This window comes from Symphalangus syndactylus, chromosome 3 (genome assembly GCF_028878055.3).
Source record: "Symphalangus syndactylus isolate Jambi chromosome 3, NHGRI_mSymSyn1-v2.1_pri, whole genome shotgun sequence".
Lineage (NCBI taxonomy): Eukaryota > Metazoa > Chordata > Mammalia > Primates > Hylobatidae > Symphalangus > Symphalangus syndactylus.
Window position 1 is genome coordinate 72,841,657 of NC_072425.2, and position 144,179 is coordinate 72,985,835.

Consider the following 144,179-nt stretch of genomic DNA (forward strand, 5'->3'; position numbering starts at 1 on the left):
GCTGCAATTGACCTTCCTGTTCAGTATGTTTTTTTAAATTAATAAGCTTAATTTTTTTAGGGTAGTTTTAAGTTCACAGCAAAATTGAGCAGAAGTACAGTGTTCCCATATACCTCCTGTCACAACATGTGCGCAGTCTCTTCTGCTATCAACATCCAGAGCAGAGTGGGGGATTTGTTACAGTCCATGAATTAGCACTGGTGTATCATTATAACCCAAAGTCCATAGTTTACATTAAGATTCACTCTTGGTGTAGAGTGCAGTGGCATGGTCATAGCTCACTGCAACCTTGACCTCCTGGACTTAAGCAATCCTCTCGCCTCACCTTTCTGAGTAGCTGGGACTACAGGCTTGCACCACCACGAACAGCTAATTAAAAAGAAAAATTGTAGAGATGAGGCCTTGCTATGTTGCCCATGCTGGAACATTTTTTGGGTTTTAACAAATGTATAGCAACATATATCCACCATTGTAGTATATAGAAGTTTTACTACCCTAAAATTCCTCTGTGCTCTACCTATTCATCCCTCCATCCCCTCAACCCTTAGCAACCATTGATCTTTTTATTGTCTCCATAGTTTTTCTTTTTCTGAGATGTCACATAGTTATATACAGTTTATAGACTTTTCAGGTTGGCTTAGTTCACTTAGTGGTATGCATTTAAGTTTCCTCCATGTCTTTCATTGCTTGATAGCTCATTTTTCTTTAGCATTGAATAATATTCAATTTTCTGAATGTACTATATTTAGCCGTTCACCTACTGAAAGACATCTTTGTTGCTTCCAAGTTTTGGCAATTATAAATAAAGCTGCCATAAACATCCATGTACAGGTTTTTGTGTGGACATAAGTTTTCAATTCATTTGGGTAAATACTGAGGAGTATGATTTCAAAATCACTTGGTAAGACTATGTTTGGTTTTGTGAGAAACTGCCAAACTGTCTTCCAAAGTACCATTTTGCATTCCCACCAGGAATGAATGAGAGTTCCTGTTGCTGCACATCCTCAGCAGCTTTGGCGTTGTCAATGTTCTAAATTTTGGTCATTTTAATAGTGTATAGTGGTATCTCACTATTGTTTGAGCTTGCAATTGCCTAATGATATATGATGAATATCATAATGAACATCATATGCTTACTTGTCATCTGTATATCTTGTTTGGTGAGGTGTCTAGTCAGATCTTTTGCTCACTTTTTAAATTGGATTGTTCATTTCCTTATTGTTGAGTCACAGGAATTCTTTGTATATTTTGGATAACAGTCCTTTATCAAATGTATCTTTTGCAATTTTTTTTCCCTACTTGTGATTTGTCTTCTAATGTTCTTGACATTGTTATTCAATGAGAAGAAGCTTTTAGCTTGTCAATTATTTCTTTCATGGGTTGTGCCTTTCTTTGGTGTTGTATCTAAAAAGTTATGGCCATATCCAAGGACCCTAGATTTTCTTCAATATCATTTTTTTAAAGTTTTATATGTTTTACTCTATGATCCATTTTGAGTTAAATCTTGTGAAGAATGTAAGGTCTGATGTTCAAAAGGATGTCCAGTTGTTCAGCACCATTTGTTGCTCCATTGTATTGCTTTTTCTCCTTTGTCAAAGATCAACTGACTATATACGGATATGGGTCTATTTCTGAGCTCTCTGTTGGGTTCTTTTCATCTAGTCTTTTGCCAGTATCACACTGTCTTGATAACTGTAGCTTTATAGTAGGTCCAGAAGTTAGGTAGTGTCAGTAATCTGGTTGACATTCATTCATTATTGAGTTGGCTATTGTGAGTCTTTTGCCTCTCGTATAAACTTTAGAATCAGTTTGTCAATATCTACAAAAGAACTTGCTGGGATTTTGATTTGGATTGATGTAAATCTATAGATCAAGTTGGGAAGAACTGACTTCTTGACAATATTGAGTCTTTCCATCCATGAACATGAAATAGCTCTTCTTTATTTAGTTCTACTTTGATTTCTTTCATCGGACTTCTAGTTTTCCTCATATATATTTTACACATAGTTTGTTAGATTTACACTTAAGTATTCATTTTTGTGAGTGCTACTGTAAGTGATAACGTGTTAATTTTAAATTCCACTTGTTAATTGCTGGTATATAGAAAAGCAGCAATTAACATATTAATCTTGTATCCTGCAACCTTGCTATAATTTCTTACTAGTTCTAGAAATTTTTTTGTAGATTCTTTTAGATTTTCTACATAGATGATCGTATCTTCTGTAAACATAAGTAGTTTTATTCCTTCTTTTCTCATCAATACAGCTTTTATTTCCTTTTCTTATCTTATTGCATTAGCTAGGGCTTCCAGTGAATGTTGAAAAGGAATGGTGAGAAAGGACATCCTTGTCTTGTTCTGATTTTAGCAGGAAAGCTAACTTTAGCATAATGTTAGCTGTTGGATTTTTGCAGATGTTCTTCATCAAGTTGAAGTTTCCCTCTATTCCTAGTTTGCTGAGAGTTTTTATCATGAATGGTGTTTGATATTGTCAAATGTTTTTTCTGCACATTTGTATGGTCATGTAATTTTTCTTCTTTAGGCCTTATGACTTTGACATTTAATTAGGGTATATAGTCCATTTATACTTAATATAATTACTGATATATTTTGGTTTAAGTCTACAGTCTTATTAGCTTTTTATTTGTTCCACCATTTCACTCTCCTTTCTTGCATTCTCTTTGGTTAATTAAATATTTCTTTTCTTTTTTTTGAGACAGGGTCTCACTCTGTTACTCAGACTGGAGTGCAGTGGCCCAATTATTGCTCAAACCTCAACCTTCTGAGCTCAAGCAATCCTCCCACCTCAGTCTTTCAAGTAGCTGGGACTACAGGAACGTGTCACCATACTCAGCTAATTTTTTGTTTTGGAGAGACAGGGTCTCATTATGTTGCCCAGTCTCGTCTTGAACTTCTGGGCTCAAATTATCCTCCTGCCTCCATCTCCCAAAGTGCTGGGATTACAGGTGTGAGCCACCACACCCAGCCAATTAAATATTTAATATTATTCCATTTTCCTTCTATTTACTCCTTAGTCATACATATCTCTACTTTTTCTTTTAATAGTTACTTAGAAATGACAATATATATTATTATTTATTAGAGCCTAACATAAACTATTATTTTAAATATATCCAGGATAATGCAACAAACTTAGAAGAGCTTCTGTCTCTTTAGCTCCACCCAGTAGTGTGCTAATGGCTTATACCAATTCCTAAAGATTGACTGACAAATATTTGGTAGTTTTGCAAGCCAGTTGTTAGAACACTGGTAGTTTGACATTGGCCATAGTGTGAGTATTTATACCACAGAAACATAAACTAATCAAATATAATGTTTTTGAAAACATGTTTTTAAACATTAACACATTATTGCCTCATCTAAATTTATGTTACTGTTTCCATGCATTTTAATGTTATATATATTTTAGACCCCACAAGACATTATTAACATTATTTTGTGTAGTTGGTATTTATATATGAATGAAATGAATGGAATTGAATCATAGATACCTGACAACTTTCTGTTTTTTCAAATTTGAATGTTTTCCATAACACAAAAGATTGAAATACAAATGAATAATTGTCTAACCAATGGAATTGACATGAGTTATGGGCACAGGCTTTGCCTGATTTTGATTTCTTTTATGTCTGCAACTTGAGTAATAATTTGATGAGTGTCAGCTATTTTCTTAGGCATTCCAGTCCAGTGTTTGTTGAATGAAAGACAAAATTAATAAACATATGGTGCTTACCTTATTAATGTTATTTTTGATACTATTACTTTTAGTATTAATACAATAAAACTAAAAAGGGAATTTCTTTTACTATATATCTGAAACATAGTGTAAATTGAATGAATATTTATGGAATTGGTGAATGAATAATAATAAGCCACAACTAAACACCTACTCTCACCAGCATAATCTTCTTTAAAACTGGGAACATTCCTAACATTCCTCTTTTTTATCTTGAAAAGTCTATTTATTGTTCTGACTTCAGCCTCCTCCAGAAACCTTTATTTTTATTTATTTTTATTTATTTTTATTTTTTTTGAGACAGAGCCTCACTTTGTCACCCAGTCTGGAATGCAGTGGTGCAGTCTCGGCTCACTGCAACCTCTACCTCCTGGGTTCAAACGATTCTCCTGCCTCAGCCTCCTGAGTAGCTGGGATTATAGGCGCCCACCACCTTGCTCAGCTAGTTTTTGTATTTTTAGTAGAGACGGGGTTTCACTATGTTAGCCAGGCTGGTGTTGAACTCCTGATCTTCAGTGATCTGCCCACCTCAGCCTCCCACAGTGCTGGGATTGCAGGTGTGAGCCACTGTGCCTGGCCAGAAAGCTTTACCTGAGTTTTCAAGTTCATCTGAGGTGCCCACTTGTGCTCTCACACCATCCTGGGCTTCCTCTAACACACCACATATAAGATGCATTGTAATTGCTTGTTTAATTATTGATCATGTTCACCATTTTGTGTGCTCCGTTAAGGCAGGGATTATGCCTATGTTGTCATATAGTAGGTACAAAATGCATTTAACTCAAATATGTGAACTATAGATTCCCATAGGCAGGTGCTAAATCTCATCTGCCTGTTTTATTTTGCAATATGGACATAGTACTACATTGTTACACAGTTTTCAATTAATATTTATTATTTTTCTCTTTTTGTGAAACAGAGTCTTACTCTGTTGACCAGGCTGGAGTGTAATGGCACGATCTTGGCTCACTGCAACCTTTGCCTCCCGGTTTCAAGTGATTCTCATGCCTCAGCCTCCCGAGTAGTGGGGATTATAGGTATGTGCCACTATGTGCCTGGCTAATTTTTGTATTTTTGGTACAGACAGGGTTTCACCATGATGGCCAAGCTGGTCTCAAACTCCTAGACTCAAGCAATCTGCCTGCCTCAGCCTCCTAAAGTGCTGGGATTACAGATGTGAGTTACCATGCCTGACAATACTTCTTATTTGAAATTACCACTGTCTGTTAGACCATGTGATCAGAAAAAAGAAACTGCTTTTAATATTGGACAAAAGAGGAGACTAAGCCTGGCTTAAGCAGTCACACAATGATATTTGAAGTATTTTCCATTGTAGCTTTTCAACTTTTGGTCCTCTCTAATAACATAGGTGACTAATCCCTTTTTGAATTTCCAAAAAGGGAAAATAGAATCACAGAGCACCTTAATTGGAGGATTTCCAAACAATTAAAATGGTATTGGATGGTAATGTCTAAAAAAACTGAAGAGTGTGTCAAATACATCATATATGTCAAATTAAAGTCAGGAGTCTTGACTCCAAGTCTCATGGTTGGATAACTTTGTTCCATTAGCTTAGCAGGCAGATGTCTTGGAGGCCGCTGTACCCACTATGGTACCATGGTCTGTGTCATATCCAAGAAGTCGGAATCTAAGGTTTTCAACCTAAGATTTTCTTCCACAAGTTTTGGGCTCCATTGAGCAATTGCTTTAACCGGAATAACAATTTTCACTTTGTTTTGCCACTTTCTCAAAGCATATTGTGAAAGTTTAGAGACCAGAATTATATACTTGGCACGGCACAAAGTTTACGGAACTCCCTGGACATGGCCTTCGGCTCAGAACCAACTGGCAACTCCAATTGGTTAGAAGAATCAATTACATTTGTAAAGGTTTTCGTTCTTAGAAAAGCATACTCGAGGAACAATGAGGAAAACAATCTCTTTGACTTGGCTTAGATGAGGCTAGAAATATCATCTGTCCTAAATTTAAATTTGTTGGGGCTGAAGACAACATAAGCTCTATTTTTGATGATTACAGGTCATGATTTCCACAGCCTGACTGTTTTTGGCAACATATTATTGTGTTAAATGGCACATAAGCAGTTTTCAAATTCAAACCATGAGATTTTCATCCTTTTTTTCTCCCCTATTTGCTAATCATAGCCTGCTTTTTCTAGATCTTCTCTTTGGCTGTGCTATTAGAGAACCCTAATCAAAATTTCCTTAGGGAAGATTCTTCTTTGAGTTGATCACCGAATACATTTTTTTTTTCTACTCATCAGACCACTCGTTGTGAGCAATTGAAACCTATAGATGGTCTATTGTCTAGTTTAGAGAACTGAGTCAATTTCTCTTGGCAAAAAGTGGCTAGGGCATTGAATTGAGATGGAGCATCTGTCTACTATAGGGGAGAAAAGTTTGCTGCCAGATCAAGTTGGAAGATCATCTCCTCTAAGTCATATGCCACATTATTCATCTAGCTCTACTTTTCTCATTTCTACTGGGCAAGCGCTATTTACCCCCATTCTTACATACAAAATTGTGTGTGTTCATTTTTGCCCTTATGGTATGTTGGATACAATGGAGGCCATCTGTCCTTTTTATTTTCCAACGGTATGTTCACTTCTTATGTGATGCCTATTAAGAATTGTTAAAGTGAATTAAGTATGGCCTGACAAGGACTCTGTACTTCTATATTTGACTCTTTGTGGACTAGCTGTAACTTAATAGGTAGACAAGATTGAAAACCTAATTTAGGAGTATGTGCCGGTAACAATAGCTGAGGCTTGGCCAATCCCAGCAGCCATACTTCAACCACTCACACTGCTGAGTGTTCAAACTGTGTTCAAATAAGGCAAACCCCAATCTGTAACCAATCCAGCTGTTTCTGTACCTCACTTCCAATTTCTGTACATCGCTTCGCTTTGTTTGTCTATAAATTTGTTCTGACCCTGAGGCATCCATAGAGTCTCTCTGAATCTGCTGTGACTCTGGGGGCTGCCTGATTCATGAATTGTTCATTGCTCAATTAAACTTTAATTCGGCTGAAGTTTTTCTTTTAAAAGTACAGAGGAAAACATTGCAGCAATTCAGTGTTTCTTGAAGGAAGCAGAGAAAAATCCTTCTGTCTTCTGCATTCTCTTCAAACTATCTGCCAGGGTGGGCTCTCACCTCCTCCTCTCTGAGGCATCAGCCCAAAAGAGGAGGCCTGGGAATCTGTGTCCTCTACCTTGTTACCTTATTCTTTCTTTAACCATTATTCTGGAAGGAGCAGCCTCAGGCGGCTTCCTACTATTGGAAGCAGTGTCCATTCTACATTCTGTCAGAGCCTCCCTAAGGTCATTCAACATGGATCTTGATGCTGAAGATATAGGATGACTTGGAACTACGGATTATTGAGAATGAAAAGATATCAGTTTAACTCATCCTTCTCCAAAATAAAACCCTATTATTATTATTATTATTATTATTATTATTATTATTAAGATGGAGTTTTGCTTGTCGCCCAGGCTGGAGTGCAGTGACATGATCTCAGCTCACTGCAACCTCCGCCTCCCGGGTTCAAGTGATTCTCCTGCCTCAGCCTCCTGAGTAGCTGGGATTACAGGCACCCACCACCACATCCAGCTAATTTTTGTATTTTTAGTAGAGACGGGGTTTCAGCATGTTGGCCAAGCTGGTCTTGAACTCCTGGCCTCAGGTGATCCACCCACCTCGGCCTCCCAAAGTGCTGGGATTACAGGCATCAGCCACTGCGTCTGGCCCCTATTTTATTACATTACAAAAATGGGGCCGTAGTAGTCCTATTTTTGTAACCTACTTAAAAATATCATGGACAGCTTTCTATGTCTTCAAGTATAGGCCTGCATTGTTATTTTCATTAACTCCATGCTATTAACACCATAGTTTACCTGACCTTTATTTGCTAACTTAAAAAATGAAGGATTTCATTAATAGAGCTCTTTTGTAGTAATTGCTATGATTTCTTTCAGGCCAGAAAGTTGCTACTTCTGTACTTTGGCTTGTTTTTCTCTAGCTGTTAGAAACTATTCAAGTCCTTTAAGGCTTTTAGAACACCCTAAACTTGATGCTCATATCAGCTATTAACAGTCAAACAATTGCCGGTGAGATTATAAAGTCCCATAGAGAAGATTAGAATGAATTTCAGAAAAATTCTCTAACTTTCAGAATCCATTGATTAACAGAATTTAGATACCTATGTCTAGCTGAAGCTGGGCCTAGGTTCTCTGGACATATGTTATGTGGCACCATCATTATTCATGTGATGTCAGAAATAACCCACCTCAAAATGATTTGTCAATATTTGAATACCCTGAAATCTCACCTACAATAACTTCATTATTTTACCTTGCATTTTTGGTTCCATGGCTATGAAATGCTGTTGCTGTTGGCATCATTTATGCTAGGATATAAATGAGCTTCAGAAGCTGTGTGTGTGTGTGTGTGTGTGTGTGTGTATGTGTGTTTTTTCACATCCCTTCTTGAAAAACTGTTGTGAGAAGAAAAGCGGATAATCATATTGAATATCTAATGCAGGAAGGTGGCCTGACGGGTGTAGCGGGGTGGAGGTGAGGCAAGGGTGAAGGTTACATGAACTTGATGCCTGGAATCACTACAGGGTCATTTGCCTAGTCATAGTTTTTCCCAGCATAGTTTCTGATGGGAGCATAGATGACAAAGAAAATTTCAAGCCTTATGAGGGGGTGAAGGGAAAATTCTCATGCCCCATGGACAGATCTGATAAGGAGCTTCAACAAAAAAGACTTGTTTTACAAACTTGAAATGAGGAGAGATTTTCTTTATCATTCAACAGATGGTAAAGGAACCACAGAGAAGAGAGCCTGAAGATGCTTTGCAGGTCTAATTTACTGTCAGTTGAGCGCCCCCTGGGGGATAGCCAGTGGAGAAGATGGTCCAGGTCCCTGAATATTGCCTATTTTCCTCTTTTGAACAGTCTGTGGGGCAGTGCCTGATTTGACTTGGGAATTAAAAGAGGCTTGAGGCTCATAATCATTTATAAGGGATCAATAATAATTCCAGCCCTGTTTATGTTCAGTAGTTGTAAGATTAAGGTAAGTGGCATACTTTGCAATCCACAGGTTGCCACAGGGATATTAGCAATCGTTACTGCAATGACCACTCACTCCCTATAAGGCTGCCTGAGATCTCATTTGGAAGAGAATATAATTTTATTCTCATAAAAACCCTAAAAAGAAGGGAAGGAAACTACTTTGATTTTCCAAAGTGAAGCCAGCTTTATTTTGTCTGATAGTAGAATACATAAAATATTATAGAGTATGTTTATATAGAATATTTTAGAAATATATTAAAATGTGTAGAATATTCAAACACTAACATAACAAAGAAAAGAGACTACATCTTTTAAACTTTGGAATGTATCACTAAATAACCCTCCAAAGAGACTAGATCAATAAATATACTTACCAGAAGTGTGTGAGAGCAGCCTATTGCTTGCACACTTGCAAATCCTGGGCTTTGTCCATCTTTTTAATCATAACCAATCTGTTGGTTTTTTTTTTGCATTTCTTTGATTACTAGTGAGGCTGAACATCTGTTCATATATTTACTAGCCCTATTTCTTTTTAAATTGTTTATTCATTTTTTTACCCTTTTTTCCTTCTCTTTTGTGCTGATTTATAAGAACTTGAGGCACTGTGGATATTTACCCTTTTCCTGGCACATATGTTGCAAATCTTTTTCTCCAGGTGTTATCTTTTATCCTTGATTGCAATGTGTTTGTTATTTAAAAACTTTGTTTTATGCAGTTAAATACAATAATATTTTCATTTATGGCTTCTGGCTTTAGCACCATTGCATGGAAAAACTTTCCTTATTTAAAGATGTAAAATTATTCACCCCTAGTTTCTTTGAAAATAGCATTTATTGAATGTCTACACATGCCAGGAGCTATGTTTGGCTTATTACATGTGTAAGTTTATTAAATTTTCACCACAGTCTTATGAGGCAGGTATTACCATCATCTCCATTTTGCAAATTAAAAATTGCAGGTTGGAAAACTGATTTACTCATGATCACCAGGCCGAGAAGTGGTAGGCCCATGCTTAGAGGTCAGACCTCCGACTTCATGGAATATAAACTTTTCAAGTATTTAATATCCAGAGATGATCCTGCCTACAGATATTAAATTTGAATAAATTCATAAATTAGAATCTATTACAAATACTTTCCCTGGAATAAAATGCCCAGTCTTGAAAAAACTACTTTAATAGCTTCATGTGTGCTAGATAATAAAAAAAAAAGTAGTGAATATGGCTGAGAATGCCAAGAACCAGTTTATAGAGCAAAATATATTAATTTCCATAATGTAGATTAATAGACTATTTGGGTTTTTGCAGTAAAGAAAGATTTTAATTGACGTGAGGCCAGCCACCCCATGTGGGAGCAGAACGGAGTTATTACTCAAATCAATCACATTGAAGGCTCGTAGGTTAGGTTTTTTTTTCAAAGGCAGTTTGGGGGAAGTGATGGGGTGGCTAGGCCTTACTGCTGATTTGTTGGGTCCAAGATGAAACCATAGGATTGTTGAAGCTGTCCTCTAGAACTGAGGTGCTTCTGGGCGGGGCATGGAAGTGTGGAATCATCAGTCAGTGAGTCCAGGTGGAGCCGTGGGTGTCACACATATATAAAACCTGAAAAGATAGTTCAAAAGGTCAATCTACAACAGTAAATTTGCATATCTTGTGACCAGTCTACACCTTAGCAGAATTCAGTTTCCTCTCCTCCCTCTAGCATGAGGGCCTTTTGTTATCTTTACAAAGGTGGTTGAGTTTTTGTGAAAGGCCTATTATCATTTGAACTGTAAATTAAATGTCTACCAAAGTTAGCTTAGCCTAAGCCTAGGAATTCTTAAGGGAAAGGCAAGATGGGGATGGCAATGGGTTAGATCAGATCTCTTTTACTACCATCATTTTCTGTTGTAATGTATGCAAAGGCAGTTTCAATGTCACACATTTCTGAATCACTTCTAGCAACATCAAACTAGTAAACTACAAAATGTTCCATAAACAAGCTAGCCAGGCTCTTGCTAAGATGAGAACTGTTTGGTAAATTTTAAAAAACATGAATTATAATGAAGATACTGCTATTGATATGGATTTTTCCTCATGATACTTTGAGTTTTGGCTATTTTCAGAGACTTGTGGAGGAGATTAGATGTCTTAAAATTATATGGAAAATAAGTTATTAACATTGACTTGAAAAATTCTTATTACAGAGGAAACAGTGCTTTTTCTTGATCAGTCGTTCAGTAGTTGAAAATAACTCCCAATATTTTAAAGCCAAGGGAAAAAAAATACATAGCATGAAAAGACAATGGGCTGTGTTTTTAACCAGTGCAATAATGAAAAGCTTTGCAGAAATAATTTTATTTTAATTTGCTTAAGAAATGTAGTATATGTAACAAATAATATCCAAAGAGGGCTGTGTTGTGGGGTTTTTTTTGGATGAGATTGCGGTTAAAAAAGAGAAAATTTTGTAAACTTGGGTTAATCTTCTAAAAGAGACAATTTCTTTTTTTTAAATTATACTTTTAAGTTCTAGGGTACATGTGCACAACGTGCAGGTTTGTTACATATGTATACACGTGCCATGTTGGTGTGCTGCAGCCATTAACTCGTCATTTACATTACGTATATTTTCTAATGCTATCCCTCCCTCCTTCGCACACCCCACGACAGGCCCCAGTGTGTGATGTTCCCCACCCTGTGTCCAAGTGTTCTCATTGTTCAATTCTCACCTATGAGTGAGAACATGCGGTGTTTGGTTTTCTGTCCTTGTGATAGTTTGGTCAGAATGATGGTTTCCAGCTTCATCCATGTTCCTACAAAGGACATGAACTCATCCTTTTTTATGGCTGCATAGTATTCCATGGTGTATATGTGCTACATTTTCTTAATCCAGTCTATCATTGATGGACATTTGGGTTGGTTCCAAGTCTTTGCTATTGTGAATAGTGCCGCAATAAACATACGTGTGCATGTGTCTTTATAGCAGCATGATTTATAATCCTTTGGGTATATACCCAGTAATGGGATGGCTGGGTCAAATGGTATTTCTAGTTCTAGATCCCCGAGGAATTGCCACACTGTCTTCCACAATGGTTGAACTAGTTTACAGTCCCACCAACAGTGTAAAAGTGTTCCTATTTCTTCACATCCTCTCCAGCACCTGTTGTTTCCTGACTTGTTAATGATCACCATTCTAACTGGTGTGAGATGGTGTCTCATTGTGGTTTTGATTTGCATTTCTCTGATGGCCAGTGATGCTGAGCATTTTTTCATGTGTCTGTTGGCTGCATAAATGTCTTCTTTTGAGAAGTGTCTGTTCATATCCTTCACCCACTTTTTGATGGGGTTGTTTGATTTTTTTCTTGTAAATGTGTTTAAGTTCTTTGTAGATTCTAGATATTAGCCCTTTGTCAGATGGGTAGATTGTGAACATTTTTTCCCATTCTGTAGGTTTTCTCTTCACTCTGATGGTAGTTTCTTTTGCTGTGCAGAAGCTCTTTAGTTTAATTAGATCCCATTTGTCAGTTTTGGCTTTGTTGCCATTGCTTTTGGTGTTTTAGTCATAAAGTCCTTGCCCATGCCTATGTCCTGAATGGTATTCCCTAGGTTTTCTTCTAGGGTTTTTATGGTTTTAGGTCTAATATTTAAGTCTTTAATCCATCTTGAATTAATTTTTGTATAAGGTGTAAGGAAGGGATCCAGTTTCAGCTTTCTACATATGGCTAGCCAGTTTTCCCAGCACCATTTATTAAATAGGGCATCTTTTCCCCCCATATCTTGTTTTTGTCAGGTTTGTCAAAGATCAGATGGTTGTAGATGTGTGGTATTATTTCTGAGGGCTCTGTTCTGTTCCATTGGTCTATATCTCCATTTTGGTACCAGTACCATGCTGTTTTGATTACTGTAGCCTTGTAGTATAATTTGAAGTCAGGTGGCGTGATGCCTCCAGCTTTGTTCTTTTTGCTTAAGATTGTCTTGGCAATGCAGGCTCTTTTTTGGTTCCATATGAACTTTAAAGTAGTTTTTTCCAGTTCTGTGAAGAAAGTCATTGGTAGCTTGATGGGGATGGCATTGAATCTATAAATTATCTTGGGCAGTATGGCCATTTTCATGATATTGATTCTTCCTATCCATGAGCATGGAATGTTCTTCCAGTTGTTTGTGTCCTCTTTTATTTCATTGAGCAGTGGTTTGTAGTTCTCCTTGAAGAGGTCCTTCACATCCCTTGTAAGTTGGATTCCTAGGTATTTTATTCTCTTTGAAGCAATTGTGAATGGGAGTTCACTCATGATTTGGCTCTCTGTTTGTCTGTTATTGGTGTATAGGAATGCTTGTGATTTTTGCACATTGATTTTGTATCCTGAGACTTTGCTGAAGTTGCTTATCAGCTTAAGGAGATTTTGGGCTGAGACGATGGGGTTTTCTAAATATACAATCATGTCATCTGCAAACAGGGACAATTTGACTTCCTCTTTTCCTAATTGAATACCCTTTATTTCTTTCTCCTGCCTGATTGCCCTGGCCAGAACTTCCAACACTATGTTGAATAGGAGTAGTGAGAGAGGGCATCCCTGTCTTGTGCCAGTTTTCAAAGGGAATGCTTCCAGTTTTTGCCCATTCAGTATGATACTGGCTGTGGGTTTGTCATAAATAGCTCTTATTATTTTGAGATACGTTCCATCAATACCTAGTTTATTGAGAGTTTTTAGCATGAAGGGTTGTTGAATTTTGTCAAAGGCCTTTTCTGCATCTATTGAGATAATCATGTGGTTTTTGTATTTGGTTCTGTTTATATGATGGATTACGTTTATCGATTTGCATATGTTGAACCTGCCTTGCATCTAAGGGATGAAGCCAACTTGATCATGGTGGACAAGCTTTTTGATATGCTGCTGGATTCGTTTTGCCAGTATTTTATTGAGGATTTCTGCATCGATGTTCATCAGGGATATTGGTCAAAAATTCTTTTTTTTTGTTGTGTCTCTGCCAGGCTTTGGTATCAGGATGATACTGGCCTCATAAAATGAGTTAGGGAGGATTCCCTCTTTTTCTGTTGATTGGAATAGTTTCAGAAGGAATGGTACCAGCTCCTCTTTGTACCTGTGGTAGAATTTGGCTGTGAATCCATCTGGTCCTGGACTTTTTTTGATTGGTAGGTTATTAATTATTGCCTCAATTTCAAAGCCTGTTATTGGTCTATTCAGGGATTCAACTTCTTCCTGGTTTAGTCTTTGGAGGGTGTATGTGTCCAGGAATTTATCCATTTCTTTTAGATTTTCGAGTTTATTTGCATAGAGGTGTTTATAGTATTCTCTGATGGTGGTTTGTATTTCTGTGGGATCAGTGGTGATATCCCCTTTATCATTTTTTTATTGCACCTATTTGATTCTTCCCTCTTTTCTTCTTTATTAGTCTTGCTAGTGGTCTATCAATTTTGTTGATGTTTTCAAAAAACCAGCTCCTGGATTCATTGATTTTTTGAAGGGTTTTTTGTGTCTCCATCTCTTTCAGTTCTGCTCTGATCTTAGTTATTTCTTGCCTTCTGCTAGCTTTTGAATGTGTTTGCTCTTGCTTCTCTAGTTCTTTTAATTGTGATGTTAGGATGTCAATTTTAGATCTTTCCTGCTTTCTCTTGTGGGCATTTAGTGCTATAACTTTCCCTCTACACACTGCTTTAAACGTGTCCCAGAGATGCTGGTATGTTGTATCTTTGTTCTCACTGGTTTCAAAGAAAATCTTTATTTCTGCCTTCATTTCATTATGTACCCAGTAGTCATTCAGGAGCAGGTTGTTGAGTTTCCATGTAGTTGAGCGGTTTTGAGTGAGTTTCTTAATCCTAAGTTCTAATTTGATTGCACTGTGGTCTGAGAGACAGTTTGTTATAATTTCTGTTCTTTTACATTTGCTGAGGAGTGCTTTACTTCCAAGTATGTGGTCAATTTTGGAAGAAATGCGATGTAGTGCTGAAAAGAATGTATATTCTGTTGATTTGGGGTGGAGAGTTCTGTAGATGTCTATTAGGTCCACTTGGTGCAGAGCTGAGTTCAATTCCTGGATATCCTTGTTAACTTTCTGTCTCGTTGATCTGTCTAATGTTGACAGTGGTTTGTTAAAGTCTCCCAGTATTATTGTGTGGGAGTCTAAGTCTCTTTATAGGTCTCTAAGGACTTGCTTTATGAATCTGGGTGCTCCTGTATTGGCTGCATATATATTTAGGATAGTTAGTTCTTCTTGTTGAATCGATCCCTTTACCATTATGTAATGGCCTTCTTTGTCTCTTTTGATCTTTGTTGGTTTAAAGTCTGTTTTATCAGAGACTAGGATTGCAACCCCTGCTTTTTTTTTGTTTTCCATTTGCTTGGTAGATCTTCTTCCATCCTTTTATTTTGAGCCTATGTATGTCTGCACATGAGATGGGTCTCCTGAATACAGCACACTGATGGGTCTTGACTCTTTATCCAATTTGCCAGTCTGTGTCTTTTAATTGGAGCATTTAGCCCATTTACATTTAAGGTTTATATTGTTATGTGTGAATTTGATCCTGTCATGATGATGTAAGCTGGTTATTTTGCTTGTTAGTTGATTCAGTTTCTTCCTATCCTTGGTGGCCTTTACAATTTGGCATGTTTTTGCAGTGGCTGGTACCAGTTATTCCTTTCCATGTTTAGTGCTTCCTTCAGGAGCTCTTGTAGGACAGGCCTGGTGGTCACAAAATCTCTCAGCATTTGCTTGTCTGTAAAGGATTTTATTTCTCCTTCACTTATGAAGCTTAGTTTGACTGGATATGAAATTCTGGGTTGAAAATTCTTTTCTTTAAGAATGTTGAATATTGGCCCCCACTCTCTTCTGGTCTGTAGAGTTTCTGCTGAGAGAGCTACTGTTAGTCTGATGGGCTTCCCTTTGTGGGTAACCCAACCTTTCTCTCTGGCTGCCCTTAACATTTTTTCCTTCATTTCAGCTTTGGTGAATCTGACAATTATGTGTCTTGGAGTTGCTCTTCTTGAGGAGTATCTTTGTGGTGTTCTCTGTATTTCCTGAATTTGAATGTTGGCCTGCCTTGCTAGGTTGGGGAATTTCTCCTGGATAATATCCTGCAGAGTGTTTTCCAACTTGGTTCCATTCTCCGCATCACTTTCAGGTACACCAATCAGACATAGATTTGGTCTTTTCATATAGTAAAGTATTTCTTCGAGGCTTTGTTGGCTTCCTTTTTTTTTTTTTTTTTTTTTTGAGATGGAGTCTTGCTCTGTCACCCAGGCTGGAGTGCAGTGGCATGATCTCGGCTCACTGCAAATTCCACCTCCCGGGTTCACGCCATTCTCCTGCATCAGCCTCCACAGTAGCTGGGACTACAGGTGCCTGCCACCACACCTGGCTAATTTTTTGCATTTTTAGTAGACACGGGGTTTCACCATTGTCTCGATCTCCTGACCTCATGATCCACCTCCCTTGGCCTCCCAAAGTGCTGGGATTACAGGCTTGAGCCACTGCGCCCGGCCTGTTCGTTTCTTTTTACTCTTTTTTCTCTAAACTTCTCTTCTCACTTCATTTCATTAATTTGATCTTCAATCATTGATACCCTTTCTTCCACTTGATCAAATTGGCTACTGAAGTTTGTGCATGCATCACGTAGTTCTCGTGCCATGGTTTTCAGCTCCATCAGGTCATATAAGATCTTCTTTGGGCTGTTTATTCTAGTTAGCCATTCATCTAATCTTTTTTCAAGGGTTTTAGCTTCTTTGCCCTAGGTTCGAACATCCTCCTTTAGCTTGGAGAAGTTTGTTATTACCAATTGTCTGAAGCCTACTTCTGTCAACTTGTCAAAGTCATTCTCTGTCCAGCTTTGTTCCATTGCTGGTGAGGAGTTGCAACCCTTTGGAGGAGAAGAGGCGCTCTGATTTTTAGAATTTTCAGCTTTTCTTCTCTGGTTTCTCCCCATCTTTGTGGTTTTTATCTACCTTTGGTCTTTGATGATAGTGATGTACACATGGGGTTTTGGTGTGGATGTGCTTTCTGTTTGTTAATTTTCCTTCTAACAGTCAGGACCCTCAGTTGCAGGTTGTTTGGAGTTTGCTGGAGGTCCACTCCAGATGCTGTTTGCCTGAGTATCACCAATGGAGGCTGCAGAACAGCAAATATTGCACAATGGCAAATGTTGTTGTCTGATGCCTCCTCTGGAAGCTTCGTCTCAGAGGGGCACCCGGCTGTATGAGGTGTCAGTCGGCCCCTACAGGGAGGTGTCTCCCAGTTAGGCTACTCGGGGGTCAGAGACCCACTTAGGGAGGCAGTCTGTCTGTTCTCAGATCTCAAATTCCATGCTGGGAGAACCACTACTCTCTTCAAAGCTGTCAGACAGGGACGTTTAATTCTGCAGAAGTTTCTGCTGCCTTTTGTTCAGCTATGCCCTGCCCCCAGAGGTGGAGTCTACAGAGGCAGGCAGGCCTTCTTGAGCTGAGGTGGGCTCCACCCAGTTCGAGCTTCCTGGCTTCTTTGTTTACCTACTCAGCAATGGTAGATGCCCCTTCCCCAGCCTCACTGCTGCCTTGCAGTTTGATCTCAGACTGCTGTGCTAGCAGTGAGCGAGTTTCCATGGGCGTGGGACCCTTCAAGTCAGGAGTGGGATATAATCTCCTGGTGTGCTGTTTGCTAAGTCCATTGGAAAAGTGCAGTATTAGGGTGGGAGGGTCCCGATTTTCCAGGTACCGTCTGTCACAGCTTCCCTTGGCTGGGAAAGGGAATTCCTGGACCCCTTGCGCTTTCCGGGTGAGGTGATGCCCTGCCTTGCTTCGGCTCACACTCCATGGGCTGCACCCACTGTCCAACAAGCCCCAGTGAGATGAACCAGGTACCTTAGTTGAAAATGCAGAAATCACCTGCCTTGTGCGTCGCTCACGCTGGGAGCTGTAGACTGGAGTTTTTCCTATTTGGCCATCTTGGAACCGCCCTTACTATTTTCTAAAAGAGATAATTTCTAAGGTATAAAAAAGAAAGTTTGCAGGCTAATTATCCATCAAGTAAGGGAATACAGTGAGGTAATATGTAAGAAACAAGTCCACCTTTTGTTGTCTTCCAGGAATGTTTCTTAGATACCAAGAGGCTAGATAAATTCCTTTGAAGAAGACAGTTTTTTTCCTCCTGCATTTCTTTAGAAATGAGAGAGTGAGAGAGAAGGAGGGTGCAGAGAGAAAGAGAGAGAGAAAGAAAGACTCTGGCTACTGGGTAATAAACCAGTTCTTTTTGGAGCGGTCTGCACTTAGCAGAGAGTTATGTGGAGCTGGATGAATATTATGATATGGATAACTGCATGAATAATGGTTCCATTTACTAAGATGAGAATTAGAAATGTTGATGGAAATAGTGGAACTCTATAAAATATTTTAAGATATTTATTCTGAACCAAATATGAGTGACCAGTGGCCTGTAACACAGCCTTAGAAGATCCTGAGAACATGTGCTCAAGTGGTCGGACTACAGCTTGGTTTTATACATTTTAGGGAGACAAAAGATATCAATCAATACATGTAAGATGTATTTTGGTTCAGTTTGGAAAGGCAAAACAACTGAGGGGGAGGGCTTCCATGTCACAGGCAGATTCAAAGATTTTCTGATTGGCAATTGGTTAAAAGAGTTACTATCTAAAGACCTGGAATCAATAGAATGGAATGTCTGGGTTAAGATAAGGGGTGGTGGAGACCAAGGTTTCATCATGCAGATGAAACCCCCAATTAGCAGGCTTCAGAGCTCTTATCAGACCTAAAAAGTTGCCACACTCTTGGTTAATTCTCTCACGGATTTGAGGAAAGACCTGGAAAGGAAAGGGGATTCTCTACAGAATCAAGATTATCCCCATAAGAGGCAGCTTTATAGCGCCATTTTAAAGTATATCAAAGAAATATATTTTGAGGTAAAATACTTCAATTTCTTTCTTCCAGGGCCTGCTATTTGTCGTTTGATGCTATAATACAGCTGGAATTTGGTGTCTTATTGCTACAAAAAGTCTGTTTTGTCACTTCTAAGATCTTTGTTTTAATGTTAATGCTGGTCAGTCATGCCTACGTTCCCAAGAGGAGAGGGTAGAATCATGAGGCATGTCTGACCCCACCTTCCTATCATGACCTGAACTAGATTTTCAGGTTTATTTTGGAATGCCCTTGGCTGAGACAGGGGGTCTATCAGTCAATTAGGGGGCTTAGAATTTTATTTTTGGTTTACAGAAAGAAAGCATGGGAGAAGTGGAAATATACACATCTGAAGTTTGTGACAAGGGGCTGAGCTGGAGAAACAGATTCAAGAGTAGGAATTTATGTTTGTATGTATGTATTTACTCAACAAATGCCTATGGAGTTCTTTCTATGTGCTCGGCACATTTTAGGGGAGCAGCATTTTCCTTTCACTGCAGCTTTAGCCCATAGATAATTGGACTTATTGGGGGAGTGCTAGGGAGGGTGCTTTTTCTCTTCTCACCCACCCCTCATTCACTCATTACTAAAAGAGAAAAGGTTAATCAATAACTCTAAACTGGAAATTAAAGGGCAGCATTTTACTGTGGGTAGGGCCACTGTATTAATGGCATGCCCTCTTCTTCCTCCCACTTTCTGGACCTATGCTGCTGGCAGGTTAGTGTCAATGAATCTCCCCCATGGAAAGGGTGGTCCTTCCCTTTCTCTGCTCTGTCTTCCCCCATCGATCAGATTGGCTGGGCCAGCTGTAAACTGCAAAGCAAGATCAGCTCAGATCAAAGCTTTGGAGGGAAGCACGTTCTTTCTGGGGTGGTCTCTCCGTTCCTGTGTCTGGGCTGGCAAGGCAGACCTCTGATTCTCATCCACATGGGTAGTGGTGTAAGTGGACCCAGGGTTGCCATGCAGTGCTGGCCTTGGTTGCTCAAATACTCCAGGCCTAGCTGAGTCTCAGGGCTGACAAGCAGGAGGTGTCACCGTGATCCTGAGCCTAAGCTGTTTTTTTTAAATCCAGGTTCTACCAAGCTCTGCTTTGTTAATGCCATTAATAAACACTGTGTTTTATTTGGCTAATGATCCTTGTAGGCATACTCCATTGGCCATGGCCTTGAAGTTGGAGAGGGGAGAGTGGCAGTTCAAGCCTCTACTGCCACTAAAATAACACATAGGTTACCTAAAGCCTTGGAAGTCAATATGATATCCCAGGGAGAGTATGGAAAATGAGAAAAGATGAAGAAAAGATGACAGAATCCTCAGAAAAAACCCACATTCAAGGAGCAGGCATTGGATCATAGGACTCTGCTGTGAAAGAAGAGTTAGGCTAGAAAGTCTGATGGAAACCTGCTCATAGTGACTGTGGACATGGATAACATGGGAGATTTATTACTCCTCCTGTTTTCACCTTTTGTACTTAAAAAAATCATTTTAACAAGGAGCAATAGTACTTTTATAATAATAAAAAGGGACTTAGGAAAAAGTCAAATGCAGAAAGAGCTTAGCAGCATGAATCAGGCAGAGAAAAAACCCTTTGGAATAATTGTTTAAGATGTTAGGTGATCCTAAAATATTACTGTCTCCCTATGACCTCAAGGAAAGATAAATCCTCCGTCCATCCCAGGTTGTGATGAATAAACCCAATCCTCAATTGCATGTACATTAATTGCACTTCTTTGACAATCAACACATGTATGAAGCAAATACGAATTTTGAAAAAAATTCACGAAATGAGGAACTACAGATCAACCTGTCGATCCATGTGAGAAGCCATCTGGCGGAAAGTAAAGTCTGAGGTCAGGAAGCACACCTCAAGGCCAAGGAGGCAGGGGCAAAGGGGAGAAGAAACCTGGAGGGACTAAAAGCAGAAGAAATGTATTTGTTCATTCAGCAAATACTCAGTAAGTGCCTGTTATATGTCAGATTCTGAGTAAGGTATTGGGAATGCAATGGTCAACAATATTAATATGGTTTCTGTCCTCAACCTTCTGTATTAGGGAGGATACAGGCAAGTGAGAAAAGAGTCACAACAGAATGATAAATGCTCTGATGGATCATTGCCATGGGAGCACTTAAAACCCCCAAGGTTAAAACCCATTTGTTCCTAGTGTTCCATTATTGGAACACTAAGTATGTGGGATTTTTTTTTTTTTTTTTTTTTTTTTGAGGTGGAGTCTCTCTCTATTGCCCAGGCTGGAGTGCAATGGCATGATCTCAGCTCACTGCAACCTCCCTCTGTTTCCCGGGTTCCAGCAATTCTCCTGCCTCAGCCTCCTGAGTAGCTGGGATTACAGGTGTGCACCACCACACCTGGCTAATTTTTGTATTTTTAATAGAGATGGGGTTTTACTACGTTGGCCAGGCTGGTCTCCAACTCCTGACCTCATGATCCACCCACCCTGACCTCCCATATGTGGGAGTTATTTATATCCTACTGCTCAAGATCATCGCCAAGGTCTGATTGCAAAAATTCAAAAAAGTGCAACCTCAGGCATAAATGGGTTAAAGGGTCTCAGACAGGCCGGGTGCGGTGGCTCACTCCTGTAATCCCAGCACTTTGGGAGGCAGAGACAGGTGGATCTCTCGAGACCAGTAGTTCAAGACCAGCCTGGACAACATAGCAAAACCCCATTTATACAAAAAGAAATATGAAAAGTAGCCAGGTGTGGTGGTGCATGCCTGTAGTCCCAGCTACTGGGAGGCTGAGGTGGTGGGAGGATCACTTGAGCTGGGGAGGCGAAGGTTGCAGTGAGTCAAGATTGCACCACTGCACTCCAGCCTGGGTGACAGAGTGAGACCCTGTCTCGGAAAAAAGAAAAAAAAAAGGGCCTGAGACAGACCTGGGTGAGAGATGAAGGAGGAGGTGGTGGTGTTGATGGTGGTGGTGGAGGTGTGCATATAACTGCCGCTGACCCTACCTTTCCCTAGCTATATGCGTGGAGAGTCTTCTTAGGACAAAAAGGTAACATTTTCCCCCGATAGCTGTGCTTATAAAATTATGGTGCTTCAGCATAGATACATTGATGTTTCTGTGACTGAATAAATAAATTACTGTTATATTAATTAACAAAATAGCTAAATATTATGAATCCTCACCCAGCATCTGAATATGCCATTGAGTTGTGTTGGAGAAGCCTCCTTCACTTTAGAAGCTGTGTGGTTCCCATACGTAAACTGGCTGAGAAGCTACGTTATGGACAGAGGCTGGTGGATGCCAAGACAGACAGGCCATTGCATGGCAGCTGTAGCTGATTATAGCCTGTTAAATTTATAAAGACACGTGTCATTGTGCCACTCTGCTTCAGCAAAGCCATACATTCTATTCCTGAATGTTTGGGGCCTGAGTTCCCCCAAGGTTTCAGCTCTGAGGTGGCACATCTCATTGTTGTGTAGGGAGCCAGGGACATTGGGTCATACCTCTTGTCATCATGTGTCTCCAGCACTTAACACAGTGCCAGGCTTGAAATACAACTTCTGTAAATAATTTTTCCATAAGAAAGAACGCATGAACATATCAAAGATATTGATTAATACTGAAGAACCTCAAGTGAGACTGTCTGGATGTGTCTGATGAGGTGTTGGGGCCTTGCCCTCATCAGGCATCTCTTTGTGACTTGGAGAAAGGAGGTGCGGCAGGCAGAATTCTAAGATGACCCCAGTGACCCTTGTGCTTGTATAATCTCCTCTCTTTGTGAGTAGGTGAATATGATGAGATATCATTCCATGACAAGGTTATGTTGTATGGCACAGTTGACTTCACGAAATGGAAATGTATTCTAGGTGGATATGACCTATTCAGATGAGTCCTTAAAAGGGACTGGGCTCTGGCCATGTGCGGTGACTCACACCTGTAATCCTAGCACTTTGGGAGGCCGAGGAGGGTGGATCACTTGAGGTCAGGCGTTCCAGACCAGCCTGGCCAACATGGTGGAACCCCGTCTCTACTAAAAATACAAAAATTAGCCGGGCGTGGCGGCAGGCACCTGTAGTCCCAGCTACTCGGGCGGCTGAGGCAGGAGAATTGCTTGAACCTGGGAGGCAGAGGTTGCAGTTAGAGAAGATTTTAGGTGTTCTCAGAGCGTGCACACACACACACACACCCCTACTCACAAAGAAAAAGAAAATAAAAAGATAACTCTGTGAGGAGATGGATACAAATTAGCTTGACTGTAGTAATCATTCCACTATGTATATGTATATCAAAACATGTTGTATACCTTAAATACTTAGAACACAATAAAAATAAATAATTTCTCAAAAGCCCAGAACAGTTATTGTCAAAATATTGCTCCCTTCTACTTGCCAGCATGAACACAGCATCTGGACTGGGGCCGGGCATGAGTGGACGGAGAGCAGGACCACCGGTCATTTACACAGCTTGTCCATTGGCAAGCGCTGCTGGGCCCAGGCAAATTATCCATGGATTGAGGGTGAGTAATGAAAATTAGCCTACCTAAGGTTAAGGAAGAAGCCTGCAGTACAAGGGAGAGGCAAGTATATCTGGCAGACTCAGAGGAAAAGCAGAACTTTGAAAAATAATCGACGGTACCATCCAGAGAAAAAATGTTATCATTCTCAAAGGATTGCATGAAGAAAAAATATATTTCAAAAGGACCAGACCTCATAGTGTCTGTCCCTACTTAGTTATACTTGAAGAAAGAGAAAATGCAGATGGCCTTGGCTCCATTCTGTCCACTTGAGTGCCGTTTACCTCCATTTTAGTGTCACTGCTGGGGGGCAAGTTGAGGTGTTTGGTTCTAGCTTCTTGGCCTCCAAGATTTTCTCTGTGTCTAGATATCAATATGATTTCTAATCTCTTTTATTAATTATAATGATAAAGCAAAAATAGTCCAGGCATGGCAGTGTGTTATATCTGCCTTAAATTTTGGAAATGGGGTATGTTTTTATCTTTTCCGGTTACAATGATATTTTGTTGAAAAACTTGGAGGGTCCACACTGGGGCTGCCATTCCAAACTGAAGGTCTCATCTTAAGTTCTTTTTAATAATAGTTAATAATAGTAAAAAATTTTGTTTATTTAAAAATTGCTAAAGGCATTTAAGATATTTAAAAACAAATTAGTTGTTTTTATAAGCAAGAAGTTAACATTACTGGATATGATCTCCTATTTAAGAATTTTATTTAGCCTGGCACAGTGGCTCATGCCTGTAATCCCAGCACTTTGGGAGGCTGAGGTGGGTGGATCACGAGATAAGGAGTTCGAGACCAGCCTGGCCATTATGGTGAAACTCCCATCTCTAGTAAAAATACAAAAATTAGCTGGGTGTGGTGGTGTGTGCCTGTAGTCCCAGCTACTTGGGAGGCTGAGGCAGAAGAATGGCTTGACCTTGGGAGCGGAAGTTGCAGTGAGCCGAGATCGTGCCACCGCACTCCAGCCTGGGTGACAGAGTGAGAATACGTCTCAAAAAAAAAAAAAAAAAAAAGAATTTTGTTTAAAAATAGTTAAAACTGATAAATAAAATGAAAATGTGAATAAGGAGGGGCAAACCTCTCACATATCTGTGGACCACACAACTCCAGGGAATGAATGATGCCCTTGGAGTTAAGTCAGCACCTCTGATCAGACTAAAATCATCTCATCCAGTGAGTAAATGCCATACCCATAATTAAATGTTTAAATTTTATCAAATATTGATATCTAAAGCCACATTTGAACAAAAAGACATAAAACAGGGTTTGTAAATAATTTTCCTTTCGCATGACTGATGATTGAGAGTGGCCACCTGAAGGACTGTGTTAAAAAGGATTCTGAGTCTATATTTAAACCTAGAGGGGAGAAGGGGTCAGGATCAATTGTTCCTGGTTGTCACAGGCACTGACGGTGGAGTGGCAATACCTGTGCGGTGCTTTTGTTATCCCTAGTGTAAAATATGGGAAAAACATAAATCAAAAAAACATAAATCGAGAAAAAGAAACTATAAAAACAAAGTAGATTAGCCTCAAAAAAAATCAAAGATGTCTTTCCTCAATTTAACATGTTACCAGTCTAACAGTTTATGTAAAGCCCTGTACAATGATCTATGGGGCTGTTAGATAGAGCTGAGATCACATCAAACCCATGGACACCCATGTTTCAAGCCTAACTGCCAAAACTTTTGCTTTTATTCAAACAGAAGAATAATGACAGTCATTACAAAGTAATCCTGCTTAGCATTTTTCAGTGCATCACATTCAGGTGACCTCACAATGATAAAAAAAGAAATGGCCGGGCATGGTGGCTCAAGCCTGTAATCCTAGCACTTTGGGAGGCCGAGGCGGGTGGATCACGAGGTCAGGAGATCGAGACCATCCTGGCTAACACGGTGAAACCTCGTCTCTACTAAATATACAAAAAATTAGTAGGGCGTTGTGGCAGGCGCCCGTAGTCCCAGATACTTGGGAGGCTGACGCAGGAGAATGGCGTGAACCCAGGGGGCGGAGCTTGCAGTGAGCGGAGATCCCGCCATTGCACTCCAGCCTGGGGAACAGAGCGAGACTCTGTATAAAAAAAAAAAAAAAAAAAAAAAAAAAAAAAAAAAAAAAAAAAAAAAATTGCTTTTGTGGTGTTCATTTTAAAAATGTTTTCTGACATATTCATTTCATGATTGTATTAGTCTGCCTGGGCTGCCATAACATGCTACTACAGACTGGGTGACTTAAACGACAGAAATGTATTTTCTCAAAGTTCTGGAGGTTGGAAATGTGGAAGTCCAAGGTCAGGGTGCCAGCAGGCTTGGTTTCTGGTGAGGCCTTTCTCCTCAGCTCGCAGATCGTATTGCTCTGTCCTCTCACTGCCCATCTCTCTGTGGCACACATGTTGAGAGACAGCTCTCTGTGGTTGCTTCTTCTTATAGGACATCTGTCCTATTGGACTAGACTTAACATTCATTACCTTCTTAAAGGCCCTGTCTCTAGAGTCACATAGGGGTTAGGGCTTCAGTGTATGAATTTGTGGGGCTGGGGAAGACACAATTCAGTCTATAACGACGATATGCAACAATGTCTTGAGTTGCATATGATCTCCTAGAGGGGATAGTCACATGCTTACCTTCCTACAACGCATGGAAGAATGTAATCAGTGCTGGAGGGTGGAGTCTGGATACAGCCAAGTGCTCAGGGAATTAAGTTACCAAGGGTAATAGCCACAGCCTTTTCTCCAAGTCAACTTTTTCCTTATCTCTTTAGCTGCTTACATTTCCCTAATCATCAATGGAATCTGCATCAGCTGGGTTTTCAAATTGTGTTCTACAGAGCCTTAGTATTTCGTGGTTGTATTTTAGTGATTCCTAAATGCATGATTTAGATTTCATGTACAAATATATTCAACTATTAAAACATGATATGTGAAATAACTCAAATGTGTTATGTACCAAATTTTAACACATTCAGGACCACTTATATGACAATTTATTGTGCCAGGTTATCTTGATTTTCTGCAGGCCTTGGAATAAAACACCTGCCATTTCTGCCTAATTGAAGAATAGCTTGAGAATACAGACAAGCTGTCAGAAACAGGTTATCTGTGCAAACAAACAAAAAATATGCAAATAACTTGGATGCAAAGGTTATTACATAATTTTCATGTAAATCTCTGATTTCTGCATTTTTTTCTTTCATTAAAACAAACTGGCTTAATATAATTGTTACATATATGAACGCATACATTTAGTAAATACATGATCATAAATAATGTGTTTATATTTGTTTATTGTAAAATTTCACTTGAGAGTAGAGCTGCTGCTAAAGCAGGTTTGAAAACCTCTGCTCTATTTGTTTACATGTATTCTGCATTGCATGCGCTGTTAAACAACTAAAAACTGTGCAAGCTTATCATATGATAATCTCCCAAACAGTGAGAGGCATGACATAAAACACACAGTAGAGATCAGGCACATGGAAGTCTAGGAGGGTGCCCCTGAATCATTGGTTTTGCAGCCTGACGGTGAGCAGTCGTTCATTATAAATCATTCGAATTTTAATTTTAAAAATTAGTGTAGGGACCTGAGTTAGAGAGGGACATTAATATGAGTATTTGGTATTAAGATGAGAGCAGCTCGGTAGGAAACTTCCTAATGGAAATGTCACTGATAGAAATTACCCCTTTCCAGGCAAGTGACTCTTTGATTTTCCTCTCAGCATTTGGAGACCAGGCAGCCTGACAGATACAGTGAAACAAGAGGGTGATTCAGAAAGCTGGAGGATCTAGAAAGCCAAGTAGGGAATTTGGAGATAGCAGTGTAATTTGACATTTGCATTATCTGAGGGGCACACTGGTCATTCTTTTTAATTGCTAAACCGACATTCACTGGGGGCAAACTGGTGGGGGAGAGTGAGGGGTGAAGGCAAGGATCAAGAATCCCGGGAAACACAGACCTGGCCAATGCCGAGGATTTGTACTGGTGGACAGGGGACCAGCCAAGGTCAGGGAAAAACTAACATGCTGCAAGCAATTTCATTTTCCCTATGGGATCCTTCTAGCGCTCAAAGAGCCTGTGGGTGGAGTGCCAGTGACCACTGGAGAAATTTTTAGAAGATGTATGGTATCATCTTTCCTGTGGGCAGCATGTGAGATGTTAATGATCACTCAATGCTTATGAAATCTTATGTTAATTAAACTGAATGCACAAAAAGCTCTTGTCAATGTATTAAAAGTGTTTGCTTTTCATTCTTTAGTTCTCCAGTATTATTATGCCCTGTGCTTCTATCATTTTCTCTGTCATAGAAATTTATTTTGTAATCTCAGATCATTTTGTAATCATGAATAAGAACACTGCCCTTGGATTTTTTTTCTTCTTTAATGATGGAAACTGTCATTTTGAAGAACATTAAGAGAACCATGCCACAGCACTTCAGTTATTTATATTTGTGGCTGACATGTTCATGAAAAGATTGAGTTCTTTTATCTGCCTCTGGAATAAGTCTTATTTCTCTGAGAATACATAACGTAACACAGAGAAATACACATTTATGGCAAATATGTTTAAGAATTTTCGGCCTGGTGCAGTGGCTTACACCTGTAATTCCAGCACTTTGGGAGGCCGAGGCGGGTGGATCACGAGGTCAGGAGATCGAGACCATCCTGGCTAACACAGTCAAATCCCATCTCTACTAAAAAATACAAAAAATTAGCCGGGCGTGGTGGTGGGCACCTGTAGTCTCAGCTACTCAGGAGGCTGAGGCAGGAGAATGGCGTGAACCCAGGAGGTGGAGCTTGCAGTGAGCTGAGATCGTGCCACTGCACTCCAGCCTGGGCAACAAAGTGAGACTCCATCTCAAAAAAAAAAAAAAAAGAATTTTCATGGGTGAAGTTAGACAAATGCTTTCAATATACAAATTTTTGTTTCCAATAGAGGGAATACTGCAGCTACCCCTCTGTAAAGCTAACTCAACTCTCTTTGTTAACTGGTTGATGTTAATATTCCGGGTCTTTTTTGGTTGACTTCCTCGCAGTCAGAGATAACATGATGATTCACTGTATTTGTTTTTTTTTTTTTTTTTTTTTTTGGGCTGGTTATGGTTCAAACGCATGGGAGTAATTCAAAGCTTTGCTTTTGCGGGTTCAAGAATTCCCTCTCCACTTAGAAATGAAATGATAGATTTTTTTAAAAAGCAACTAAATAATGCATGATGTGATGGGATGAGGAGACTATTGCTAAAATTCACATCAAAAAGCATACTCTATCACACTGCTTGGTCCTCAGAGCTGTTCCATTAGTGCCCCTTTAACAGGTAATATTTCCCAATTAAGTGTGTTGGTAAGAATTATTCATTTTAATAATTAAAGAGCTTCCCCAGCTCCCTGAAGAGCGTTACCATGGAGGCCCAGCTCCACTGCTGGGAATAATCACAGCATGCTGATGTAAGGAGAGGATGACAGTTGAATGCTAGTATTGCCAATGGGTAAAACTAACTTGAAGGCTCATTTTAATGGCTGGGCCCTGGGCCACCCATGAAGTGACCTTTTGCTGTAGCAGGTTGTGATATAGGTTGGTTTTATGGCTATGATAGTGCATAAAATTGATCAGCTGTCATGTATTTTAGCTATGTCTTGAGACACTCTAGAATGACATAAGAAAGCTTTCTGGCTGTCTTCAAGACTATTTAGCTATTAGGCATGATTCTTCCAGTTGGGTTTTATGATGCCTTAGGGCTGCTGTGAAATTCTCCAAACAAAATTGTCTTTCATTTTAATTAAAAAGAAATGCATGGCTTTGGGGATTTTATGAGGAGCTGGTGCAGAAGTAGGCTTTGAGAAGGGGTCCTAACCAAATGTGACAGGAATCACTGGTCTGTTGGAGCAGCTATGTTGAATTTGGGGTCTCTGGGTGGTAGTGAGACAGTGCCTCCTTGGGTATAAAATACTGGTAAATATAATCACAGCATAAGGGATTGATAATTCCCAAACACTTAAGTCTTGATGATAAGAAAGTTACATAGTGCAATAAAGTCAAAAACCCCATCCCATTACTGAAAAAAATGATAAGAATAAAGATATCAATATATAATATACTACCACTATCTTCAGCAGTACCCCCACTATTACTCCCAGTAATCATCATAAAAAAATAGCAAATATTTAGAAAGTACTTACCATGGAGCACTGTTCTAAGTGCATCCATAAATGGATTCATTTGACTATGATCTTCTAAGATCAGGTTCTGGATCCTGATAATTTGCTAATTTCAATGGCTATAACTGTTTCTACTAGTATGAGCACTACCCCATGATGACTTTTTAGTACTTTTTTTGTCACTATTTAGTACTATACACCTTTCAAACCGCTCTCACATTTATTCGCTTGATTCCTGCAACAAATCATTGAGGTAAATAGGGTTATTTTTATATTATGAGAACTTACGAGATTTTCTAGTTTCAGTGGAAAATCTTGGATTCTGAAGAATTTTCATATTCGAAGTATTTTACAGATTTTTTTTTTAACTGGCTTACAGAAGTTTGTGGTTTTCTTCATCTTCAAAACTATCATTCCTTAGCTTCCTTTGATAAGAAGCAGCCTTGCCGAGAGGTTACTCAGGAACACTTTAAGAGCAAAAGCAGAGGCAAAGTGGCTTCTCTAAAGGGTTTTCATTGTTTTCCATCTTGGCTAACCTGGAAAATGAAAAGAGCAAAAGATGACAGAAAGGCTCAGAGGACAGAAGGGAAGAGCAGATGATCTGTCTTTGGTTTCTGACACGCTTCCTGGAACAGGACAAACCTGAGCACTTTCTGGGTTCACGGGCCATGAGTGGACTGTGGTGCTGGTCTTGCAGGGTTCCCGGCTGTTGTCAGCCCACTTTGGGGTAGCTTGCTCAGAGCTTTTTGTCCACATTTGGGAGCAGACATGATGTAGTCATGAGTGTGAAAAAATGGCCAGAAGCCTGGGCCATAGAAGCCAGCTGTCCACCGCTCCTCCCAGAGTGGATCTGAGGCTCCATCTGTCAGCAGGCCTCACCACCATCTTCTCTGTAATCCAGAGTCTATCTTGACAGATGGTTCTTACATGGTATTATAATTGCTTTTATGTTCCAGGGAGCCTTCTTAGCCTTCAACTCAGAGTTAACGTTTTAGCTAAATCTTTCTCTATTATTGTGATTTTGTGATATAACAAAAAAAAATATGTATTTGGTATTTGTTCCTGGTTTCTGGCACAGAGTTCCTAAAACCCTTGGAATTTTCTGAGTGATAGAAGCATTTTTTTGTTATTCATAGCAAGCCTCTTTCAACCATACCTGAGTTTATGCTAAGGAGGTGACTCTTGGTGGGCCCTTAGGTTTCAGGATGGGGGCCGGTAGCCAGAGGAATCAACCATGTAATTAAAGGTTGGAATTTTCAGTGCTGTTGCCCCAACTCGACCTCCAGGAAGGGGAGAGGGGATAGAGAATGAGTTGATGATCAATGATCAATGATTTGATCAATATAATAGAGCGTCCAGAAAACCTCTCACAAATGGGGTTTGAAGGGCTTCTGGGTTGGCGAACACACCAAGGTGCTGGGCAAGTGGCACACCCAGACAGGGTGGGAAGCTTGGCACACTCTTCCCCCATAACTTGCTTGATGCATTTCTTTCATTCGGCTGTTCCTGAGCTGTATCTTTTATTAAAAAATCTGGTATATGTAAGTAAAATGCTTTCCTGACTTTTGTGAACCATTCTAGCAAATTATCAAACCTGAGGAGGGGATCATGAGAACCTGCGACTTATAGCTCATTGGTTAGAAGCACAGGTAGTTCAGGCTTGTTATTGTCATCTGAAGTTGGGGCAGACTTGTGCTAACTCCAGGTAGTTAGTATCATAATTGAATTGAATTGTCGGACACCCAGTTGGTGTTTCAAGGTTGGACAATTGGTTGGCGTGGGAAAAAACTCCCATACATTTGATGTCAGAAGTTGTGTTTGGAGTGAAAACCAGATCACCGTAGTGGTTATATTGGATGGTATATAGATATGACCTAATGATTTTTGTATGTACTTAGTAGTAGAAATAACTTACTAATTAGTAAGTTTCAATACAATAGTAGATGCACATATTTCTAGCACCCATGAACTGAAAGTAGAGTCATCACCAAATGAGAAGGATGGTAGAGAGGGTCCTCTCGTGGTTTGTACCCTAAATTCCTGTGTCCTAATCATGATGTTTTGTGTATTCGCAGATAACTATGGTTTTCTACTTCTCTGGCTGACTTAATCAGGACATATTTGGTTGCAAGGAATACAAGTCTTTTTAAAAATGAATTAAATTTTATAAAACAAGAGATTTAATTTAAGGATACAACAGGTAATTTTAAGGCAATCCATAGGTAAGAAGTGAAGTATGGCCTGTTCTTGTGGGACTGAGACTTAGGGATACTAAGGCAGGGTGTGAACGCTCTCTTACTTTTTCTTTCTAGCATCTCATTGTCTTTGGTGTCTGCTTTACTTGGAGCACCTGTAGATTGTCTTCTGCTATTTGCATGGTCATTTTCAAATGACATCTTCGGCTCCCACATTTCCTATCTTATGGTCTGGTGCTGGCAGCCAACTGACTTAGACTCTGTGTCTCAGTTTCTCTTCTTAGTTGCAGGCAACAGAAACTATCATGGCTAATTTAAGTAAAAGAGGAACTTAGTAGGCGATATTGGAAAGCTCCTAGAATTGTTGAGAAGGCTTGGAAAATAGGCAGGAAATGAGGGAGACTTCTCAACCAGAAGGACAGCCAGGGTCATGTCCTGGGAATACTCCCCAGCTGTTGAGTGTCAGGCACCCACAGTTTGCACCTTTGACACTGAAGGCACTGGGCTCTGCTATTGCTGCTTCCACTTCTGTCCTCTTCAGTGCTCTCGAAACACAATTCTCTAGCATTCCCACCTGTGCATCACTAGGTTCCAATCCAAAGTTCAGGGCAGATATTTCTGATTGATCAAGCCTAGGTCATGTGCCAGTTCCTTGGCTGCAAGGGAGGCTGGGAAAGCAATTACTGGGCAATTCATGTTCCACTGTGGAAAGAGGGATATGCTTCCCGCTAGGTCTCATGAGGTAGGAAATTTCTCAAACTCGACAAGGTTTTAGATTCCTGGCAGTCAAAAAACAAAAACAAAACCACAAAAAACAAAACTCCAAAACAAAAACAAAAGGCGACTATACTCAGTAACCTATTTCCTCAGACCTGAATGAATGTGATCTGTTTTGAGTCAGACATTCAGCTCTAGACCAATTGACTATGGCCAGTGAGGGAAGATGTCTTTATTTACGGGGCTGAGCATTCCAGGGCTATGGGGTGGTAGATTCTTCTCTAAGAAAGGGAAATGTGGCTGGGTGTGATGGCTCACACCTGTAATCCCAGCACTTTGGAAGGCTGAGGTGGGAGGATCATTTGGGCCTGGGAGTTCAAGACCAGCCTGGGCAACAAGGTGAGACTCCATCTCTACAAAGTATATATATATATTTTAAAGGGAAGTGTGGAATTATGGCTAGGTAATCCCATCTCTTTTTCTGATGCTTGGTATCCTGAGGTGACACGGGTACCTTGTGGTTCTTTGGGTGACTTGTGTCTTGCAATACCCATCTCAGATTACTTGCTAACTTGCCATTGATTGCATTAGTACATTTATAGGTTTATTTAGCTTTCCTGGGACGGTAGTGGTTACTTTGGGGCATTTGCGATCCCAGACATTTTCTAGAAGGTTCAATTCCTTTTCTTGCTTAGATAATGAACAAATCTGAGCCGCCTCCTTAGGTGGACATCTGAAATTGTAACTCCTAATATTCATCAAACTGTGCCTAATGAAACAACCCTTTGGGGCTTTGACAAAGGGTCAAAGGTCAGGCAGGCATAGCCTTTGAGAACTCCTATCTACATATGTCTGAGACAGTGAAGTAGAAAAATGGAAAAATGCTTTGGAAAGTTAAAACAGCACTACATAATTATTCATTGCAATTACTTTTGCTCATTCGAAAAAATAACTTGTATATATATTGTATATCTATTTTATGCTAGGTACTGTACCAAACTCTATTGAAGTTAGTTTTATTCCTTATATTAAGGAGCAGAGCTCATGGTAAATTAAGATAAATCTCTCTCAGTTGGAGCTAAATAAATGAGAAAAGCCATATATAGCTTTGTGTTTCTATAACTTAATAATTTGAATATTTGGGATTCAAGTGTGAGGAGACTGGATATTTAGCCCAAAATTACAGCACCCATCCCAAGAGAAAAATGTAACTGTTTTAAATTTAATAAAGAATTCTGAAACTCCTTTGGAGTTTTTGTTTGGAAACCTGAATTTTAACAAGTACAACTGGGTATTTGCTCTAAATTAGTAAGTGGTGTCAGGAGCAACAATTATCTTTAATGTTTGCTGTTATTTGAGCTTTGGAGGAGGAGAAAAATGCTCATGGGAAATATCAAAGTTGATAGGTAATAAAAAGAGTCTATAAGAAGCAAGATACAAGCAAGAAGGGATATTACATAAAAACCTCATCATATTGAGAGGCAAGAGTAGTAGAAAGATTTTCTTAATTATATACTGCCAGATTTGAAAAGTGTGAGGTTGGTGTATTAAATGTGGTAAAATATTTGGATTTATTTGGACCTTGGAAGGAAAATGCAGAAGTTTAAACATGGGCAAAGAGTTAAAGAATATCAACAATCTACTCTATCATCACCCATTTTACTAATTTATGTTATGAACTACATCCACATCGACCATCCACATCGACTCTCTTGTTCTGAAGGTCTGTTGCATCCCAGAAAGATGTTATAGTTGTATGTGAAAAGTAATGACATAATTATGTTATAGAACAGGGACAATTTTGCTTGACAACATGGTTGTAGGTCAGAGGTATCAAAATAAATCATGCTCTTTATACTTATTAGGATGAAGAGAAATCACTGTAAATAACCACTTTGGTCTTTAGGAGGACTGAGTTTTCCTCAAAAGGGCATATATGCATATAGAAACAGGCAGATTGGTTTACTGGAGTAAGATCCTCCTGCAACCACTCTAATTGGACAAAAGTACTGATGGATAAAGCCCTCGTTAAGTTGTGAAGATTAAAATCAAGCAAACTTGCTATCCAACTGAATTCTCTAAAGCGAGAGTCATTCAACTTTCTGTAAAGAACCAGAGAGTGAATAGTTAGGGCTTTGCACATACTGTGGTCTCTAGCACAACTGCTCAAGTCTGCCATTATAGTTCAAAAGCACCCGTAGAAACAAACAAGTATGCCTATGTTCTTATGACATTTTGTGTATGGAATCTGGAATTTAAATTGCTTATAATTTCATGTGTCACACATACTATTTCTCTTTTGATTTTTTTTCAGCTATTTAAAAATGTAAGAATGATTCTTAGGTTTATGAGCTGAACAAAATCAGGCAATAGACTGGATTTGAGCCACGGGCTATAGTTTACCAACGCTGCTTTAAAGTGTCCTAGCTCTTTCTTTCCCTCATAGCTTCCAAACTAACTAGGATTCAATAAGTTTTCATGAGGCAAATCACAGCCTCTGTTGCATCTCCACTTTGTTTTAAAATGTCATGGTCTAACCTTTCATACCCCTTCCCCACACAAGTGGCAATATCTTCAATTTATACAGTCAAGAATATAAAATGTGGGTAAGACTGGTCAGAGTTTATGGATTCAATATTTCACTGCTCTCCTCCACATTATTTAATTCATCTTTTCTCTTCGTAGTTTTGTAACGTAATTCCTAATCCTTTCCCTTCACTATTCACTTCAAATCTAACTTGTAAGTGACATATATAATCTTCTTTGGAAAATATATTTGCTGTGACTCAAACAGTCCCTCTGTTTGTTTTTGCTTTCTTACTCTTGAAATGAGAGAACACACATTTTAGTCCCAGATGCATAAAAGAAAAAAAATAAATAAACGAGGTTGAACATCAGCCAAAATACAGGCTTTGCATAAGCTGCCCAACTAATTTCCCTTAGCTTTGTCTGCTCTATTAATTTTCTGCCATTTGTTTATTTTCTCACAAATCTTATACATCCTGTATATGCAAAAGCAAGACCAGTAGAAGATCATATCTGAAGTAGACAAGCAGAAGAACTCAGCATTCTCACTATCATAATAAAAAAGCATTTCTTAATTCAATTTAACCAATAATGAGTGTGTGTGCATGTGTTTTTCAATAGCCAGCACTGTGTTGAATGGGAGGTACTAAAAGCCTGTACAATTGGCCCTCTGTATCCACAGGTTGTGCATCTGCCCACCAGCCAACTACAGATCTAAAGCATTCAGAAAAAAAAAACAATAAAAGTAAGCATACAACAATAAAAATAATATAAATAAAAAGCTGATACAGTGTAACAACTATTTACATAGGACTTACATTGTGTTAAGTATCCTAAGTAATCTGGAGATGATTAAAAATGTATGGGGGTTGTAGATATGTGGCATCATTTCTGAGGGCTGTGTTCTGTTCCATTGATCTATGTCTCTGTTGTGGTACCAGTACCATGCTGTTTTGGTTACTGTAGCCTTGTAGTATAGTTTGAAGTCAGGTAGCATGATGCCTCCAGCTTTGTTCTTTTGGCTTAGGATTGACTTGGTGATGCGGGCTCTTTTTTGGTTCCATATGAACTTTAAAGTAGTTTTTTCCAATTCTGTGAAGAAAGTCATTGGTAGCTTGATGGGGATGGCATTTAATCTATAAATTACCTTGGACAGTATGGCCATTTTCATGATATTGATTCTTCCAACCCATGAGCATGGAATGTTCTTCCATTTGTTTGTATCCTCTTTTATTTCATTGAGCAGTGGTTTGTAGTTCTCCTTGAAGAGGTCCTTCACATCCCTTGTAAGTTGGATTCCTAGGTATTTGATTCTCTTTGAAGCAATTGTGAATGGGAGTTCACTCATGATTTGGCTCTCTGTTTGTCTGTGATTGGTGTACAAGAATGCTTGTGATTTTTGTACATTGATTTTGTATCCTGAGACTTTGCTGAAGTTGCTAATCAGCTTAAGGAGATTTTGGGCTGAGACGATGGGGTTTTCTAGATATACAATCATGTCATCTGCAAACAGGGACAATTTGACTTTCTCTTTTCCTAATTGAATACGCTTTATTTCCTTCTCCTGCCTGATTGCTCTGGCCAGAACTTCCAGCAGTATGTTGAAGAGGAGTGGTGAGAGAGGGCATCCCTGTCTTGTGCCAGTTTTCAAAGGGAATGCTTCCAGTTTTTGCCCATTCAGTATGATATTGGCTGTGGGTTTGTCATAGATAGCTCTTATGATTTTGAGATACGTCCCACCAATACCTAATTTATTGAGAGTTTTTAGCATGAAGTGTTGTTGAATTTTGTCAAAGGCCTTTTCTGCATCTATTGAGATAATCATGTGGTTTTTGTCTTTGGTTCTGTTTATATGCTGGATTACATTTATTGATTTGCGTATGTGGAACCAGCCTTGCATCCCAGGGATGAAGCCCACTTGATCATGATATATAAGCTTTTTGATGTGCTGCTGGATTCGGTTTGCCAGTATTTTATTGAGGATTTTTGCATTAATGTTCATCAAGGATATTGGTCTGAAATACTCTTTTTTGGTTATGTCTCTGCCAGGCTTTGGTATCAGGACAATGCTGGCCTCATAAAATGTGTTAGGGAAGATTCCCTCTTTCCACTATCTGATCTTTGACAAACCTGACAAAAACAAGAAATGGGGAAAGGATTCCCTATTTAATAAATGGTGCTGGGAAAACTGGCTAGCCATATGTAGAAAGCTGAAACTGGATCCCTTCCTTACACCTTATACAAAAATTAATTCAAGATGGATTAAAGACTTAAATGTTAGACATAAAACCATTAAAATCCTACAAAAAAACCTAGGCAATACCATTCAGGACATAGGCGTGGGCAAGGACTTCATGTCTAAAACACCAAAAGCAATGGCAACAAAAGCCAAAATTGACAAATGGGATCTAATTAAACTAAAGAGCTTCTGCACAGCAAAAGAAACTACCATCAGAGTGAACAGGCAACCTACAGAATGGGAGAAAATTTTTGCAACCTACTCGTCTGACAAAGGGCTAATATCCAGAATCTACAATGAACTCAAACAAATTTACAAGAAAAAAACAAACAATCCCATCAAAAAGTGGGCGAAGGACATGAACAGACCCTTCTCAAAAGAAGACATTTATGCAGCCAAAAAACACATGAAAAAATGCTCATTATCACTGGCCATCAGAGAAATGCAAATCAAAACCACAGTGAGATACCATCTCACACCAGTTAGAATGGCCATCATTAAAAAGTCAGGAAACAACAGGTGCTGGAGAGGATGTGGAGAAATAGGAACACTTTTACACTGTTGGTGGGACTGTAAACTAGTTCAACTGTTGTGGAAGACAGTGCGGCGATTCCTCGGGGATCTAGAACTAGAAATACCATTTGACCCAGCCATCCCATTACTGGGTATATACCCAAAGGACTATAAATCATGCTGCTATAAAGACACATGCACACATATGTTTATTGCGGCACTATTCACAATAGCAAAGAGTTGGAACCAACCCAAACGTCCAACAACGATAGACTGGATTAAGAAAATGTGGCACATATACACCATGGAATACTATGCAGCCATAAAAAATGATGAGTTCCTGTCCTTTGTAGGGACATGGATGAAACTGGAAACCATCATTCTCAGTAAACTATCGCAAGGACAAAAAACCAAACACCACATGTTCTCACTCATAGGTGGGAATTGAACTCATGGACACAGGAAGGGGAACATCACACTCTGGGGACTGTTGTGGGGTGGGGGGAGGGGGGAGGGACAGCATTAGGAGATATACCTAATGCTAAATGACGAGTTAATGAGTGCAGCAAAACAACATGGCACATGGATACATATGTAACAAACCTGCACATTGTGCACGTGTACCCTAAAACCTAAAGTATAATTAAAAAAAAAAAATGTATGGGGGTAAGTTATATGTGAGCAAGTTACATGCAAATACTACTCTATTCTATACTAGAGACTTGAATATCTACAGATTTTGCATGCATGGGGGTCCTGGAACTGATCCCTGGATACTGAGGGAGGACTGTGCAATAAAGTATATACCCTCAGAGAATTTGCAATTAAAGAATACTCCCAAATATATTTAAATAAAAATAAAAAGCAGTAAATATGCCACCCAGCCTGTCCAAAAGGGTAACAGAATTGGTAGACAAAAATATCCTATATGCCTTCTTTATTTTTCTCCCTCCAGGGCTGTATCATTTAAAAAGCTTCAGCTTCTCTGAAGTGCTTCCTAACCCCCTAGGCTGCTAAAGAATTTCTCACACATGCTCTCTTTTGTAGTTCCATCTTAACACCACGACATTTTTGCTACAGCTCGTTGAGCTTGTCTGAGGTCATAACACCGAAGACTCCTGCTAGCCTGACTTCTGGGTGTGGACAATACCCTGAGCCTGGGAGTGTCTGATTGTGTATCCTCTGTTATTTCTTTTTAATTTAATTTATTGCTATTGTTATTATTTGGAGACAGGGTCTTGCTCTGTTGTCCAGGCTGGAGTGCAGTGGTACAATCATAGCTCGCTGCAGCCTTGACCTCCAGGGCTCAAGGGATCCTCCCACCTCAGTCTCTTGAGTAGCTGGGACCACAGGTGCACACCACCACACCCAGCTATTACAATTTTCCTATTTTTTTGCAGAGATGAGGTCTTGTTATGTTGCCTAGGCTGGTCTCAAACTTCTGGTCTTAAATGATTCTCCTGAGACTCTCAAGTTATAGGCGTGAGCTACTATGCCTGCCCTTATCCTCTGTTGTTTCTAAGGGAAAATCCTGAATACCATGTTACTGGTATGCTGAAAATGTCTTTTGCTTCATTTTTACCCTCTGCAGAAAAGCAGTTCAATCTCCAAAGTTTCTTATCAAATAGATGATACAGTTCTTTCATTTTAATGTAATGTTTATTGCAGCCCATTTCTCACCCCAGGACTCAGGAACTGAAACTTGAAAACTGTACTGTGAATAATTTGAGAGTTAGACACAAACATATAATCATCCCTCCCCTCAGGAAGAACCCAATGACCTTGAACCAAACATACCACCTCAATTCTCCTTCTTTTAACATAAATTCTTTTCCCTAAGTTCTCTCAAATGGCAAATTTCATATGTGATGGCCATTCTCAACTTGGTCTTCCATTCTGAGGCTCTCTCCAAAAACAAATATATATACACACACATATATGTATATATGTGTGTATATACATATATATGCGTGCACACATATATAGTGTGTGTATATATATGTTAATATGTGTGTATTTGTGTGTGTGTATATGTGTATGTGTATATATATATATGTGTATATATATGTGTGTGTGTGTGTGTGTGTGTGTATATATATATATATATTTATATGACAAGGAGCCTGACTCTATTGCCCAGGCTGGAGTGAAGTGGTGTGATCTCAGCCCACTGCAACCTCCGCCTCCCAGGCTCAAGCCATTATCCCACCTCAGCCTCCCAAGTAGTTGGGACTACAGGCATGCACCACCAAGCCCGGCTTATTTTTGTATTTTCTGGTAGAGACGGGGATTTACCATGTTGCCCGGACTGGTCCCAAATTTGTGAGCTCAAGCCATCTGCTCACCTCGACCTCCCAAAGTGCTGGGATTACAAGGTGAGCCACTGCAAAAACAAATATGTTTAATAGCTGGAGTGAGTCACAAAGTGACAGAAGTTGTAGATAGGTGTTCAAAGAGAATAAATGGTTATGGGTGAGTTGTCAGAGGAAGGGTCTGTGAAGATGTAGGATTTGAGCTAGACTTTGAAAAATGCATAGAATGTGGATAGCCAATGTCTTTCTTCGTTGGTGCTGTGATTGACATTTCAGGAATGTGTAATCTAGGGCAGAGCTCATTTATGTGGGCAGATCATCAGGAGATAGACAATGGAAGAGATGCTTCAAAAAACATGAAGTAAAGTAATCAACAAAAGTTTAGAAAATGAAATCAGTGAGAAAAGGCATGTCTAATACATTAGTTGCCATTTTATGTTACCTGTCAGTGTGTACTATCCCCTGTCGCATGTTTTAATTATGTCTGCCCAAGACAGGAGCAGATTTGTGTGCAGGAAAGGCTTCATAGAAGAAAGGGATTTCAGAAGTTTCTGAGCACTTCCTTGGAGGCTTAAGATGCTCTTACCAATTTCATTGATAATATTTGTGGGATAAAATTTCTTGGAATAGCACCAGGAGGAAACTCAGGGTGAAATGTTTCTTGTATTTGCTTGAACAGCTTTCCATTGAGTAGAGTTTTTTAATCTATCGGGTGAGTTGATTTTTGACTGAAAAGAAAAATTTATCTCTGTGGTAAACTGCACAAAATGACAAATAAATAAATAAACAAACAAACAAACCTACTCCACAACTATTTAAATTCTCTAGTCATGGTTTTTATAGTTATGTTTGCGTTGAGCCAAGGGCAATGAAGGGACAGTAAATAAATGTGGCATAGGAAGAATTAATAAGACTTGAAAGTGTAAATTAATTGTGAGTTTGTAATAGTTCTTGATAAGGCTTGACTTTCTCTTTTTGAATAAACAGCAGTAGAGGGTACTTGTTATGGACTTGTTATTTTCAACATATGAACATTCATGTTGAAGCCATAACCCCCAGCATGATGGCATTTGGAGATGGGATCTTTTGGAGGTATTTAGGTTAAGATGAAGTTTTGAGGGTAGGGCCCTTGTGGTTGGCTTTATTTCCTCATAAGAAGAGGAAGAGACACCAGAATGTGCTCTCCCTCTCTGCCATGTGAGGATACAGTGAGAAGGCAGCTGTTTGCAAGCCAAGAAGAGGTCCCATGCCAATAACTGAATGTGCCAGCATCTTGATCGTGGGCCTCACAGCCTCTACAACTGTGAAAAAACAGGTTTGTTGTCTAAGTCACCCAGTCTGTAGTATTTCGTTATAGCAACCTAAATTGACTAAGAGAGTCCTCCTCATCACTCACAATTTTCTAGGGGCTGATGAACCCGGTAAGAGTAGACTGGTATCTTGTATAATTTTATATTATTTCACCTATCCTCTCTACCCTAGCATTTTCACCACAAATGAGGCCAAGGAGAGTGAATGTTGTTATCAAAAATTTTAAAAGTTCAATCACAGAAATAGTTAAGTTGGAATTGAATCTAGCAATGGGTCTGTGGATTTATTTATTTATTTAATTTATCCAAGGGAAGCAATGGAAAGTAGTTAAAGGAGTCCAGGGTGTGGAGTTACAGTGATGGCTTTGAAAGCCTAGCTTGGGCACTTAGTGGCTGCCGTGTTATTATGCTCTCCAGAGCTAAGTGTTGTTACGTGATATAAGGATAATAACAGAGCAATTGTGAGATTTTGGTGAGATCATGTTTCTTGAGGTCAGGGACTTTTTTCTTTTTCATTTTCTTTTTTCTTCTCTGAACTTCATTTTTTCTTTCTTGTATTTTCAACTCCTAGTACAGTGTCTAGTAAATGCTTAGCTAACATTTGTTAAAATTTGAATTAGTGAATTTTTGAGTAAAAGCGACTTACACATAGAAAGTGCCTATATGAGTCAGGGTTTTTCAGGGAAATGGAACCAATAGGATGTGTGTGTGTGTGTGTGTGTGTGTGTGTGTGTGTGTGTGTGTGTATGTGTACATACACACATTTGTATAATGTGTATAAATATATGCACATATATTACATATATATTATATGTATGTATGTATCTATCTGTATGAGAGAGAGAAAGATATTTTAAGGAATTGACTTACATAATTTTGGAGGATAGCAAGGCCAAAATTTGCAGGGCAGGCCAGTAGGCTAAAGGCCTAGAGAATAGCCAGTGTTACAGTTTGAGTCTGAGTTCCTGTCACACTGGCAGAATTCACTCTTGCTTGGGGGAGGTCAGTCTTTTATTCTCCTCAGGCCATCAACTGATTGGATGAGGTTTACCCACATTATGGAGGGAAATCTAATTTACTCAAAGTCCATGGATTTAAATGTAAATCTCACCTAAAAGTACCCTCACAGAAATGCCCAGAAAAATGTTTGATCAAATATCTAGGCACTGTGGCCCAGAAAAATTTATACACATAAATAACAGTGCCTAATAGATGTGAATTCACACATTTATATTATCCCTGCCCAGGAATGGATTATTGAGTCATCCATTAGCAGACCATAAACCCAGTCTCAATTTATTATCAGTAACCAATTTGCTAGAGAAGCATGAAAAACAAAGAGAGAGCACTTCTTAGTTGATGTCTCAATGTCCTGTTTCTTATATATTTTCCCTCAGCAATGAAAATATATAGTTGGGCAATATTTGAGACTGCCAGTTTACTTGCTGTAAGTAGATTTCTTTCTTTCTATACTTTTTCTAGGGCCATCTCTATCCCCTTAACTACTTTATATTTTAAATTAATTACAAACTGTGGAAAGCACAATCACTGGTACTGCTGGACTTGGAAATAGAAGCTTATTTCTTCTTGTGTTGCCATTCATGTTGTCTTTTGGCTCTTTTTGATGCAAGAAGCAGAGGCCCACTCATATTCACATGACAAGCCTATGCTTAGGATTCAGGGAGCTCTCATGAGATTCCAAGGGTAAGTGGCCTCAGCTAGGTTACCTGGGAGCTGGATTCAAGAATAGAAGCTGTTCGCTTCTTCATTCAAGCATCACTTGGTGTGTTAGGTTCCTAGGGTTACTCTAACCAAGTATCACAAACTTGGTGGCTTAAAAACACAGAAATTTATTTTCTCACAGTTCTGGAGACTTAAAAGTCTGAAGTCAAAGTGTCAGCAGGGCCATGCTGCCCTGAAGGCTCCAAGAAGAATCTTTCCTTGCTTCTTCTAGTTTCTGGTGGTTGCTGGCCATCCTTGGTGTCCCTTAGCTTGTGGCAAGGGACACCAATCTCTGTCTCTGCTTTTGCATGGCCTTCCTCTCTGTGTTTCTCTGTGTCCATATTTACCTCTTCCTTTAAGGACACCCGTCATTGGATTATGGATTAGGACCCACTGTAATCCAGTACGATCTCATCTTAATTTGATTACATCTGCGAAGACCCTATTTCCAAATAAGGTCACATTCAGGGGCACTGGGGGCTAGGATTTGAACGTGTGTTTTTGATGTACAGCATTCAACCCACAACACCTGATGTCTCACGCTTGCTTCTCACAGCATTCCCATTCCATCTTTCTCCTTCTCACTTTCCTCCAGTTGGCTTGCTCTGCTTACTCAGAATTCTGTCACCCTCACGCGCTGTAACATTATCTTGTCCATAATTTGGGCTTGAATGATGCCAACTCAGCTCCTATTTACCCTTATTTATTCTCTTCTTCAACTTCTGCAGTCGATCACATTTCTATTTCCCAATTCAAATACCTGAAAGAGGGTCTAAATGGGCCAGATCTTCTTTCTTCTGTACAAAACTTTAAGTGACAGTTGGACAATATAGGGGTCACCTCTAATACAGTCGTCCATCCCTGGTTCAAACAGTTGGGTCTGGGGTCACACAGCCATGGCTGCCAGGCAGAAGGAACTTTAAATTCATCACTCAGGTTATACTGGCTCAATTCAGGTGCAAAATAGTAACTTTATTCCGTCATAGCTCATTTTTCTCCCCACTCCTTTGTATTATTATCATATATATATTATATGATATATATGTATATATATATAAACCCTTTATAATCCAGTGTTACAATTACTGCTTTATATAATCTTATGTTTTTAAAATAAATCAAGAAAGGAAAAGAAAAAAATGCATATTTATACAGCCTTTTATTCCTACGTGCATATTTACCAAATCTGGTACTCTTTATTTCTTTCTGTGTATCTGAGTTAACTCTGGTATCATTTTCTTTCAGCATGAAGGATTTTCTGCAGTATTTCTTATGAGGCAGATCTACTAGTAATGATTTTTCTGTCCTAATTTATCTTGGAATGTCTTTATTTCCTGTTTATGTTTGAAGGAAGGCTTTGCTAAATATAGATTTCTTGGTTGACAGGGTTTATTTTTTTCAGTATTTTGCATATGTCTTTCTATTGCCCTGTGGATTTTATCGTTTCTGGCATGAAGTCAGCCATTAATTGTATTGCTGTCTCTTGTATGTGATGAGTCATTTATCTCTTACTGTTTTTGAGATTTTTGACATTTGTCTTTGACTTTTCAGGTTTTTAACTGTGAGATGTCTAGGTGTGAATCTCTGTGTTTATAGTAATTGGTGTTTGTTGAGTTTCTTGAATTGTTAGATTAATGTTATTTTAAAATCAAATTTAGGAAGTTTTTACCCATTTTTTTCAAATAGTTTTTCTACTCATTCTTTCTCTCTTCTCATTCTATAATGTCCCTTACACATATGTTGGGTACAGCTGGTGTTGTCCCATAAGTCTCTGAGATTCTGGTCATTTTTCTTTAAACTTTTTCTTTCTGTTCTTTAGATAATTTGTTTTAGATTAGATAATTTCTATTGACGTATTGTCAAGTTCATTAATTTTTTTCTCCTGACATCTCAAATATGTCATTCAGCCTATCTACTAAATGTTTCTTTTTAATCATTGTTCAAGTCTAAAATGTCTATTTGTTTCTTTTTTCTTATTTCTGTTTCTCCATTGAGATTTCTGATTCATTCTCATCATATTTTCCTTTAATTCTTCAAACATGGTTTCTTCAGTTCTTCGAACATAATTTTATTAGCTGCTTTGAAATTATAGTCGGCTAAATCCAACATGTGGACTGACTCAAAGTTAGTATTTATTTTTTCCTGTCCTCCCCGACACCCCTTGGGTATGAGTCACATGTACCTGTTTATTCTCATGTCTTGTAATTTTTTGTTGAAACGTGACATTTTGGATGGTGTATCATAGTACTCCTGAATTTTCATTTTTCCCTTTGAGGGCTTTATTTTATATTTTGTAACTTTCTTGAACTTGATCTGCAGAATTTATCCTGCAGTATATGGTCACAAATGTTTCCACTCAGTTTGTAAAGTCTTATTTTTATTTCTTGTCTGGCTTCCTAATGGTTGTTCCTGTGTCTATATATTTTAGTTGCCAACCAATGATTTGAGCTTAAGTTGTATTCAAAAACCTCGCACCCATGGTCTCCCACCTACTGCTGGTAGATCTGTTTGTGGTCTTGGGAGCATATCCAAAGTTCAGGTAATTCTTTTGCTTTAGCTTTTGCTTTCTACCAGGCCACTTCAAATTTCCCTCGCATGCATATTTAGGTTACCAGTCATATGGGGATGTGTAGCTGGCTTGTCTAGCCCTTATATGTCTCTCTCATTTCCAGGCTCTTCCTGTTAACTCTCTGGTTGCTTACCATTTGCTCTAACTTCAGTCTTAAGCTAGCAGAACTATGGATTTGCCCCATTTAATTTCTGCTGAGTTTGGCTCTTTTACTGGCATGTTTTTCTTCAAAGATGATTTTGGCTCACTGGGTGGGGTTTTTCACCTCCTGCCCCAAATCAAGTCTTTCTCCTTTGGAAGAAAGCTGCTGGTTTTCTTGGCCAACTCAGCTCTTGTAAAACAACGTCATGGATAAAGTGTGTGTGTGTAGGGGGGTGGGGGCTGGTGGTGGTGGGGGGTTGTTATGGGAGCAGCCCTAGACAAAAAGATCATGGAATTCTACTGTTCTTACCCAAAGTTAAGCAGATTTCAACGAATAAATGCTTCTCAATTTGTTGTCTGTCTTTGACTGATTGCCAGAACCCCAAAGTAATTGTTTTGAATAATTTTTTTCCAGTTTCAATCTTATTTTATTTGGGATGGTGGATGGAGTGGGGAGAGGAATTTTGACCTCTGTATCCCCCCATAGCTGATTATGTATTTTTGAAGCTTGAAAGATGCAGGCGTTTTATTTACAAATCCAGTTTATGGCTAGAGGAAAAAGGACCTGCTTTCCCAGGCCTATATTTCCCTCTTTTCAGAAGTATCACATCAGAAGTAACACTTCGATGATATACAATATAATCTATTTTTAAATGGTAGTAACATATAAACCAAAAAATACTTGAGACAGGTCTCAATCAACTTAGAAGTTTGTTTTGCCAAGGTTAAGGACATGCCTGGAAGAAAGGAATACAAAATCACAGAAACAGTCCTGTGGACTGTGTTTTTCTCCAAAGATGATTTTGAGGGCTTCAGTATTTAAAGAAGAAAAGCAGGCTAGAGAGGAAAGAGGGAGGGTATGGTCACATTACTGAACCCACGTGTTGCAAGAGAGAAGGAGTAGGGGAATAGTCAAGTATGTGTTTGTCTCGTGCTCAGTAAATCAGCACTTCACATAAGACAAGGTGAACATAAAGTGGCTATCTGTGGAGATATTTAATCTTTTACCTGTAGTTATCTGCTTAGGAACAAGGGGAAAGGCAGTTTCTTGCATGACTCAGCTTTCAGTTTATTTTTTTTTCTTTTTGGCACAGTGAATTGGTGTTCCGTTTTATTTTCCTTTCACTAACCTATGGATTTAATTTGATTTTTTTCTTATTTCACATGAATGACCTGTATCATGCTAGCTGTGAGACTATTTATGTAGCTGGTATGACTTGGTTATTACATTCATAAAAATATTGATCAGCGGGATGCACACCAAGTTCCTTATGTCAAAAAGAAAGTAAACAATTTGACTTATTTTGAATCCAAAGAGGATTTTAAAATGGCAAAATCTCTAAGGCTCTTATATTTTAAAGTTAACTATTAATTGTCAATATTAATGGAGATGAGAAAAAGTGTGATAATAGCCAAATACTGAGTAATATAAAAATAATATATGCTGTTGCACTTTTTGTTTTGTATTTCTACTGGAAAATAAACTTATTTGTCAGACAAACAATGGTTTTTAGGTACCACAATTAAACATTGTGTATGTATTATTTAATTTAGTTCTGGAAATTTGCTTGGAATTATATTATCACCATTTTACAGATGAAGAAACTGTGGCTGAGAGAAATTGCTGAAAAACAGACAAGAAAAAATTGATACAATACGGATTAGAAAACCAGTTGGTCTGACTTCCAAGATCTTGTTCATATGGTATGTGGCCATGTGATCTGGAAATCCATAGTATTATTTCCAACTGGGAGTAATATAAACTTTAGAGGTGAGACTTTTTCATTTCCTTATTCTCCCTTCCTGTGGAACTTGGAGCATTACTCCTGAGACTGATAAAAAGAGTCCACATATAGCAATTTTAACCTCTTCTACCTTGCTGGCCTAAGAACTTTGCTGGGGCAGAGTGGTAATTGCTTTTACATACCGTTAGCTCTTGCTTTACTTGAGAAACAAAATTCATAAGCACAATTGCTTTACATTCACTTAAATACAGGTCATCTTCCTTTTGCCTTCAAAGTATTGCAGAAGCTCAGGTGAACATCAAAGATTTTAAAAATAGCATTATTAAAATTTACAACTTTTAACCCCGATACACTAACCAGAATTGTGCTCCAAGTTCAATATGTTCTTGATTTCCTTGATTACATACAGAATACATAATGACGGCATGAGCCATGTAAAAGCAATCATAACTTTTGCCACTAGTAAGAAGTTTTGTGATAAACAAAGATATTATACATAACCCTTGAGTTACATTGATTTATTTCCAACATACGACTTCTCCTTAAAGAAACCACTCTGGAGTTCTGTACTTGGAAACCACTTGTATTTGAGTGACACCTCAGGTCTATGAGAGGCTACTTATTTGTTAAAATTCACCATCTTTTTGTTTCAGAGTACTTGTGAGGAGTGTGCAGGATGTCCCCTGGCCTCCCTTGGGAGCTGGTCTGGGATGACACATGGCCAAATGGCCTGAGAATGTTAATATTTACCTTTTTAGAATGATTCAAAATCAAATCATTTTAATCCCTTTGATGATCACAAAAGAGGTGAAAAGATCTCATGAACAAGCCACATGAACTAGTGGTCTTCACCTTTGTCAAGGTGCTGCTGCTGGATGTGAGCTTTCCAGAGTGTGGAGGGCGATTTTGAATCCCAGGGGACCAAAGGAACACAAATAGCACCAGAAGCCATTCTCAGTGAAAAAGGAGCAAAAATAAAGGTATGGGAACAGCTTCTTTTTCCTTGTTGGATTTTCTGAGGCTTGACTCATGTTAATTTCTTCACCAGAGGCTATTTTACCTCGAGTTTATTTCATTCTTAGGTGGGTGGTTTTGAACATTTCAGAGCACCACTTTGTATTTGTGGTTCAGTGAGAAAGGATGAGATTTATGTAAAGAAGAAACTAGCAGAAGATTCTTTGCTTCTGAGGTTTGCCCACAAATACCCCACATCTGGAGATAATCTCAACTTTCTAGGATGTATTAATTATCTTGATAAATAATCACTATCACAACCACCACCTAGTCTTCAGAACCCTTCATTTCTAACTGCCCTCCAAAACATGCAGTTTTAATGAGCTACGATATATTGACCTATAGAATCAAGAATGTAGTCTGAAGGCTTCTAATAATGAAGTGCAAACAGAATATAATGGAAAAATTCAGTCCTAATGCAAAAATCGTGTCTCAATGCTTTGAATGCTGTTGTTACCTTTCAGGCAAAGTATAATTTTTTTCAGACTGCCATGCCCGTGAAATGGGGTTGCAAAACAAGATACCTAAGAAAAGGGAATCATTGGAAAAATAGCAGAAACTGAATAATTCTGTGAGAAGAAGAAAAAAATGAGGAAAAATCTAAAATGTGGCTCCTGCATGTGGAATGCAATGTACAGATTAGTAATCGGCTCCCCAGAAATTGAAGCACACTGGTTTGAGGCCTGGAAAAAATGAAAAAGTGTGATTATGGGCAGATGAATAACCTACAGAAATATCTCAGAAAGTAATACATTGACATGCAGTCCCAAAGTCCCTTTGCAAACTCCCAGTTATAAGGAATTCAAAGAGGAGATAAATGTCCCCAAATAACCTTTTTAGAGAAATAATAAAAACAAAACAACTTCTTCCTTCTTCATTTCAAATCGGTGTGAAGCTGGCTAGATAGAAACTACCAGTCTAAAAAAACAAAGACATTAGAGTTGGCACTAAGATATAATCTTTTCATAGAGCTCTTTGGAATTTGGAAAAGACCTTGTGGAATGTCAGCTATTGTTTATGACCATATGTAAATGTGACAGTACATAAATAATTAATGTTTGCTTCATTTTATATCTAAAAGCCTGAGATGCTGAAGTGATCTTAGAAATATTGGCTCTCATTCGCAGTTATTTGAAGATTTTTCTGACCAATCAAAGTGGAAATCAACATTGCTCCTATGAGACACTAAGTTCACTTACAGAGACACTAAGTTCACTTACAAAGACACCAAGTTCGTGACATTTTTTCTTGGCTGTAAGAAAAGAAAGGTAGGAATGCTATATTTTGATTATTTGGAGGGTTTATTAAACTACTCAGAAGAGGCTTGCCTTTGTATATATAAAATAGGTATGGATGCAATTTAGCAGCTATATTATTCCTACACTTTAGAGTAGATGATAATTGCACATAAATATCAGCCAAGCTCCAAATAAAAACTACTGTGAGTTTAAAACAGAGGAAATTTAACACCAGATTGGCTACACAGGTGACGGGAAAACTGAGAAACAAAATCCTTATCAATCTAAAGGTTGATAACAGCAGGAAGCCATTGCTACCTTATATTAGTTATCTATCGCTGTGTAACAAATGACCTGAAACTTACTGGCTTAAAACAACAAAATATTGTCTCACAAAGGTTCTGAGGGTCAAGAATCTGGGCGTAGGTTAGGTGGGTTTCTGTGGCTCCAAGTTTCTTATGAAGTTGTAATCCAGCTATTGACTGGGGCTGCAGCCTCACCTACTGGTGCTTGACTGGGCAAGGGATCCGCTTCCAAGCTCATTCAGGTGATGGTTGGTAAGCTTTAGTCCCTTGCAATGTGAGCCTCTCCATAGGGTAGGCTGATGTCATGGCAATTGGCTTCCCAAAAAAACTAGTTTAAGAGAGTGAGGGAGATGCTCAAGACAGAATCTCATATTTTAATATCTGAAGCAATATCCCCTCACTTCATTTTTTATTTGGAGTCAGTCCCTAAGTCCAGTCTACACAGACTGGATTCCACAGGTGGGAATATTTATTAGCTTGCTAGGGCTGCTGTTACAAAGTGTCACACACTGGGTGGTGTAACAGAAAGTTATTGTCTCCATTCTGGAGGCTAGAAGTAAGATCAGGGTGTTGGCAGGGTTGGCTCCTTCCATGGGGTGTGAGGGAAGATCTGTTTCATGCCTCTCTCTCAGCGTCTGGTGATTTGCTGGTGGTTTTTGGCCTTCCTTGGTTCGCGGGTGCATTGCCCTGTTCTCTGCCTTCATCTTCACATGGCACTTTCCCTGTGAGTGCGTTTGTCTCTGTGTCCAAATTTCCCCTTTTTATAAGGATGGCCGTCATATTGGATTAGGGCCCACTCTAGTGACCTCATCTTGACTACATCTGAAAAGACCCTATTTTCAAATAAGGTCACATTCACAGGACTGAGGGTTAGGACTTCAGTATAATTTTTTTTTTCTTTTTTTGTGGGGGACACAATTTAGAACTATGCACATCATTAGAGGCCATCTTCGAGGCTGACTCCCATACACCATTAGTCTGGAAGACAATGAGAGAAGACAATGTTAAAGAGCCTAGTGAATGGGGTGACTGACGGAAGCTGGTCCATGGTAGGCTGTCTGGCAGGGGCTAGAGCCATGTAAAGGCTTACTTGCTGCCAGAAATGCTACATGAGCAGAGAAAAAATGGGAGAAAAACCTGGTTTCCTCCCCACCTTGCTCTATGCCAAAGTAGAGAGTCCAATTTCTCTTGCTGGAAGTCAGTTGACAGGGGAGCCTGTAAGAGTCAGCCTTCCTACAAGACTGAGCAGAGTGGGAGAAAAGCAAGCAATGGATTTGAGGGCAAGCAGTCCGCCAGGACTGGTGTATATTAATATGTATTGCATAAGATCTGCAGGGAGGGGTCCCGGAGTGCTGCAGTGAGCTTCCAGAGATGCCACAGGCGATTTTCCATTTTTTGAGGTTAATGCAGTGATACTTAATATCAGTTGGATATGGCCGGGCGCGGTGGCTCACGCCTGTAATCCCAGCACTTTGGGAGGCTGAGGTGGGCGGATCACAAGCTCAGGAGATGGAGACCATCCTGGCTAACATGGTGAAACCCTGTCTCTACTAAAAATCCAAAAAAAAAAAAAAAAAAAAAAAATAGCCTGGCGTGGTGGCGGGTGCCTCTAGTCCCAGCTATTCGGGAGGCTGAGGCAGAAGAATGGCGTGAATCCGGGAGGCAGAGCTTGCAGTGAGCCGAGATCATGCCACTGCACTCCAGCCTGGGCAACATAGCGAGACTCTGTCTCAAAAAAAAAAAAATCAGTTGGCTACCACATGAAATACTAGCTTGAGATAGTTTACAGATTTAACATTAGATGTGCTACATTCCTTTTTGATGTCTTGCAGTTGCTGTGACCTAACCACTTTAGTAAATGTTGGGTATATTTATGTCTAGATGAGCGTGAAAAAAATTTCTAAGACACTAAGTGAACTGAGAAAGTTTGAGAACCTCTAACATTAAGCTTTATTGATATTATTAACCACTGTGGCTTTACATATAGAGAATACCTAGGGAGGTTAATTCTTCAGTGTCTTGGCAGCTAACTGCCGGCCCACCATCATTGCATTTTTACCTAAGAATTACTGAACTCAAGATTGGGCTATGAGAATTGGGCAGTGGGGAGGATGCAAAGAGAATAGGAGAAATCTTTCCTAAGAAACTCAAAATCACATTTGTGGATCCTGGAGAGCGGTGCTTTCAGATTTTAGTGATTCATTTGTGAAGGCTGCTCTTTGAAAGGAGGAGAAATCCGGAGGAGTATATATGTATGTATGCAGTAGCCAAACTGAATACTTCAGCCAAACTGAAACTCTCAGCTTCTTACATATGGCAAGCTCCATGTGCAGCCCCAGCCTTTGCACCTGCTGTTCTTACTGCCAGAGCAGTCCTTCTCCTCTCTCCACCTGTCCACCTCTACCAAAGGGTTAATTTTCCCTTTAGGGTTTAACCAAGGGCTCACGTATTCCAGGAAAGTTTCCTTTGTCTCTAAGACTGCTTCAGTGGTCCTTCTGTGTTCTTCCATAGCTGCTGGTGCCCTCTCATTATAATAATTCCCATGCTGGGCCACAAAGCATCTCTATGTCTCTCTTCCTTACTGGTATGTAAGCTCCATGAGGGAAGGAATCATTTCTGTCATGTCGCCACTTTATCTTCAGTACCTACTACAGAGCCCAATGCATAGGCACTTGATAACTATTTAAAGCATTATTTGAAATCAGATTAAAAAAAGAGAGGCCACAGCTTTCACTCCAATGAGCCTGAGGCAGATGCTTCCATCAGTGACAAAATATCTTCCGTTATAGTCCTCAGACACTAAAACAGGACCTAGTACTTCAATAAGATCTACATATTGATGTTGTGACTAAAATATGCATAAGTGAAACTTTATGTATAGTGGACTCTTGTGCCCTTACTTGTCTTTTCACGGTCACTCAGCAATTTCCAGTTTATGACTTCATCTCTTCCATTTTAGCTCAATCTCTTTGGGGAAGGAAAAGCTGTTCTTTTGCAGCGAGTGGGCAGTCCACTCAGCTGGAGTGGTTTAAGTGCCTCTGCCATTAGAAGGGGAGCATCTAATGGCATGCTCTGCAGTCATCTTCTGACCCTTGGCTCCTGGCTATGTTGCTGTTTGTCCTGCTTGGCCACTGGGCATCCTGTAATAGTACTGCCTGGTTACTGGCCATCAGCTGGCATCCCTGATTGTATCCAGGTCCTGACATGCCTATGATCCTGAGGGCCTTATATTTTGTATCTCACTCATCTCAAATTTATATCTTTTCTGGTTCACAATATCTCTTAGCTCTGGAAAGCCCAAGAGCCGGGTGCGGTGGCTCACGCCTGTAATCCCAGCACTTTGGGAAGCAGAGGCGGGTGGATCACCTGAGGTCCGGAGTTTGAGACCAGCCTGACCAACATGGAGAAACCCCATCTCTACTAAAAATACAAAATTAGCCAAGCGTGGTGGTGTCTGCCTGTAATCCCAGCTACTCGGGAGGCTGAGGCAGGAGAATCGCTTGAACCTGGGAGGTGGAGGTTGTGGTGAGCTGAGATCTCACCATTGCATTTCAGCCTGGGCAACAAGAGCAAAACTCCGTTAAAAAAAAAAAAAAAAAAAAAGAAAGAAAAAGGAAAAAAAAAAGAAAGAAAACCCAAGAAACCAAGAAACCTCAGCAGCCTTCTCTGCACCATCTCAGAGTGTGCATGTCTCTCAGGCTCCTGTGGATCCATGCACATGTGCTATTTTTATCATGTAAGCACCATGTTTTTACATTGCTAGGCTGAAGGCCAGGCTCCCTTGAGGCAGCTTATACTCTTTCCAAGATATTCCCTGGAAAGCCAGGCCCAGCTGACTTTCTCTGTTATTCCACTAAGCCTCCTTGGGGGTCCTATTATTTTATACTCCCCATAGCCAAGACCCAGTGAAATGGGGTATTGGAAACTGTCTTAGTGACCTATGTAGCATGTTAACCCTGGTCTTGCATCTTCTAAACCCTTCTCTTTCTTCTATACTTTATGACTTAATTTTATAAACTCTCTGAGCTCAGTCTTCTAAGTTTTTCTTAAATTTTTTTTAAAAATGAAAATGTAACTCTTTTTCACCTTAGTGCCTAGCTCTGAATAGTCAAAAGTGTTTTGGCTTTTGGAGAATTATTTTTCCTCTGGGTATAAAAACATTTTATTTGAAACTCAAAGCCAAGTAATGACTTCTTTGTTAAAGGAGGTATCTGCCCTCTCCTTATCCAGGGAACTGAGCCTCCTGTTCATAGCTCAGCTTTACTGGTGGAAAGGATAACAAGTTCAAAGAAGACAGGTGGGTGAGGGCAGGCAAGGAAGAAAATTTAATAGCCCCAAATATTATCCTACTCCATTTGCAGCAATAACTTACATGGCATTTATGCTCTATAAAGCTTCATAGTAGACAAAGGGCTTTTGTTTATGTCATCTTGAAGCAGCATAGAATAATGATTAAAAGTGGTTTTAATCATTGGTTCAGCTACTCACCAGTGATGTGACGTTGGATGAGCTAATTTAACTCTCTTTATCTGTAACATGCAGATAAAAGGACATAATAACAGTACCCTACTCATAAGGCTGTAATCAGTGTTAAATAAAACTTCATCTATATAAGGAACTTAGCATAATGCCTGGTACACATTATTTATAATTGGCACGACTTTTACTTCAAGAAATAGAAGCATATACGTAAGCCACATTATAGTTTTCTAAGCAGTATTAATCTCTTTGGAGCCTGCCTTCTGTTAGATTGTTTAAGCTCCAACCTTAGTCATGGATTTCCTTCCCTTCGTCTAGAGTTGAGTAAAGAATATGGAGGTCTTTAACTGCTAAAATATTTAACAGTTCATGTATGTCTCTCTCTCTATGGTCATTCCACATGACCCTGTGCTGCCTCTAGGCTAGGCAGGGCTTTGGGACTTCGTTGGGAGGCAGGGAGGAGGGAGCAGTTCCAACCTTCCCTAAACCTGCAGCTGTACAGATATCTCTCATGTCTCTGTCTCCCCACCCAAAGACACTCCCTCCCTTCTCCTCTGGGCCAACCCAACATAATCTCCTGTCGGAGATCACACTCTGGAAACAAAAACCAGTAAGGAAGATTGATGTTGGCAACTTTCTACTTTCTGCGGAATGCCTCTTGTGTTTAAGCAAAGGCCTGCTGCAGCAAAATCAAAACATACCTTAACATCTCAATAAATTATCTTGCTATGCATTGAATAAATGGGAGCAGTTATTATAATTATGCCATAATAAAATGAAACAATAAAATATTTTGAATATTTTTTACTTATTTTACCTAAGTTTAATGAAAGAGTTTTAGGAATGAATATGTTGATAACCTTTAAAATGAGCATAAAATATCAGATTTAATCAGATTTGTAATATTCCTATGAGGCTAGTAGTCAGGAGGAAAAAGGAATCAATTCAACACTGAATATTTGAATGGCTTTAGGAATTCACTCTAGTAATTGGAATGAGTTTATAAATATGAAGCTAGAATGAGCTTAGAACTTAAAGCTATATATGTTTCTGCATCATGATTAAAGATGGAAATGCAAATAAATACATATAAAAAAATTGCAGGAAAACCTAGAAAATATATAGAGGTAGAAGAGAGCTTTATAATCAGGACTAGAAACTCAGAACATATAGAAGAAAAATAGAGATGTATTTATTAAAAGTTAAAAACAATTATAATACGTAATATCATGAACAAAGTAAAAAACAGGTGATGGGTTTGGAAAAAGTGTTGGTAATACAAATGACAAAGGATTTATAAACATACCCATACATAGGGCAATTAAAACCTGAAAAGGACAAGTCACTGGAAATATAAAAAATGTATATGTTCAATAAACACATGAAAAGCTGACACAATATGTCAATTTACTGGCATTAGACTGGCACAATTAAACAGACACACAATATAAAGATGGGACAAACACCTAAAAGAGTACATTCATGTCCCCATGATAGAGTTTGTTACAGTGTTTCGGAAGAGAGGTGGCAATATCTATTAAAATTAAAAGTAAACACACATATTTGTTGGCCTAGCAAGTTCACTTATAGAAATGTGTTCCATAGAAATAGTTAACTACAAATGGAAATATATACAAGGATGGTTATTACCACATTGTTTGTGATAGTTAAATGAATTATGACACATTCATAGTGTGGAAAGTTATACATCTATTAAAAGGAATGAATTAGAGCTCTATTAGTCTTAGCTGGGAGAGATTTCCATGAAATACTATTGACTGTGCAAAGATTTGGAGAAATGTGTATAATAGGATCCAGTTTTTATAAAATAATAGCGACTCTCCTATGGAAGTGCCTCTGTGTAGGTGTGTGTATATGACTAGAGAGTTACATACTAGGTTTTAACATGGATTACCTTGGCAGGAGGGCGGGGGTGGTGGTGATGAGGATGAGGGCAAAGGAAAGTTGATGGATGGAAAGCAAGTAAAAAATATCTGGACTAAAAAACAAACGTACCATCCCCAAATACACACACTCACACAAATTAGGGGGAAAAGATAAATCTAGCTCTATATGTGCAAACCTATGTGAATGGCCTATGATTTTTTGTCAAGTTTCAGTTTATAGAGTGGTTTGTGCAGTGTAATTTTAACTTTATTAAGACAAAAATCACCGATATGTGTGTCTATACATTTCTACATATATGTGTATATATTGATGCACACACATCTGTGCAAGGGTGTGGAAAAGTGTATGCTAGACTTAATGTCGCATACTTTAGGCAGTGGGAATGTATAGCAAGCACAGGATGAGATCTTTGTTTTCGTTATGCATTGTTTTATTTGTTACATTAAGCTTGTGTTAACTTTGTAATTTATAATACAACAAATGAATTTAATTGAGAATACCTTACGTATGTATAACTTCCATACTCCACAAAGATGTTGATTCAATCAAATAATATACCAACCCTGGCAGCTATGGCCGACATTACCTAAGCCAGACTCTGACTTTGTCCCAAAGTGAAATGTACTTTCTTTATGCTGAGTGATAGCTAAGATGCCATTAACTTCCTCCTCTACTTCTCACCAGCAGCCTGAGAAGTTATTAATCCCGTATTTACATATATGAAAGAGGGAATTAGAAGGCTTCACTGACTGCCAAAGTTCATAAAGCTAAACCCAGATCTCAAATTTCAAGTTTTTATCACAAGTGCTGCTAAACAGGTGTTTTCCTACCTTCTTCCAAAACCCAACTCTCACCCATGGATGAGCATGGATGGGCATAAAGCTGCTCAGGTCATACAGTGAAATTTTCCTTTATTTGCCATTTTGTCCATCTCTGGTGCCCTCTTCTCTCTGCGTGGCTAAATCCTACCCATTTGTGAAAGCATTTGGGTTCCTCAGCATGGCGTCAAAAAAAGACTTGTCCCTTCTGTTTCAAGCAAAAGAGCCTGATCCTTGAGCTAGACCATGGCCGTTTTCTTGACCTGAGTGCTAAAAACAGCAACGACAACAACAACAACAACAACAACAACAACAACAACCACCCAGAATGAATAGAAGGGCCCTACATGAATAAGAAGGCTACTACAATGAAAACAAACCAACAAAAACAGAAAAAGAACCAAAATATAAGGTGCAATCACTGAACAGAAATAATTGACACAACTAGTCTTTTAGCTTTGGCTTTTAAGAAGTGGTAGGACTATTGCACATATATGTCTGTGGTTTTTTGTTTGCTTAAATAATATTTGTGGTAGACAATTCTAAGATGACCTCCAATGAGTGATGGACTTGTATAATCCCATCTCCTTGAATCCAAGCAAAAATTCTGACTTGCTTCTAGTCATTGGAATACGGTAAAGGTGATGAGATAGTCACACCCATGACTCAATTATGATATATGACTTTTTTTTAACAGACTGGAGAGAGAGAGAGATTCTCTGTTCTATAGGAAATAAGCTGCCAGGTAGTGAGAGGGTCACACAGCAAGGATATATGGGTGGCCTCTAGGAACTGAGAATGTTACCTGCTGACAGCCAGCAAGAAAAATGACATCAGTCGTACAATCTCAAGGATCTAAATTCTGCCAACAGCCACAAGGGGTTTGGAGAAGACCTTGAGCTCCGAAAAGGAATGCTGTCTGACCAACACCTTGATTGCAGCCTTGTGAGACTCTGAGCAGAGGATCCAGGTAGGCCATGCCTGGACTCTTGACCCATGGAAACTGTGAGATAAGCCACTTATCTTTTAAGCTACTAAGTTTATTTTAAAAGAAGCATAATATTTAGTAAGCACAAAGCATGAGGTCACAGGAAGATCACAGTTCTGGAACATAGGAGGCATAGGTTCACTCCTTTTGTCCCAGTGACTTGCTAAGGAGCATCAAGCAAGTCCCTCAGCCTTTGGGAGCTTCGGTGATCTGGTGTGTGAAATGTGGGCCTTTTAAAGATCTCTTTATGGTCTTGCTACTACAATCATTTGACTAATGTTGAAATGAATTGCTATAGGATTGTTAGCCATACCAAATATACCGCATATTATTGCTATATACTTTAATCTGGTCTACTCTTGATTTCTTGTCATCGTTCTCCCAACACTCCAAGTTTAAAAATAGTTCATTAAAATCAGCATTCTTGGATTTTGATTTAAGAAGGCAGGAAGAGGTCTAAGGATCAGTTCAGAAGGTGCTGAAGAAAAATTGTGTGGTGATCTGGTCAGGCGCAGTGGCTCATGCCTGTAATCCCAGCAGTTTGGGAGGCTGAGGAGGGCGGATCACCTGAGGTCAGCAGTTCAAGACAAACCTGGCCAACATGGTGAAACCCTGTCTCTACTAAAAATACAAAAATTAGCCTGGCATGGTGGTGGGTACCTGTAATCCCAGCTACTCGGGAGGCTGAGGCAGGACCATCACTTTGCTTAAACCCGGGAGGCAGAGGCTGCAGTGAGCCAAGATCGCATCATTGCACTCCAGCCTGGGCAAGATAGAGTGAAACTCTGTTTAAAAAAAAAGATGGGACTTTTACTTTCTTAGGAATGTGAAAGACGAGTTAGATGGGATTCCTTCCCCTATTTCTGGAGCATTACATAATGGAGGAAAACGGAGCAAATTCTTGGCATCTCTGGAGAGAACTGAGCACACTCCCAAGGTGAGATTTTTACGTCAGAAGGCAGCACCTTCTCATCACCATCAGGATGCTGGGGGTTCGGCTGATTCACCTTAAGGGTGTGCACTTAGTTATGCATAAACAAGTGAAGTGAACAATGATGAAGCCCCCAGCTGTTTTATTGTGTTTTGTCATTATTACGAACCATCATATTTCATATTTAGTGCAAGTAATGAGCCTTGGTGAGGCAAAGCTCCATGCTGTGCAGGGTAAATGGTATATTCCCTCCTGATCCCGCAAGGAGCTGTCAACAAAGGAGACTTTGGCTATAAATAGGACCTGGGTCAGGAAACGTTTTCTGCAAGTATTAATAATCAATGCACTACACAGACAGTATAAGGTAAGGGTTGGGGTAATTATTATCCAGTTAGGAAAATCAATGAAGTCCTGAGGAAACCAAGAAGTGATTTCCTTTGCTTTCGGTGGCAGTTGGTGTGACCGGATGGAGGGTTCTTTATTAATTTAATTCCCCCCACCCCCGCATTGATTTAGCTCCACAGTTGACACAGGCATTGGCACTTACTCTAGGAGTCGGTCCTTGGAGCACAGGGGTTAGCTGTCATTTGCAAACTCACCACCGACTGGAAGCAAAGCTAGAAGACGGGGCTGCCAAAGCCAACTACTGCAACCTGTGGCAGGCTCCCCTGCCCAGGCTCTCCCACTGCCCTTGGAGTGAGACCCCTCCCCCTCAATCCTGCACAGCGACGACGCGGCTGGCTGCAGCTTTCCCCGCACCTGTCGCACCTCCTGGTTTTGGCAGAATGAAGTAAGGAGACAGCTGGAGTCATTATAGTTCGTCCGTTTGAAGGTTGCCCAAATGAAAAACAAACAAACAAATCTGGTGAGTTTCGTGTTTCTTTTAAGTGTACAGAAATGCAGCTGCTAAGTTGTGTAGGAGATCAAAGAAGCCTTTTAAATTCAAGACACCAAAGTGTTCTTGCTGGTTTGATCCTTGGTGGAGATTTGTTAGCAAACTTTAGAAGGAAGTTACAGAAGAGGATTAGGTGTAAACTCGTCTGAGTTGTGAAAAGTTCTTTGTAAAGCTCATTGTGTGTTCATTGCAGGTTTCTGTGGAGAATGTGATAGTGTAGTGAGCCCAGAGGTTGTGTTTTGGGTGATTGGACTCAAGTGCAAAGTAGAAAAACGTTTCTTTAATACAGAAATAAGGTACTATGACTATTGCCTATGAATTGTCTATTAGAGAGAAAGAAATATATTCTGAAGCATTCAATAATTTCAGTACTTTGAGTAAGATGAAATTTAACCTTAGCTCCCAAGTTTGAAGTTGTCTCTTAAAAATATCAAGGCATTATGTAGGTAAAATAACTGGCATGTTACTTTCAGTGTACATTACAATATTTTAAATAGCTTACATTTCAAATAATTGGGGCAAACAAAATGTGTATTTATTATTTTCTATTGGTGCCTTAGCAGTTGTTAATTTTCTTAGCATTTTACTTGTAAAATTTTCATTGTGGGTTACAATAGAAAAAACAGTATTTGAATATTAAAATTTTCTGAACATAAAAATCTTATATATTTAAAGTCACAATTTCAGTTTTATTTTGGTCAGAATTGGTTAGTAGGCTGGTTTGTAAATGGTGTGTGCTTTAAAGTCATCTTCTTTACTTTGAACATGTTTTAAATGACTTCGATCCATCTCACTCCTCTACTTAGTAGCAGAAAAGTTTAAAACGCTATGTAAATAGAACTAAAGCATATGTGCTCACTAATATATTTTTGTTGTATTGTTGTTTATAATTTTTGTATTTGTGATAAAATCTATTTTGGTTATTCTGAGATTTTTTTCCCCCTATTTGTTCTCCAGACTCAATTAGTTGCTTTCAGCTAACTGCTTTTTTTTTCCTGGCTACAATAATGTACCTAAAAAATTATTTTCCATCTGGGATTGTTTTAATCCACAACTTTGAGAACTGTTTAATACTTAGTTATTTAGTCAAGTTTGAATCTTCTTTTGACAGCATTTAAGGGGCTTAGGAGGGGGAAAGAGAAACTGAGTGTGGAAGAGGCTCTTGAATTAAAAATGTATAAAGGTTAAACATCAAACACTCATGACTGTCATCATAATAATTCTAAATTGTAGCTGACTATGGACATTGATCTCTTTCTCCAATAAATCTTAACCTCCTTGTCATATTTGTTCTTCTGTTGACCTGATTTTCATTTTCTTAGCCACTGGGATGTTAGCTCCATAAAAGGTAGGTTTGAGGACAGGATCCCCCAAAGGTAGGTTTTTATTTCAGCTTCATACCAGGCAGCTTACCAGAAGAATTCCAAATGAGGTGCTGGTGGAGTAGGGTACCCTGTCTTGTCAAATTACTGAGATGTGGCATTGGTTGGTTCTCAAGTGGAAGGCAACTGATTACTTGTATCTATCTAATTTTTAAATGATGTGTGTAGAATCTCTAGAAATAAAACTTTAAAAAGAGTTTATAGTCATTTACCAAAAAAGCCATTTTTGTTTCCCCTCAAATATAAAGATTGATTTACAAACACTTTCATTTGGTGATTGGAATATGTTTTGACTGTTGGAAAGGAGTATGATTGTCCGTCTTCTGCCTTCTGTATTAAACTCCTCCATTTCTATTAATTTGGCATAATTAAAGTTTTTATTTTCTAATTTATGTATTTTAGAATAAAGCCATTCAATTTCTAAAATAAAGCCTCTAATATTTAAAAATAAATTTCACTGGACATTTGACTGAGGTTTATTTTTCCACAGGGAACATGGGCATGAGAGTTGAAAACTTTATCAGGTAGTTGCTTTTAAACTCAAAACAAAACATCTGACTTTTGAAAAAAAATCTTAAACATGAAATATGTTTATTGTAGAGAAATGAGAAGATACAGAAAAGTGCAGAAATGTTTATAAAAACCACCCAGTCTCAACAGGCACAAACAACTATTAAATATCATGGTATATTTGCTAGTATAAAATGCATATATGTTTTTAAAATTGGAATCATACTGTATACAAACTCTATTCTGCTTTTTTTCCTGATAAAATATTAACTATTTTAAAGCATTCTGGGCTATTTTTAGTAACTATATAATATTCTACAAAGTGGATAAACCGTAATTTCATTTTATTTTATTCATTTAGTTTTTCTTGTTCAACTTTTAGGATAAACCGTAATTTCATTTTATTTTATTCATTTAGTTTTTCTTGTTCAACTTTTAGGTTCGGGGGTATATGTGCAGGTTTGTTACATGGGTAAATTGTGTGTCACTGGGGTTTGATGTACAAATGATTTCATCACCCAGGTAGTGAGCATAGTACCCAATAGGTAGTTTTTTGTCTCTCGCTCTCCTCCATTCTCAAGTGGTGTCTATTTTTCCCTTTTTCGTGTTCAGATAAACCATAACTTAAAAAATTCCTTTGTTGACATTTGAAAGTTCATTTTCTATTAAGAGGATACAACCCGATTTCTTGGTACAATGTGTTTTAGATATTCAAAACATTGGCTCTTTTATATTCTCCAAATCTGGATATTTTCAATTCCCCAAAATGGAATACTTCATTATGGAAATGGATAAGAGAGGCTGTTAAAGTGATTTCTACTCCTTCATTTTAATTTGAACAATAAGCATTGCAAATATCTTTTATTATGGCTAATGTTGACTGAGTTCTACAAGATTCATTTAAAAAGACTTGATAGGCCATTAATACATCAAGGGAACACCTTGTAAAGATTCCCCTTTTAAAATCATTTAGAACATTTTTCTCCTTGAAGAGTACCATTACACTAGTATATTTGCAAGCAAATGGGATATTTGGCTTTATTAAAATTCTCAAAGTACTTTTGATACTACTACTACTACCTCTAATATAACAGTAGTAGTGTCAACTGAGGACTATGGTTTCAGATGGATTATAAAATTAGTAGAGGGCGATGGATTTTTAAAAACTAATTATCAGCTACTAGCTTAAAATAGCATCTGGCTAGCAGTCCTTAACTCAATAGTTCCCCACTTTCCACTAAACTCTTAGGAATGTGTTTTAAAAAATGAATTTATAATACTTTCAAAGACCAAGTCTGATAGTTGAACTATTGCTAGTATCAGGGAGAAATTTCCCTGGACTAGAACATAGCAGTGATTTAAGTATCAATGTGATCAGAAAATAGAAAAAAAAATCCACTTTGTACCTTTCTTGTTATTAACTCCTAATTTACAACCTCACAGTCTATATAAAAAAATGAACTGAATCTTCACCCCTTAACCTGGTGCCGCTTTTGAGGAAGCCAAAGTACCTTCTATACGAGCTTCTCCAAAATATTAGTATTTCTCTTTCTAAAACCATCAGAGATGGAAGACAATTGCAGGGAAAGAGGATGGAAGATAAACAAAGGTGATAGTGCCCCAAGCCCCTCTGTAGGCTCTGCAGGCAGGCATAGAGACAGAAGAACTTAAGAGCAGTGCATATGGGATTAAGGGATTTAATGTATTCCGTTTCTTCAGCCAGGGCTACCTGAGTTAGGGCTGTCCAGTTTGTGCTCTGCCTCAGACGAACAGGGCAGATGAGGCTCTTCCAAAAATAAGCTCCTTTTTGAAATTTGTGTGTGTGTGAGTGTGTGTGTGTGTGTGTGCGTGTGCATGCCTCACACAAAGCTCCTGTATGTGCTAGTGGTGGCCTTGTCTTTTAGGGCACGGGAAACTCAGACCATGTAGGTGCAAGTAATAATCACCCAGGCCAGCAGAACCATGGGGACAAATACTGCTAGACCTAGAAACTGGCACCAGGGCTGTGCAAATCAGTCTACCTCCCAGCAGCAGATCTGAGAAGGGGATGTGTCCAGCACCCAACTGGACCAAGAGTGAGGCCAAGAGAAATTCTTAATACCTCCTTGTCTGCTGACAAACATCTGGCTAAACTTTTTATTGAGATCGAGTGCAATTCCACTAAGTAAAATGCATTTTAAGAATACTGGAGGGAAGACAATCTGGCCATTCTCTGGATAGTATAATTGTGGGATTATGAGTAATTTTGATTTTACTTTTTTATTTAAAAAATAATCTGCACATATTTTCATAATCAGAAATGTAAAGGTTATCCTTAAGAAAAATAACAAAAATAAGTTTTATATTTATTTGTGCACTAACAATGTAATTGAAATCTTTCCTGCCTCTCTGTTACTTTTTCTGAATTTGCGAGGGTGTCTGATAAGAGATGCCAACAGTTCTGTTCCTTTTGAAGTATTGTCTCGGTGACCGCCATTATTTTGGCTTCTCATGCACAAGTCGGCTAGGTACGGTGGCGAGGAGAGAAGGATTGCTTTGTCAACCAGATTTTCTCCCTTCCTGGAGTAGTGGCACCAGAAGCCACACCTGAAACAACTCTTAATCTCAATTATTTCCCTCTTGCTCTGGTGAGAGAATGTCATAGTGTGCCGGGCAATCAAGGTTATGTGATCTGGTGGGCCAGATCCGATTAATGTTTTTAATTGTGTTTTTAAGATGTAACACACCCAGGGAGATTTGTTCCAGATGAATGCAGTACAAAATGAAAAATAAAATAAAACCCCCTCCAAGCATAATATTGTTCTAAATATTTCTTTGAGGCATCAGCAGGTTTTAAGTCATTGGAAGATGGGCTGAAGGCATTCTCTACATCATTATGCCTTTCCTAGTTGTTTGAAATAAATTTCAGTTTTAAAGTCTTTTCTGTGTAGCTCTGTTCTCTACTTGTCATTGGTGACCTCATCTATTATATTTTTTAAAAAAGGATCAGGAAAGATACATGAAAAGTCATATTATGGATAACTATGACTCTAGGAAGTATTTTATCACACACCCAATATTTTCTCATAGTGCATAAAAATTTCTGCATGCTTTTGTATGTGTGTATGTGCATGTTTTAAAAGGTCAAAGAATACAAAAGCTTTGTTTAAATGATAACTGTGAAAGGTATATGTAATAGAGCAATTATATAGAAATTAATAAAACATTAACTGTTAAAATAAATACACAAGTTGTTGGGAAATTTAAAAGTATTGAATCAGGGAATTTAATCGTGGTAATTTCTGAAAGTGATTAAATTACTTGTTTGAGAGCCTCTAAAGTAGAAATACGTAGTATTTGAAATGGCTTTTAGAGTCTATAAATAAAAATAAATCTGAGAGGGAGGATATTTTTGAAAGTAAATAACTTTCAAAACTTAGATCAGTAAAGATGCACACACATTGGGCTTGCAAATTGACTAAGTTCATCTTGGTACTCTTGGTTCAATAACTAGTTCTTAAGACTTACAACTAAGGAACTAGCTTTGCTTACTAAGATTCTACACCCTATCTAATGCAATTGTGGTTTTGCCATTGGTGAATATAAAGGCTATTTCTTCTATATTTAATTATGTGAAGCATATCTTGAAAACCTAGGGTTTTACTGCTTTTTTTTTGATACGAAGTCTCACTCTGTCTCCCAGGCTGGAGTGCAGTGGTGCGATCTTGGCTCACTGTGACCGCCACCTCCTAGGCTCAAGTGATTCTCCTGCCTCAGCCTCCAGGGTATCTAGGACTACAGACATGCATCACCACGCCCAGCTAACTGCTCTTTGATTTTGTATTAATTTGAAGCTTGTCTTTAGATTAAAAGAGTCCCTTAGAAATTTTTGTTTTAAAAATTCTTAAACTGTCCCTTAAAATTTAGAAGAAAACAAAGGAATTCATAATAATCAGGGGCAGTAGGTGTTTGAGGAACAAAACCTTGTTTTGTTTAACGATTTCATGTTAAACCTGTCATCCAGAATGCACAACATTAATTGTGTTGAGTGTGGACTAGGAGATGTGGTCCTTGCCTCGGATCAGCTCATGGGACAAATTCACACTCACATACAAGATGAGAATTTATGGGAGTTACTAAATAATATGTTTAAAAGGTGCACGCTAATAAACCACAGGCAATTTATAACAGGTGCTCTGCAGCTTGCCATGAAATCCTTCCTACTAAAAATTCCATATCTCTAAAACAAAATAAATAATATAAGCCTGTTTCAAATCTTTAGGTCATGGCTACTACCATAGAGGCTTTGTTCTTAATTAAGGCTTTTATATGACGTTAAAATCATACAAACATAGCAAATAGGATGAGTATCTTTGGCTAAATACCATAACTATTTAAGCCTGGTGTGAGTAGCTGGTTTAATTGTTTTAAGCTATTCTCAGTGGGAGAACAATTTGTTGACAGTGGCCTGGAGTAAGTGTGGAAAACTAGGGATCTTTGTAGCTTGGGCACTATCACACGATTGTTTTGATTGCTGTATTCACTCCTTACAAACACACAAGTCCAGGTGTGCTGTTTCTTTACCTTGCAGGCCAGAAGCATCCCTTTGAAAGGAAAATTTGCAGGTGTGTAGCTATCCAAAGAACAGATATTTGCAAGTGATGATGATTCAGGAAGCTAATAGAATAGGAACTGTTTTAAATTGTTTCAATCTGAATACAGTTGCTAAAATAACAGTGTAGTTTGGTTTTAGTACAGGAAAATAAAACACAAGCCAAAGATATCTTTTTCTTTTAAGTAAGCCTCCAAAGTCCTAGAGAAAACTTCCCAACTTGCAGAGTTGAAAGGATTTGAATTGTGTAAAACCCCAGATTATGTACAGATTTGAGTTGGAAATTTTAAGGAGATGGCTATTTATTTTATCATTCTCTGTATTCTTTGTTGATTAATTCCATTTCTGTTAGCCTCTTTGGTTACAGTAGATGTGTGTTATGATTCACTAGCAAAACCTTTCTCTGTAAACATTCGAAGACCTTGCTAGTTCTAAATTGAAAATTTGGCAAATGTGGGGATTATTATTGTTGTAGAGAAGCTGACAGGCCACAGGCAAACTATTTTCTGGGTGCCATTTGATCTGGTGGGGTTTGAAGAGAAGAACCCTTTGAAATTATTAATTTACAGCAAAAATTTTGGATAAGTGTAGCATAATTACCAAACTATGGCTCCTGGTTTCTCCATGCCAGCCTTTCATTTTTCACTGTTTGTCAGTCATGACTGTCCCTCTTACAGAATTTAGGCCAAATAAAAATCTTTAAAATTGAATATAAGATTGGAACACTCTTTCACCTTTTTTTTTTTTTTTTTTGTGAAGTGGCCAATTGGGCTGATTTTAATTTGTGATTTATGTAGGCGTCCTCCTGCTCAAATTTCATTTTGCAGTCTCTTTCATTGTCTATCAAAGTAGGAGCAAAATCGTAATTGCTGGAGGTGGGAACCTGGGATCTGCCTTTACAATAGATATTAACAGGTAAACTTTTTTTTGTTTGTTTGTTTTTAGACAGAATCACCTTCTTTATCACCTAGGCTGAAGTGCAGTGGCATGATCTGGGCTCACCGCAACCTCCACCTGCTGGGCTCAAGCGATCCTTCCACCTCCCACCCAAGTAGCTGGGACTACAGGCATGCACCACCGTGCCTGGCTAATTTTTATATTTTTTGTAGGGACGGGATTTCAGCATGTTGCCCAGGCTGGTCTCAAACTTCTGAGCTCATGTGATCCGCTTGACTCAGCCTCCCAAAGTGCTGAGATTAAGGGCATGAGCCACTGTGCCCGGCCAGGTAAACTTCAATGGTCATTTAAATATTAGGTAAACTTTAAGAGTCCTTTAGGTTTTAGGTGTTTCAGGAGTCATCACTTCTTGTTTCAGATGCTGTGAAAGGAAGTGAAACATACCTTCCTCCGATTCTTTACTCTCTTACACACAAATAATTTTGACAAAAGTTTTCATGTGAAGAAATTAACCTGGATAGCTCAACGTGGATTGTCTAGAAATCTAGTTTGCTTAATGCTACCACAGGCTCATGCAGAGGTGGCGGGTAGTATAACTTGTTTAATATTCCTATAATGATTATTATATAGGCATGATAGTTACGGAGGAAAACAATCTTCAGGATATTTCCTCAGTTTCAAAAATAAGAGGTCAGTTCTTCAAGTATTGTCAATCACTGTCATTATCATGATTAGCAATGGCAATTTAAAACATTGTGCTGTTATTTATTTATTTTTGAAACAGGGTCTTGCTCAGTCGTAGTCTGTAATGCAGAGGCATGAGCATGGCTGACTGCAGGTTTGACCTCCCACGCTCAAGCCATCCTGAATATCTGGGACCACAGGTGTACACCACCATGCCCAGCTAAGTTTTAAGTTTTTTGTTTTGTACAGATGTGGTTTCACTTTGTTGCCCAGGCTGGCCTCAAATTCTTGTGCTCAGGCAAACCTCCCATCTCAGCCTCCCAAAGTGTTGGGATTATAGGCGTGAACTACTGTGCCCGGCCACATTGTGCTTTTAAAGTTGAGTTAGGAGGTCTAAAAGGTTTCCACAATGTGGGGGAGATCTTGACTGATCTTGCGTTGTGTTAATGATTTTCAACGGAAGTTTTGGTCGTTTAACTGTTGGCCAGAGAGAATCTTCACAAATTAAAAGGGTAGTTTATATATTCATCCAAAAAGTAAGTATAACATCCCTCATCTTAATATGATACTGAAGATAATAAAATGAGGTAAGTAATCACAAGAAGGAGAAGCATAAACTACAAAATCTGCAGGGTTGGGACTTTTAAAAAATACATATATTTATCAATACAATCAAATACATGATTTAAGGCATATGCATGTAAAGAAGTCAGTGGTCTGTGAAGGTAACAGTGTTTAAATGGTTCCAGGAGGACAGATAAAAGCAAATTTTCGTGATCTTGGGGATCCTAAATCCAGTAGCTCACAACTAACTACAAATAACCCTACAATTACAATGCTATATGAAAAATGCCATTTTAGACATGCAAATCATGTTAAAAGAGAAGGAAGACAGAGTTCTCAACTTTGTATGATGAAGTTCTAGAAGATTAGTCAGAACTAAGGACTCTTGAGCTGGTTCTAGATAATATGTGCTCAAGAAATGTTAGCATAGTGTCATTGTTGTTAATCCTTATGATAATTGATTTTCGAATCAGGTGTGTTTCAGATGATTTTCTCACTTGGTTGAATTTGGCTTTAGTGTGTGGTTTTGCATATCTTGGTTTTCTAACTGTTTTTGTATGTAAATCCTATAGATTTAGTGAAACCCATTGGGACTTTGATCAAATGCCTCCAATCATGCTGTTCAATATACTCTGTTTAAGTTCTAGAGATTCCTTAAGCAAATAGCCTTGGAAATGATGTTGAGTGGTGTTGAGGTGAAGCTCTTGTACATGGGAAAGGATGTCATAGAGGTACTTCAAATAATAGTTTGAGATTTAAGAAAACGTGGGATAGTGCTCACTTTGGCAGCACATATACTGAAAAATGCATAGGTTACACAGTGGGCATGGCTGCTAACAATACTGGGTATCTTTCTATTGAGGAAGGCTGGTGGTATTGATGGAGCTGGCTGGTTGGTTGTATTTAATTATTTCCTTCATGGACATTTCTTCTGTAGTTAGAAAAACAGAGTTCACAATCAGAAAAAAGATAAGTAAGATGTCACATTTAAAGTGAATAAGCTAGGTGAGGTGTTTAAACTTTTAATTGCTAATTGAAGAGAAAACTGGCTGAAAATAGGAAGGGGCTTGAGGCCAATTTGATGTTAAATCATACTAAAAGTTTAGGGCAGACTTCTGGGAAAGCATTTCCCCTTAAAATTAAGGAAAGTTTGGGTTGAGTTACGAAAGGAAACCTTATGTATTAATGGGAAACATATTTAACTTCTTCTTCCTTTTTTTTTTTTCCAGACGGAGTCTCACTCTGTCGGCCAGGCTGGAGTGCAGTGGGGTGATCTTGGCTCACTACAACCTCTGCCTCCTGGGTTCAAGCAATTCTCCTGCCTCCTGAGTAGCTGGGATTACAGGCGCATGCCACCATGCCCTGCTAATTTTTGTATTTTTTTAGTAGAGATGGGGTTTCACCATGTTGGTCAGGCTGGTCTTGAACTCCTGACTTCGTGATCTGCCTCCTTTAGCCTCCCAAAGTGCTGGGATTACGGGCGTGAGCCACTGCGCCCGGCCTATATTTAACTTCTTTAAAATTAAAGAAGTTTGCTTTCTGACATAAACTTTAAAAATGATACTCGTTTAATAAATACTTTTGTTTCAGTTTCTCAAATTTCACATTTTAACAAGTAGAAAAATCTATACATTTCTGAGGTAGATCAGACTAGAGTCATTTGCATCTGTGGTAGGGCACTTACCATGTAATTTGAATTATTTGACTGAGACAGCCTTGCCACCTAATGTTGTTATATTAAAATTGCAAGTCTAATTTCAGCTGAAGTTGGAGTAAGAAAGAAAAAAATGTTAAATATTTGAAAAACATAGTAGAGGAGTGCCAGGAGATATCGCAAGGTTACTTTTCTTGAAAAATTACTGTACAAAGTATATGGTTAAAAATACCTTAGAAGCCTCTGGAAAGCAGGAACTAGAATATAACCACTTAATTGTTATCTCTTTCATTACTGATGGGATCTTTCTTATTATATATAGAACACTGAACATTAAGAAAAAATAAAATGTCTCTCTTGAAAATTAATTGAGTAGAACACAGTCCAAACATTGCATGTGACACTTATCAAGCTTCAGAGGAAAGACTGATGATCCCTGTCTGTCAGTCACTGGAGCCATGATTTCTATATTTATCAAGGATATGCATCACACAGAACCACAAGGAGAAGGCTGACCTTCTCAAGGCAAAAAAGGTCTAGTGATTTGCAAGAAATGTGTAGCTCTGTGATTGTTCTCTATTTCTTTGCTTGGCTTTTATGGCTATTTCTGCTTTTAGTGTGCTTTTCTCATGTAAATTATTTCTAGCATTAAGAATAAAATTTCTAATCAGCTAGATATACCTTCAGAATCTAAGATGAATTGCTTTGGCATTATGCTTACCAAAACTGAATTAATTGTGATTGACTGTAAGACAGTAAGAGCAAGAGCAAAATATATCCTTTTAAGGGAAAATTTATCCTTATTATTCCCTTAAAATATATCCTTTTAAGGGAAGCTTTATCAACAGATAAATCTTCAAGTATTTTAGCAATCGAGCCATAAAATAATACAATCCAATTGTCTTTCTGACTCACCACATTATGAGAATTCCTTATGGAAGGGCTGACAATATTTGATGGATTGAATTGAACTATTGAAGCATCTTGTAGAAAAATGTCTTTTGAGGGATGAGCAACCAACTGCCATCCTGAACTTTTGATATGTTATTAGAGATCATTTGAGACTAATAAAGTATGCCAGTCTAACTTTGGGTCCTTCTTATTTGTGTTTCACATAAAATCAATCCCTCTCTCCATTCCCACAATTTCACCACTTCACAGAAAAGGTACACCCTACCAGGTGCTGCCTGGAGACACTGCAACCATGATGTCCAAACTTGTTTAGATAGCTGAGAACCTGAACATTAGGGAGTTCTTTGTGGCACAGCATAGTAATGATCAAACAAATTTCAAATTATGAAATATATATTTGGAATGCAATCACACATTATCTCACACTAGATTATCTTATAATCAAGTGATAACAGCAACCGAAGGTTGAAAAAAATTGTTAGGAGATTGACTTAGTAAGTATTTTGATCATTAACCGATTGTTTTTCTTTGAAAGTTAGAAAAACATTGTTTAGGTTGAAAGCTATTTCATCTGTTCTTGTGAATACCACCAGTGTTTTGAACCATGGTTTGAAAACAATATGTTAGGGTGCAGTGTGTCTCAGCCCTAGGTATATATTAGAATCATCTGAGCAATTTTTAAAAATCCTATCAGTACCTGGAACCCACCCCAGATGGATTTATTGAGAATTCTTAGATGTTTTGCTCAGGCATTTATAGTTTTTAAAAGCTTTCCAAGTGATTCCAAGTGTATAGCCAAGGACATGGGTATTATGCTGAGTAAGGCCATGGATAGACTTTGTGGGAGGTTTAACCCAGACTTGTATGTGATAGGCAGGTCTATGGTTACTATTACTCATATGGTGTGTTCTGGGTGTTTGTAGCAACAAGTCCAGTCAGTGAGCTGCTACTACCTTCTTACCCCCAAAGAGGTATACATTCAGCTGCTGTAACACATAAGTCAGTCCTTCCATGTTATGTTCATTCTTCTGCCTCCTGTTGGCTCATCATGTTTCTTAATTCTTTTGATACATGGTTAAAATTTGCTTGCCTCTGTGTAGGTAGTATTGTCTAGTGGACTGGGCACAGGCTGTCAAGTCAGGCAGACTTGGTTAAGATTCAAACTCAACTGTTAACATATCAATACTTGACTTTCTAAGCTTTGGTTTCCTCATCTCTATACTAGGGGTTAAGATGATATCAGTCACCATATGCAAACACTACCTGATGCTGCACGTTGTTACTGTTCATGCCTATGATCCACACCTCCCTTGTATATAACACGAATAATGAGCACTGTAGATATGGTTGTATTATGAATGTGTTTGCTTCATGACTTTGTGTTCTGAGTCCACAGCTAGATTTCACGTATTTTTTTTGTCAGGAACTCTGTCTTCTATTTCTTGGTCATTCCCGGTCTTCCTTTCATTGTCACCAACCTCCATCTTACATATATGCCTCTCTTTACACTGCTCTCTGTATGCTAGGTGTGTTCCAAGTGTTAATGACAGACTGTTTTTTTCTGATTTCAAAATGCAATCGGTTTCCTAATGTAAATATTGAAGAAATCTCATGGAATCAAGCTTTAGGAGTTCAATTAATAAGCTGTGTTGAGTTAAAGACATTTTGAAATACAAAGTTTTGAAATATTTGTTTAATCCCAAGTACAATCACCATTTTAAGCCAACATTTAAAAGGCATAATAGTATTTTCATGTAAAATACATTTTTCATTGATAATCAGTATAATTGTATAAATGCATGCACAAAATCAGAGAGTCTGCTAAGAATTATCAGCAGACAATTTTCACTTATTACTACTTTTTAATGCAAAATCAGTTACCATGGCCTTTTTCTTAGAGCTCAGATACAGCTTTGATTATAATTAGGGACTATGCCTTGTGTTCTGCAAGCTTTCGCACTACAGTGCTAAGAGCAGATGGAAGAAGGTGCTATAATATTACAATGAAGTGTTGCAAATAGGTGTGAAGAATCGACCTCCTAAAATTTCATAGACTTCTGCTTCTCATGGCTGCACCTGTGTAGTTTATAATGTAGCTAACATTTCTTATTTGGAGGCTATCTTTATTTGTCTTACGCTTCAAGTCTCTTTCCATAGCGCCCTATTTAGGGTCCTGCCCGTGAAACTCAGACGGACAGGAATGCTGCTCATAAAGCTGAAAATAGAAAAGGAAAGGAAAGAGGCCTACAGGTTTGAGTCAAGGCTACAGGTATTCTCTATGTGTTTCATACCTGGGATGAGGGGCCAAAATGTATTGGGGGGGAAAGCCAGGAGTACAAAGTATATGCTCAAAAATCACTTATTGAGACTATAAGCATCTGAATGAATAAATCAGTATAAATCCACTATATGCCAGACATGACCACAGATTCTTATATCTATAACTCTCCTATTTGATAGATATCTAGACACCTTTGTGTAACTAAGGCAGTCTTTAACTAAGTAACTCAGATCCTAACTTTTATTTGGTTCATTATTCAAATAAAGCAGGTACATTGCTGGAGACATTTCCAACTTTTACTTTCTTCTACTGATATTCCATAGCTTTGAAAGAATATTTTAAAATGATGTGTTAAATATTCGTCATAAAAGTTAGTAAGTACAAATTCAGAGTGCCACTTTTCTTTCTAGAAATGCATGTTTTTCATGGTACTCTCCCACTCCATGCAGGGTTCTTGTGTAAGCTTGTACAGATTTTGCATCACGTAACTCTTGGGGGACCCTCTCATTATGAAAGTGTATGTCAATCCCTAGAATTGTGCAGTGCATTACCTGGACAACTATACCTGGGGTCCTGCATATGTGTGACCTACTCTCCCAAGCCATAAAGTTCTTGAAATACGGGTATAGTCAGCATATATATGAAGTTTTAAAAATTATTCAATACTAAGCCAGAGTGATATGTGCAGTTGCTGTTAGAAGAAGCTCTAAGTGGACAGCCATCCCCAATATTTCACTCTCATCCCTGGTTTACTAGGTTAGATGACCTTAGACCTTTCAGTGGGAACTAGTTTGTGGCTTGACTTTCTCCCTTCTGTGCTGCTGTCTTACATTAACCAATTTCAGTTCCAACTGAAGTCCCTGTTTCTGGGTGACTATTTTAATTTACCATTCCCTAGAGCAGTGTATCTGTAATTAGCCTTGTGTTAGAAATATCAGGGGGCATCTGTAAAAAATGCAAATGACTATTGCCTATTTCATGTTCGTCGGATCAAAAGTTCTAAGGTAGGGCCTGGGGATTTTTAAAAACCTGCTCTGGGGTATCATATTTCTTATGATGTGAAATTTCTTGACCATAACACATTGCTCTAGCAGAGCATCTCCCACACAGCTTCACCACTACCAAAGCCTGTAACCAAAGCCAAGCTGGTGGATTGGGGGTATCCCAGGAACTTCTCACGGGGTCATTACATCTGCACATGTAGTGAAAGTCCTCAGGGTGGCTTTTGTTAATTACTCCATTGGACAGTGTTCTTGAGTTTATCTTATTTGAGTTAGAGCTGTTCCAAAACCCAGAGCCATATTCCATCTAACACAGAGGTCATTGACTGGAGACTGTCCACTCATTTAAGGCAGGAGGACATGCTTTTTTTCCATGAAGCCAAAAGGAAGTTACATGCATGATTAAGAAAACTCTTTGGAGTTCTGTCTCCCGCTCAGGCTGCAGAATACTTGCCTACACACCATTTTGTGGAAGCCACCCAGTACCCCATGAAGTGGGCACGACTGTGTTCATGTTACTGATGATGAAAACTGGCAGTCAGTGAGGTTCGATCTCCCAAAGACACACAGTCAGCAACTGGGATGGCCAGAATGCATTTCTAGTTTCCTGGGATTCCAGCTTAATAATGTTTTGTTTTTTCTTAACGCTATAGCCTGTCTCTATACAGTATATGTGTGTGGGGGGGTTGGGGAGAGAGCATATGTATCCTGATCTGTTGGTCACTCTGTGGTCATGGGCAGGATAGGTGTTCTGGGCTGAGCCTGAGCATGTGGCCCGTGGCAATGTGTGTACAAGTTGTGCTGACTTATGGGGTAATGTAAAACTGATCTGTGTCTGAAGTTGCTTTCTATTGTCATTATCTCATCTAGGGGACCATTTTGCTTTGTGGCAAAAATGAAGACACTCCAGACCAAGAAATGCCAGCTTTGGCTTAGACTTCCCAGCCTTTCTTTTCTGCTGGCCTCTGTTTTGGCACCAGCACTTGGGAATGCTGGGGATGCTCAATGTCCTCTCCACAAGGGAGAGGGGTCTTATTCTGCATAGTGTGCTGGTTATTAGCCTTGATCTTTAGGGAGGGGGATCTGTGTGGGTTTTAGCAGTGGACTCTGCCTAGAAATAGTTGAAAAACAAATGTGTAGGGAATGCCTATTTAGTAACCAGCTAGCACTGCTGGATGAGTGTTATTAGGGTCTTGAAAGATCCCATCATCCCTGGATTTTGGCAAAAGACTTTGGGTATGATTTCATCTTGGGGATGAGAACTAAGTTTTTCAGGTGCCTTCTTAGTGATTCTAAATAAATAATTGGCTTTGGCATTGGTTTAGTTTATACTTGTGCCTTGTCTATAATTTTACGCCCTGGATAGAAAAATTTCAGAGCAAAGTTCTGCTCAGGTAAAAAAATGTTCCAAGACAGCTGTCTTCACATTGGTGTTCATACAAACACTGGGGTGCATGAAGACATCACATTCTTAATTCATACATGCTTTTTCCTAAGATTGATGTGTTCCCCCCTCTATGATTGCCTTTCCCTGGGGTTACCCTGTTATTATATACACACACACACACACACACACACACACATGTATGTATGTACAAATATATATACATACATAATGTATGTACATATATAATATATACATATATAATGTATGTACATATATAATATATACATGTTTTATATATAATATATGTATATGTTTTATATATAATATATGTATATGTGTATATATATATAATATATGTATATGTGTATATATATATAATATATGTATATGTGTATATATATATATATATTTTTTTTTTTTTGAGATGGAGTTTCGCTCTTGTTGCCCAGGTTGGAGTGCAATGGCGTGATCTCTGCTCATTGCAACCTCCACCTCCTGGGTTCAAGCTATTCTCCTGTCTCAGCCTTCAGAGTAGCTGGAATTACAGGCACATGCCACCACGCCCAGCTAATTTTTGTATTTTTAGTAGAGGCAGGGTTTCATCATATTAGTCAGGCTGGTCTTGAACTCCTGACCTCAGGTGATCTGCCTGCCTCGGCCTCCCAAAGTGCTGGGATTACAGGAGTGAGCCACTACACCCGGCCTATTATTATATTTTTTTATAGAGATGTGGTCTCACTATATTGAGCAGGCTGGTCTCAAACTCTTGAACTCAAGCGATCCTCCCGTCTTGGCCTCCTCCAGTGCTGGGATTACAGGCATGAGCCACCGTGCCTGGCCAGGGTTACCCTATTATTTATATCCAGCTGCAGTGCTTTTGAGAGTGAGTGAGGGCACTGTTAATAATTATGCCAAGGCGTCAGGTGTGAACCGAGACTACTTTGGACAAAACTGCATTGCATGGTCACCTTACCCTTTCCTATTTTACAAGAGGAAGGCAAACATCTTCTCCTGCCTAAATCTTACTATAGTGAATGAGTCTAGGCTGGGTAAACTTCCAGATGCCAAACAAAGAGACAATGGAGCATGCAAGCCTCCTTAAGGAATAACTAGTAAGAGCAAAGCAAAAAAGATTTCAGTAGGAAATAGTGAAGGGACTGCACCTCACGTCAACCATGCAGTAAACTGGTAAGCTCCTGTGGCTTCTCCCTCTCCCTTTCTATCTTAGAATTGAAATTCTGAGGTGAGATGATTATCACAGGGATGTGTGTTAATACATTTATTTAAAACGAAAAATGAAAGCAGACTTTTTGGGATGGAAAATAAATCTGATTTCTCTGATGAGTTTGGCAAAGAGGACCAGTGTTACAAATTGGGTTATGTGACAGATATTACACTTTCCTTAAATCAAATGAGTGAAATCTTCAGCTCTAGGATTTTGAAAAAAAAAAGTTTTTAAGCTCATGTGCATTTTAAATTATAACTGTAGCAACTTTTAAACATATTACTATTGAAAAATGTTAACATAAACATACATAAGTGGTACATAACTTTTTCCAATTATTTTAGCAATATTTTTTATAATTTTAACTTTTATTTTAGATAGAGGGGGCACATGTTCAGGTTTGTTAGCTGGATATTGTGTGATGCTGAGGTTTGGGATATGAATATCCCATCACCCAGATAGTGAGCATAGTACCCAAAGTTAGTTTTTCAACCATTGCCCCCTTTTCTTCCTCCCCTTTCTATTAGTTCCCATCTTTGTGGGAACTATTGTTGCCATCTTTAGATCCATGAATGCCCACTGTTAATTCCCATTTTTAAGCGAGAACTTGCAGTGTTTGGTTTTCTGTTCCTGCATTAATTTGGTTAGGATATGCATTAATTTGGTTAGGATATTGGCCTCTAGCTCCATCTGTGTTGCTGCAAAGGTCATGATTTTGTTCTTTTTTATGGATGTGTAGTATCCCATGGTGCGTATGTGCCACATTTTCTTTATCCAATTCACCACTGATGGGTACTTTGGTTGAGTCCATGTCTTTGCCATGGTGAGCAGTGCTGTGATAAACATGCAAATACATGTGTCTTTTTGGAAAAATAATTTATTTTCTTTTGAACATATACTCAGTAATGATGAGATTTAGCAAAAATGTTTGAAGAGAATTTGAAGCATTTGCATTGAAGCAGTTGTGATGTTTACTGTCCTTGCTACTGGCCTCAGGGTCACTGTGAGTATCTCCGCAGCTCCCATACACTTCCAAATTCCACCACCCCTCCACACACACACACATGCACACACACACACACACGGAACCACCATGGGCTCAGCACCTCCTCAAATGGGTGAATCTTGTGCTGGAAAAGGTTCCTGAAAGGAAGCCCCTGTCATCTTGTCCAGCCAGGCAACTCAGATGACGTGGCCTGGACACTTCATTTGTGACTGAGCCTGTCAGAGGTCAATCTAGTTAGGTCTTTATTTATTAGATTGGCAAATTTTTCCTTGTTCCTAGCAGATAGTCATTTTTCTTATTTTGTTCTTCAGTGAATCTTAATACAGTGATAGAGATGGAACCAAAACGAAGATGACTGAAAAATTTCTTGAGGAAATTGGACATCAGTCTTACTGGCCAATGCCTAGGGTGTGAGGCAGTTATGGGAGAAGGGGTCCTGCAAGGGAAATAAAATCATGTTTATACAGGAAAGAAAATGATAGAAGGCGAGGGAATACAAAAAATAGGTTGAGGAAAAGGGCCTGCTTCTTACGAACAGGAAAGAGCAAGGAGGGCCAAATGGGACTGCATAATATGGCAGCTTGCTCACCTGTGCAAAGGGCAATTACAAATGGTGGAATTACACAATGTGGAGGCAGGTTCATCGGTGGGTAGTTACTTCTGTTCTAATTCTTAGTTGAGGTCTCTGGATGGTTCTGAAAAAACCAGTTCTCTCTGAATAGGTCAGCTATATTAATATACTTATGGCATTTGATAGGAAGATTTTCAATAAGTGGCTTATATTTTTGTGGATTCTTAGTTAGAAATTGGCACCCTGCCATATTTTATTCTGTTTGACTTTGACAAGAGTGGCTTGCCACACATGGAAACAGTGTTTGTGCTGAGGAATTCAACACCCAAGCACTCTTGCAAGGCTGAAAGTTTTATAAAAAGCATCTTTCAGGGTTATGCTATGCTTCTTGGATAAACTACTCATATTGGTAAGTTAGCCTGTGAAATAGTTGACTCATGCCTAATTAAAGAATGTCTCTATAGCCCAAGATGAAAACAATTAAATGAGTAATTTACAAAGTTATTTTTTAACATTTGACAGAGCTCATCATGCCAACACTGCTACTGTAGGTAACCCAAAGCTAACTGCATTATAATTATAATGTACTCCACTTGCACAGATTTAACTCACAGCTTCAGGCTTCAAAGATTTTTTTTTTCTCCTCCCAAACTAGTAATTTTTCTTGAAAGTTCATAAAACCTTCTAAAATAATATATTATTAGAAGACAATTAGTATAATAAGTTCAAGTTAAAAGATACAAATTGCCACAATTGTGTTTGCTGTCATGGTAGAGATTTGTTTGTAAATAGTGTAATTTGCTTGAAATAGATGAGCCTGCAAATGAAAGAGATGGGTTGGCACATTGCATATTAATATTTGTGTAAGGTGTCTTCTTAGTTGTGGATTTTTTACCTCTCTTTTTTGATTGCTAGCAATTTAACAGTTTATATGAATTGTTAGAATGAGGCTTTAACATATATTTCTCATGCAAGTTCTTATAAACTGGAATATTAGCCCGATACCAAAGAGGGAAAATCATTTAAGATTGTTTTAACCATGAATCTTGTTCCAGTTTTTCTTCCTATTTCTGCTGCCAGTGACCAGATTCAGACACTTAACTCATGTCAGGGCAACTGTAATAGCATGTTAAGCTGCCTCTCTTCCCTTGTGTCTCCACCCTTCGTTTCATTCCTCCTTCTTAGATTAATTTTCCTTGAGTGCCTCCTTAATCATTTACAGGATCAATAGCTCATTCTACCAATAGTGGATATATAAACTACTTAGTCTGCCAATAAAAAGTAGTTACCATTTATTCAGTATTTTACCAGATACTAGGAGCTATATATATCTATGTTATCCTATTTAATCCTCATAATAAATCTATGAGGTAGATATCTTTGTCCTTCTTTTATGGATAAAGAAAAAGAAGCTCAGAAAGTTTGAGTAATAGTGTCAAGATCACACAGCTCATAAGTGGTAGAGCTGGGATTTGAACTTGATCTACCTGATTCCAAAGACTATGAATTTCATTGCTGGAGTAGACTTCCTCCAAAAAGATTCCAAAATCTGACCCTAATTTACTTCTGTGCTGTAATGCAAATTACTTTTCCATATTTAATAGCATTCATTTATTCATTCTAAAATATTTAGTAAGCTCCTACCATGTGCCAGGATACATAAATTGGTAAGGAATGGTTGGTCCCCGCCAACTCATTGCTTATGGTCTTGTGATGGTGTAATGTGCTCCAGGAAACATGGTCAAATCACTTTCCCTTTCCCATGCATTTTCTATTCGCTTCTTGCTGGATCCTACCCTTCTTTTGAGGACTAACTCTTGTGCTCTCTGTCAATGATGTCTTCCTAACCCATTCAAACCAATGGAGATTTCTCCTTTCTCTGAACTTATAGTTCACACTTGTTCTATATGTTAAAATACCAATTCTCCCACAAGTTAGCTGTTTGACCTTGGGAAAGTTACTTAAATTTTCTGCATCTCAGTTTTCTCATCTGTAAAATGGGGATTAATTATTGTACCAGTCTCATGGAGTTATTGTGAGGATTTAATGAATATATTGATACAAAGCACTCAAAACTGCACGTGTCATGTAAGTACTGTGTTAATTAATAATATTACTAGTTTATGATAATATGGTTTACTTTCCCCACTTTTATGTTTAGTTGACACCTAGTAATTATACATATTTATAAGATACAGGGTAATATTTCAATACGTGTATATGATATAGAATAATCAAAGCAGGGTAGTTAGCATATCCATCACCTCAACTGAAAATATACAATAAGTTATTGTTAACCATATTTACTCTACAGTGTTATAAAACACTAGAACCTACTCCTTCTATTTAGCTATAATTTTGTATCTGTTAACCAACCTCTTCTTTCTTATCTACCCCTCTACCACTCTCAGCCTCTGATAATCAAAATTCTACTCTCTAACTACTACGAGCTCAATGTTTTTTAGCTTCCAAATATGTGAGGACATGTGGTATTTATCTTTCTGTGCCTGACTTATTTCACTTAACATGATGTTTGCCAGGCTCATCCATGTTGTCATGGATGACAAAGTGTCATTCTTTTATATGGCTGAATAGTATTCCCTTGTGTATATAACATATTTTCATTATCCATTACTCTGTTGATGGACATTTAGGTTGATTCCGTATCTTAGCTATTGTGAATAGTGCTGCAAGTATTTCTTCATGATTTCTTTTCCTTTGGATAAATACATTGTAGCGAGAATGCAGGATCATATGGTAATTCTATTTTTAGTTTAGTTTTTTTTTTTTTTTTTGAGAAATCTTCACACTGTTTTTCTATGGTATAGTTTTAAAGCATCATGAGACATTTCTCATTGTGCGTATCCAGTATATATGCCTCTTACACTGTTGTTTTTAAGCTGCTCATATATTTCTTTATATTTCTATGATACCAAGCTTTTTGTTCTGCTCTAATTTTGCCCTCGTCTTTAAATATATATATTAAATTATATATATATGATATATATATAGGAATTTACTGTTAGAAGAAATTTGCCTTTATATTATTCTTATTTCTAACAGGGTCATATTGCAGAAAGTGAAAAGTCTGTGTTGTAGTGAAGTTTCAAATTGTGACTAAGCCTTATGCTGCTGTTGTGATTTAGCCTTATTCTGCTATTGTGATTTAACCATATTCTTTTTATGTTCTTATATTTTTTTACTCAGCAATATAAATGAATCCTAATTTTTCTGGTGATTGCATGAATATTTACTTATGAACAATAAACTCATATTAAAAATAGAGACTACACTGTGGAGTAAGTTGTACCTGAGTCTATTGATTGTTACTAAACTCTGAATCCTGAAGCTGTGATGACATTTTGAAGCTCTTGTCTGATGTAACTGCTTCAGACAGCCACTACAAAAACAACCTGATCCAGAAGGTAATCCTTTTTGGGGCTCAAACAAATACTTTGAAAATTTGAAAGGTTGGAGGAAAACATATGCATTGTAGCCACAAAAATGTTGAAGGAGTATTTTGGTCAACAACAAATAATTGGCTTCTTGAGTGATTTGGCTTATATTTTTCTAACGTAATCTAAGTACCTGGGATAAATTCTGAGCATGAAGATCTTTACGATCTAAAAAGATACAAATTCCTGGAGATTACTGGAATTCCCTTTTCAAAACTTTTCTTTTGCTGCATGCACAAGAGAGTTCTGAACACAGATATATTGTTGATAAATTGATATCCTTAGGTTGACGGAAGAAAAGTAGACATCAGGTTAGTGTGGCTGAGGGAAAAAGGAACTAATATAAGGCCCAGACATTCTGGAGAAGACATTTTACTAGATGTTTTTGCATGTTGTTTTATTAAATAATGTTCAATAGAATTTTTTTTTTTAGTGGCAGGTAATGAGAACTCAAAACACCTTTGTTTATGCGAAAATGGAGTGTATTTTACTGTTTTAAGGGAAAATCCAAGACTGAGGCACAACTGGATTCAGGAGTGCAATTGACATTAGTGAGAATTGGTCTCTCTTAGCTCTGCTCTCCTCTGTATTGGCTTCATGTTCAAGAAGAATCTTTCCATGATGATGCAAAGCTGACCACTGGTTGATGTAGCCTAGGCTTATTTTCTACTAGGAATTTCAGCAAATTCTAGTGGGGGAAGTGTGATCAGCCATACCTGGATCTTGTGTCTATCCTTTTTTTTCTTTTTCTTTTTTTTTTTTTTTTTTTTTTTTTTTTTTGAGATGAAGTCTTGCTCTGTCACCCAGGCTGGAGTGCAGTGGTGTGATCTCAGCTCACCGCAATGTCTGCCTCCCAGGTTCAAGAGATTCTCCTGCCTCAGTCTCCCAAGTAGCTGGGATTACAAGCGTGTGCCACTGCACCCGGCTAATTTTTTTTTTGTATATTTAGTAGAGACGGGGTTTCACCATGTTGGCCAGGCTGGTCTTGAACTCCTGACCTCAGGTAATCCACCCACCTCAGCCTCCCAAAGTGCTAGGATTACAAGCGTGAGCCACTGTGCCTGGTCGCGTCCATCCTTGAGCAACAACTTTGGCTACAGGAAGGGAGAAGTAATCTGGTTATTCAGTCTGGATCACTTGTTCCCTCTTATTATGGTCTAAGCAAGGCTCTGTGGCATCGATGAAGAGCAGTTTCCAAAATGGGAAAATAATAATAAATGCCCACTAGAAAAGAAATAAAAGTGCTAATTGTATTCTGGGCTAATTATGAATACTGAAAACAATGATAAAGCTTTAATGATCTTCTTGACTCTGTGCCTTTGAGTCAGGCTAAGGAGGTTGGACAACTGTGGCACACATTTCTAAGTGCAGTCCCACTTCAGCTTCTAGATGGTAGACCCGGTCTTAATCTTAGAAAGGTAAGGGTCACTTAGGGAGCTCCAGTTTGGTAATTTACCAACACAGCATCAAGTGAGTCTTTGCTCTTGCCCTCACTCCAAACTTGCTAGCCCTGTTCTCCACTTACTGGCTTCCAGCTATGACTGCTTATTATTGGATTCACTTGTGACTGAAACCTTGTTCCATTCCCTAGGGAGGTGCCAACCCGACCACTTGTAACTTTGTGACCAGCTTCCTTTCACTCTCCTTCTCCAGTTACTGAGTTTCGTCCATGTCATTTTTTTTGACTGAACCCTTGTGTGTTATCCCAGCTCTGTCAGAGCCCAGATGTTCTTTCTGCAAACTCTTCTTACTGCAGAATTAGGTCCCAATACTGGTTTTCTGATCACTTGCCTCTGTGTTGCCGTCCATCTCACAGTAGGAACTCTTTCCATTATCTTGTCTTTTGGCTTTAACCATTCATTTATCTACTCACTCTTTCATCCATTACATAATATTACTTTTTTTTCCCATTATAAATATTAGTGTGGATCTATTAGATACTCAGTTCTGAGTTAGGGCTGGAGAAAAAAAGATGAATGGTTACTACTCTCAAGGATTTGAATTTAGTAGGAAAAGACAGTTAAGCAATCTCCAAATTATTAGAGAGTGCTAGGCATGCATATACAAAGGCCAGTCCTGGAAGGAAAAGAGAGTCAGGAAAATTTGTCTGTGAATGTGGTCCTTGATCTTTGGGTGTGTATTGGTTTGCTGGGGAGAAAAACAGGAGCTGTCCAAGTAAAGGGAACAGAATCTGCAAGGGCTCAGAGTCATGAGAGAATGGAATCAGTCCAATATAGGGCAATATGTGTGATGCATACGGGAGACTGTTAGTAGATAAGAAAACCAAGGTAGAGGGTGGCATCATAATGGGGTGGGGGATGGGGGACACTTCTAAGTCATATATGAGTGTTTGATCTTTTCCCTAAAAAAGCTAACCATCTCACCTTCCCAACTTGAACAACTTTTCCTTTTATCTTTATTTCTTTCAAGGATTTTGGTAAATGACAATTGAATTTTACCTGTCATTGCTACTGTGTGCCAAATATACAGGCTTCAATTCATCAGAACATTTAAATTTTTGTCTCTGCATGGCTGTCTTTAAAAAAAACGTGCTGAGTCCTACTTCTTGAATGAATTTCAAGAAATTCCCTCTTCCTCAGTTAGTTCCTCCTGAATTTTCTGACTCCATTGAGGACTGCTCTCTTCTACCTACTCTTCAGTGTAGACAACTGTGAAGTTCTGAAGATATTTAGCAGTGGACTGGTCTTAGAGAAGAGGAGAAGATATCTATCTTTTGAAGTAATCTAATGTTGTATTAATAGAAAGGTCCACCTAACCAAAAACATTGTCTCAACCTTTGGGTCTGAGATCATGATTAGAATGATTTCTTAAGGATCTTCTAGAATGAGGATGGGTGTGCATTTTAGAAACATAACATATGTTATATGAACATAGAAACATACAACATATTTAGAAACATAGAAACAATAAGGCCACAAGACACCTAGGAAAAATACATCCTAGCTTAATAATACACTAGAAGGGCTTTACCTATCAGATTTCCTGTAGGTTTTTATGAAGTTTAAGAGAAAGAGATCAGGCAAGAGGAAAGTAAAGTGCTTCTCAAGTCTGTGAGCCTCCTATACCACTCAACTCTGGAAGCAGCTCTCTAGCCTATAAGAATGCCAATGGTCTTCAGATATCCAGTAGGATGGGTGAAGGGCACGAGAGTAATTTTAGCCTCATTCATAAATTGTATTAGAGGCAACATAATTTAGAAGGAGAGAAATACTGGTTATGGGGGCATGAAGGAGTGTACAGTTTACCCTTTGACCTGGAAGAAGGACTGGATATGCATTCAGAGGTTAAAAGTAGTCCTCCAGCCAAAAGAAAAGCTTGAAGCTACTAGAGAGGAATGAGCTAGAACATTCAGTGTGTTCTATAATGTACTCGGGATGAACCAAAGGGCAAATATTTGAAGTTTACATTAGGCAGCAAATCCACACTTTCACTTTGCTTCATAAATGCTGTGTATCACAGGAAGTGGGGGAGGGAAAGAGAATGGAGGGAGTCGCGGGCCGTCCTTCCTTCTGAAAGCACTGCACAGTTGCTAGGCACTGTGGTAAGTGGGCTATTCCTTTGGTCTAATCCCATTTGCTCCTAAACACATGGCAATCGTTTAATTTGACTTTATCTTTGTTTTATTGGCGAGACCCCCATGTACAAAGGCAAAATCATCTTGTCTTTAAAAATACTTTTATATTAAAGAGAAGTGAAGTTGTATGTATGTGTTTTAATGGGCACCAGACCATATCCCATGCTCTAAGCTTTTATCCCCTCCTGCACATGTGAGGTCAACAAGGGTTGTCTTTTGCCACATTACAATGCTGCCTGGACTGCTGCTGGTTTTCTTTCAGGACATCATTAGCAGCAGAGAAGTATTATTTAAAACAACATATAAATGCAACTATAAGAAGTATGCTTATTATACTTTTTTGCTAACTCATTGAGGTTGTTTTCTGTATGGAGTAAATTGAGGAGCTCTGCAAAGCTGAGTCCACCCCCTATAATCTTCTGCATCAAATAGCTATGGGGCTGAACTCTGCTTTTAGAATTATGCTTTTGGATAAAGAACTGTTCTCAATAAATCTATGTTAATAGAAATCTACAGAGCTGCCGTGTGTGGGAAAAGTAACATGTTGCTGTGAGGATGACAATACAAGGCATGGATGTTTCTCAGCTTCCACCCCTGCGCTGTGGCAGACATTGCAAATCAACCATGGCACACTTTGCCACCAAGTCTCAATAGGGCCTTAGCATACTTGCCAGTACATGCCCAGGAGGTATTACCAATCAATTAGGATTAGTGCCTGGGATAAAATCAGTTTGTCCTCAGTGCATAGATCGAATAGTTTATAAAATGGATGTAGCAGAGGGCATCATCTAGTAGTGGGTGTTTGGAACACGTACCTTTTGGTAAATGGAGGGCCTTGAGGGAAAAGGATGTCTCCCTGGTTGTAGAAGAATGGAGTGTTAAAAGAGAAATGTAATACAGTGAGTGTTGAGACAATGATAGACTTCATGATTTGCCTCTAAACTGCCTCTGCCCAGGTGTGTTGTGTCTCTGGATGCTCTAATTCCAACAGAAAGGAGAGCTGAGGAGTCGCACAAAAACACGAATTAAAACTATCCATTCCATTAGGTTCTACCATTCCATCACAGTTTCAGGCTCTAGGAATGTTCTCTGCTGACATGAAAAAAATATATTGGAACCCTGTTGGGATCATGATTTCTCAAGTTACTTATTGATTAGGAAAACGTCTTTTTTGATCTTCTCTGATCACTATTTTTTTTTTTAAACTGAGAAGTTAGAAAAGTATTCATTTCCATATAACAAAAGTAAACCAATAGCATTTGAACACAACACATTTTCGTGAAGAAAACAATATTTCAAAAAGAAGTTGGGTGACAAGAGTGGCCGTATTTCCCGTTTCTGAGATCTCCTTCTTGTAGCTGGAGTCCACACCTGCTCCCGGTGCCGGGGCTGCGTCTGCCTGTGCCAGCTGTCCCGGGAACAGTGTGCGGGCTCAGCAAAGACCGCGCTCCCTGCCCTCAACTGCGGAGAAGTCCCCTCGCTCTCTGGAGCAAGAGGGGAGAAAGGCGCGCCACAGACCCTGGCTTTGGGGGATCTGGCGGGTAAGTTGGCCCAGTAGACAAGGTCAGGTAAAACCACCGAGGCTCCGCAGGGCCAAGTGTGATGAGTACACAAGGCACGTAGCCACCTGGAGGCCGTGCACTCGCCGATGTCTGATCACCATTCTTTATAATCATTTATAGTATATTTTAAAGGGCATCACTTCCTATTTTCGCTCTCCATCAGAGTTTCCAAATGAACAAGCTCGTTTAATACAAAGAAATATTCTGTTAAGTAGAATCTGTTTTCAATGTACTCTCTTGGGTAAGGTGTGACATACAAAGATAACAAAAATACATTAAAAAGTCCTCTCTGTGACCTGCATACAGTTATATTTCCAGGTGGTTTGATAGGATAACTCTTCAGAGAGTTTAACTTTGGAAAACTATATTCTGGAGAAATTAATAAATGCTGACTGAGTGTCAAACAGGCATTAAGGAGATATTCCAAGAGGAAAGTCCTGGAATCCAACCCACATAATGTTTCCATATTGGCTTTTTCTCTTTAGACTGACTTGATGATTGGGGACTGTGGTCTCAGGCAATTTTTGGATTGCTTTTTGTTTTGTTTTGCAATTGTTGGGCCTTTTCTTTAGAAAGCTCTATACAGTGAAGTTCGTTTATACGGTTCTGAGTAATTTTTTCCTGTGCTATTCACATCTGTGGCCCTGCCGAAAAGAACAGAGGCTTCAAAATAATTTTTCCTATGCATACTGTTTTGTACGTGTTCTGTCTTTATTTTTGGTTGCTGTAAGGTCACCAATTTTATTTTCCTTTTGGTGTCCAATATTCCTGGACAATTTTCTGTGGCCTCGGAGAGACTCAGAGGGAAGAGATGCTGTATAAACTGAGTATCCTGTGTGTTTTCCCACTTATATTTTCCTTTTGAAAGAAAAAAACAGAGGATAGTTTTCTGTGTATGAAATCATTTTTTAATGACCAGAAGCGATTCGTTAAATGTGTCTCACCTCTGTTGTAGGACAAAATGCTCCTTTTTTAGTGAAATGTCTGGTAAACTGTTCCAGGTGCTCAGAGAAGCTAAGGGACATTTTCCAAAGATACTCATCACTCTGGATATCATATATAATCCTCTAGTTTACTTACTTTTTCATCCCCTTATGTGGAGACTTTTTCAAACACACACTAAGTTCCAGCAAAGTTCATCCAGTCTAGGACCATATGTCAAAAATTTGAACAATGATTTAGCCCACTACTTGGTTGAAAGACAAAGACAATTTCAGTATCCGTGAACTTTAATATCTAGGTATTCTATCCACGGACATGTTGCAATTTGCCAGGTCAAACCAGAAGTCCACATCACAGCTTTCACTCTTTTACTCTGTGTAAATTTTGTGCCCCCTCCCCTGCAAATGTCTGAAATAAGCTGAATAAACAGAACACAGTGGGTAACCTGGGGAGTGTTCTAATCAGAAATATTTTCACTCATGGAGTAAAGCTTTACATAACCCACTAGGAACTGTGATTTGAACCACCCATTGCACTCAATAAAGCATTAAAATGAGAACATATTTTAATCAGATATCCAGGTCCATATTTATTTTTCTCTTTCAGCTGCTCATGTAAAAACTTCATTTTAAATTGGGTAAATGTGTAACTCTACATGTCTATTGGGCAATGCATTCAAATGTCAACTTCTATTTCCAAGTAATTGTTTCCATTATTTTTTTCTTCCTCTGTTTTCCAAGTGTCAGAAGAAAATATAAAAACACAAGTGCATTGAAGAGATAAATGCCGAAGAAAATCTACCCTTGTGCATTGCACGTTTCAATAATGGGTAGCTAACTTCCAACACAATGCTGCACGCCAAAGTCCAGCATCTTCCAAACACTAATTTGGTTCTACAGCATTAATACAGCGAGACATGTGAAAAGGACTTCTCTCTATTTAGCTTTCTAAAAACATATTTTGCTATTAAATGTATCCAATAAAAGTTGTATAATGTATATGAATAACATATATGTACAGAATAAACTAAAATTTAATAATGACTTGAACACTGGTGTATTTACAAACCAGCTTAAGAAACAGAAGATTGTCAGTACCTTCTAAGCCCTTTGAGTGTCCCTCCCCTAATGCTGTTCCTATTTACCCAGAGATAGCTACTATGTGGAAAGTTATGATCATCTCTTGATTTTCTTTAAAGCTTTACTTTATCTGTGTGTTTCCATAAGTAGCTTTTACTATACAAGATTTGATCTTTACATAGATGAATTAGAGTCTGTTTGTTTTGCTTAACATTATGCTTACAAAATCCATCCATGTTAATGTAACTATAGTTTATTTACTTTCGCTACTGCGCAGTATTCCGTTGTAGGGGGAAAAACCCCTACTATTTATTTAGTCATTCTTTTGTCGAGGGAAGTTTGAGTTAGTCCCTATATTTTTCTATTGTAAGTATCATTGCTAGAGAGATTCTCGGTCTTTGTCTCCGGGTGGATACAAATAACTGTTTCTCTGTAGTATATATCTAGGCATAGATTACTGAATCATAGAGTATGGCCATCTTCAACTCTTCTTGGTATTGCTCCTCTGAATTTGTTTTTTATTTACATTTTTAAAAAGTGTGTATTAAGGAAATCAAACTTTTGAATAGAATTTCAACCTGATGTTAATTTCTGAGTTTTTCCCCCATATTCTAAAACAATGGCCCTGACTTATAGCTATAAGCCATATATATATGAAGCTGTTGTTGGTAGATTTGGTGTTTCTATCTTTCCTGGCTGCTCTGATTATTCATAATTAGACTGGCCAAGGATTCTTCTATTTTTCAGTGTGACCATCATGGTTCCTTTGCTCAACTGTCCCTAAGGTTTTTATCATTAATAGTAATAGGATGAATAATCTTCCTTCCTGTCTGTAACTGTGGTGGTCATCAGTTGTTTTATCTATAACCTTGTCTTCTAGGAATAGTACTACCTCTTTTTTTAGTTAAAAAATATTGTTTTTTAAAAAATCGTAGTAGAATACACATAACGTAAAATTTATCATCTTAGTTATTTTAAAGTTCTTTTGTAACTGACTTATTTAACTCAGCATAATGTCCTTAAGGTTCATTCATGTTGTAGCATGTGTCAATATTTTCTTCCTTTTCAAGGCTGAATACTATTCCATTGTATGCATATGTCACATTTTGTTTATCCATTCTTCTGTCAGCAGCTAACCTGGGTCACTTCTACCTTTGGGCTGTCATAAATATTGCTGATATGAACATAGGTATACAGCTATCTCTTCAAGTCCCTAGTTTCAGTTCTTTTGGGTATACATCCAGAAGTGGAATTGCTGGAGTACTTTTGCTTCTTAGAGGAGTACTGCTCCTACCCCTGTTCCAACCATGTGTTTCTGGTGAGGGCTGCCAGTCTAGTCACTGTGTCTCCTCTTGTCACAGTTGATTGGCTGACAGGTGGACATCTGGGCCAAGCTAGGCCAATAAGAGTTCTCCCCTGGAAGTTTTCAGAGTGGAGTTGGAGAAGGTAATTCAGTTATCTCTGTAGTGGAGGTTTAGGAGCTATTAGTGGTTAAGTGTCCTGTCATGTGAAGAAGACCCACTTGTGAGAAGAGAAAATAAAGCCATCAGGCAGAAAGAAGTAGAAATGAGAAATAAGAAAGTCCTCGTAGCACTTGCTTTCTTGTCTTTTCCTAAGTCTTTTGAGCCAGTAAATTCCACATGCCTTAAGCGATTTGAATGAGATTTTTATTCCTTGCAATCAATGTCTTGACCAACGTAGTGTCATAGTTATATCTTGTGCTTTAGGCAAGTTCTACTTTAAGTCAGCCAAGGGTCACTATTACTTCCCACAATCCTGAAGGCTGGTGCAATGCAATGAGGGGAAATATACTGATTCGTGTCAGAGTAAACATTGCCCTACATCTGTGACTGAAATTGGCAGTAGGGAATAATTGGTGAGTAAAACTGATGAGTATAAAAACTGAGAAGGCAAAGAGATAGTAATGAATTATAAGAGGAAAGGATGTTGGTTTATAAATGTTTGATGAGGAGATTGACCTAGGCTGTAAACCTGCAAAGTATGACTAATAGACAGAGGTCTCGGGTTGTAGGATATGAAACAACAAGATTTTCTATGTCAGGAGGCAGAATTTTCTGGAAAGGCAGCTTTATTCTAAATCATAAGAGTGAGTATGGAAACTAAATGACTTTGTTCCTTCCTAATGTTTAGAACAAAAGAAAGGGTTCTAGACTAGCTGGTATGAAAAATGGGCATTTATAGATGGGCTTAACTACTTGGGTATGAGAAGCAGAAACCTTCTCCAACTGGATAAAGAAAAAAAAAGGAGAAAGAAAGAAAAGAAAGAAAAATTACTGGATAAATACTAGAGTGTCTCCAAGAACTCTTGGAGGGCAAGAGGGCAAGAGCAAGACATACAATTGGGCCTCACAGGGAACTGGTGCTTCCAATTTGAAAGCTCAAGGAGTGAAAGTATTTGTTTTCTTCCTATCTTTTTTCCCCCCTCTGGAACCTCTCTTCTCTTTTTGTCTGTGTTTCTACTTTATTCTTCTCTTTCATTCTTTATAGGTTGTTTTTTTCTGCTTGAATATGGCCATCTCAGTACTGATTTTCCATATCCTTATAAATCTCGCACTCAAATTTCAGATGAAAATCTGCTTGGCCTGGATTGGGTCCTGTGTCCACCTTGGTACAATTAACAATGTTTAAAAGACTTGTTTCCCATTCAGCAGGGAACGGGTTAGCTGATGACCTGAAGGGAAGATGTGGGTACATTACTTTGAATAAAGATTATAAAAATGGTCTTTATTGAAGAAAATAAAGATGATAAAAGACAATACAAATTGTTTTATCTTTAATAAAAACAATTTAACAATACAGTTGGCAAAGAGAGAAAGTGATTGAGTTGTTTCGTACATATATTAATCTGTGCCAAGTTGGACACCATATGTATGCTCCAGACCTAGTTTATACAGTATGTAGACTGAACTATAAAATTCCTCAGAGTCCTGCTCACCCTTTTCTCTGATACTCATGTTTTCGGTGTAGTTTTTAATGCTTGCAAAGCCCTCACCATGCTCGTTTTTGTTTTTGACTTTTTGTTTTTTGACTCCCAGAAGATACATGTATCTAACTCCCATGTTAGTGGTAAGGGCACGTGGTCTGGAGCAAGAAGACCATGGAAGAGAATTAACTACTGTCTAGTTGAGTGATTTGAGCCATGATTTCCTCATCCTTAAAATGGAGCTAATAAGCCTGCCCCACTTAACTTACAAGGTAGTTACAAAAGTTGAATGAGATATTGGGAGTAAATCTGATTTGTAACCGAAAAGCAGTTTCAAAGATAGGTAACTAGACTTGTGGTTTTCAACTCCAATACAGATGACCCAGAGTATGATCACAATAATTCATTGCTAGTAATTTATTACTAGTCATAAAGATCTGACATTTGTGAAGTACTTTTAAAAAATAAAGAATACATTCAAAGTTATTTGTATACTAATGTCGCTGTTACAAATTTGCAGTTCAATATTTCCTTTAATGGTAACAGAATAGATGGAGTTTGGCATAGTATGGTAAGAATCGCCCATCATTTTGAAGTCACCTCTGAGAGCGTGTTACACATATATGCTTCATGTACCATGTGCATTGTGGCAGAATATACTTGAAAACTGACAAATCATGGAATTATTAGCTATGTGAGGCAGGATTCAAGTTTTCCTCATTCACTACTGTATGCCCAGCAACTGGCACAGTTCCTGCCACACAAGAGGTTCTCAGTAAATACTGAAATGACCCAGAAGCTAACATTCCAAGAACTGCAGATAGTTTTGCTTATGCCTTAGATACTAGAATTTCATTCTTGTACCAAGTAGGAAGGAATACATTTCCTGCTCACCTTTGTTTAGGAGAAAAATGTGATGCTTGTGGTATTTGTAATTGATTTGAGGTGTGAATTACAGTTGCTAAGTTGTTCTTTTGAAACTCTAAAGAGAGCTGTAAACAGAGGCCTTTGTTTACTACAAAGCATCTAATTACTAGCTGCTTCCTAATCTATGCTTTCTATGCCATGAGGACTTGTTGATGCATTTAAGAAAATACTTGATTTAAAAAATATTAAAAACCTGAGTATAGAAGGTGGTTCTGAGAAACTAACATTTAAAAAGATGTTCCCTTGTTTTAAAGGAAAATAAAGCTAAATAAAATCTTCAAACTGTCTTGGTAAAGATTCTGAATGGATAAGAAATCTGCATTTCTCTAAGAATGAGCTATAGAAAATGCTGATCAACTAAGTGATCAGAAAATGAGATAAAGGGCCACAATCAGCTACTCTGGTTTTCAAATATCGTTTCATTTTTTAAAAGTAGGGAACAAGTAGTAAAGTGATTTCCTATGGTGCTGGCAGAATGGGTGCTGGGGAAGAGAACAATTGCTCCTTTGAGGGAGCTTCTTGGGTGCTTGCCTCCTGTAGTTAGATTTTTCTGTTTAAGAGAGCCATCTGCTTCATTAAACTTTCCAAGATCAGGCATTATCTACAGGGAGTTCCACAGAGTCTTAAAACAGAACCGCAGCAAAGTTTTCAGTTAATGCCAGCAAGCCAGATGTTAACCAGATTGTGAAATTCTTTTTTCCTTCCAAAACCAGAGATTTCAAGAGAGGCTGAATTAATGCAAATGTTGGACAATCCTTAGGGTTAGCATTTGGAGTCAACATTGATCTCTTTTGGCCTCTGCTCATGGAGCTCCTCTAGAGTCAGTCCAGGGGAGCTCTGTGTATGGTTTAGGAAAACATAAACAGAGGGATTATAGGGGGACAATTCTGGCCTTCCACATTCCCTAGTGCATATTCCTTGTTGAAAAAGTTACACATACTAAATGCTGAGGAATTTGATATTCCCTGTGCTATTTCCTTAATCCAGCATACATTTCTTCAATTTTGGATGAGTTTTCATTTCTGAGTGTACCCTACAGACTGCCTACTGATCTCAAAAAGATTGAGTGGAGGAAAAAACATGCAATGGAAACTGAAAATGGAAACTGCTCCTTTTTGTGTCCCCCAAGAGCTGACATTTGATTATCTGAATTATTTGGACTGAAGCTCTCAGTATATATTTGGAGGCACAAAGATGGGTACATCCTTTCTACTCTGGGGAGTCACAAGGCCTCCATTTCTTTCTTTCTTTCTTTCTTTCTTTCTTTCTTTCTTTCTTTCTTTCTTTCTTTCTTCTTTCTTTCTTTCTTTCTTTCTTTCTTTCTTTCTTTCTTTCTTTCTTTCTTTCTTTTTCTTTCTTTCTTTCTTTCTTTTTCTTTCTTTCTTTTTCTTTCCTTTTTTTTTTTTTTTTTTAATGCAGTCTCCCTCTGTCGCCCAAGCTGGAGTGCAGCGGTGCAGTCTGGGCTCACTGCAAGCTCCGCCTCCCGGGTTCACACCCTTCTCCTGCCTCAGCCTCCTGAATAGCTGGGACTATGGGCACCTGCTGCCACGCCTGGCTAATTTTTTGTATTTTTAGTAGAGACGGGGTTTCACCGTGTTACCCAGGACGGTCTCGATCTCCTGACCTTGTGATCCGCCTGCCTTGGTCTCCCAAAGTGCTGGGATTACAGGCGTGAGCCACTACACCCAGCCTCAGGCCTCCATTTATTTTGTAACAAGCAAGTGCTAACTTTGTCCCTGGGATTAGAAGGATCAGATTCTCCCTTCGGCTACCAAACAGGGCAAGATTCACTTGTTTTTAGGAACCCCAAACGTTCACATATTTTTCTCTTAACCTCTTTTCAAATTCAACCAAATCAAAACAACTAAGCAGCTAAACAGCAACAACAAAGCAACACAAAAACCAATCCTTTCTTGTCCCTAATTGGGTCCAATATTTTCAAAGTACAGTGAGTAAATTTTAGGTGAAACCAGCTATCATTGACTATTATCCTCTAATTTTATAAGACTAAAGTTAGGAAAACACAATTCCCTTTAGATGCTTTATTTTTCTAGCAGATATAACCTAAAAACAAAACAAAAAAAACTGTGGTTTGAATCCCTAGCTATGAAAACATACATTTTAACAGCATTAAGAGAATCAAAATAGACTAGTATCTTCACATGCCAGATGTAAAGGTGTTCCATGAGTGTGTCTAAAAGGCTGATTCTGCCTTTTGACCCATGGATGGGTCCCATTGCCATAGCAAACAAGAAACGCGATTTCTCCTCCGTGATGAAGGCATGATTTTGCTCTCATGACTTGCTATCATATATTAAAAATGTTCTTTAGACACATATGCACGTATGCTTTCTATTGTGAGAAAGCATTTCAGTTCAGTTACTCATTTCTGTCAATAGAACTGTAAATATTTAGATTCAAACAGTATAGTCATGATTGATCCCAATAACAAAAGGAGAAACTGACTTAGCATGTCCCATGAGATGTGCAGTGTCAGAGATAATCCATTTCTCAGTGTCCTTTATTTTTCATCTCTACCATAGTCTTACCTCTGCTCACCTTCCTTGAAGACCCGAGAGAGAATTGCATAAATAGACTCGATTGCTAAGGAAACAAAGGCCTGAATTTCCTCCCTTTATGGATAGTTTTTTTTCACAGAAGTTTGCGACTCTTATTTATCAATTTGGAAGATGTAGACTGCTATGTTAATATCACTTCTCAATTCTTGAGGATTTTCAATTGCTGTTTTTGTGGTGATCTATGATATTTCACATCTATCTTTAGCAAATGTTATCCAATTGACTCAACATAGCTTTCTGAAGCATTAGTTAGCAGCTGCCACCACAGAAATGTCCCCTGCAATCACAATAGCTTGAGACTTGCTGGCATATTAATTCATTTTTTTAAAATTATACTTTAAGTTCTGGGGTACATGTGCAGAATGTGCAGGTTTGTTACCTAAGTATACACATGCCATGGTGGTTTGCTGCACCCATCAACCTGTCACCTGCATTTGGTATTTCTCCTAATGTTATCCCTCCCCTAGGCCCCCCCACCCCCCCACAGGCCCTGGTGTGTGATGTTCCCCTCCCTGTGTCCATGTGTTCTCATTGTTCAACTCCCACTTATGAGTGAGAACATGCGGTGTTTGGTTTTCTGTTCTTGTGTTAGTTTGCTGAGAATGATGGTTTCCAGCTTCATCTACGTAGAAAGATTCTTGGTATGGTTGCACTGCTCTCTCTCCAACTGTATTTCCTTCTCTCAAAGTACCAATGTATTATCCTGCCACTCCCTAGACACCCTTGGGCTTCTGCTAGGTCTAAGACAGAGAACTTATCAAAGGTGCCATGGATTTTAAAACTGCCAATTCAATATCAATTAACATAAGTTTCACTGGAAAAATGAGAATATCTCTCAAAGAACTTTGTTTAGAAAAACCAGAAAAGCAGTCACATCTTTTAAGAAACCATTAATCATGATAATCTCTTTTCAAGAACTCTCATCACCCCTAGAAACTGCAAATAATATGCCCCAGATTTTCTTTACAAATCTGAATAGTCTGCCTTTCAGTTTTGCAAACACGAGGGAGATTCCTTGGCTGTTTGCCTGTGTTCTGCAGCTCCTAAAATACCACACTGAGTTTGCACCAATTTGATACCAATGCTGATATAAGAAGAGAAGTTCATGCAGAGATCTTAGCAATACATACAACTAAATATAGCTTTTGACTCTTGTAAGTCTAAACCTAAATTGTAAGCTCCTTTTTGGTAGGAACCATGCCTCTTGCCTTCTTTCTCTGTGTCTCCTCAATTCTGTCTCTCACAAAATTAAGCATACATTAGGTGTTTAATAAATAATCTGAATATGACTTTTCTTTTTCCAGTTCAAAAAGCAAACTCATTAAACAACTTTAAGAAAAATATAGGGAGAAGAAAAAATTCACTCAAGGTCTCATGACCCAAATAGCAGCACAGTCAGGATTTAGTAAATATGTAATTTGAAGCTGTTTGAATTAAAGCCTCTATTGACTATGCTGGTTCCCAACTGTCCGGTCATTAGCCCAGCCCACTCTTTCTCACTCCCTGTAGTCCTAAAAACAGTTCTTAAATATCCTTCTGTTTGAAAAATTCCCATCTGCTCCACCCACGATCACAGCAGAATGAAGACATCGCGTTCCTCTGTTATGCTGCACTTGTAGGGCTTCAAGGAATCCAGAAATCTGCATACAGAAGAGATCATCTGACACCTTTTATCCATCCATCCAGCTACCCATCCATTCACTCGATTCAACAAATAAGTGCTCAGTGCTAAGTGCTCACTATGAATCAGACCACTGTGTTGTATTCTGAGAAAACAAGGGTGAACAAAACAAACCTGGATTGCTTCCGTCCTAGAACTCACAGTGCAGTGGGAGACAAAGGCAATAAACAGTGAGCAAGGTAGTGTGTAAATGTAGAATTCTGAGAAAATCTGAAAGCCAAGAGGGACAGGAAAAGAAGATCGGATGCAGTTCCTTTTGATTTCTTATTCAACCAAATGCCTTTTTCACTTGGCTTCTTTCAGTATCAGCTCAACTATTCCATGGGCACAGTGAGAAACCATATAGCAAACAGGGTGGCTTGAAGTAAAGTACCTGCCATGTTGGGGCCTGCCTTCTACTAGGACTAGCAAGGTATGCAAACCAAAACCAAAAGCTAAACAAACAGGACAAGCTGTGTTAAATTGTTAGAGTGTTTGCAGTAGACAAGTTATAAAGAAGACTAGATGGAATATGGTGCCTGTTGAGTTTTAGAGACAAAAGGTAACATAGATAAATAAAAGGGAACTTAACACAGCTTCTGAGTGTAGCCTGCCCTTCTGAACGGTCAGAACTCTGGAATGCTCTGGGTCTTGTTCACTGTTGCTTCACTGTGTCGCTCTTTAGTAATTTCTTCAAATATTTTTGCAGGAGTAGATTGTTGACAAGCAGCTGATGATTAAATAATACTTGTAGATTGAAAGGAGGGAGCAGGAAGGTTGGGAGTGATACTACATTTATTGTCATTTTCTTTCCCTGCTTAAGATCACCATTATTACGTGTGCTACAGCTGCAAAGACACTCTCAATGATAAAAGCTACCTCTCTCCTTCTTTCTCTCTCTCTCTCTCATTTTTAGATCTCTTTGTCTTTTACTCAAGTGGTTTCTTCATGATTTTCTAATTCCTGAAGTTTGCTTTTGTGTCTTCCTGTGTAGATAGGAAGAAATAGATCCATGCTGTGTATTTAAAGGTGATTAGGACCTTTACATCATGTATAAGATGCAATTATTTATTCATGTTCTATGAGCTGGGAATCATGACCAGAAAGGATCTGAAAGCAGAATAGCATTGCTTTCCTTAAATTATATCCACAATAAAGGGTATTACTAACAATAGGTAGCAATTTGCAAACCACTTGAATCAAAAATCATGGAAGCCACTTGATCTGAATCTCCATTTGTCTACCTTTGTAACAGTGTGATCTTCTGGATGTTAAACTCTCTGAACCTCAGTTTGCTCATCTGTAAGATGGAGGAAGTTCCTGATCCACAGCTTTAATAAAGACATTAAATGAAATACTTCATATAGAGTCTTAGGCCCAAAGCCTGGCATTTAATAGGCATCCAATAAGTGTAAGCACTCTCATTCAGTATGGATGTTTGCAAGAACTTGTGCACTATTCGGTATCTGGAAGCTAAGAAGAATTTGAAAGGCTCACTGTCAGCTCAGATAGTACAGTGATTTTTTTTTTATTGTTGTTATATAGGTCTTAAAAGTTAACAGCTTATACTTTAAAACCATTCAGAGATATAAATCCTACAGATCAGTGGAAATACAATAATAGTTTGGTAATAGCAATAACCACAAAACTAAAATAATAACAGCTAAAATTGAGAGCATTTTCTGCACAGAGAGCATGATCTCATTTAATCTTTACAAAACACTAGAGACTATTATTATTCTCATTTTATAGATGTGGATACTGAGGCAGAGAGAAGTTAAGTGAATTGCCCAAGGTCACATAACTTGTAAGTAGAAGATCTAGGGCTGGAAACTTTTCCAAAGCCCGACGTCTTCTATGACCTGTACCACTTTAGCCTTCCCAAAAGAGCTCTTGCCCTGGATCCTACACTTAAAAGGATCTATTCTGAGTCTCCCCTGGCTGTATCCTTTCCTGAGTAGCAAGAGCCTAAGGAGCCAAGTGAACATGTTCATTCAGAGCTGGTGACTCTTTCTGGACCACAAGTAGGGTACTCTGATCCTTGGTATTCTCTGCACAAAAGGTCCCCAGACTGTCCCCCAAACTTGTATAGACTTCTCCCCAGTGTGTCCTCCTTAGCATAAACCATCCATGGTGTACACAGACCAGGTAGGCTTGTGAGCTGGAATGTCCACAGGTAGGTATGTGGACCACCTTGAGGTGTGGGATGAAATAGGGGGCATAAGGGCAGGAGGTTGCGTGAATGCAGCCAGGGTGCTGCCACACTCCCTTGGGCCATTGAATTTTGGCCTAGAACTTCAAGGAGTTCAAGAATTCCTTGTTTTTGGTTTTTCAATTAATTAATTTTTTAGTTGACAAAATTTTTATATATTTATGGCATATGTTTTGATATATGTTTATATTATAAAATTGCTAAATTAAGCTAATGTACATATCCATTACTTCATGTACTTTTTTGTGATAAGAACACTTTAAATCAACTCTCTTAGCAATTTCAAGCATATAATACATAGTTATTAACTATAGTAACATGTCATAGAGTCATAAAATAATTCTTCCACAGTGTGGCAATTCCTCAAGGATCTAGAACTAGAAATGCCATTTGACCCAGTGATCCCATTACTGGGTATATACCCAAAGGATTATAAATCATGCTACTATAAAGACACATGCACATGTATGTTTATTGCAGCACTATTCACAATAGGAAACACTTGGAATCAACCCAAATATCCATCAATGATAGACTGGATTAAGAAAATGTGGCACATATACACCATGGAATACTATGCAGCCATAAAATGGATGAGTTCATGTCCTTTATGGGGACATGGATGAAGCTGGAAATCATCATTCTGAGCAAACTCCCACAAGGAAGAAAACCACACACCGCATGTTCTCACTCATAAGTAGGAGCTGAACAATGAGAACACATGGACACAAGGCAGGGAACATCATACACCAGGGCTTGTCAGGGGGTGGGGGACTGGAGGAGGGATAGCATTAGGAGAAATACCTAATGTAGGTAACAGGTTGATGGGTGCAGCAAACCAGCATGGCATGTGTATACCTATGTAACAAACCTGAATGTTGTGCACATGTACCCTAGAACTTAAAGTATAATAAAAAAATAAAAATAAAAGGAAGCTAGCAAATACAAAAAAAATTCTTCCAAACTCATTCCTCCTGTCTAACTGAATTTTTTTTTACCAATATCTCACTAATCCCTCTCCCTGCCACCTTCAGCCAACCCCTAGTAACCACCATTCTACCCTCTACTTCTGTAAGTTTGACTTTTTTAGATTCCACATGTAAGTGAGATTATATGGTATTTGTCTTTCCATACCTGGTTTATTTCACTTAACATAATATCCTTCGGGTTCATCCGTGTTGTTACAAATGACAGATGTTCCTGCTTTTTTAAGGTGAATAATGTTTTATTGTGTAAGGTACCACATTTTCTTTTTATCTATTTATCTGTTGATGGACACTTAAGTTGATTCTATTGCTTGGCTGTTATAAAATAGTGCTTCAGGGAGCAGCGGAGTGCAGATATCTTTTCAACAACCAATTTCATAACCATTTGATATATACCCAGTAGTGGAATTGCTGGATCATTTGGTAGTTTTTTTTTTTAATTTTTTGAGGAAACTTCCTGATGTTTTCTGTAATGAGAGTAGCAATTGACATTCCCACCAACAGTGTACAAGGATTCCCTTTCAGGAACTCTGAATTTGGATCTGGTCTTTCAGGTCATTGTGAAAGCATTTTCTTCAAGGCAGGAGATATAATAAGTTTTATTTGAAATTTAATTGGCTTGATTTATAATTTTTGAATATTTAGTTAAAGGACAGTTATAAAATCTGCCTCAAAGTCTTTCTCCTAACTTTAATATCTGAGTTATTTAAGGATCAGTCTCTAACGATTACCTTTTTCCTCGAATCTGAGCCACATTTTTCTGATTCTTTTTGTCTAGTGATTATGGGTTATATACTGTACATTATGAGCATACATTGTAGAGATTCTGCATCCCGTTACATTCCTCTGCAGGTTTTTTTTTTTTCCACTTCCCTCTTTTTTTGTCTATCATGCAGTTAAATGGACTGAATTCGAACTTTTAACTCAACCTCTTCTGTGTGGGCAGAAGCCAAAATTTCCATTCAATTTTATTAGCCTTTGCTGAGCTACATGGAATCTTCCCAGCTTATGAGTATTTTATGTCAACCTGAAGTTTGGACAAAGTTTGTTTATACACATAGAATTTGGGGCTATCACTCTCCAGTTCTCTTCTTATGGGACTTCTCACTTTCTAGTTGCTGTGGTTACCATGAAATCTGTTCTCTTCATCAAGCCAGTAAAAGTATAGGTTTCCATCAGTCAGGAAGGTGATGGGAGGGGCCTGTCTTTAAATTAAAGGCCTTCAGAAATCAGGAAACCCAGTGCTGTTCTCTTCTTCCAAATGTCCACTCAACCCCTACCCCAGTGATATGGTTTGGCTCTGTGTCCCCACCAAAATCTCGGCTCCAATTGTAATCCCCATGTGCTGAGGGAGGGACCTGTAATCCTCATTGTCTAGGGTGGGAGGTGATTGGATCATGGGGGTGGTTTTCCCCATGCTGTTTTTGTGATAGTTAGAGTTCTCATGAGATCTGATGGTTTTATAAGTGTTTGGAAGTTCCTCCTTCACTCTTCTGTCTTTCCTGCCCCCTTGTGAAGAAGGTACTTGCTTCCCCTTCCTCTTCCGCAATGATTGTAAGTTTTCTGAGGCCTCCCCAGCCATGTGGAACTGTGAGTCAATTAAGCCTCTTTTCTTAATAAATTACCTAGTCTTGGGCAGTTCTTTATAGCAGTGTGAAAGTGGATTAATACACCCACTATCTGCCTTCTTATAGTCACATTAAAGATGACTAAAGGGTTTTGCTAATGTATTTCTATTGTTGATTATTTTACTATGCCCTTTTTATTCCTTGGGCATGAGTACTGTTCATTTTCAGATGATCAAATAGAATCTCATCATTATTTATAATTTTTAACACCAAGAGGAAAATAATAAATAATCAAATCTTGGCTCCTTGGATTTTTAAAAAATTTTTTCCTTTGTGCTTATTTACAAAATGATTGTTTGATCAACAAAATTATCTATCTTTTGACATTTCAATCGTATATCCTACTGATAATGAATGAGTCAAAGTTTTTAATTTGCACATTATTTAAAGAAAAAATCTGATTTTTATGAAAACAAGTATCTATTTGTTAATGGCAAGACTAGATTGCTACTTTTCCATTTTGGTCTACAACAGTGTTTACATGCTGGCATTTATGTTAAATGATTCACAGACATAACTTGCCATACTATTTTAATCTATTGAAAAATATAGTAGCAATACCATTTCCAGATTATATTACTTCCTTGATCAAATTTACCAGTTGGTTTTTAAGTTAGAGGAAATTGTTTTGAGTCATCTAACCAACTGAGACAAGGTATACAAAAGACCAGTAACAGAGATGCAGTATCCAAGGATCTTGCTAATAAAGCACAACCTAAACAGGAGAAAAAAACCTCAAAAGATTATTTTTCATTCACGTGTGCTACTGCTATTTTTAGATCTTTTAAATAGGACACACATTTGAATACAAGATGGCTAAACACTTGTAAAGCCTAAGAACTTTCATTTCAAAGAGAAGTTTTGAATGCATACGATGCTTTATACCAAAATATGCCAGTATTGAATAATGAATAAAGGGATCCAATTCTGGAGGCATTGCTGCTGGTTTCTAATGAGCCAATAAGTCAGAGCAGAGATGACTTCTCGGCACTGGACTTAGAGGTGGTGAATGTTCCAGAGAATCTGCCTAAATAAAGAGGTTTTTTATAAATCCCCTTGTATCTGTCAGTTTGCTCTACTTCCTGTAACCAAGGTGATGATTCAGGACAACAACAAAAATATGCTTTGTAAAAATGAACTATTTTTGTTAGTCATCAGCACCACTATGTCACTTTCTAACAGGTCTGGGAGCTCCGAGTTTATCTTGGGACCTCAAGAGGAGAGGATCACCCAACTCACAGGTATTTGAGGACACAAACCCATGGCTGGGCTTGGCTTTAAAAGGTCTTATCTGAGACTCCTTATGGAACATAGTTTCATCAAAGCCAATCCAAAAGGCCTATGTAGAAATAACCTTTCTTGCAGCACCTTATGCAAATAATCAGGCCATGTATAGGACTAAAGTTTATTCTATGAACAACACATGCGGTCGTATCATAATTTATTTTTATAAAAAACGAGGACTGGAGAGAAAAACTGTTCTCCAAAGCTTATCATACGTTTCTCATTAAATCCTAGTCTCTAATTGTTTTTAAGCTTTTTGCCTACATTTTAGATTAACCCTGCTTATTCCTGTGAATCAAGTGACAATCTCCTGCAGTTTGGAAGAAAGAAAAAGGGATGGGTAATGTAAAAATCTGCATCAGTATGCTAGTTCTGGGCAATTATCCTGCAAATTCTGCCAGGTAATGAAAGTGAGTAGGATGCCCATAACCCAGAGGTTTCTTTGGGAAAATAAAACCAAGGCTTCATAGACCACCAAAGGAAAAATTCTGTATCTTGGCAAGTAAAATTTTAGATGGAAATTATCTACTACACCACACTTGTGGAAATTGCTATACTCACTATACTATTTTCAATAGGGTTATACATAGTAGCATCTTCTAACTGAAGTATTGGACAGAGTTTCCATTGCTGTTGTATTTAGCTTAATTATTATCTTTATGGCAGTGATAATAGTTACTGACAAAAAGGAAGCATGAAACTTTTACTATCACTGAGTCGGCTAGGACTTTTTATTGGGTTTAGTAATGATTAACACCTCTAGTAAAGTAGAGGAAAACCTACAAGTACTTAAAAATCAAATCAAACTTATTAACAGGCTCAGGGAAAATGCTGGCTTCAGCCATGGGTGGCTACAATCCCTCTTTAATGAATTCCAATCTTCTTTATGGAATTGGTTAGTCCCTTTATTAAGCCCTTTCTTGCTTATATGTCTTGTATTGATATTTGGACCCTGTATACTCAATACTTAACTCAAATTGTTTCTTCTAGCTTAGAAGCAATCAAACTATGCTTCTTTCTTGACTTAAAAAAAATTTGAAGCTTTTATTTGCTTGCTTAGCTTTTCTTATCTAATTTTCTGCCTTGTATCAGTTTAGACGTTATACAGTTTACTTCTGTTCTTTTTGTGGTTACTTTTAAATTTTACCACATGCATTTAACTTAACAAAATCTATAGGTACTGTATTTGTCCATTCTCATGCTGCTGTTAAAGACATATCTGAGACTGGGTAATTTATAAAGAAAAGGAGGCTTAATGGACTCACAGTTCCACGTGACTGGGGAGGCCTCACGATCATGGCAGAAGGCAAAAGGCACTTACGTGGCAGCAGGCAAGAGAATGAGAGCCAAATGAAAAGGGAAACCCCTTAAAAAACCATCAGATTTCATGAGACTTGTTCACTACCACGAGAACAGTATGAGGGTAAGTGCCCCCATGATTCAATTATCTCTCACTGGGTCCTTCCCACAACACATGGGAATTATGGGAGCTACAATTCAAGATGAGATTTGGGTGGGGACACAGCCAAATCTTATCAGATACTACTTTAGTCCTCTCTTGAATATTATAAGAATGCCAGAAATGTTAGTTTCATTAGGATACTGCCTAGTATTTTAATTCTATCTTTCAGGTAAAAACCTTGTAATTCAGACTAAATATTTTATGCCACCCACGTTTGTTTATTATAACTACATATTTCCCAACTTCTTTGCTCACCATTCTTATCTCAGACTTTCCTTCTAGGGACCATATATTTCCTCTGGATATTTCTTTGGTGAATGTCTGTTGATTGTAAATGCACTTTTTTCTTGTTCATCTAACCATTTAGAAATAGTTGTCTGGGTTATAGAATTCTAGGTTGGCTATTATTTTATCTCAGCACATTGGAAATATTATTTTATTGACTTCCAGCCTTCATCATTGCTGTTGGAAAGTCTACTGTTAGGCAAATTGTCTTACTTCACAGAAGATCTGTGTCAGTCAGCCATTGTTGTGCAACAAACTACTCCTATAACACAGTGATTCATTTATTTTTATTCTTCATGCATGTAGAGTGTGAGTCAGCTGAGTCAGATGAACTAGGCTGCACTTGGCTGGGCAACTGTGCTTCAAGTCCTAGGTCTGATTGAACTTGGCTCCCTACTGTGTGTTGGGCTCTTTTTAGCTCTGTCTATCTTCATTCTTGGCCAAAATATTAGTTATTATGACAATCATTCTTCATGAGACCAATTTGCATGCTGAATTTTCTACAGCTAAATTGCTAAGTACATGGTAGAGTTACTAGAAAGAGGGAATAGAAAATGTACAATTAGGGGTAGAGAGAGACAGAGGAATACAGATTTTTTTACAAGTAGGATACCTTTAGAGACACTGCAGTTATTTCTCACCATCTAAGTAGAGGCTGACATGCTTACTTAACAAACTCTTGGATAAATCATGGGTCAACTGATTCCATTTAGCACATCAACTTACACACAAAATAACTTCATTACACTCTGTTGCTTCGGAAAAGCCTACAAATGGCTTTGATAGCTTATAAAGGGCATTCATAAAGTTGTAAACTATAATCTGCCGGTTTATGATCTTGCAGTATAAGAATAAGTTTAGCATAGCAAATTTTCTGGCAAAATGTGCAAGGCATAGGCTCAACTGGTTTCAAATGGGATCATCAAGTTGGTGATAACAGAGTGCAAGATGAATTAATGATTGGCAGAGAAGAGTACCATATGATTTTAAAATGATAATAGCATTCTTACTCTGAGATATTTCCATTTGCTACAAATATTAGATTAGATTAGCATTTGACTGGAATAACATTTCACCTTTTCCTCTTTAATTAGTGTTTTTTCCTCTATTTGGGAGCTAATAAACATTTTTCTCACTCCTGTTACCTAAACACCAAATGAAAATGAAAACATAATTAGTGTAAATATTCAGGTCTAACTACAGAGATCCATTATTCTTATAAAACAGGTAAACAGGTGACACAAAACCATCTGGTTTGCACATAATAGTACCAAACCATTACCATTATTGGAACTAATTTGATGTGGCATCAGGCAAATGAAACGTGGTCATGGTTCCCTAGCACTAAATACTTTTGGAGATAGGCAAAACATTGGCAGATGACCTATAGCTGCCAACAGTGGCAAAAGTGATGCCAGGACATTTGCTGTCTCTTGAATTTTTTGTAAACATATAGGTGCTCTTCACCAAGTTAAAACATGAGTCATTTCAATTTTGTAAGCTGGTATTCAACTAAGCCTTACATTTGTATGATTATCATAACACTAGTTGGAAGATGGAATTTGTAAAAGTTAAAGTTCTAATTAAACTTATATTAAGAAATCTCATGATATTTAGATGATAAAGCTGTATAAGGCATGACCAATCCTCCAAGTTCAAATTCAGATTCTTAAAACTAAAGTCGCTTTAGCTTTTGTCTAGGACATGCAAGGAGAGTGTGAGGTCTTTTCCTTAGACCACTGGTTCTCTAACTTGAATGCTAATTAGTATATTAAGGGTTGCTTATTGAAACCTTAAATTCCTGGGACTCACCCCAAAGTTCCTGGTTCAGTGTATGTTGGATGAACCTGAAAATAGGCATTTAAAATAAACACTTGAGGGGATTTTTTGAATGTGGTCGTGAGCCCATACTTTGCTGTGCACTTCATTGGACCTTTGTGCTAAGAAGTAGAACTGTCTGAGAGAGACAAGAGATAACATGTCTTATTATTGTGGTGTCTAGATATTTCTCTTATCAACTCTTCTCCTTCATTAGACGAAATATTTGACATAGGAGTGACCTAAGACAACTATATCTTTAAAAATAACATATTACAAGCAAAGAAACAATAAAAAGAAAAGAATGGTTTCAAAAACACAATTTGAGTAAGAAATCAAGACTGAGACAAATGAGAATAAATTTGCATACTATAAAACCTCAATTCTTTGTAATAGTTTAACTACAGTCTTTGTTCAAAGTCTCCAGGCAGCTGAAACAGTAGGAACATACAGTCAGTTCTCTGGCCAGTTATTATTGGCAAAATGAATGAAAAGTACCCATGCCTTCAAGGAAACAAAGCTTTTCCTGCCATTGCTTTGGCATAGTAAGGCACTGAGTAATGAGGCTTACCATGTCTTCAAGGGCATTCTTCATTGCCACAAAGGGATGTTCTAACTGAGCACTCTATTCTTGACTCCCTACTCATGAGGATGTGGTGTACCTTAGTGTCTGGATGCTGGAGACAGCCATCTGCCCCTAAGAGCTCAGATCTTCTTCTTAGAAGCTGAAGATCAGTATCCAAGGTGTTTTCCTCTGACATACATATCTTTCTTCACCGTCCCCATCACTGGGAACAGTTACCTATAAAAGTCTACTCTCCTGCCCTGGGATCACATTCTTTCAGCTATGAGAGTCCTGCACATGTCCTACCTTCTCCAGAAGGCCCTCTAGCCAGATGATGGTTGTTTTCTGGATTACCCCAACTCCACCAAGGGGGGATATAGTATGGAATCTTTGCAGTTGAAATATGGGCTAGAATCATGTCACCTTGCCCATCAATCTCAGATCACATGCAACTTTTAGGCCTGGACAGGGCAGAACAGGACTGAATTTTGCTCCTGACTGTTTCTTGCTAGTGAAGTTAATGGCATAAGAATTCTAGAAAGCTGCTTTAGATCTTATCTGGAAAGCCTGCCTGCACAATGGAACCGTTGCCATTCTTATGTGGGAGTGAAATGGGTAGTCATCTAGATGGTATGCTTTGAGGGGCAAAAAGAAAGTCCCACACCACAAAATATCTCCTTAAGTAATATGTAGTTCAGGTTTGAAATTCCACCATTAGTAATTTATTCCTTTGTGTTTATAACTTCCAACTCTATGGAAGTTATAATATACAGGATGATTCAATGTAAGAATATTAATTGGTCCACTATTCTTTGTAACCAGGATTAATTGAGAGCCCTGAGATTCTAGGGGCAGAAGGAATTACAGAGGAATGTTGGTATAGAAGGGTTGCAGGAATAAGAGTATTTATTTCATGATTTTATCTAGGGCCATTCTTGCCTACCACACTAGTGTAGAGTGGTTTATTTTTTTATCTGCAAGGTACCATGTAATCTTCTCATATTAATGTTAGGCAGGTAAACTGGAAACAAAAAGAAACCACTTAATATTAGGGATGCTTTCAGAAAATTTACATGCGTAGTGCTGATATATTTAAAAAGGGCCGGAGGAGATCATAGTTAACAACGGAAGCATGAAGAAGAGCATGCGGGACTGCGTGGCACATGTGGTGTAAATGAGTACCTTGAAGAAATTTTGCCTCCAAATGACCATTATATTAGTAGTGCATAGAGAGGCCAGTTTCTTCTGAAAGAACTTCCAGATCTGGAGTGGATTTTATCTAAGTATCAGGGAAGCGACATTATTAGAGTGTCTGCTAGTCACTGGTCCCTACTTAATATGTCAAAATTTATGTTATGTCTCTTGGTAGACCTAATGCTTAATTCCCTGACAAATTCCCTGACAAAACTTGGGTGAAATGGAAATGTTATTCTATTTGAAAATGGACATTTACCATGGCCTCTTTGTTTCATAAAGCACATTTTGAAAGCATAGTAAGCAGTGATTGTTATTGCATGTGAAGATAAGCCAAGCTTTGTCAAGATTAACCTAAGTAAATGGTCCTAATTGTAAAAGAAAACTGTCCAATGAAATGACTGGTCTTTAAACATGTCAATTGCACATCAGAAAGGAAAATTATCTTAACTACATGAAGGGGATGTTGAAGGTACTCTTTTTTTTTCTTGTTCCTTTTTGCCTATTAATATACATTGGTATACTTAAAATCTTTTTAAAATTTTACTGTGGTAAGAACTGATATAATTCTGTTCTGTTTTGAAATTATCCAGAAGATGTTTATGCTTATACAAATATTCTCAAAACCTATTTGTCACTTGAGCCCAAGAGTTCGAGATTATAGTGAGCCATGATCACACTACCGCACTCCAGTCTGGGTGACAAAGCAAGACTCAATCTCTAAACAAACAAACAAACCAAAACAAACAAACAAAAACCTATTTGTAGACTAAAGCCTAATTTTCTGGATTATGAATTTAAGAAATGCATATTATATTATTATTTGATCAATTCCATGATTATTTCAATCTTCATAGATTTTAGAGAATTTATTTTTCCGGGGACATTTCAGGTTCACAGTAAAATTGAGAAGAAGGTAATATTTCTTATATATATCCTGCCCCCCACACAAGCATAGCCTCCTCCATTATCAATATTCCCCACCAGAGTGGTACATTTGTAACAACTGATGAACCTACACTGACCCATCAATTATCACCTGGAGTCTATTGTTTATATGGAGGTCCATTCTTGGTGTTGTACATCCTATGAGTTTGGACATTTTAGTATCATACAGAGAAGTAGTTTCACTACCATGAAAATCCTTTATGCTCCACCTATTGATCCCTCCTCTACAACTGCACCTCTGATAACTATTCATCTTTTTACTGACTTCATAGTTTCGCATTTTCCAGAATGTCATGTAGTTGGAATCATACAGTATATCGTCTTATCGGATTGGCTTCTCACAGATTCCTCTGTGTGTTTTCACGGCTTAATAGCGCATTTTTTTTTTGCACTGAATAATATTCCATGGTACGCATGCTCCATAGTTTGTTTATCATTCACCTACTGAAGGATATCTTGGTTGCTACCAAGTTTTGGCAATTATGAATAAAGCTGCTGTAAGCATACATGTGCAAGTTTTTGTGTGGACATAAATTTTCAGTTCTTTTGTGTAAATTACAAGGCAAGTTGTGTAAATAACAAGGTAAATTGCATGGCAAGATTATGTTTAGTTTTGTAAGAAATTGCCAAAGGGTCTTCCAAAGTAGCAGTACCATTTTGCATTCCCACCAGCAATGAATGACAGCTCCTGTTGCTCCACATCTTTGCCATTATTTGGTGTCATCAGTGTTTCAGTCTTTCTAGTAAGTATGTGGTGGTTTCTCATTGTTCTAATTTGCATTTTCCTGATGACATATGATATGGAGTATCTTTTCATATGTTTATTTGCCACTTGTATATCTTCTTTAGTGAAGTGTCTGTTCAGGTATTTTGCTCAGTTTTTTTAGATTGGGTTGTTCATTTTAATTTTAAGAGTCCTTGGTATCTTTTGCATAACAGTCCTTTATTAGATATGTCTTTTGCAAATAATTTCTCCCCATCTGTTGCTTGTCTTCTCATTCTCTTGGACTTTATCTTTCACAGAATGGAAGTTTTTAATTTTAATGAAGTCCAGATTATCAATTATTTCTGTCATGGATTATGTTTTTGGTTTTTTAATCTAAAAAGTCATCATACACAAGGCCATCTAGATTTTCTTCTCTGTTATTTTCTAAAAGTTTTATAGTTGCATTTTATGTTTAGCGCTATGATTCATTTTGAATTAATTATTGGGAAGGGTTTAAAGTCTGTGTTTATATTCACTTTTCTGCACATGAATGGCCAGTTGTTCAGCACCGTGTGTGTGTGTGTGTGTGTGTATATATATATATATAATTTTCTTATTTCCAACTTCTAAGTTCAGGGATACATGTGCACATGTGCAGGTTTATTACATAGGTAAACATGTGCCATGGTGGTTTGCTGCACAGATCATCCCATCACCCAAGTATTAAGCCTAGCAACTATTAGCTATTCTTTCTGATGCTGTCCCTCCTCCCACCCCTGATCATCTGACAGGTCTCAGTGTGTTTTGTTCCCCTCCATGTGTCCATGTGTTCTCATCATTCAGCTCTCACTTACAAGTGAGAACACATGGTATTTGGTTTTCTGTTCCTGCATTAGTTTGCTAAGGGTAACGGCCTCCACCTCCATCCATGTCCTTCCAAAGGATATGATCTCATTCCCTTTTATGGCTGTGTAGTTTTCCATGGCCAGCACCCATATTTAAAAAGACCATTTTTGCTCCATTTTATTGCCTTTATTTCTTTGTCAAAGATCAGTTAACTATGTTATGTGCCTATTTCTGGGCTCTCTATTCTGATCCTTTGATTTTCTTGTTTATTCTTGTGCCAATACTACACTGTCTTGGTTACTTTTATAAAGGTATAGTATATACCTTTATACTATGTCTTTAAGTTGGGTAGTGTCAATTTTCTGAATTTGTTCTCATTTAGCATTGAGTTGGCTATTCTGGGTCTTTTGTCTCTCTATGTAAACTTTTGAATCAGTTTGTCAATATCCACAAAATAAATGTTGCTATTTTGATTGGGATTTAGTTGAATGTATAGATCATATTAGATAGAACTAATATCTAGACAATATTGACTCTATGCACATGAATAGATTTCCATTTATTTAGTTCTGTTTTGATTTCTTTCATTCAGACTTTTATAGTTTTTCTAATAGTTTATAGATCTTATACATATTTTCTTAGATTTGTGCCTAAGTATTTCATTTCTTTGTGTGCTAATGTAAATGGCAATGTGTTTTTAATTTCAAATTCCACTTTTAATTGCTGCCATATAGGAAAGCAACTTGGAAAGTTTTCGGCTATTATTTTATTAAATATGTTTTCTTACCTCTGCTCATTTCTTTTCCTTCTGGAATTTCTATAATGTGGATTTTTGTTCTCTTAATGGTTTCCCATAAGTCCTGTAGGTGATCATTTATTTCCTTCCTTCCTTCCTTCCTTCCTTCCTTCCTTCCTTCCTTCCTTCCTTCCTTCCTTTCTTCCTTCTTCCTTCTTTCCTTCATTTTCTTTCAGTCTGCCTATCTTTTTTTAAAAAGGCTGTCTTCAAGTTCAGAAATTCTTCTGCTTGGCTGGCCATGGTGGCTCATACCTGTAATCCCAACACTTTGGGAGGCTGAGGCGGGCAGATCACCTGAGGTCGGGAGCTTGAGACCAGCCTGGCCAACATGGTGAAACCCTGTCTGTACTAAAAATACAGAAAAATTAGCCGGGTGTTGTAGCAGGAGCCTGTAATCCCAGTTACTCGAGGGGCTGAGGCTGAAGAATCACTTGAATCTGGGAGGCGGAGGTTGCAGTGAGCCAAGATTGCACCATTGCACTCCAACCTGGGTGACAGGAGTGAGATTCCATCTTAAAAAAAAAAAGAAATTCTTCTGCTTGGTCTAATCTGTTGTTGAAGCTGTCAACTGTATTTTTTATTTCTATTTCATTCATTGAATTCTTCAGCTCTAAGATTCCTGTTTTTTTTTTTTTTTTGAGACTGAGTCTTGCTCTATCGCCCAAGCTGAAGTGCAATGGCATGATCTTGGCTCACTGCAACCTCCGCCTCCTGGGTTTAAGCGATTCTCCCTGCCTCAGCCTCCCAAGTAGCTGAGATTACAGGTGCATATGACCATGCCCAGACAATTTTTATATTTTTAGTAGAGATGGGGTTTCACCATGTTGGCCAGGTTGATCTTGAACTCCTGACCTCAGGTGATCTGCCTGCCTTTGCCTCCCAAAGTGCTGAGATTACAGGCATGAGCCACTGTGCCTGGCCAGATTCCTGTTTTTTTAAAATTATATATTTCATTGTTGCATTTATCATTCAGATCATGAATTGTTTTCCTGATATCATTGAATTCACCAAATTTCCTTGAGATCATCATTTTGAATTCCTTTTCTGGTATTTTAATGTTTCCTTTTCTTTGGGGTCTGTTACTAGAGAATTACTGTGTTCCTTTGGAAGTGTTGTCTTTTTTTTTATGTTTCTCATACCCCTACATTGATAGTTGTGCATCCGGTAGAACAGTTGCCCTCTCCAATTTTATGAAGTAGCTTTTATAGAAAAATACTTATTCCTGTAGACAAATCCTGGGGTGCTGATTGGATGGGATGCATTGGCTTTTGTTCTGGGTGAATGTAGTAGTGCAGTCTCTGTGCAGTTTCATCACCTGTAATCTACATTAGCAATATTTGCAAGCACCTCAGTAGCTTAGGCTGCAGGAATGTAGTAGTGCAGTCTCTGTGCAGTTTCTTCACCTCTAATCTAAATTAGCAATGTTTGCAAGCATCTCAGCAGCTTAGGCTGCAGGAATTTGGGGCAGCAGTGGCATTGCTTTGCCCAGAGGTAGTCTAATCAGACTGTTTCTCAGGGCATAGGGGCACAGATGTGTGTGGTAGATTTGCTGGCTTGGGGACTGACACACTGAGGTCTGGCTGTTTCTCCAGCCAGAGGCCAGGTGCCCAGCTACTCAGTCATCTTGGAGTAAATCCTTTAAAGACAGGTCTGCCTTGCTGTTTCCCCATCCAGGGACACAGGGGGTGCTTGCCAGGGGCAAGTGTGCTGGGCTATTTCTATGGCCAAGGTTATAGGCATGTTGTTCCTCAGCCAGCTCAAGAGCAGGTCCACCTGGGGCAGTTCTGCAGGGCCATTTCTCTGACTGGGGACATGGGCACATGGCAGTACAGCTGGTCTAGGGTTGGCTTCCTCAGGACCAGAGTCACAACCATTCCTGGGCCCAGGCTCTGAGCAGCTGGGGTCATGGCATTGCAGCCGCTTGAAGGGACTTCGTGGAATGATGGCAGAGCCCCATGGCTGGAGAGGTGCAGTGAATATTGGGCCCCAGAGGAGGATGTCTTCTGGCAGTGGCTCTAGTTTCAAGTTGACATTATGCTGCGGCAACTTGGGTAATAAAGGGGGTGGAGTAGGGAGTGCACAAGTTGTGCTTCTAATCCAGAGTAATGCAATCATGCTAATTCCAGATAGCTCTTCAAACTGGGCTCGGGGCTTGTGAGGACTGCAGGATTCTCCTGTAGTAAGGACTGCAGGTATCTATGGTGAAAATGGGGGTTAACGGGGATTGTCTCCTTTTTTTTTTTTTTTTTTTCTCAGAATAAAGTCCCTCCTGACTCTGAGCCAATCCAGGCAGCGGAGATGAGGTGGCTGGAGCAGGGGCTCCCCTCTTCTTTCTGTGCTGCCATTCTGGGCTTCTGTGCTCCACAGGGATCTCAATACTTCCTTACTGCACTTCAGTGCCCTCCCTCAGATACTCCAGTTGAATTTCAGTTTTTTATTCATTACCTTGGGTCTTTCTTGAGAGGAAGATGAGCACCAGGTACGTCTATTCAGCAATATTGTCCATGGCACTCTCCCATTAAGTGATTTTGAATGTTGAACTAGATATGCATATCTGGGATAACCTTTACTTGGTCATGGTGTATTTTTCTTGTCTTGTAATGACTTTGTCTGGTTTTAGTATTAGGGTAATACTGGCCTCACAAAATAAATTAGGAATTATTCCTTTGCTTCTGTTTTCTGGAAGAGACTATAGCGAATTGATATAATTTCTTCCTTAAATGTGTGGTAGAATTCTCTGGTAAATCCATCTGGATCTGGTGTTTTCTGTTTTGGTATATTATTATTAATTGAATCACTATCTTTAATAGATATTGGCCTATTCAGATTGTCTATTTCTTCTTGTGTAATTTTTTGAAGATTGTGTCTTTCATGGACTTGGTCCATTTCATCTAGGTTATCAAATTGATAGACATAGAGTGGTACATAGTGTTCTCTCATTTTTTTGATCTCTTTGGACTTTGTAATGATGGCCCTTCTTTTATTTCTGATATTAGTCATTTGTGTAATTCCTGTTTATTTTCTGTTAGCCTGGGTAGGGGCTTATCAATTTCATTGATCTTTTCAAAGAACGAGTTTTTGTTTTTGTTTTCTCTGTTTTCAATTTTATCGGTTTCTGCTCTACATTTTATTATTTATTCTGCTTTGGATTTAAGTTACTCACTTTTTCTTATTTAGTAGATTATTCACTTATTAGATTATTTATTTTAGATCTTTCTCCTTTAATTTCTTTTAAATTTCCACTTCTTTTTTCCTTAATTTTGCTCTTCTTTTTATAATTTATTAAATTATTATTCATTTTAGATGTTCTTTTTAAAATATGTATTCAGTGCTATAAATTTCCCTTTATGCACTGCATTCACTGCATCTCACACTTTGGTAAGTTGTGTTTTTATTTTCATTCAGTTCAAAATATTTTAAAATTTCTCTTGAGATTTCTTCATTGACTTCTGTGTTATTTAGAAGTATCTTGTTTAGTATACATGTATTTTGGGATTTTCCAGTTATCATTCTGTTACTGATTTCTACTTTAATTCCATATTGGCCTGAAAGCAGATCTTGTATAATTTCTATTCTTTTAAATTTGTTAAGGGCATGTTTTATGGCTCAGAATGTGATTTATCTGGGTCAATGTTTCACAGAGTTTGAGAAGAATATGTAATCTGCTGTTGTGGGATGAAGTAGGCTATAGATGTCAATTATGTCCAGTTGATTGATGGGTTTGTTGAGTTCAATTATGTCCTTACTGAATTTATCTTTGCTGGATTGGTTCATTTCTGATAGAAGGGTTTGAGATTTCCAACAATAATGGTGGATTCATCTATTTCTCCCTGGAGTTCTATCAGTTTTTCCCACATGCAGCTTGATGCTGTGTTGTTAGGTTCATACATGGTAAGGATTGATATGTCTTCTTGGAGTACTGACCTCTTTATCATTACTCAGTGTATTTCTTTATTTCTGAAAACTTTCCTTACTTCAACATTTGTTCTGTTTGAAGTTAATATAGGTGTTCCCAGTTTCTTTTGATTAGTGTTAGCTGGTATGTCTTTTTTCATCTTTTTGCATATAGGTTTACATTTAACCTATGTCTTTTTGTATATATGTTTACTTTTAACCTATATGCATCTTTATATTTAAAGTGGGTTTCTTATAGACAAGATATAGTTGAGTCTTTTCTTTTTATTGATTCTGACAATCTCTTTCTTTTAGTTAGTGTGACTAGATTACTTATGTCAAAAGTGATTACGATGTAGCTGGATTAATATCTACCACATTTGTTACTATTTTCTATTTATTTGTTCTTGTTCTTTGTTTCTATTTTTGTCTTACACTGATTTTCTGCCTTTCATTGTTTTAGTTTATATGATTTTACTTTTCTCCTTTTTTAGCATATCAGTTATACTTCTTTTTAAACTCTTTTTAGTGGTTGCCCTAGAATTTACAATATACATTTACAATGAATATAAGTCCACTTTCAAACAACACTATACTATTTCATGAGAAGTGAGTACCTTATAACAAAATTATCCTAATTTCTCCCTCCTATCCTTTGTGTCATTGCTATCATTCATGCCATTTATGTATAAGCATACATAATGAATACATTGTTGCTATTATTATTTCAAAAAATTGTTATCTGTTAAATTACTCAAGAATAAGAAAAATAAATTTATGTTACCTTCACTTATTTCTTCTTCAATGTTCTTCCTCTCTTTATGAGGATCTGAGTTTCTGACCTATACTATTTTACCTCTTCCTAATTAACTTCTCTTAACATCTCTTGCAAGGCAGGACTACTGGCAACATGTTTCCTCCATCTTTCTCTGAGAAAGTCTTTATTTCTCCTTTACTTTTGAAAAATAGTCTTGCAGGGTAAAGCAAGAATTTTAGGTTGGTGAGTTTTTTTTTTCCCTCTCAAACACTTTAAATATTTCACTCCACTCTCTTCTTACATGCATGGTTTCAAAGGGGAAGCTGGATGTAATCTTATATTTGTTCCTCTATGGGTAAGGTGTTTCTTTGCCTCTGGTTTCTTTCAGGAGTTTTTCTTTATCTTTGGTTTTCTATAGTTTGAAAGTGATATGCCTAGATGTACTTTTTGGCATTTATCCTGCTTAGCTTTTTCTGAGCTTCCAGGATCTGTGGTTTGGTGTTTGACACTAATTTGAGGAATTTCTCAAGTAATTAAAAAATATATCTTCTGTTCCTTTTCCTCTTTATTCTGTAGTCTTATGATTAGGTCTGTCTTTAATGCCTCTGTGCCTTTTAGTGCCTTAGTGCTTTCTGTGCCTCTGGACTGTGGATTTTGCAAGTGCTTCTCAATCCATCCCATTCTTCTTAGGGAAAACAATGTAGAGTGGGCTGGAGTGGGGTATTTCCCTTCTTCCACAGGGAAGGCTAGATCTGCCTAGAGTTGATGTGTATTTCCCTTCACCCGGGTCAGTTAGGGTTCAATAAAACTTCAGCAGGTTAGAGACTGGTTAAGCAGTGTCTCATGAGGGCAAACCTTGTTAAGGAGTGCTCCAGTGTGTTTCAAAATGGTTCCCTTTCCTTTAGCACTGCTGGAAGTATGATGGGACTTTTCTTGGATATTTATTGTAAAAACCTAGTTGAGCTAGCTGTCAGAGGTAAAACTTAAAAAACTGTGGGCTCCCTCGACCTGACTGTGTCCTTCTGGAATTCTTAACTCTCAGGTTTGTCCACACTGAGACTTTAGCAATTTGTCAATCACAGTTCAAGTTCTTCTACTCTGGAGCTGTTTTCCAAGGTGGTTTCCATCACATGTCCGTGAATCTGCATGATGTAGAGCTCTAACTTCTCAATTCTGACTTCCTAAGGATTCCTTGGGCTGAAGGTTTCCTGGCCTTCTAATTCTTCTGGTGGCAGTTTTGCTGTAGAGAATAGGAACATGGCAATGAGGGGCATATTTGGAGGAGTAAAAGGACAGAGACTCCAGTAGCAGCAGATTCTAAAGTCAGACTTGGGAAGAGTTCTTTTGTCATTGGAGCAGGATCATTATGGCTAATTCATAGCTCTCAAGACCTTAAGGTGGAGACTACCTGTTTCTCATTTTTGAGCATTATCTTTGACTGAGTGGGAAATAAATTGTTAGACCTTTTGTATTGACCCTGAAGTCAACCAACAAAGTTGATTTTGATATTTTCTTCTAGTAGCTCATCAATTTGGAGGAAAGAATTGCTTCAAAGTGATTGCAGAATATAATCTTTACTTTAGAAGTTTGACTCACAGCCAACAGCAAATGAATGTTATAGATAAAAGGGAGTACACTTAATAACAAGGCAAGAAGTATGTAGTTACCTAGATCACTCCCAAGTCCTCCTATATGAGTTCATCTTTTCCTGGAAATGCAGTATATTGTAAGAAGTGCCAGCTGTAGGAATTGTGGATAATAATTATAAAATTGTGAAAACATTATACCAACCAAATAAATAGCCTTTATCAAGTAAAGTAGTCCCCTCTTATTGGCAGGAGTTCATTCCAAGATCCCAGTGGATGCTTGAAACCACGGATAATACCAGACCCTATATATACTATGCTTTTTTCCTATACATACATACCTATAATAAAGTTTAGTTTATAGATTAGGCAGAGTAAGAGAGTAACAACAATAACCAATAATAAAGTAGAACAATTGTAACAATATGCCAGCATCACTACTCTTGCACTTTGGGGTCATTATGAAGTAAAACAAGGGTTACTTGAATACAAGCACTGTGATACTGCAACAGTAAACCTGATAACCAAGATGGCTACTAGGTCACTAAGGGGCAGGGAGTGGAGATGGCATGGATACGCTGGACAAAGGGAAGCTTCACACCCCAGGCAAGAGGAAGCAGGATACTATGAGATTTCATCACACAACTCAGAGTGACATGCAGTTTAAAATGTAGAAATGGAATTTTCCATTTAATATTTTTGGACCATGGTTGACCCAGAGTAACTGAAACTGCAGACAACGAAACCACAGATAAGGGAGGTACTACTCTACACATTGGTAATATTGAAGCTGTTCCTTTTATAACACAAAGGACGTAAAGTTTTCACTTTTTGAAAAGAAAAATCCATTTCATGGAGGAAGTCAGTAAACAAATGTACAAAACCTGTAGAATGTTAGAGCTGCGAGGTTCCTTAAAGGTTATCTTGTCTAATTACCTCATATAGATATGGAACCCAGCCTAGAAAAGTTAGTAATTTATTCAAGCTTGCGTAGCCAGAAGCAAGACTGGGGCTTGATTGAAATCCAGGATCCCTGCTTTTAAAACAAATATTTTTTCCCTCCTTTCTCTACATACTCTCAGTTTCTAGTTGGTTCTCAACTAGGTGCAATTTTGACACCCCGGGTGTCCTCTTTGACAATATCCGAGAACATGTTTTTGGTCTTCACAACTGGGTTGGGATGTACTACTGACATCTAGAGGTGGAAACCAAGGATGCTGTTAAACACCATGCGATGCACGGGACGGTCCCCAAAATTATCTAGCCTCAAATGACAATAGCATTGAACTTGAGAAAACCGGTTCTAGAGCTATAAAAACAAATTGTAGACTGTCCTGCATTAAGCAAGCAGAGTCTAGGGAAGACTAGATTTAAAGACAAGCAATGCTTTACAAAAGATTTACCGAAGGGTTTAATTAATTAATAATATATTCTAATGAGTGAATCTGAAATGTTTTGATAAACAGCAAAAATACATATGTCAAATAGCCATGTACTACAAAAAAGTGCATTCCTACATTAACACAACATGAAGACAAGTGAGAAGTAAACATAGAAATACTGCAGTTTCTAGACATGCTTTAGGATATAAAGCATTTCCACAGGCTTTCCTTCGCTCTCAGAGTCTTAAAATCACCAAGTGTAGTGGGAAGGGAAAAGAAGCATTCTTATAAATAAGAAAATTGGAGCTCAGAGTGCTCAAAAGATTTATCCCATCAAATAGCCTTAGAGTTGGCCCTCAAACCCAGAATTTCTCTTTCCAAGAATAATGTTCTCTCTACTTTTATATGAAGTCCATACATTATGTAGGAACACATATGTGTGTGTATGAAGAAGCTATAGACTGAAATATGTGCAAGTTCCTATGTCGTATGTTTCTTTCAACTAAAATGCAGAGTAAACATTTAGTTATTTATGTATTTTTTAATTGAAAAAGTACGTTAAAGATGGGGTCTCATTATGTTGCTCAGGCTGGCCTGATCTGGGCTGTTATGATCCTCCCACCTCAGCCTCCCAAGTAGCTGGGACTATAGGCATGTGCCATTGTGCCTGTCAAAACATTATTTTTTTTTATCTTGCATTAATTTTTGCAAGGAACCAGAAATGAAAGTAGTAATAATATTTTACAGGAACATCTCTGCCTCAAAGCAGATTAATTCTGAAAGTCAGAGCTTGTTTAAAGCCTCTCTTCTTGGGATTATTGGGCCTGTGTGAAGATTAGCTAACACCACAACCAGAATCCATGGAGGGTGCCAAACAGACGCCTGTCACAGTCGATGCTCTCAGCTAATTTATCATGCACTTTTTGCTTGGTTTCTCTGCTCACTGACTTCACTGGAGCTATGGGAATGGGGTAAAGGTGATGGGACTTTATTATAATCTATTGGAGTTAATGGTCACTGTCGAGATTGCAGGGTCAGCTCTGCTAGTTAAAACTAAAATGTTTATTTTAAAATTTCTCTTTTGGTCTGGATTTCTGTCATTTTCCTCTTCTGAATGATTTCACAAGGGACAGCATCTCCAAATGAATATGTCAGTAATATGACATTTGGTATCGATAGCATATTTATGGTGGTCTGCTAGATTTTTACGGTATTGTTTTAAACTCACAAGATAATTGTTTCTTCTGTTTTAAGGAACTGATAATTTTGAACCTTGTAATGTCAGCATTTGTATAACATGTAAACACTGGCTTATATGCCAATAACAAAAATGAAACCAGCAGATTTTTAGGGAAATCTATTTTAATATTGCTTTATTTGGTTTTCTGTATCTACATTCTGAGTGTCTTCCCTGTAGGCTCTTTCTTTTAGTCCTCCAATGTTAAGCAATTCATTTTCAAGCTTTTTTCTTTCATCTTTTTAATCTCTCTGCCCCACGGCAGAACGAAGGCAGCTTTATTTCCTGCCTTCACTTCCTACCAGCCCTGTTTCCATTTTCCACCCAATGCCTAAGGTGATGGAAATTATTTCTTTGCTGGTAATATTTTCCTGAATGCCCTAGGGAAGAAGTGATTTATACCTGGCTTGTCCTTGGCATCCTGTGGCTCAGAGATGGGAGTCAGGTTTGCTCTGGATTTAGCTTTCATGGTGGGTTTTGAGCAGTCTATGTCATCTTATGCTTGTGTCCACTTTTGGAACGCTGGCCATGGAAAGGCACTGCATTAGGGGACAGGGGCAGAGGAGAAAGTGAGGGCTCTAAGCATTCATCCCTGAGAGCCCCATGGGTGGGTATCATGAAGCAGGAAAGAACTGTTAGGAAAAGTGCAAGAAAACACACACATTATTTAAAGATATTGTCCAGGGTGGCCTCTAGCCATAGAAACAAATTTAGCTGCTAGTATTCCATTTATTTTTCCTTCCTTCATTTATCCCTCCCTCCCTCCCTCCTTTCCTTCCTTTCTTTCTTTCTTTCTTTCTTTCTTTCTTTCTTTCTTTCTTTCTTTCTTTCTTTCTTTCTTTCTTTCTTTCTTTCTTTCTTTCTCTCAACAGCATCTTGCTTTGTTGCTGAGGCTAGAGTACAGTGGTGTGATCATAGCTCACTGCAGCCTTAAACTCCTGGGATCTCATGATCCTCTCACCTCAGCTTCCTGATTAGCTGGGACTACAGGCTCGCATCACTATGCCCCATATATTTTTTTTCTTTTGTAGAGCTGGAGTCTTGCTGTGCTGCCTAGGCTGATCTTGAGCTCCTGGGCTCAAGTGATCCTCCTGCCACAGCCTCCCAAAGTGCTGGGATTACAGACATGAGCTACCATACCAAGCCTCATACATTCTCCATTCATTCATCTAGTCTTTTGTTTAATCATACAAACATTTATCATTGATTGTAGATGATTCTCAGCACCACATTCCTGAGAAATTAGCTACCCAACGTTCTCAGGAAAGAATCTCCTTATATATGAATGTGCCCATGACATGACTTCTCCAAGAGTAGAAGGCTAGGACTATGTTATTATGACTTTTAGTACTCATAAAAATTACTTGAATTGAGGACATCTTAGGGTTGTCTGTTTGGGCAAGCATTCTCTCTCTCTCTCTCTTGCTCGCACTCTCTCTCTCTCTCTCTCTCACACACACACACACACACACACACAGAGTTTGGGGGAATCCCATAGAGACTGGTAGAAACATGTGTTCTGTTGCTGTACAGAAACATAGATGTGCATTATCTAGGAGTTGTAACTTTGAAGTACTGAAGATAATTTTACAGTAAAACATAAAACGTATTATGATTTTGCACAGAGATATGCTGCAAAGGCAGTTAGGACCAGAATCTGAGAGAATAAGGAAGTTGTGAAAAAAGAGATTTGTTAAAAATTCCAGAGGTAGGTGAAGTTAATGCATATTTGAGGACCAAATGTAATATTTCGTGAAATTAATATTTTTACCAGCTATTTCCAAAATGATATATAGATAATATTTATATCTCTGCATGTACAGATAGAAGTAAAAATATACATATAAAGGAGAAAAAAGCTCAGTCTACATTCTCCCAACTCTACCCTACCCTACCCTACTTATCCTATTTATTGGATAAAGTAAATATCAATCTTTTCTTCAGTAAAACTGATTTGTTTATTGTAACATAAATAATATGGAACAGAAAGAACTAGTGTCTGGGAGAAGTAGCTAAATCAGTAAGTGGAAAATAACTTAGATTTATTTTTGTGAGTTTTGCAGCTGTCATATTAGGTATGGACAGCTCCATGTTGGCCAGATACGGGGTGGGATGATGTTGGTAGCTTCAGATCCTTCCAACAGAGCCAACCTTTGTATTTATTAAGAGTGTGGAATGTTGGATGGGACAATAAAGCCCCAAATTCATCACAGCAAAACTCAACAGGAAAACATATTCATGTAAGAAGCATCAGGAGAAGTCCATTTAGCAACAGGAAGCTAATTGCTTCATTTTTATTCCACAGCAAAATCAAAACCAGGTGGCTGGCAGGCAGCCCACACGTGAAGATGTTTCTTAGAGTTCCTCAATCCCGGGGTGCAGATGCTGTCAGATGAAAGTCGGAAGGCGAAAACAGCCACCTGGTGGCCGGTCAGATTGTTAAGCTCAGTGGCCATGGCTCTATCACAGAGCTCTGGCTAGATCATCTCCTGTTGGTCAGCATTCGGCTTATCTTTTATCAAGAGTCAACAGAGCCTGTAACACTGGCCAAACCGATGAGGTGCACAGACCTCATTAACTCATGTTAAGGTTGATACTCCATTCTTTATAAAAGTGGAACTCATAGAGCAATGACTCCTAGGCTTTAGCATGCATTAGGATTCCTTGGAGGGCTTGTGAAACTCCCGGAGTCCTATCCCCAGTGTTTCTGATCCAGTAGGTCTGGGGTGGGGTATGAGAATCTGCATTTCTAACAAGTTCCTGGGTGATACTGCTGCTCTGGTCCACTATCACACAGGAAGCCATTTGCTGTGTTAGATACACATAAAACCAGAAGAGAGATACATTATAATACAGTTTTCTCCCTTCAGGTTTAACAAAAAATTTTTGAGTTTTAATCTTTGACAAAGTTATAAGGCAAGGGTTGCCTGTATTAACCTTTTCATACAGATTACTCTCAATGATTGCTTCTGGGTGATACACTTATCCCCACCCTCTTACCCCAAGAGGTGCAAATAAATTAATGCTCCTATTCAGAATGACTCATTACGTGGTCAGAAAACAAGTTTACATCCAGTGTGGGCTGACTTGACCTGAAGGCTGGTTTTATAAAAAGGAAAAAAATCAAATCTATTGTGTTTTCACACTAACAAGCATGTAGTAAGAAGTACGGTTGCTTTTTCTTTGCTTCTGTTCCTGGAGAACATTGACCTACACCTGGTATTGTTTGCAATGGACACTTTTCAGAGATTGCAATGATAGAAAGGTAGAGAGCAGGGGTGGGCTGCAGAGAGATTGAGAGGTTAAAAAAGTTGCTTTACCTCATATCTGGAGATGCGTATTTACTTTTTAAGTTAAAAAATAGTTTAAAAAGATTGTACATGTACAACTTTAGGCAAACTGACAAAAAGAGAAGTTGGTTAGGTATATCAGAGGAAAGAAACAAGTTTGTAATATACATATTGAAAAAGAACATATAATTGGTCAGTGGAGGCAAAAAGGAGACATGCTGGTTTAGAAGAGGCAGCATGTTTTCTAGTTTTGTGATTTAATGAAAATCTTGCCAGTGGCCATAATTTTCTTCCTCTGTTCCATTTTCTTTTTTTCCTTCTTTCTTCTTTTCCTTCCTTTCTTCTTCATTTCCATTTCTTTCCTTTCCTACCAATTATCACTAGATTTTTATTTGCCCCTAAAATGTGTAAACAACATTCAACATTTTAGGCCGAGGAGATGACTCAGACACAGATTCTGCCCTCAAGGAAATAAGGGTTGACAATACCATCATATTTAAATCTATGTGCTCTAACTGTAATAATTTCACCCCAGATCCTTAACACACAGTTGTATTATGATAGGTTCCTTTGAATGACGACACTGTTGCCTCCTGCTCCCATCCCATTTTCACTTGCCCTGGCTATCTGTCATCTCATCTTGAGTGTCTCTCAGGAGACTCTGTTCTTTAATTTGATTTGCTGTTATCTCTGATAAGTTTAAATATGTGCATCTTAAAATGATTGGGGCTGGATGTTCAACACTCAAGGGAACTGGGCATTCAGGACCAAGAATCTCCACCCTTCTAGCTGTTGAACTACACATGCCCCAAAGACAGGCAGCATGCCAGAGGTCTGTCAGTGGAAGCAATGACAATATCCATGACCTACAGCTCTGGTTAATATTGAATTATAGTGGTTCATTCAGTTGTTTACTTTATGGTTAACAAATTACATGATTTTCATTGTGGGAATACTTGTTGATTGGGAAGTCCTGAAGAGTAGAGATTGTCATATCTTGGGTTGGTCTTTGAGGCATACTGAGGTCTTGACAACACTGATGGTGGAGGAGGGAAGGAATTGGCAAGTGAGCAGGGTTGGGGGACCTGCTTCACCTCCTGACTGTAGCACTGACCAACAGGGAATAGCAGAGGTGCAATAAATAGGGAAACATATTGCAGTTGTTACAAAAAACTGAAGTTTAAAGAGTCAGAACCAGCTTCGCCATCTCTTGGGCAAACCTGCTACAACAAAATTTCCAAGGGGAATGTGGGGATGTTAATGATACATACATCATAGGATGGTGGTGAAGCTTAAGCAAGAAATGTCAAGTGTTTAGCACAATGCTCTCAATAAATGTGAGGTATTCCTCTTTATTTATTTTATGTCTATCTATGTCTCTCCTCACATAGGCTTTCTTCTACATTTAAGTGGTCCAGTCCACTACTTAGGGGTCTCAAAGTATAATCCTCAGACCAACATCATTGGTATCTTGTGAGGAATGCACATCCTCAAGCCCTACTCAGATCTACTGAATCAGAAGCCGTGGGGGTGGGGCCCAGCAATCTATGTTTTTGCTAGCCCTCCAGGTGATTCTGACGCACGCTCAAGAGTGAGAACCACTGCTCCAGTGGGACATTGTAGTTGTTTTCAGCAAGAAAGTGATGCTCAAAACTGATGAGTGATAGCATCCTCTGTGGCTGCAGTGGATTGGCAAACCTAGCAAAGGCTTCCATCCATCAAGCCACAGGTACTGGGGATGAGACCTAGCTCTCCAGGAAAGGAAGCTGGGGCAAAAGCTAGGCAGGGTGGCAGGCTCCACTCTATCCTTTCTTTCTCCATCCCAGCACAACTGGTCCTGAGGACAGCGTGCTAGTCCCTTGAGGAAGACAAATGCTAACCACAATGAATCCTGTCTTTTTTTTTTGAGACGGAGTCTTGCTCTGTCACCCAGGCTGGAGTGCAGTGGCGCAGTCTCGGCTCACTGCAAGCTCCGCCTCCCGGGTTCACGCCATTCTCCTGCCTCAGCCTCTCCGAGTAGCTGGGACTACAGGCGCCCGCCACCACGCCCGGCTTATTTTTTTTTTTTTTGTATTTTTAGTAGAGACGGGGTTTCACCGTGGTCTCGATCTCCTGACCTCGTGATCCGCCCGCCTCGGCCTCCCAAAGTGCTGGGATTACAAGCGTGAGCCACCGCGCCCGGCCTGAATCCTGGGCAAGAGAAGCAGAAAATAAGAGAAACCTGGCCGGGCACAGTGACTCACGCCTGTAATCCCACCACTTTGGGAGGCCAAGGCGGGTGAATCACGAGGTCAGCAGATCAAGACCATCCTGGCTAACACGGTGAAACCCCATCTCTACTAAAAATACAAAAAGTTAGCCGGGCATGGTGGTGGGCGCCTGTAATCCCAGCTGCTCAGGAGGCTGAGGCAGGAGAATCACTTGAACCCAGGAGGCGGAGGTTGCAGTGAGCCGAGATCGCACCACTGCAGCCTGGGTGACAGAGTGAGACTCCATCTCAAAAACAAGCAAACAACAACAACAACAACAAAACAACAAAAAAGAGAAACCCACAATTCTGTGGGTGTGTAGGTAACCAGTTCCTGCAGGAGCCAAACTTACCCCTACTAGGCGCGAATAGGCTGTGCAATTAGGTGGAACTGAGGCTGAAGATGAAAAATCCTCATGCTTCCAGGTGACGAGAGCATGGCAAGGCAGGGACAAACATGCTAGTTAGACTAGTAAGAGCTCTTTGGCAAAATCTGATCAGCTTTAATTCAAAACATCCCTGATCCTCCACTCCATGGGCCTGCTGCCCTGTGCTCCTGGCTGATGGATTCACAGGTGTCTTGGAAAAATTCTTTCTAATTTGTTTTAGCATTTTCTTTTTAAGGCCAGAAACAGGCTGTGGCCATGCCAGTCGTGTTTGTGGCAGCTGCACGAAGCCCCTGGGATTGCCCAGTCATCTACTGACTGTGTCTGAGAGCACTGGGCTGGAAATCAGAAATGTGCCCTTGTGTGGGTGGCCCCTGTAGTCAGGGGTGATGCTTTTCACAGTGTTCTTTGTAGAAACCTCAGGGGAGGAAATCATAGCATAATAGGACTGTGAGGACCTCTGAGAAGTCATGTGGCCTCGGCCCATGGAGAGCCCAGGACAGAGAAAACAAGAAGAAAACCAAATTCCTGATTCTCTTCCCTCTTGCTGACACGCTGTGTAATTCCAGGGCTTCCTCCCCATGTTAGAGAGGAACTTAAGATCAGAGAGTCGGTTGGGTTTTTCTTCTGCCCTCTGTCATTTGAAGTCTCACAGTGTGATACTCAGCAGATTGGAAACATTACCCTAATTGGTAAGATATAGATTGAAATTCAGCCTCACCATTATGATTAGAAATGAAACTAAGTTGAACCTCTGAGTGTCACATTGTTATTAAATAGAAATTAAAACCTAAAAATGTGAATGAGTTCAACAAACATTCATTAAGCTCCTGTTAGGGTGGCTCTCAAATACCAAATAGCAGAATCAGCTGAAAGACTTATTAAAAATGCAGGTTTCAGGTGTGGTGGCTCATGCCCATAATCCCAACATTTTGGGAGGCCGAGGTGAGAGGATCACTTGAGCCCAGGAGTTCAAGACCAGCATGGGCAACATAGGGAGACCTTGTCTCTACTAAAAAGTAAAAAAATTAGCCAGGTGTGGTGGTGCACACCTACTACCCTAGCTACTTGGGAGGCTGAGGTAGTAGGATCACTTGAGTCTGAGAGATGGAAGCTGCAGTGAGCTATGATCACACCCCTACACTCCAGCCTGGGTGACAAATAGAGACCTTGTCTCAAAAAAATTGCAGGTTTCAGGCCCTCACCCCTGAAATTCCTAATTCATTGGATTAGGAATGAGGCCCAGAAATTTATATATATATATTTTTTTTTTTTTTTTTTTTTTTTTTTGAGACGGAGTCTCGCTCTGTCGCCCAGGTTGGAGTGCAGTGGCGCAATCTCGGCTCACTGCAAGCTCCACCTCCCGGGTTCATGCCGTTCTCCTGCCTCAGCCTCTCCGAGTAGCTGGGACTACAGGCGCCCACCACCACGCCCGGCTAATTTTTTGTATTTTTAGTAGAGACTGGGTTTCACCGTGGTCTCCATCTCCTGACCTCGTGATCCGCCCGCCTCGGCCTCCCAAAGTGCTGGGATTACAAGCGTGAGCCACCGCGCCCGGCCAGAAATTTATATTTTTAATAATCATCCCCAAGTGACGGTAATGCTGGTGCTGTACAAAGCATGCACCAAGTAGCACTGCTTCGGGAAAAGGACACATATGTCATGAGTCCTGCTCCTAGACTATAAGCTCCCTGCCAGCAGGAACTCTGAGTTTTTTATTCACCATCAGACAATTCAGTCTCGTGGCTGTAAATACTACCTATATGCCCCAAACTCCAAATCTGTATCTCGAATCCAGACAACTTCTCCTAACTCTGGGAGCGTACACCCACCCAACACCTCCATACAGACATCTAGTAAACAGCTCAAACTTAACACGTTGAAATGGAACTTCTCAATTTCCGTAAACCTACACTACTTTCAGTATCGTCCACCTCAACTCATGGCAAACTCCACATCCCTCCAATAGTTAAAAAAAAAAAAAAGAACTTGGGGAATCTTTGACTCCTTTCTTTCTCTCACACCTCTCATCTAATCTGTTAGGATCCTAATCCTGTTACCTGTATCTTTAAACCTTATCCAGAATCTGTGCACCACCACTCTTGCCACCCAATGCAAGCCACCATCATCTTGCTTTGGCTACAGCCAACTGCCTTCGGTTTGGTCTACACCCCTGTCCCCTCCAGTCTATGTTCAGCATAGCAGACAGACAAACCTGTTAAAATATACATCAGATGATGGGACTCCCTGGTTTGACACCTCCTGATTTCGCCATTTTTTTCAGAGTAAAAGCAAAAGTGCTTACAATGGATCACTAAGCCCTGTAACAAGAGACTTCAGGCTGCTGCCCTGACCCCATTTCTTGCTGTGCTCCTTACTTACTTTGCCATGTCCCCGAGGGTCTCCTGGCTCTTCCAGCAATATATTTGACATGTTTGCACTTAGGCCTTTATATTGCTGTTCACTTTGCCTGGAACACTCCACATGTGACCGTGTAGCTCATTCCTTCCTCTTCTTCACCTCTCTGAATCTTTGCACAAATTTGTCTCAGTTACCTTCTCAGTAAAATCTGTCTTGGCTGCCCAATTAAAAATTTTAATGAATGACCCCACCTCCCACCCACCTCTAGCTTTTCTGAACTTCTTCCCTCCCCATTCCTGTGCTATTTTTTTCTATTGAATTTATCACCATCTAACATACTACGAAGCTTACTATTTTATTATCTCTTCCTTCACTAGAATGTAAGCTTTGCAAGTGTGGGTATCTTTGTCTATTTTGTTCACTTACATCACAAATGCCCAGCATGGTGCCTGCCACAGGGTAGGTGCTCCATTAATATTTGTTAAATAAATTAATGCTTGAAACAAAGGAATGCTCAATATTTATTGAATGAGAAAGCATTGAGAAATAGTACTTCATGTAACTCACAGCAGCCTTTAATCCCCATTTACAAATGAGAAAACAAATGGTTAACCAATTTAAAGTAATATGATCAAGGTCAAATATTTAATTGGAAATGGGGTAGAACATGATTCAAATTTACCTAACCTTGAAATGGCTTCACTTTCTGCCCTCTAACTACCCATATTATAATGTCCTAGGCATTATTCTAGGTGTAGTTTTCTCTCTGAGGTTCTCATCTGTTAGAGAAGACAGACATACAGAAAAATATATTACCCTACAAGGTGCTTTAGAGCTGGAAATCTGGCAGGGATGGCAGTGATTAAACAAGCAGATATAATCCAGTGAAATATGTACAAGAAAGGAGACATGGAGTGCAGGGGAATGGAGAATCGCCTACTCTGGGGGCGGGGAAGATATTGAAGATTTGCCAAGGAAGTGACATGTTAGCTGAGGCTTGAGTAATATGTAGACATTACAAAGCAAACAGGAAGGTGAAGGGGGTTGTAGGGAGTGACGTGTGTAAATCCAGAAGTGGCCAAGATCTTCCACTGAGCTCTCCAGGCCCAGAAGAAGTTCAGTGTAGCTGGGGTGCAGAATGTGGGGTGCAGAATGAAAATGTAGAGTAGAAAGGAGTGGGAGGAAGTTAGCTCCCAAAGTACCTTATAGGCATAGTCATTATGGGTTTCAAGCAGGGAAATTATATGATCAGATTTGCATTTTAGAAGCTTTAATCTTACTGCAGTGAACAGAATGGATTGGAAGGGACCAAGGCTGGAAGTAAGGAAAACTGTTCAGAGGCTATTGCAATAATCCAGTTGGGAGAGATGGATTAAGGTAGATGAATGAGATAGTCAAAACTTGGGAATTGACAACATGTGGAATGAAAAGTGGTGAGTGTTGCAGGGGGTCAAAGATGACTTGTGGAAATGAGTTATGGTAGAGTCAATTACTGAAATATGACTGGATAGAAAGTGTGCATGTTTGAATGTATATGTGCATATGTGTGCAAGTGTGTGTGTGTATGTGTGTGTACAGATGTAATCAGAGAGCTGTTGAAGTAGACGAGACAAGAGACATACGATAGTAAAAATAGAATGGAAATCAGGCAATTAATCTTTCATCAAATTTATGATCATTATAATGCTTTGGCAAGAAACCACATAGATTTAAACAGTAATAATGGCCTAATTTTTATAACCCATTTGTAGTTTTCTAGACCATTAATTGGTAGCTTGTCTGTTTACTTAGTTGGTGAGTAGAGGCCTCATTTATTCAGCCAATTCTCACATAGGGAGAGCATTTTAAACCATTTATAAATAAAATAAATTTTATTGTATAAAAATTATTTTAAAATCTTTGCAATATCCATCATTATGACTTTGTTATTTTATTTCTCTAAGGTAAAGAATGAGCTCATTATTTAAACAAAGTGTTTATCAGCTACAGTACAATAGGAGCTGCTAACTACACCTGAGAATTCGTTTTTTTAGAAATGTGGTAATCTGGGAATTGTTCAGCTGTAAAGGCTTTAAAAGTAAATAGAGGCAAGAAAAAGCCATATGTGGCTCATATATATGAAGGATGGATGGAACTTTAATTTAGCTTGATTCTTCAGGGAGTAATATGCTTCAGACACTTGGCTGAATTCTCATATGCTATTCATCCAAGTGGCTCATCGCATCTGCAGAAAAAGTCCAATTCTGGACTTGCAAATGTTACTCTTTTGAAATGAGAAATCTAAACATTATACTCGAAAGGACCAATGTAGAAAATGAGCCTTCAAAATCTCCAATCGGGGCAGTAATTGATAAAATGGCAAAGCTCACTGAGCTGAGAACGATGGGCAGCCAGGGCTCATAGGCTACCTCTGCACTCTAATGGGGGGACCGGGATGCCAGGACAAGATATGGCTCATGGGAAAATTTGTCTCAGCAATGAAATGAAGTTGGTAAGATACTATTCTACCTTTTTGAGTAAACAGATGGACTATGTTGTCTATATCCTTTTTCAGGAATGCAGTCTGCTATTATTACATGCCTACCTCTTTTCAGAAAATATATAAAACAATTCCAACTGTACCAGGCACTGAGCTAAGTACTAGGGATACAATATACAGGCCCTGGCCTCAAGAAGTTTATATTCTGGCAGCAGAGATGTTCTCTTCATGCCATGCCTGGTAATTGAGCAACTAACAGGTTGACCTGCATATAGTAGGTATTCAATAAATAAATATATGAATTAAGAATAAATAATAAATAAATGATTTATAATCCAAACTGCCTGACTTCTCTGATTCCCTTTAGAGACTTCTGCACTTAAAAGATCCATTTTCCATGCAAAGGAAACACCTGGAGAAGGATTTTTCTCTATAAAATACATCTTATTTAATCCTTACAATAAGTATGAATAGTTATACAACACCAGGCTGAAGCTCAGAGATTATTTTATCACTCAAATTACACATTAAATATCATGGGTTTGATTTTTTTTTTTGACATAGGGTTTTACTCTGTCACCCAGGCTAGAGTACAGTGGCAAAATCATAGCTCACTGCAGCCTCAACCTCCCAGGCTCAAGTGATCCTCCAGCCTCAGCCTCCCAAGTAGCTGGGACTACAAGTGTGCACAACCACAGCTAGCTAATTTTTAAATCTTTTTTAGAGATGAGGTCTTGTTATATTGCCCAGGCTATTATTGAACTCCTTGGCTCAAGTGACCCTTCCACCTCGGCCTCCCAAAGCACTGGGATTACAGGTGTGAACCACCATGCCTGGCTGGGTTTGATTTGAACAGAAGAAGGATTGGAAGAGTGCCCAGTGGAACATAATCATTAACCCACTACAGTTTGTCTTTTCTCTGTTGCCTTCTCCCCAACTGTACCATCTTCTTTGGATCTCTAATCCCTTTAACTTTTCAAATTCTGCTCTCAGAAAAGGATCTACAACTTGGTAGAAGCCCAGTGGGCCTTACATTGTAAGGGTTAGTTCTCATTGTGGGAAAAAAAAACCTGTGTAAAGTGAGGAAGATATTCTATCTTTTAGAATTTGGGTGAGGGGAATTAGAAGACTCTTCTTAATATCCCTATAATCAGATCATGCAGACACTCCCTTTGGAGTGCACAAGATCAGGTTGCTCTGAATAAACATTCATAATCACTTTATTCATTAATCTTTCAACAATTGAATGGTTAATATGACCTACAAAGTTCTTGGACAGAATTACAAGTCAGAGGTAAAAGGTATATAGTAAATAAAAGGGAAACAGGGAAGTTGGTAGGTAAGAGACATGTATGGGATGGCCTCAGGGAGCATAGACACTTGGGAGAGCCGCTGACCTCTAACGTCTTGAAAGGACTGAGACTGGGGCCATAGCTGAGTATGGAATAGAGTACGAAATTCCATACTCGAATTCCAAATGTGGAAACACATACTGAAATACATTTCAAGGCTCTAAATGGAGTGGAAGTGAGAAGCTAGGAACCAAGGAAACACCAAGCCCATATACCCTTTTGTTCTCTCTGAACTCCATACCTACTTCTCCTGAGGGCTACTTCTCTTCTTCATCACATCCTTTTGATTTTGGCTTGTCTTCAAACTTCTTTGCTTGTTCTCCATTTCTAGAATACAAATATCATGACAGTAAGACTTGCTCAGCTCACCTTTTCACAGTGGATTGGCTATGTCAGTTGCCATTTCTTGGTCTAATCTATCATCCATGGATGGCTGCCCCAAGCTGGGCCTTGGGTAAGGCTTTTTTCTTTAGAAAGAATTTGGGACATTGTAGGCATCAAGACTGAAAATTTAGACCAACAGTGAGTTGTCAGGATATAAAAAGAGCTAGCATCTTCAAATATTTGCCATATACTACATACTACTCTATACACTTTAAATTTTTTTTAGTGCTATAAAAATTTAACTCTTATAACAAGAGTAGGTAGCATTATTTTACCCATTTTATGTATGAGAAAACTGAGGCACAGGAACATTCAGTAACTTGCCCAAGTTGACACACAGCAAATGGCAGACTTGAGATCTGAACTTAAGCAGCCTGGCTCCCAAACCTATGCACACAGCAATTACATTCTATTGTCTCAGTTTAAATTCTACTTTCTCCTTTACTATTAGGTATATGCATCTAGGCAAGTAACACAACCCCTTTAAACTCCAGTTTCTCCATCCATCCAGTGAAAATAATCCCTGCCTACATGTCATGTATGATTGTTCTTAGGGTTAAGTAAAAATATATTTGAAAATTCTTTCTGAATTATGGAGCAAGGTATAGATATTTAAAACAAAATCATCAAAACAATAAGAATAATAAAAGTACAGAGAGGTTTTATTGAGTAGTTCGCTTTCTAATAACCTTTTAAGAAATCGTATTTCCCCCCAATAAAGTTCTCATTACAAAGTAGCTCTAGTAATCTTTTATACTTTAATATGACAATCTTTTTGTTTCCCTTCGAGGCTGATCAGGTGACTGCTGTATCATCTAAGAAATGATAATATTGTTGAAAAAGGGAATTGTCTAGGATCCACATCATCTTTCTGTTTTTTCCTCCTCCTACCCATAATTATTTACGGGATAGATAAATTTGTAACATGCTTGAAAAGATTCAGAGGAAAGGTGTTATAGGCAGTTTAATAACAGCATGTTCTGCTGCATTGTTTCTTTTCTTTGGATGTTCAACAACAGATTGCACAATAGAAATTTCTTTTAACTGGCTACTTATCTCTTTAGTTATATGTCTCTTTTATGTTACCACACTCAGATTCACACAGCATACATCTAAATAAAGACTTTATTTATTTTTTTTTTAAAGATATTTTTATTTCCATAGGTTGTTGGGGAACAGGTGGTATTTGGTTACATGAGTAAGTTCCTTGTGGTGATTTGTAAGATTTTGGTGAACCCATCACCTGAGCAGTATACACCACACCCAATTTATAGTCTTTTATCCCTCACTCCCTTCCCATTCTTCCCCTCTGAGTCCCCAAAGTCCACTGTGTCATTCTTTTTTTTTATAAAGACTTTAAAAAAGAAATCATTTCTTAATATTTTTCTCATCTACAGGCCTTATCTTAACACAGTTTTGCAAAAACAAGTAGGAACACCAATATGTTTAAGAGGAAATAGTTAGGAATGGAGGCAGTTTTTCTCCTTCTAGGTTTCTCTACTGAAGTAGCAAGCACATTAAATGCCAAAACAACATTGGCCACAAGAACAAATTAGCTTGCTATGGGATACTTAGAGCTCCATGGTAACAATTACTTGCAGAATTCACAAGATATACTTTTGGAATTAAACAATGCCTGTCTCTTTTTTAGGAAAAATAACATGCATAGCTGAAGGAGAATAGGGTCAGTTACAAACCAGACTATTTTTTTTTAAAGAACAGTCTTTATCCATAATTAATCCTTTTTTTGTGGATATATTTATGTCCTTTCACTTTCCCTTCATATATTTCTCATCTTCTTAGACACTGAAAAAGGGTAGGCTTGTGTACTTGCAGTCTGCTGGGGGATTGTGTATGCTTATGAGGTCGGGAAGATATTACATTTCACCTCATAAAGTTGATTATGTCCTCAGAGTATGCATAAAAATGAAATTTCCTTCATTTGCTTTCCCTTATAGTAAGATTCTCAGATAAACCACTTGTCTTCATTTTAATTAGGTTGGTGACCGTATCCTCCTCCTGCCTTTTATATTGCTTTTCTTATGTCTTTATCTCTGTGGCAACAACCTGTATTCATAAACACAGAGATAAGAGTTTGGGCTAGTCACCAGCAGACATGGTACACACAGTGAGAGGTTTAGCCATTTTCCAGAGTCCCTGGTATAAATTATATATTACAGACATAGATTAAAATGGGTTCTTTTTAGTAGAGAGGGTTCAGGAATGTGTGAAATGAATATTATCATTAATTCCTCGTGGTCTTAGAAGCAATGAATAACCTTGTCAAAATGACTGACCAATTGTAGCTTTCCTTTCGCCTCTTATGGGGGTCCTTTCAGAGACTTTTCCCATCTTGCTTTAAAAATTTAATCCACAGCTGAATCAGTTCATGAAACTGTATTTTAATTTCTATATGCCAAGACTGAGAACTGAATTTAGAATGAGTTACAGTGATTGCTGTCTGTTAGCGTAAACAAGTTATCTTCTCTATTGGCTGGAGAAATCAGCTAAAATTATACTTTCAGGAAGAATTCACTTGGGTACTGCTTTATTTTCAGTCTCTGAGAGTTCTTTATAAAAATGCAGATGCCCAAAGTAGAGAACACTCGAAACCATTATTTTTTATTTTACTAATAGGAGCCAAAACAGTAAGTTATCCAGATGAAGATAATTTTTACTCTATTAGTGAGCAGCTAGCTGAATGTAAAGCTCAAAAAGTAACAACAGGTTTCCAGTTCTGGAACAATATGGAATAGATCTACTTTTCCTTATTTCTCCTGGTAAGTACAGCTAGAACTCTTCAAACTCAAATATAAAAAAACATAAGAAGACTCTTAAAGGTGAAGGCAAGAAGGCAGACTGGGGATGGCCTGTAGGAACTGAGGAACAACATGTTGACACGGGTTTTCTTTTTGCCTCGTATGTCCTGAGCTGGATGCTGGAGAAGCAGGTAACCCAAAAATGCAAATGTGAACATACAGAAAAAAAAATTCCCAAAGAGAAAATCATGCTGTCTCTAGCCAGAGGAATAGGAAAGGAGCAGCCTAGCAAGACAGAAAACTTTTAGTCAATGACCCCTTTACTTCAGCCAAACACTATGAGAGAAAACCGTAATAACTCACTTCCACTTATGTCATCAAAAGCTGAATGAGGAGCCTAGACCTCCAATCTTGCCCAGCTGTAATGAGGCTCCCCTTCTTACCTCCATCCACGGAAGACTAATTGGGATCGGGATTTTAATCCCTGCATAGCACCTGGACTTTTACTCCCATTTGGCAGTAGTGAGGCAGAGTCCCTTCTCCCCCAAACTGTGTGGTGTCAGAGAAGGCCTGCTGAAACAGAAGATTTATGTAAGATTCAGAATGTCATAACACGAGATGTCCAAGACAGAACTGAAAAATCTCACATCATAAAAAGAAAAAAGGAAAATCTTAACTTGAATGAGAAAAGGCAATTGACAGCAACTTCAATATGACACAGATGTTGGAATTATCTGACTAGTATTAAAAACAAGCCATTGCAAAAATGCTTCATGAGCAATTATGAACATGCTTGAAACAAATGAAAAAACAAAAAGTTTCAGCAAATAAATAGAAGGTATAAACAAGAACCATATGAAAATTTTAGAACTCACAAAGACAATAGCCAAAATAAAAAACTCACTGGATACACTCAATAGTAAAATGGAAAGGTCAGACAAAATAATCAGTAAACTTAAAAATAGCAAGAAAATAAATTACCCAATGTGAACAACAGAGGTAAAAGAGACTGAAGTGAAGGGACCCTCAGTGAATAACAAAGGATCTAACATTCATATGGTCAGAGTTCCAGAAAGAGAGGAGAAAGAAGGTGGACATTAAAAAGCATTCAAATAAATAATGGTGGAAAATCTCTTAAATCTGGCAAAAGGTGTAAGTCTAAAAATTTAAGAAGCTGAATAAAATGGGGCAGTTTTCAGGCCAGGAGGAGTAACCTGAAAGGACTAGAGGCTTCCACCCTAGTCCAGCATTGATATGGTTTGGCTGTGTCCTCACTGTAAATCTCATCTTGAATCCCCATTATGCCCACTTGTCAAGAGTGGGACCAGGTGGAGGTAATTGGGTCTTGGGGGAAGTTTCTCCCATGCTGTTCTTGTGAGAGTGAGTGAGTCTCATGAGATCTGACGTTTTTATAGGTATTTGGGATTTCCGCTGCTTGCATTCACTCCGTCCTCTTGCCCTGTGAAGAAGGTGTCTGCTTCTTCTTTGACTTGCATGACTGTACGTTTCTTGAGGCCCCCCTAGCCATGTTGAACTGCGAGTCAATTAAACCTCTTTCCTTTATAAATTCCCCAGTCTTGGGCAGTTCATTTTAGTAGTATGAAAACAAGCACTCTGTTCTTGAAAGATATAGTAGCCTACTTCTCTGGTCTCACTCCCAGAGAAGTACACTACATTATTTCTCCCTAACTCTGGAGCAGTAATGTAGGGGTTTTGCCCAGGGATAAGGGCAAGCCACAAGAACAGACAGCTTAAGCACCTCCCCAAGTGAATTGACTTTATTTGGAACAGAGTGTGAAAATAAAGGTAGACTGTGGTGGTAACTACGAGAGTGCTGGTAGCTCTATGAGAGCAATAAACTAAACTGTAAAACATTTAGAAGTTTATTAGAGCGAACCAGGGAAAGAGAGCTGAGAACACTCCTGGAGTCAGAAAACCCCTCAAAGCCTGGCCTCAAAGATGACTGCAACAAAGGGACAAAGATTTAATCGAATCAAATTTTAGAGTAATTTATGCCCTGGGGCATTTGGTAAAATAATAGTGCACTCAAACAGCAAATAGTGGAGGCTAACAGCTGGGCGTGATACTAATGATACCAACGGATATCAACAGATTAACAGAGAGATCAAGAGAAGAGACAAAAACAGCTCTGCTAGAAACCCTATCATCTCAGGCTGAATGTGCTCATGCCCCAAGGTGGCATCCTCTGAGGAATAGCATCAGAGACTGCACGTTGTGGGGGAATAGATTTCATTAAGTAGTCCAGCCAAGTCACTGAAAAATTAGCCAAAATATGCACTTGATAGGGGTAGCTGTGAAGTGGGAAATTAAGAAAATAACAGAATAATAGCATAAGTAATAATAGTAAGAGAAATAACAATAGCTCATAGAATGAATTGCTGTATTAACCAAGGCTGAAAAGAATTTAAGTAGCCCCCCTCGAAGTTGAAGTTAGAAGGGAATATTAACTGTCTGTCCCAAGAAACATTAACCATATCTATCCTCTGCATATTTTGTAGGCTCTGTAAACTCCTGTTTCTTTCTTCCCTGCACAGCTGCAAAGTCACAGGACAGATAAGCATAAGCTGCAAAACAAGTTCTCACAGAGATGTAAGACATGTAGCAAAAGTGTCACAGCAGCCTTTTGTTCTCGCTTCTGTAAGCCTGCTTCACGTAGTTCCCACCTCAAAATGCTTAAAAGGGACTCATTTTCTTTGTTCTGGGCTCAGCCTGTAGGACACATGTTTGCTGGGCCAGGGTACACCTTAAAATAAACACCCTTCTGCACTCAATCTCTGTGCTTCCCTAAATCTCGCTTCAGTTGATATTAGAGTTGCTACAATATATTATCTAAAATAAGTAGTTTTCAGAAAATCTTTATGAGACATGCAAAAAAATAGGCAAGTGTGACTCGTACACATTAAAGAAAAGCAGGCAACAGAAACTACCTTTGATAGGTATCAGACTTAGTAGACAAATACTTCAAAACAGCTATGAGCATATGAATATGCTCAAAGAACTAAAGAAATGAAAAGAAACCATGCTTAAAGAAGTAATAGTATAACAATGCCATTAAAAAGGGAATACTGATAAAGACAAATGATATGAAGAACTAAATGAAAATCCTGGAGTTTAATAATACACTAAATTAAATAAAAAACTCACTAAAGAGGCTAAATAGTGGATTTGAGCTGGTACAAGAAAGAAGCAGAGAACTTGAATATAGATTAATAGAAATTATACAATCTGAAGAAAACAAGAATAAAATAAAGAAAATGAGCAAATCCTCAAAGACATGTAGGAAATCATTAGCACACCAATATAGATACACTGGGAGTACCAGAAGAACAAAAGTCAGAAAGAAGAGGAAAACATATTTGAAGAAATAATGACCAAAAAGTTTACAAATTTGATTTAAAAACTTTAATCTACACATACTAAAAGTTAGGTGGCCCAGAAACAGCATAGTAAAAATATTGAAAAGCAAAGAGAACATCTTGAAAGCAACAAGAGAAAAATGACTATAAACAACATGATTAACACCTGATTTCTCATCAGAAACAGTGAAGGCCAGAGACAGGGAGATAACATATGAAAGTGCTCCAAAACAAACAAAAAAAACCCCCAAAATAACTCCCAAAACCAAAAAAAAAAATCCTTCAAAACCAAGAAACTGCTGTTAACAAAGAAACTTAAGTCCCGAAAACTGTCTTTCAAAAGTGAAGGTGAAATAAGAACATTCCCAGGTTAACAAAAACAGAGAGTTTGTTGCAAGCAGACGTTCCTTAAAAGAAATATTAAAGGCTGAAAGCAAATGAGCCCAGACAATAATTCAAATTCATATAATAAAAAGCATCCATAAAGGCAACAATGATAAATGGAGACTTCAATGCTTCACCTTAAATAATGAATAGAACAACGAGTAGAAGTTCAACAATGAAACAGAATCCTTGAACAGCATTATAAACTAACTAGATCTAATAGACAGCTATAGATCACTTTCTTCCAACATCAGCAGATGTACTATTTTTTCAAGTACACATAGAACATTCTCCAGAAAAGACAATAGGAAAGACCATAGAACAAGACAATAGATTTAAAAGAATTCAAATAACACAAAGTATTTTCTTTGACCACAATAAAATGAAATCAGAAATTAATAACAAAAAGAAATGTTGGAACTTCACAAATATTTGCAAATTAAATAGCAAAGTCTTAAATTACCATGAAGTCACAGAAAAAGTTACAAGTGAACTTACAAAATACTTAGAGGTGGCCAGCCACGGTGGCTCATGCCTGTAATCCCAGCACTTTGGGAGGCCGAAGTGGGTGGATCATGAGGTCAGGAGTTTGAGACAGCCTGACCAACATGGTGAAAGCCCGTCTCTACTAAAAATACAAAAAAAAAAAAAAAAATTAGGCAAGTGTGGTGGCACACACCTATAATCCCAGCTACTCAGGAGGCTGAGGCAGGAGAATCGTGTGAACCTGGGAGGCGGAGGTTGCAGTGAGCCAAGATTGCACCTCTGCACTCCAGCCTGGGCAACAGAGCTAGACTCCATCTCAAAAAAAAAAACATACTTAGAGATGAATAATACAACACAAAAGTATGGGATGAAAATAAAGCAATTTTCAGAAATTGCTAGAGAAAAAATGATGGCTGTAAAACCCATATAAAAAAGAAAGCCAAATCAATAACCTAATATTTTACCTAAGACCTTGGAACAGGAAAAGCAAAAGCAAAACCTAAAGCAAGAGGAAGGAAGAAAAGAATAACTATTAGAGAAGCAGTTAATGAAACAGAAAAACAATGAAGAAAATCAATGAAATCAAAAGTTGTCTCTTGGAAAGATAAACAAAATTAGCAAACCTTTAGTTACACTAACCAAGAAAAAAAAGACAGAAGACTCACATCATTAGAATCAGGAATGAAAGAAGGGATTCACTATTGAGCTTACAGAAGTAAGAATTATAGGGGAATATTATGAACAATTACATTAAAAAATTAGACAACTTAAATAAAAATGAATTAGACAAAACTACTGAAATTAAATCATGAAGAAACAGAATATATGAATATAGCTGTAACAGGTAAAGCAATTAACTTAATAATTTAAAAAGTTCCTTCAAAGACAAATCCAGGCTCAGATGGTTTCACTGGTGAGTTCTACCATACATTTAAAGAAGCATTAATATTAGTTCTTCAGAAACTCTTTCAAAAAATAGAAGAGGAGATAACACTTCCTAACTCATTCTGTGAGGCCAATATTACTGTGATGCCAAAACCAAATATAGATGTCAGGAGGACAGAAAACTACAAATTAATATCTTTTATGAATATTGGTGCAAAAATCCTCAACAAAATACTAGCAGGGCCAGGCGTGGTGGCCTGTAATCCCAGCACTTTGGGAGGCTGAGGCAGGCAGATCACAAGGTCAGGAGCTTGAGACCATCCTGGCTAACACAGTGAAACCTTGTCTCTACTAAAAATACAAAAAAATTAACTGGGCATGGTGGCAGGCGCCTGTAGTCCCAGCTACTTGGGAGGCTGAGTCAGGAGAATGGCGCGAACCCGGGAGGTGGAGCTTGCAGTGAGCCGAGGTCGCAACACTGCACTCCAGCCTGGGTGACAGAGCGAGACTCCATCTCAAAAATAAATAAATAAATAAATAAATAAATAAATAAATAAATAAATAAAATACTAGCAGCCTGAAACCAGAAGTCATATCAAAAAGGATGATAAACCATGCCTTATTGGTATTCATGCCAGGGATGCAAAGTTGGTTCAATATTTGAAAATTAATTAATATAATACACCATATGTGATGGTTAATACTGAGTTTCAAATTGATTGGATTGAAGGATACAAAGTATTGATCCTGGGTGTGTCTGTGAGGGTGTTGCCATGAGAGACTAACATTTGAGTCAGTGGGCTGGGGAAGGCAGATCCACCTTTAATCTGGTGGGCACAGTCTAATCAGCTGCCATCGAATATAAAGCAGGCAGAAAAACATGAAAGGTAGAGACTGGCCTAGTCTCCCAGTCTACATCTTTCTCCTGTGCTGGATGCTTCCTGCCCTCCAACATTGTACTCCAAGTTCTTCAGTTTTGGGACTCGGACTGGCTATCCTTGCTCCTCAGCTTGCAGACAGCCTATTGTGGGGCCTTGTGATTGTGTAAGTTAATACTTAATAAACTCCCTATTATCTATCTATCTATCTGTCTGTCTGTCTGTCTGTCTGTCTGTCTATCTGTCTATCTATCTATCTATTTATCTATCCATCCATCCATCCATCCTATTAGATCTGTCCCTCTAGAGAAGCCTGACATACACCATACAATAGGGTAAAGTTTAAAAACCACACAATCATCTCGATAGATGCAGAAAAAGCATTTGACAAAATTCAACACCCTCTTGTGATTAAAAACACTCAAGAAACTATTAATAAATGAAGAATTCTCAATCCAATAAAGGATATTTATAAAAAATTCACAGCTAATATCATACTTAATGCCGAAAGACTATATCCCCTTAAGATCAGGAAAATACAGGAAAGTCTACTCACAACTTTTATTGTATGTTGTACTGGAGGTTCTAACCAGGACAAGTAGACAAAAAAAATGAAATAAAAATAATCCAGATTGAAAAGAATGCAGTAAACTATCCCTATTTGCAGATAACATGATCTTGTATATGGAGAAATCTAAGGAATCCAATAAAAACAATTAGAAATAGTAAATACATTCAGCAGGGCTATAGGCTACAAGATCAATATACAAAAAGCAACTGTATTTGTGTACACTAGCAATGAACAATCCAAAATTGAAATTAAGAAAATAATTTCACTTAAAATATTATAAAAGAGAATACAATTTAGCCAAGGACATTTAAAAACTTACACAATAAAAATATAAAACATTTTGAAAGAAATTAAGGAAAATCTAAATAAATGGAAAGAAATCTCACCTTCATGGATTGGTAGTCTCAAACCGTTAGGATGAAATTTTTCTTCAAATTTTTCTGCGTACGTGATGCAATTGCTGTTAAAATCCCAATGACTCTTCCTCTTCCCACCAAGAAACCCTAGTAGCCAAAACAATTTTGAAAAATAATAAAGTTGGAAGACTCATATTTTCTGACTCTAAACCTCATTACAAAATGGCAGTAGTCAAGTCTGATACTAGCATGGAATAGATAGAACACTTGCAATTAATTGGTTTTTTAAAAGATTACCAAGAAAATTTAGTGGAGGAAAGAATAGTCATTTCAACAAATGATGCTGGGACAACTGTGTATTCACATGCATAGTAATGAAGTTGGACCCCTTGTCACACTCTACACAGAATGAACTAAAAATGCATCATCAACTGAAATGTAAAATCAAAATCAATAAAACTCTTAGATGAAAACATAGGGGCAATCATCATGACCTTGGATTAGGCAATCTGTTTTTAGATCTGACACAAAAAATACAAGCAAACAAAAATATATAAATTGGACTTTATAATTAAAACTTTGTGCTTCAAAGAGTATCATCAAAAAATTGAAAAGATAGTCCATACAATTTGAGAAAATAATTTTAAATCATATATCTGACAAGAGAACTGTATCTAACATTTATAAATAACGTTTTTATAATTATATATTATAAAAAGACATAAAATCAATTAAAGTAGGCAAAGGATCTGAATAGACATTTCTCCAAGGAAGATATACAAATGGCCAAAAACCTCATTTAGAGATGCTCAATATTATTAGTCATCAAAGAAGTGGAATTTAAAACCACAACGAAATATTACTTTACTCTCACTAGGATGGCTATGATAACACAGATATAATAAAAAGTTTTGATGGAGATGTAGCAAAATGGGAGTGTCCATAAATTGCTGGTGGTAATGTAAAATTGGCACAGGTGCTTTTCAAAACTGTCTGCCATTTCCCCAGAATGTTAAACATAGAGTTAATATATGACCCAGAAATAATTCTTCTAGATGGCATTTCAAGAGCAATGAAAACAC